Source organism: Lagopus leucura, unplaced genomic scaffold (genome assembly GCF_019238085.1).
Source record: "Lagopus leucura isolate 7727_CA_CO unplaced genomic scaffold, USGS_WTPT01 Super-Scaffold_100157, whole genome shotgun sequence".
Taxonomy (NCBI): domain Eukaryota; kingdom Metazoa; phylum Chordata; class Aves; order Galliformes; family Phasianidae; genus Lagopus; species Lagopus leucura.
The window spans coordinates 14,589,085-14,733,263 of NW_024962334.1; the positions used below are offsets into that span (position 1 = coordinate 14,589,085).

Genomic DNA, 144,179 nt, shown 5'->3' on the forward strand with positions numbered 1-144,179 from the left:
ATGGAAAGTAACACCTTTCCTGGTGCTCCTTGCCTCTGTGCACAACACAACTTCTTCAGCCTTTCCTACTGTCACAGAGTTCCTACAGAAGAGCCATACCAGTCAATATTCAAACTGTAATACAGTTAATATGACTTCAGGATGATCTGCAAAATTTGCAAAACACACCAATTCTCAGTGTTCATTGCAATCTGGACAAAGTCCCAGTTCTGCAGCTCATTTCTGCATGGTCACAATTTCACTAAAGTCATTAATCAGTCTCTTATTTCCTTATTTTTATATGATTTTACTTAAAATTAGTGAAAAGCGTTGCCAAGATGGCACCTACTATGAAGGTACCTACTATGAGGTCAGGTGATTTATTAGCAAGATATTTTACAGTTTTCAGCCCCAGGCATAGAGGACCATCCCTGGAGAAAAGAGAACTTCTGCATACCATATGTTTTCCATAGTTTGGTGCTACTTACATTTTCATTAAACTAGCCAATGAAAATAAAAGCCATAGCTGAGTTTTCATTTAATTTCAGGACTCAGAACAATGATTCAGTTTTCACAGGGGTTGTTATCTTTTCTTCTTTTCTCCTTTTTTTTTTTTTTTAATCATAAATCTAAGAATTAGTTTCCCAATGCACCAGTCAAAATAATCATACTTTTTTTTTTAATTTATTTTTTGTTTCCTACAGATATGTTATAACTGCTGTAAAATGTTGTAAATGCTTTAAAATTGCTGTTTGGGGAAAAATGGGTACAAAACCAAAGCTGCAAGTGTAATCTAAAATACATACCACTGATAAAGCACAGCTATCATCTTCGCACTACAGAGCATTGGACTTAACCTGAAAAACTTGGTATCTCATTATCAGTTTGTGTCCTTTTTGCAGCCCATTTCTATTAAGAATGGACAGTCAGGTGGTTAATAAACCACCTATTAAGATTAGGAACTAGATTCTCCAGATTAAATAGAATCGATTGAATAATATATTTTAAATAAATCATGAATGTGTGAATCTATGAAAATCAATAAACTCCTTTTTATTTATATCTCTTTTCCTAAATTTCTAGTTGTTAATGTGCTTATCTCTGTCCTTGGATTTTACTGCGTAGCCAAACCTTCTTTTGTGCCTTCTGCCAAGACTGTAAGGAAATGTTCTCCATTGAACACTGCAGCAGTACATTGTAAACAGTGTGAAAATAAGATGAAATTTTCTATTTTACTTAGAAGATTTACTATGACTTTGTTTGACCACACATTGACAGAACTGCTGTGCAAATAGTTGCAAACAACACAGCAAAGACATCACTTTTATATATAGCTCTGGATGAGCTGAAAACATAAAGTTCAAAACACATCATCTACTCAGTGGTTTATAAAGATTGTGTAACCCACTATCTAAACTCATCTGACTAACAATGAAACCATGAGAGAGACAGGTGGTTTGTAACTGTGGATGAGTTGAACGGCCACAGTTCTCGTACAAGGAAAGGCTTTAGATAATTGCTTGCTAGTCACATTAAAACAATGCTGGAAGAAAAATGTATGAATAAATGAATGAGTGGACACTGGATTAATGAGCTACTTCCTACACTTAGTGCGTGAGCTCTACTGGGATGGCAATGCATTTTCATTACGTGTCTGAATGCAACACAACGTATTATGGCCTCAATTTGCATCCGCTGTTTTGGCTGTGACACAATGAGGCCTGGAAAGCAGGGGGCTTGACCACTGCAAGGAATGCATTTCACAGAGTGTTTCTCAGCACCAGCTGAGAACCATCCTTCTGCTTCATGTTCACGTGAGACTGACACCATGGACCTACTAAGCTGCTTCTCTGAGGAAAGTGGGGTCTGGCCAGGTTTGTCCTGCAGGCATTGCACCATGCCTAGCTGCTTCAGCCCACGATGCAGAGCCCTGCTCAGCCATGGCCAGAGTAGCAACGGCAGAGCTGGCAGACTGACCCTGGCCAGCTTTGCCTTATGCTGCAGCACCAGCAGGCCAGCTGACCTGACCTCTTCCTTTTTTTATTTTTGTTCACGTTCATCTTTATTCTTCTTCTTCCAAAGGGCACATCTCAGCTTGCATGAGAGAGCCATCTGGGGTCCACAGGTGTGCCCCTGCAGCCTTCCATAGCAATGACCCAGGTGCATGACCCAAGGAGTCAGTTCGTTAACAGGGTGTTAACTAAGTATTTTCTGAAGCCTGGTGCCAGGCAGGCAGCTCTGGAAGCCACAAGGGCGCTACCTTTGATTTGAGAGCATTCAAAATCAGCATTGACCTTAACAGAGATGGACTGTATTGAGTTGCTCATTGACTCCCACTACACCAGGATACCAGTTCTGCACTTCTCTGAATGATGGAGGTGACGGCATTGAATGAGATTAGACGTCATCTTCATTACAAAAGTCTTTAATTATATGATATCATTGAATATCGCTCAATACTGAAGGAAAGAATTTCAAATTTCAGGCAGTGACAAGAAGAACTGGGTGCCCATCCTGGCTTCCCCAGAGGCCTCCTCTGGCGCATTATGTTGGAGCATGAGAGATGTCAAATTAGATGTTGCACAAGCAATATGGCCCAAGCACTTCTTAACTTCGGGGAGCAAGGCTTTGCAACCTACGCACTCTGTGTGTAATTATTAAATGGGGGCTGATTCAGAACCTTGACATATGAAGATAAGAACAGCCCACGGGCTCTCCATCCTTCTACACGTGTATAGATTTCAAGCAATTACTTGGAGAGGACTGGATCAAAACACCGGTTGTTTTTGAAAGCCTCAGAAAAGAGTGACCAGTTCAATTCCAAATTGCCTATTTTTTTGTGGCTGAAGCAGTATACCCAGCAATTCGGGTATTTTGGCATGACGTTTTCAGAACGATACCTCTATATGCTACCCAAGAAGAGAGACATTTGAGAGCAAGAAAGGGTGCTTTTGCCATCTTGGAGAGCGAGCATGTAAGAATAGGAACCAGGCCTTATTTTCAGTCCAGCTTTTTGATTCACTGGTAAACAAGACTGCTCACACAGAGTCACTTTTGTCACTGGGTTGAGACTGCTGAACAACCAGTGCATTTCAAGGACAGAGATAAGACGACAAGCCCAGACACCACTCTCCTCTGCTGCTAATTGCTTCACTTTAAGACCCACACAACATCAGCAATGACATTCAAGGACCTGCTGCTGCAGGGAGCTGACTGCCCTTCTGCCAGCACCTGTGCCTAACGCAGGCAGTGCCCAGCAGTCCATGCCTTGAGACACGTCAGAGCCAGCCAGGCCTTCTGCCACACGGAGCTGAAAGACTCCCAGAGCTGCAGACAATGTATGGAAACAATTATACTCACTGTTGATTAGTACAATCTGCCCTTTTCAACTTAGCTGGTGTTGCCAAGTGATGAGCACACCTCTATGAGCCACACGGAAAGGAGTTCACTACTTGCTTACTTAGAGAACATGCTAAATTATGCAACCTGTTTTAATGCATCCTGCCCCCTAGAAGACACAATTAATTTGGAACAGCAGCTGAAAAAAAACAATCACATCTTCACCATCCACCAAATGCTAATTAGTTAATCCATGTGGCTGCACAAATGTGAGATCCACTGTCTAGTAAAGGCTTACAGTTGACCATTTTCATCAGCACCTGACATCACACTGAAATAGGCTGTCGGCATACAGCCATGTTTCTATGCAGTGTAGCTGTGATACCCATTTTGTCCTGCTTAGGAAGGAGACAGCTCTTTTAATCACATCTATAACATGCCTGTTCAGAGCAAGAAATAAGCAGTCCAGCAAGCAGAGAAGATGGTTTGGAAATCAATTATAGGATACCTTGGTGTCTGAGTGAAATTCCTGAAGCTTCATCTTCCCTTGCCACCCCCACCAAGCCCCAGCTCAGTATCTGTGTTCCAAGCAAACTCCTCAATTTTAAGGAGGGTTGAACTCAAGAGGCTGCCTCTCATTAGGACAACTGCTAAGCCTCAGCTGAAACTGAGCAGAACAGAGATTTGCACTCTGTTGAGCTTACATAGGAGGTTCCAAATAAAACAAATCAGCAGTTAAGAAAGACGGGAATCATATAACCTCTCTAAGCCCGGATTCCAAAGCAGCCAACCGCTCAAAACAAGATTTTCCTTGACGTTTTGCCTTTTTAAAATATATTTTAATTCAGATGGTCATTTACCTTTCCTCTTCACACAAATGCTGTGCTGCAATTCTCCCTCCTTCCAACCCCAAACACTAAGTTAAACGGAGCTAAGAAACTTCCATTGTGAGAAGATGCTAAGGCAGCCCGAGCTCCTGGAGGCTTGACATGAGCTGTATGTACCCTGACCTCCCGCTGCAAATACCACCATCTGTTTCAAATTACTCAGCCTGTCTGGTACGTTATGCCCTTTCACATACATCTTTACCAGCAGACTTCAACGATCTCTCTGAAGGGAATGGTATTTTCCCCTGTAGTTTGAAGCTGAAGAAGCTACAGGACTGCAAGGGAAAAGGCAAGTTTAACTGAAGATAATGCCCCTTGCACACACTAGCAATTTTGAACTCTAGCAAATGAAACAGCATTAGTGCCAACAGCTCTGGCACCGTCTTCTCCATCCATTGCAAGGGCCATTGAACAGCTTAACAAGCACTAGATGAGTATCATTAAATCCAAAGCTGTTACCTGAGCACTTCAGCCCTTAAACCTTAAGAAACGGGGAAGCACCAGTCCCACTATGCTCAGGGGAGACCTCATTCGCTGAATTTGCTGATTAGTTCCTTCATCACAGGAAAAGTAAAAAACAAAATTAGTAATAACAACAAACTTCTGTCTCTCAAGGAGCAGATAGCACTTCTTAGCATAACAATTTTTTGTCTGCTTCAGCCAAAGGAAACAGGATGGAAGGACTGCTCTCAAGTTGTTCCTGGATTGAAGAACATACTGCCAAGAAATCTCTTCAGATTATAGCCCTCCTGTTAAGAACTTACAGAGCAAATGAGTAAGTTTATTTCTCAAATGAAATTATTATTTTTAATTCTTTTCCACACAACCCAGTTTGAAACTGGCAAAATACAAGCTATTAGGTCTTCTATCAACCCTGCCTCCCATCGTTACCCAAAGGCAGTCTAAAATACATTATTTAAATGCAATTGTTTAAATGCAATCCAAATGCAATTGTTTCTATCACATACCCATGCAGAGGAAATCTAAATGCAGAAGAAAATGCTGAAGAAAAATATGCTGTTTTTATATCAAAAATCAGAACTAAGACACTGTCTCCACTACAAAATGGCCTGGAATACCATGCCAATGAACTAATACCGCTGTCACAGTAAACAGTAAAATACTGCATGCCTCAATGAACAGAATGAGCTGCTCCTTTTCACTCAGTGCTTTGTTGGTTTAGCCTATGTTAGCAAATAAAGAGGCTCAAGAGCTGGTTTCAATGAAGAAAAAAAAAAAAACAAAACAGAACTAGTAAAATCTAATTGTCATTAGTATTTAATCATCTATAAAAAATAAACCAGCACTTCCAGTTTACATCTCATTGCACACGATCAAAGCAGGCCTTCAGTTTTAACACAGGACAGGACACAGTGACACCCATCAAGGGACAGTGAAGAATACACTCAAGCCACCAAAACAGGGATGTGGACCGAGCCACGAGGATTTCAACTCACACTGCACCTATCTGAAAAGTCTTATCACCTGACTGAAAGTCTTATCAAAAGCAAAACCCATCACGTTCCTGGTTTGGGGTCTAGAATCCTCACGAATACCAAATTACATTTTCAGAAAACCTTCCAATACATAAAAGCAAGCAAATCTCTGGAGAATTCCACACTTCTCCACATAAAGCAAGAAGGAGCAGAAGCACTGGTTCAATTCAACAACGCACGTCAGCTTTATTAGACTGCTGTGTTGACAAGAACTAGCGGTAGCGGTGCAGCTGCAGGGTGTTGCGCCTTCTCCAGGCAGCGCGACGCGAGCCACCAATGGTGTGATGGAATTTGTGGCCCTTGCCCAGACCGCGGCTCTTCCTCCCGGCTGACGTCAGCCCACGCATCTCTCTGTGCTTGTGGACGGGCCTGGTGATCCACTGCGTGTCGGGGTTGCGGCGGATGGCCTTGTGGAAGGGATCGATCAGGATCACCTCGAAAAACTTGTAAGTGGAATCTTCACCCACCCAATAGGAGTTCAAGACTCTCAGAGCCCCACAGTGCCGGCCAGCACGCTCCTAGAGGAGAGAAATCAACGCAAAACGCTGTAAAACCATGGAAGCAGGGACACCCTTCGTGTAAAAGGATACGAATAACCCAAACCTAATTATTTCCAAAATTTTTCATTTGCTCTGAGCAAAACACTCTCCTGAAAAGAACCACACAAATCTCTGGCAACAAAAACACCTGAAGAAGTGATGTTTAAAAAAAAATGCCATATTCGAAAAAGGCTGCTGGAATTCTTAGGTGAGACAGGTTTTAAAGAATGTAATGAGGAATGCATTTCGTTGACAAAATAAAGAACTATTCCACATGCAGAAGAGCCCTGTAAGTAAATGCAGAGTTAAAACTTAAGATCACGAGCCACACTTGGGGCCGCCGAACAACTTTGAAAACTGTGAAAGACCAATCAATCTGAATGCCCAGTGTTACTGAGGAAAAAAGCCTGGAGGACAGAAGCTCATACTGATAGGAAAAAAGAGGAACAGTTGATGTAACAAGCCTTCAATATGCCTTTCCTATCCTTGGCTGCAGTTGGGAAGAAACAGTCCTCGTTCAAGCAAAGCAGAAAATAAGTTGAGTTACAGAACTCCATCTGCCTCTCCTGTCAAGACCTCCCCTTTTCACCCTAGGACATTATCATCATCACTACAGATCCATCCAATCTCTACCTCAAACCTATTACTACAGATGTGCACCAACACCACCAGCTTACAACCTCTTGCATATTTCATGTCTTTTCTTCAAGTCCTTCCATTTCTCTGCACGTGGCAGTGACACATACTAAACATTAAAATAACAATCACCCTCAACCAGCTTCTAGATGACAGGGATGACAGTGACAATCAAGGTTTGGCATTTCTAGAACATCTTTATCTGAAGAAAAGAAGCCTTCCAGGAGAAAACAAGCCAGATTCACAACATTTTGGACTAAATAAGAGGGCCAACAACCTCTTTTCATGAGCTGTCACCAGAACCAAGCAGTTATATGGTATTCCCGAATGCCTGATATGAGCACCATGAGCACTCAAAACAAAGCTTTTAAATTTAAACTCATCACTTTTGTTAAAAAATAAAAAGTAAATGGAACAAAGAAACAAAACCGTAACCACCCCATAAGCAACTTCCTGCTGAAATGGGAATGTTTTTTTGGTTCTGAGAAAAGTCATCTGCTTCAAGATGTACAAAAATGGAGACTGCTCACTGCCTTTACAATGCCTCTTCTGGGGAGTGCTGGTCAGTACTGCTCTAAGTCTTGCAGCTTGTTTTTTTTCCATACGTGAGAAGTACAACTGCAGCATTATGAAATATCACAAAGTTCTCCTGGATGGAAAGTCTCAATTTTCAGCATTTTAGCAGGTAACAGCATTGTTTAACTATTTAAACTACCAATCTTCAAGCTTATGAGCCAGAGATACTTTTAACTTCAACATGCCTTCTGGCATGCTGTTTTCAGAGAGTATGATACAGCTAAGTACACCGCACAGCACTCCTACTATACAAACAGGTGCTGCAGTCTTTAAGGCAGGAATTTACTTGTGTTTTGTGAAAGGACCACTGTCTAAAGCTGCTAATACATACAACACGGTAGGGAACATAAAGGCAGGATTTAGCAGTGACTGCAGTCACACAGTTCAGCATATTTGAATTTCAGTTTCTCATACCCAGCTCTTTCTTTTTCAGGCCTTTGTCAGTTGTATGTCTTTCATTACAAGTACTGCAGCGTGCTTCTGAAAGAAGCATATCCCAGAAACTTCAACAAACCACCTTAGTGGTTCTTTCCACATCCCCTACATGCAGAGCGTGAATAGGTTTCACTCTTTTGTCTCAATACAGCTTTTCAAGACACTCTGGTGCTCTCCTGCCATCAATACTCAAGATCTTTTACCTAATACATTACAGAACAGTTACTGGTTTGGTCACTAAGCCTTTTCCGCTTTTATAGACTAGGTGCAACCCCAATTATCTGAGCAATAACCAAAACAGTCACCTCTGCTACAGACTGAAGACTGCGGGCGAACTTGAGCTGGTTGACACCGTGATGCACAGGCTTCCCATAGGTTGCACCTTTTGGGACAGGGCGCTTCCGACCACCACGACGAACACGGACACGGTAGATAACATAACCTAAAAGAAATGGCCTTTTAGTGTACAAGCACACCTTATGGTAAGGCAATTCACATGCTCATACTGCATTGCCAACCCCAAAGGCTTTGCATGAAATGCTGCAATAAAGCAGGTCTTTACACTTGTCCCCACTGAAACCTACAACTCTTAAGTCTAGCACAGAGCATTTGTGTTACCTCCATTATAACTGAACAGAGCGGTGTACAGTTGTTGGGACTTTTTCAGTTCCAAAACAGACTTTAAAGCACCTTTTCATTATGCATTTCCATATAAACTAAGAAGACCGGTGCCACAACTCACAAAAAAATCCACCCCCACCCCAAAAGGCAATAAAAGAACCCCAAAACTAAAGGGCCATGCAGAAAAAGCACCATTCAAAAAGCACTAAAGCACAAGTTACCCGTAAACTCCACTGAAACATGAGGAAATGAAGCAAACCTCACAAATAGGAACAGAAGTTTATACTCTTTACTTTCACATCATGACAGAGAACAAACAGGGTGACTTGCTTCAAGGATTTCCTCAAGTTACAGACAGATGTCCACTTTCCCTCAGTTACTTTGTTTTTCTGATCAGTAACTGTTTCTTAATGATCATAGAAATTAAGTGACTTTATCCTCACTCAAGTACAGACAGATATCAAGTAACTTGAGAAAAAGTCTGGCCTGGAAGAAACCTCCTTGCTCCAAACCTACCTACTAAAAACACTGGTCAGTGCTATCATAAGGCAGCACAAGGAGAACTACAGCCTGAATGCACTCAATCTTCATCTGCCCAATTGGTCGCAGGGGACATTAACTCAAATTACACGAAATACAGTTTTGGGCTGTGGGCACTGCTACGAACTGAACATATTTGTAAGTTTATTTAATTCAGGACACTTCAGGCTTTTCCAGGACATTCAAGTTTCTCACTTTGTCATTCTACTACCAGTTATAGAAGGAAGCTAGTTGACAAAACCATGGTCACTGCATCACCAGGCATTCTTCACCTCCTTGTCTCATTACCTTGCTTGGCCTTATACCCCAGCCTGCGAGCTTTGTCTGGCCTGGTTGGCCGGGGAGCGCGATGCAAAGCAGACAGCTGGCGGTACTGCCAGCAGCGCACACGAAGGAGGAAACGCATCACATCTGACTGCTTTTTCCTCCATAGCTCCTGGATGTACTTGTAGGCACCCATGTTTGGTTACCTGCTGAGAGAAGAGATCAGTGAAGGCAGCAAATCTGGCTCCAGAACTGCACAGCTTCCAATAAAAAGATACTGCACTAAACCATACATACAAGATCAAAGGTACCTAACATGCTTTCATGCTTTTTTGAATCATTGGTGCACTTGGTAATATGGCTCGCATTTAGCAGCCTACAATGAGACACACAGCCGTTACCACTGTCAGCAATTCTCATCCATTCCACAGAACACTTTGGGTCGGAAGGAACCCTAAAGCCCACCCAGATCCAACCTCACTGCTGTGGGCAGGGCTGCCAGCCACCAGTTCAGGCTGCAGAGAGCTCCATGCAACCTGGCCTCAAACACCTCCAAGGATGAGGCATCCACAGCTGTGTCAGGGCCTAACCACTCTGAGTGAAAAATTTCCTATTTCATTTTCTTAACGTTTGTGAAGAATGCATAAATTGTTCTCTAGCACTCCTCATCCATGGAGCTACTGTTTCATGATTTGCAAACATTATTAAAATGGATAGTTAGCACCTGACTCGCTTTAAAAGTTGCTCTTTAAAGAGGTATGTGACTGTGAGTGGCCTAGTTTTTACTATAAACATGGTTTTAGCACCTCTAGGACCTGCTTAGCTCTCACACACCTGGAGAGCTGATTCCAGCAGATGTAAGTCAACACCATCACGCCACCACTCCAAACACAATTAAAAGCAATCAAACAAAAAGTTCCCCGTGCGAAAAGCACCCCACGCTCTTCTCTATGAATCAGCCCAGCCGCAGCTGACCTCCCCCCACCCCATGTCAGGTCCGCATCACGGCACGACCATCGCAACACCGCACGCCAGGCGCCTAACCCAGGCACGCGGCCGCCCGCCCTCGCAGCCCCTCCCGCCCGGCCGCTCCCGGCCCTCAGCCCGCGATCAAGCCGCACGGCGAGGCGCGGCCCACGGGCCCCGCACCATCTCGCCGGGCTCTGCCACTCGCCCGCCCGCCGAAGCGGCCACATCCCACCCCGCCAGAGCCGCACCGCGCAGGGCCGGCAGCGAGGCAGGCGAGCGGCCGGCAGGGAACGGGGATGGGAGCGGATGGAAGGCCAGCCGAGCACGGACGTACCCGGACCTGATGGCGCCCGACGCCGGAAAGAAAGAGGCCCGCCTCCCACACCCCCTTGCGGCGGCACCGCGCTTCCGCCGGCGGCCCCGGCGCCTCACGGGTAACGTAGTCCCGTAGGGGAAGCTCAGCCGCTCGCCTCCGCCGCCCGGCGGCACCGCCCCTCCGCGGCCCCGCGACAGCCAATCAGCGGCAGGGGGTGTGTCCCGGGGCGGCTCAATGGGGCGGCGTGGGACGCTGAGCCCAGGTGCGCGGTCGCGCGGGGGCGGGGGGCGGTCGGGGCCGGGGGCGCGCGGCGGGCACGGCTTGGGGCAGGGGGTCGGGGCACGGGCAGCGCCTGGAGCACCCCGTGAGAGCCCCGAACCCGCCGGTTTGGGCCGTACAAAAGCGGTTAAAAATAAATCCTAAAAAGAAGGCGCGAGGGTTCCTAAAAATAAAAATGACAAATCCTAAAATAAAACTTCCTAAGGGAAAATCTTGTCGGCGCCTCAGTCCCTGTCCCGAGCCGCTGGCAGCCTTCCGCTGCGTGCGTCTGCACCGAGCCTGCTGCAGAGCAGCGCTGTGCCTCGTGCTGCGGGCTCTGCTGTCCCCGTCCCGGGGCGGCAGCGTTCCTGAGTGGACTCGTGGCTCACTGAGGAGCATAGCGAGAGCTGGGCCTTCCCTGCCCACAGCCAGCCCCTTGCGACCGTAAATGTGTGCCCAGCAGGGCCTGTGCCCGTCAATTCCCAGTGTCACACTGTGTCACATTGGCCCGGCAAGAGCCCACCGGCTTCTGCAGGCTGCCCGCTGGGATCAGCCCCGCTCACAGCCTCACACAGACCCCGAAGCCTCAGCGCTGCCCTGTGCCTCTGACCGCAGTGCCTCCCAGTTCTGTCTGTGCAGGCCAGAAGTGCCGTGCGTGTCCCGCTCGTGTCCCTGCCGCTGCCGGCCCCGTCGCACGGCTGCATTTGGACAGCGCTCGCCACCCGCCGGCCTGGGAACGATGGGGAAGGGCTACAAGGTGGTGGTCTGCGGAATGGCATCTGTGGGGAAAACTGCGATTTTGGAGCAGCTTCTCTATGGAAAGCACACTGTCGGTGAGGTGGTTTTGTCTTTTGTGTGTGTGTGTGGATCGTTCCGCTTGTGTGCGGACCCAAAGGTGGTGACTCAGGGACACTCACTGTGCCAAGGAAGGACAAGAGCGTGGCCTGGGCTCATCTGGGCTCATCTCAAGGCCTTCTCTGGGACTCATGGGCCCCTAACACCTTCCAGAAGTGGTTTGGAAGAGCCTTTCTGTGGTGTTCCCGGTTCCAAACTACAGGAGTGCTTAAAAAGAAACAAATACAAAAACAGATGCTTTGCTCACTGCCCACTTACATGAGGAGTATGCAAACAAGAAATATGTTGTTCCCTGAAAGATCAGAATCATAGAACCATAGATGCTTTTGGTACCTGAAAGTTAAATAGATATGATATTATAAATAGAGAGACTGCTTAGACTTCTGTCATGCCTTCTTAGAACTTTCCTTGGTTTGGTTTTGGCTCATGGTTAATCAAAGTGCTGGAAAGGAAAGCAGCTCTGCTTTAGGTCCCTCTCTGGGCTCCAAGGGCTGCGCAGAAGGAGCATGAAACCACCCCCCCACGTATCAGATGAAGGGCAGTGAATGGTGTCTGCAGGGGGGGATCTCAGAGCTTTAACAGAGGGCATCCAGTATCTGTTCTGTAGGCTGGTACATTCAGTGCTGGGGTGAGATGTTGGATAAATATTAGGATTTCTAGCTGGCTGCTTGGCAGGCACTGTGCCTCTAAAATGCATTGATGAGAGGAATTTGCTTGCAAATCATGATGCTGAGCTGTATGCAAATACCTTTTTTTCAAAGGAGGATTTCCCCTAATGTTGCAGCAACACCTGCTTCCAGCATCCTACCAGCATCCTGCACAGCCCCCTGTAGCTCTCAGCACGAGCTCCAATGCCTGCAGGCTGTGAATTTTCCCTTGGCCCGTCCCTCACCTGCCCTGCCAGGTGACCCTCAGTGCTGTGCTATCCCTGCTGCCCTCTGCTGCTCCCCATGCTGAGCCCCAGGAGCTATTTCTGGCTGCTCCTGAGCGTCGCTGTGGTGGCATTGCGTAATGGCAAGATGCTCACTGACATAACGGGGAAAGCCGCGTGCGTGTCCCCGATCACTCCCTGATGCTCTGCCTGGCTTAGCACCGAGCGGCACAGACCTTCCTCTCCTCTCCTCTCCCAGGAGGTTTGCTTTCTTTCTGTCATTGCTTTCCAGGGTTAATAGCGAGCCACAGGCCTGTCAGTGCCAGCGAGCCTGCTGCTGGCTTGCCTTCACAAAGGAGTGGTGGCACAGCTGCTGCAGGAAGTGATTAGTGTCCTCTGAGGCTTCACGCTGCTATACTGAGCCTTGGCTTTGAGCCCCTGCTCCTGGCTGTGAGTTGAGAATGCTGCTGAAGGCCCAGCAGCACTGCAGGGTTTTTCCTAGGAAAATTTGCTCTTTTGGTTTGCTCCCCAGCTTGTCATGGATGAAGTCCCTTCATGGTCAGCAGCTAGCCCTCCTGCAAACGACATAAAATTGTTAGTGAGTGTCCAGAGCAGGGCTGCAAAGATGGGGAAGGGTCAGGAAGACGAGATGTTTGAGGAGTGGCTGAGCTCCCTGGATTTGCTCAGCCCAGAGCAGAGGAGCTGAGAGGAGGCCACATGGCAGCTGCAGCTTCTCAGAGGGAGTGGAGAAGCAGAGCTGAGTTCTGCTCTCTGTTACAGGGACAGGGCCTGAGAGAATGGCATGGAGCTGTGTCAGGGAGGGGCAGGTTGGATATCAGGAAAAGGATGAGGCGAGTCCTTGGCTGGCAAAGGAAGCTGCTCCCACCTAACATCAGTAGTAGCTGGCACTGTGTGCCCCAAGGGAAGTTACTGGCACAGTTCAGGCACACAGTGTGTCTGCAAAGAAGGAAGGTGCTTTTCCTTCAGTAGCGCCTCTGCTCAGTGAAGGCTTAGAAAGTAGTATCCTGCCTTGGGAATGCCTCTGGTACCTCAACCTGTGGGAAGCTGATCAGCTAAAGGGAAGGAGATGAGAACTCTTCCAATAGAAAACACTGTTTTCCTTATCTCTGCCTCCTGACTGCACAAATAGCTGTATGGCCAGGTTGCTTATGACCAGCTGCTTCAAGTCATCTAGCTAGCTGGGAATGAAAACTGTATGTATGAATGAAAACTCGCTAGAACCCACAGTCAGAGAATTTGCCTTGTCAGGTCTCAACTTGGGGGACCTGGGGTTTTGGCTGAAAGACTTTCACAGCTCAAAGGTTTGGGGACTCATAAACCGAATGCACAGACCTTTGTTTCTTAAATAAATAGAACTGGAGTTAGCTTTGGTTTTTAGAAGTGCATGAAAATGAAGCCAAGCTTATGTAACAGAAGGTCACACTCATAGTTCTGGTTGATGGGACCAGCACCTAACTAGCAGCTAAATCCAGACATGTCAGCTCCTGTCGGTCCAGCTCCAAAGAGCTGTCCAGCTCTTCTCTGAGTCGTGTATTTCCTCATCTTTAGCCTGGTTTCCAAAGAAACCATGAAATTGATTGCTGTAATGCTAGTTCCTCTTTCCCCTGTGGCTTCCAAATCTGAAAGCTGGTTCTATCTGTCCATTCATCTGCATCACAACAGTGGATACTTCCAAATCTGTTCCTGTAGTTTAGGAAAACGGTGGCAGGAATGAGAGCAAAGCCACTGTGGCAGCCTGTGAGCAGCAGGTCTGGTGGAGCTGCCTTCGCCCCTGGCAGAGGAGCAGGACAGCGGGGGACACCCGTGAAGTCAGCAGCATGGCAGGGGAGGTGGTGGTGCCAGGCACTGGGCCTCCCTCATCGGTTCTGCTGCTCGTACAACAGCTTGCCCAGCACATGTCTGAATGGAGGTCAGGAAAGTGTTGGGATGGGATGTGCTAACCGGATAGCAGTGTCAGCAGGATTTGGCTAACGTGCAGTCTGGGCTTTACAAGTAAAGCCTAGAACAGTGACACGGGTATGACTGAAAAATGTTTGTTGAGTAACCTACTTGCAGTGCTTCCTCCCCCTGCGTGTGCAGGTGAAATTTCACCTCTGCAAACTGATCCTGATGCACAAATTCCAGGTCCTTCCAAAGTGTCCCATCCCCCACTCTGCCATTTAACATCAAAATTTGTTGCTCTGTTCTGCTGACTTGCCTCACAGATCTTAATTTTTCCTCTTCATTTTCAAGGAGGATGTTAAAAGACGTAATTTCCACTGCTACTTTTAATGCCATTAGGAAGAGACTGTCACAGGAGAATGCAGATATATTAAAGACTGCTAAATTACAGTGCAGCATTTAGGTGATAAAAACCTGCCCAACATTATTCATGGCTTTCTAAAAAGAAAATGCAGGTACTTATGGTTCATTCCCTCTTGCCAAAACAATATTTACTGATGCTAGATTCTTCCTTGACCTGTCTGTACAATGAGATGAAGCAGAGCAAGACCAAATAGTGCTATATCCAGAAGACCTACTTTTGTCTTTAAAAATGCCCTTGTAACACATTCTCCAGCTTGCACAGAGTGTGTTCACCCTTTCTGTTTTTATTAACCTTTGTTTTGCTCTGCTCTTAGTTGTGCTCTTGCATGCTAGCATGGCTATATTTGGAAGCAAAATAAATTAATTGGTCGCAAACTAATATGAGTTTTGATCTATGCAGGCTGCACAAAGAGGGGCAAAGAGAACAGCTTGTGCCACTTTCCTGCTCAGGAATGCTGCATATATCATGGGAAACCATGCGCGTGGGTGGAATTCTTTAGCTTGTTTGTCAATGCAAAGTATTTTGAATACTGTCACTGAATATAGCAAAATCCTTATTTTCACAGGCCAGATAATCCCTCGTGTTTTCTGAAACAATGCACTAATATGGTCCCCTTTTGGCAGACAAAGGGAACAATGCGGTACTCGTTACTGTAGCCCTGCACCAGCGAACAGTCCCTGTGCATAGGAATGCAGTGGAGGCAGAAACATGCAGAGGTTTATGAGAATTCTTCAAACTAACCCTGAAAGTAGCCCAGCTGCAGTATGCAGTTTGTTGGGACCTGCAGCCATATGGACGTGCACCCAGGGTGATCATGAAGCTAAGGAGATCCATGTGTTTTCAGAGTCTGGCTTGGAAAGTAAGGTTTAATTAATTCAGAGCAAGGTACCTCATATTACCTCCCATTTACCATGGGAAGGGGAAGGAAGGAGAGCTGGTATGCAGATAGTTACCATGGAGCAAGTGATATATATGGGAGCTGGATACCTTGTGCATGGTCTTACCCTGCAGTAAATGAGCTTGCTCCTATTAGCAAATCTGAGTCATGTTAAATCCCTAAGGGATGGAAAAAGCTCACTGTGCATTTGGGTAAATATAGCATGCAACTTTGCTTGCATGCAAACATCCTCTCCCCTGTTGGGCTTGGTTTCACTTGTTGGTTAGTTGTACCAACACATGTTCATTTCCAGAACTGTTCCTATGGCTCCTGCTTCTGCAGTACAATCCAGCCCAGCACAAAGCTGAGGAGCAGGCTCAAGATGTCAGTACTTGCCTCTCTGGTGTTCCTTGGCTGTTTTTCCCTAAGGGTATGTTTGGGCAGGCCCATTTGCAGCGTTTGGCAGAGAGCTGGTACACTGGGTGGTTGGAGTTTGGGAAACCTGAGGGAAGAGCCATATATCTTATCACATCCTGTGCTTACATGTCGTATAGATTAATTTTACAGGCTCGTATATTAGATGGTTGTATTTACATAGTGTCACTACTGTACAGAGCTGGCATGGTGATCTATGGATACAACCCTTGCATGACAATTGAGGTTGAATCCAGGTCAGATCACCTTGGAAAAATATGAGCTGAAAGCTATTGCAGGGTAAAGTTCTGCCGCACCACAAGCATTTATTATGGTGGTGCTGTACTTACACCAGCTGACCCTTCCTGCTTGTTTTAAAACAGGTTTAGAGGAGGGTGCCACAATGGAAGATGTGTACTTGGCATCGGTGGAGACGGACCGAGGTGTGAAGGAGCAGCTGCGGCTGTATGACACCAGGGGTCTGCAGGAGGGCGTAGAGCTGCCCAAGCACTACTTCTCTGTTGCTGATGGCTTCATTCTCGTGTATGCCATCACCAGCCTCGAAGCCTTCCAGAGAGTTGAACAGCTCAAAAAAGAGATTGATATCTTCAGAGACAAAAAGGAGGTAAATGCGTGGTGCCCTAGCTGCTTGGCTTATTGGCATATCAGTGATAGGAAGTTAATGTTACAAAGCATAAGGTTGGGCTCTGTAAAACTTGCATAGAAAGGAAAACAATGTACCCACAGCCTTGGGCAATCCAGCCAAAGGGAGCTTTCTCCTGATGGAGAAGCCTCATTCACATGCTGTGCAGCTCAAACAAGTAAAGTGTTGTTGTTTTTTTTTCTTACTTCCTCTACCACAGCTAAAATCCAGTTAGCTGAATGCATCAGTTTGGACACTTATGAGTAATAAACCATATGGTCTACAGCAGTGCAGTTCTTATGTTATTTTTTTTTTCTTAGGTATTGCACACGGGAAGTCAAGTGCACAGAATAATGTAATGAAGAACATTATTTTTGTTTGTTTTGTATTCACATACTTGATGGCTTACAAACTAGTGTAACTGACAGTGGGTCTCCCAGACATTAGTCAATTGGCAAAGCAGCTTTAATGTATCTTAACAACCATACTGAATCAATTCAATTGTGTGAAATGACTGCTCTATTTTCCCTTAGAAAGCAGCTAGTGTTTTCAGCTGACAGTGTTCCAGCTTAGCTAAACAAATATAACTTGCATGTGGCATTAGCATTATGGCTTTTCTTACAGTATCTTTGTGTTCTCCAGTAGCTTTCCCTGCTAAATGTCTTTAGCCTACAGCTCTCCAAATGTCTATTTTATGCTGTTTAGAAAAAGAAAAAAGTGCATGAAGAATTAATTGGGTAATGGCAGGGAGAGACTTTCCAAAGAGTAACTTGGGCAGTATTTGCAGAAGTACTGCAGGAAGGCAGGCTCAGAGCTTGATGGCAGTCAAAAATGGAGGCAGAGAGGTATGTTGGCTGGTAGGGCTGGCATGAGCTGCATGCTGTCAGGGTACAGATGTCAGGAGTATGGCAGTTGGCCACAGCCAACATGTGACAAGCAGGACATTCACCCAGACACTGTGTTTCTTGAGGGTGACGCAATTGAAAAATAATGGTGCCCACAGCAGGCTGGATAAATCAGTTTTATTCCTCTGATTTCTATTGCGTACAAAATAGTCTCTGAAGGTGAGATCAAGAGTCCTTAAAAAAGCACCAGCAGCCTTTAAGTCTCTGCAGCCATAACCAGATTCAGGATGCATCTCCATCTGTGGTGCCTCTGAGCTGGCAAGCCTTTGCCCCGCCAAGCAGCGCAGCCCTGTACCACGCAGCCAGAGCTGTAAAGCACAGGTGGCAGCCTCCTGCCTCTCCTCAGCATGCTCCTCAAAGCGTGGCCTATTTTTGTACTGAATGGAGATTGTCTTCTCTCATACTGGCAGAGTTTGACCATAGGCAAAATTCAGTTGGTAAAAGTACTGGAAAATGATAGCTTCCTACAAAGGGGTGAGCGCCTACTCAAACAGCATGGGCTGCTGTAGAAAGGAAAGGGAGCCTCAGAGCTCGCAAGAACAGGACACACATCTCTAGCTAGAGAGAAACAGGAGACATCCCAGGGGCAGCCTGATGAGCAGGAAAGGGCTAGTGGGCATTGCCATGGCCAAAAGCCCAGTCGTGGGGAGAGGACTTCATTATTTTAGGTTTGTCAAACCACCATGCAGTGCAGAGATGAGACCAGAGTTCAAGTAAGGACCTTGCACTATAAATACAGGCATGATTTCCCCCATTGGCTGATGCTGTTAAAACATTTTTAGAAAGTGGTTAAGTTAAATCAAGCAGGAACGGTATCTTTAAGGGACTACATTCAGTGCTGGCTGAAGGAGAGGCAGCAGGCAGCCCCCAGGCCTGTCTACACCTGCTGCCTGGGACTGGGATGCAAACAGGCTGGGCAAAACCCTTGTATCCACGCCTTCCATGCTGCCATAAACCATTTCTAAAGCATCCATGGCTCTGACTGACTCAAATGCCACACTCTCTAGGGTTACTTACTTCTTACTTAGGTAAGTACTTACTTACTTGAGTAACTCTAGAGTTACTTACTTCTTACTTCTCTAGGGCAGCTCAATCGCAAAGTAAATGGAGAATAGGACTGTTTAACTTCTGCTCTTTTGGGTATGGCTTCCCTTTAAGCAGCCTGTGGGCTAAGTCTTGCATATCTTATGATTAAAGCAGCTCCCAGGCCGCAACTAGACAAGGCAGGTTTGAACCCCAGACCCTACCCTTCCAAATTGTATGCAATTTGAGCCAGTGCTAAGCTAAAGAACAGGCCTGAATTGTGTTACTGATGTCTGCTGTTTGTATACAGGCACTGTGAACAGTGGATGCTCTTTGCACAAAGCTCACCCGTTCGTTTCATTTGTAGGTAACAGTTATCATACTGGGAAATAAAACGGACCTCCTGGAGCAACGACAAGTGGAAACAGAAGCAGCACAGCAATGGGCAAGGGCTGAGAAAGTGAGACTGTGGGAAGTGACTGTGACAGATCGGAAAACACTGCTTGAGCCATTCACCTTCCTAGCGAGCAAACTCTCCCAGTCCCAGAACAAATCAACATTTCCCTTGCCTGGAAGGAAGAGCAAAGGGAATAACTGCGATAACTAAGCTCCCTTTAATGCTGTCTGCCGTAGCCAGGTGCAGCCTAAATCCTTTCTATGCCTTTTGCTTCACGCGGTTTCACTTAAAGCAATAATCTCATTCAGCAATAAATCAGCAAGCTTATGGCTAAGAGGTATTTTTCCTTCTTGTGGACTTGGCTTGAAAAAGTCACTGGTAGTGAAGCCTTAAAAAGCACTTAATGTTGGCAGTTACCTTGCAATAAGGCTGAGGAGGGGAGAAGAGGGTGGGAAAGAGGCATGGGCTTACCTCTTCTGCAGGGGCTTAGACTGTCCCTGGGTACCCAGAGAGGGAAACAATCCTTCAGATCTATGGCACTTGTTCACACACAGAACTACCTGTAGTGAAGCTATAAATGTGGAGAGAGAATATGTCTGAAACACCAGCAGTCCTTTGACCTTAAGCAGGGAGCCCCTTGGCCACAGGGTTTTGGATACTGCAGGGGGCTCGGGGTCAGGGTGCTGTTGCAGAAGTGTTGGGGCATAAGGAGTAAATGCAAACAGATTTACATGCCAGAGCTCTGTTATTGTCTGAAAATAAGTGAAGAGGGAAACAATGTCTCGTGGAAGATCCTAGATCAGATCTACCCTAACATGAAGCTTGTCAGCAAAGTCTGGCAAGTAGTGCCTTCAGCTCAGGAATTTATTTGTACAAACCAGAAAAGCTCTCACAGCACTCATTAATTTAACTGTGACCTGATGGACAACATAGCAGTATGAAGTTTTGTTCCAACATGTCCAGTGCAAATCAGTCACACTGACATAGGTGCTAATTTAGTTCAGAGATGGTATGGAACAACTTGGTAAGCAGGAGGTACCTCACCAGGCTCTGCTCAGTGCCTTGTGAAAGTTTCCTGCCCAGCTAGAGAGTGAAGCCACAGCAGCCCACAGCCTGAACAAGGCTGCAGGCTGGAGTACAGCCAGTACAAAGTGCTGCACTGCTTGGTGAGAGGGGCTGAGGAGTGAAGGTTGCTGCCTGTTGGGAACAACCTCACAGCAAATGCACAGAAATCCCTGTACAAATGGCCTCGGTCTTAAAGTGCTGTACATCGTACAGCAGCAGGAGCACAGCTTTATGTGCTGGATTTGATGCTCTGCATTGGTAAACCTGTTCCAGGTCAGTCTGTTAGCAAACCAAATAAAACTGATTATAAAGGGACAGTGGAGTGGCTGTTCCCAAAGTGAGGGGCCAGCTTTTGGCCTCTAAAACCTTAATACACTGACAGCAGCTTTTCTTTGAATTTGAAGGCAGGAGCAGGGAAAGAGAGCAAACTGAAGTACCCAGTTCTTTAATTTACCATGAGATTGTTGCTTTGAGCAAATACTGAGAATTTCATTGTGAGTCAGCAAAACCATGAGCAATATTTGCACTTCATATTATAACTGCTAAATAGTGTGCTTAATGATCACAATTAGGCTGTGTGCTTACAGCATCGCTCTTCCTGAATCCTGGCAAATAAACTGTCAGCATTGCTAATGCCAGAGCAACAGTACAATCCACTGAAAATTAAGCAAGTATTCCTACTTTCATAATGAAGTTAGACGAAACTGTTTATGTGCTTTGCTCAATACAGTTTGGATTGCTGTGGCCACCAAGTCAGATAAGAGAGCAATTACGAATGAGCAAGCCCCTGTAATGCCCTGCTAGAAACATACAATTGCCTCCATTGCAACACTGCAGCTGAGTAAGCACTACAGCACGACCTCCCCCAGCCTGGCCACTAATAGTCATCATCCCCAGCGATGCTGCAGAACAACACTCCCTCCTCACTCATTTCCTACAATACACGTGTACTCATGGTTCTCCCCACCCAGAAGACTGCATGCACAGAATCTGCCTGTGCACTTGGGAAGTGGGGTGGTTCAGAGCAGCTGTGGTTTACCTATTTGCTGCAGCTTTTCACTGAGGAATTGGATACGTCCTGCTCTTCAGCTCTGCAGAACCTTTTACCAGGGAAGGACTTAATTCAGCTCTGTATCAGTCAAAATACAGAACACCTCTGCTAACTACACACTGTTACCAAGGCTGATCCCTGAGCAAAGGGAGTGTGGGCCAACAAGTGAAACCAGTCCAAATTAGCTTAAATTGTGGAGATGGAAGGAATGGAGATGACCAGCTCCTGACCAGTTCTGCTGGGACAGACGTCACCTGTGGTCTATAGGGGCTGGGTCACACAAGGCTGGCTTGCTCACTCACCCCCTTGACACTCAGGACTCGGCAATGCTTTAAGAATAGCAGAGGAAAAGGGAACTTTTAAATGACTAACATTATGTTTCCAAACAGGTTACATAAAGTCTAACATGTTATCTTTGATTTAGTTAAACTCATTTCCAGATCATTTTGGGCATCCGCATAAACAACCACCACCCATTATTTTATTTAATAGGCTTACCCTGATGCTTTCTAAGCACTCAACTGCCTTTTCTAAACAGCACAGTATTTTATTGGCCAGCAATAGAAATGGTAGTTTCTCCTCTGCAAACAATCTGCACTCAGTGGCTGGTGAAACTGTAGTGCAGTTTTACCTTCAGTTAATAAGTAAAGTACATCCGTACAGGAAATGTATTTTGCCCTTTGCTGTTTCACTGATTCAAAGTTTGCCCTAGGTCACAAGGATCATGTATGTACTATAATGCTAGACAGTCCCTTCACAAAATGACAATTAAAAAAAAAAAAAAAAAAAAGAAAAAGTAATAGGCAAATTGAAGCTCCTTTCTTCATTTGTTACATTTCTATCCACCCTAATTTAGCTTCCCCTCCACTGCCAACTGCAAGAATTAATTTGGCATGTACTGGTAGCACAAAGCAAGGAACAGACAAAAATCTACAGAAGTCACTTACATCCTCACACAGAGAAGGGGAGGAATGAATGAATTTAAGGGTCCCTTACCAGAGATGCTCCTGGTGTGATGTAGCTATATACCAGTGATTTTTCTAGGCTGAGCTGAACAGCTGTGGGAACCCACACACCAGGACACATATTCTGTTGAAAGAAGACAGTTTAACAGATGAGGCTAACATCTTCTAGTACCTACAACTACCCAACAAAGGAGAGGTGCCTGTACGTAAACTCCTTGGGACCAAATTAGATTTGATCTTTAAATAGATAGGAAGCATATAAAACAAATGCATGTGGAATGTAAAGTACAAAAATAAATCCGTGAGAACAGACAAACACATCACACTCAGAAGAATGCTGCAACGTGATGCACTTGTCATGTGAAAAAGAATCTGTGCTTCCGGCCTTTACTTTGAGGGAGTGGTCAAAAATGCCACGTTCAAACCTAACTACCCCGTTGCCACACTCTTCAATGTACACACTATATCTCTGGGAGATAATCTTTCGAGCTAGTTAAAGGATCTACAGGCTAAGCCTCCTTTATGGTGTCTTCGTCTGGCTTCCCAGGACACTACTCCTTCTCCTCTTTCACGTGGAAATTGATGATTCCATCAGAAAGCCACGAGAACATTCTCTTCTTCCTCCTTCCTTCTGCCCATTTCTCTTTCTACTGTACTTTTGCTCTTCCTATCATACTTCCGTATAACGCAACACTCCTGAAAAGACAATGCTGTGAAAACTTGAGCTGAAGACTAACCAGGGGCTCTAGGAGCCTGTGTAACACCTACACAACGAATGTGTTGTCATTCACCGTACGCTTGTCTAGAAGTGTCTTCCCAAAACAGAAGCAGATGGTGCACTCACCTGCACAGCTCACTTGTCTTTATACGGAATGCAAGCCTTGAAGTGCACTGGGAGACACTGTTCTGGCAAAGTGATAAAGCAAGGCACTAACACTAAGCAGAAGTCTCTTCTTTTTTTTTTTTTTTTTCTTCTTTTTTTTTTTTTAAACATCTTTTTATTAGCACAGTAACAAATGCAGACTTAAGTAGCCCACAACATACAACCAATCCACCGAGTGACTCCTATTCCACGCCTTACAATTAAACAGCTTAAGGTATTTCACTACAAGTTGTCATTAGTCCTGATTAAAACTTTTATTCTTCTCACAAAGATAGATTGGCTTATAAAATAATACATTAGCTACTTCTCATTTCATATATGAGGCCATATATCCCCCTCTCCGTATCACAGACCATGAGATGACAGTCTTTAAAAAGCATTTGTTAAATACCAATGCGCCCTCTATAGGGGAAAACAATCCCAACATCTTTTTTTACAAAAAACAGAAACAAAAAACAAAGCAAAACAAATGAACAAACCAAACCCTCCCAAACCAAAAACAAAACAAAAAGCAAAAAACAGTGTGTAGAGTCTTGAAAGGACTTTTACATAAACGCCAACATAAGTACCTGTACAAAATTAAGCTGTTTTATCTTTTACATAATGCAAGCAAACTGAAAACCAAAGAAACCTAAGTTTACATTCTTCTCGGTACTATATGTGAGCTAATATTGCCGAACTAATTACAGTCTTAAAATATGCTATTCCCAATTCTAGCTGTCTACTGTAGCAAGATACCTTAAGTTACAACAACAAAATCTTAGGAAATAAAAGACTGAATAAAATCTGTTATAGAAATACCCTACTCTTTACCAGCACCCTCCCTCCCCCCCACCCCTTCAAAATCATAAGCAGCTCTTTCCATCACAGACAAATAATGTAAATCTGACAGAAACGCAATTTATGTAGCATATCTTTTGGTCCATTGTCTGGCCATTCTGTCATGCTCTGCTCTGTTAGTCATATACTGAGTGGCAATGCTTCCAACCAGGGGGTCAGCTGAAAAGGCAAGAAAAAAAAGACTTATTTCGAATTTAATGCAAGGGAATAAAGACAAGTACATCACAACAATATAAATATACTGAATTGATTGTATCTTCATCAGTTTGTGCTTATTTATGGTAACGTAGAGATCTATTGCTTGATAAAGTGGGAAATACTGAGCGAAATGTTAAGGAGTTTAAAAGACAACAGTCCAATAGTCACCTAACAGTTATATCTCGCATTCCTGAAAACTTTCACTAATTCACGTGTTTATTTTACCTTTTCTAAAATTGCCTGAGACGTACTCATTGCTAAGTGTACTTGTACTGACATAAATCTGGCCTATAGGAAAGATCAGATTGTGGGGAAAGGTTTTGTAGAAATAAAACAACTATTTTATTATACATAATGCAGCATGAGCTCCAGTGTTTCCCATCTTTTATGGACTTACATAGGATTATGATGTCCGAAATTGACTTTGTAAACAAAGGCAGATTTCCCTTAACTCATGTCGGTAAGGGATGAGGTTAGGGAAGCAGAGGATTACTTCTGGCCTGGCCAGTCACTGGTTTTAAATAGATGGTGGAATGGAGAGGGCTAATCCAGTGATTTTCGCAGCTGCTGTTGTGTCTTTCATAGCTGTTATGAAGTTACTGCAATTTTACAGAGCGGCAAAAGGTATTTAACCCTCATCCATAACGAGAGCAGGTTTAGAAAGGAAGAAGCTGTCCCCTGCAGGAGGAGCAGCACAGCTTCCCCAGCAGCTCTGCCTGCAGCACAGGTGCGTGCAGCAGCTGGGGGGTGCAGGGCTGCCACCTCCTCCAGCCCCTCTCCCCAGGATGGTGGGATGAGCCAGGGCTGGATGGCGGTGCAAGGCAGCAGGAGGCTGGGCAGGGCGCTTACCAGGGTTGCAGTCTGTGAGGAGGGAGCAGATGGACAGGAGAACTTTAGAAATGGTTAATGCTGGACTCCAGTTGTCTTTCAAAATGTCCAGGCAGATGACGCCTTGGCTGTTAATGTTACAGTGATAGATCCTTGTCCGGAACGTTACCTGCAAGAAATGACTATTAGATGGTGTGCTGGCATCACACGGCAGCACACGTGACGCGGTAATAAACGATAACAGCCGTAGTTCTGATTTGACAGGCAGTAAAAAGCCGAATTAAACCCGGCAATAAACGCAGAGGAGCCCACGCCGGCAGAGCCCGGCGCCCGCCAGCCCTCGGTGCGGGGGGGTTGCGCCGGGCCCTCCCTCATCAGGACGCGCTGCCCGCGCCCTCTGGCGGCGCCCGGCGGGATGAGGCGGGCGGGAGCGGAGCCGGCTCACGGCCCCGTAGCAGCACAGGGCCCCGGTGCTCGAACACCGCACACCGACCTGTTTCTCCCCTCGGGCTCCCAGACGCTTGTAAAAGCCTCCCGCTACGGCACGGTGCTGTGGAGCCGCGGCTCTGGCCGTTCAGAGACGCCAGTTGGATTTTATTATCGTTAAATTTAGGAGATGCAACTGTGCTGGGCAACGTGCCACGTGAATTATCCGAAAGGGAAACAAAAGCACCGCAAGACATTGCAGGGGAACACAATGAAACCTGCAGCAAGGCCTCGCTGTGATGTGCCTGATGAACAGCAACAATGAATTTGGTGGAACTTACATGAATTGGGATTACCTGCATGAATAAAGGTTGTTGGGTTCATGTCCTAAATCCTCAGAATTTGTCAGCTATCCACACCCACAGATTTTACTGTCTGTTTATAGGTCATGGGGGTATTTGCGAAACGCATTTGGTAAGCGTGTGGCACGGCACAACACCACACTGGTGCTTTCCCTGGAGGCTAACCCAGCCAACACAGAAAACCTGCCAGTCAACCCTCATACTTTTTTTTTCCTGCAGTCTTTCTGATGCAAACATTTGGCTCATGACTTCCCTATTCCAGGCTCCAGGAGCAAGCGTGGGGTCACACAGCTGCAGACCCCCAGTGCCTCCCATTTTCCCTGTCCCACATCCGTCCCCATTTCTGATGCACGGAATGCTGCTGTTTTTGGTTTGGGGCTCACAACCGCAGCTACTTATCACACAGTGGACACCCATGCTGCACACGTAGGAAGCCTTTGTTTTGTACCTTGCAAGGTACAAAATCCTTGGATTTTACACTAAAACAGGGAAAGAAAAAAGAAAAACCACCACGTACACACACACACACCACAATCCTCCTAAATCCCCACACTTTTGCACATAAAGGTGGAAGTAGCAAAATGTCTGAAAAAAAAAAAAAAAAAGTGTGTGTATCCCACACCTCGTGCAACAAGCTGCAGCTCCACAAACAAGAACCCCTGCAGCTGCCTATGAGCCTCAGAGGTACAGCAGGTAAGAAACCAGAATGATGCTTGTTTCTGAGATCATCTAATCCTCCTTGAAAGAGCAGCAAGGACTCCTTACAGTCACGTGGAAGTCTGTACACATCAGCCTGAGCAGAGGGCAGACGTGACTCTGAGATATCTGCCCTAACCCATACGGTTTCCTTTAAGAAAATCCTGAAGTTTGTGGCATCTGCAGTTGTTGGTAATGTTTCTGTCTTTGGTTCCCAAGCAGCCCTCAGCCCAGCCCACTGATTGCTCACTATTTCTCTATTTGACATGCAGCTTTGGTCCTCTTCCAAGAACGCTTCTAAATGTAGGTGAGGTAATAATTTTAACAGATTAAACACTTCCAGAACGGAAAGCGTGGAGTATTTCCAAGTTGATACAATAAGGACCAAACTAATAGGGAGGTCAAGCATTCTAATGTGTAAAGGCAGAAAGTAGTTAATCCCCATTCTGAGCATAAAAGCTAAATACTGAAATTGCAGAAAGCAACTTAGACAGTACCTCAGTCCAGCTAACTAAAAACAGACATTAAAAAAGGAAAAATCACATTTATTGCTAGGAATTAGACTTAGTTTTTAACAGTATTTGGGAAGAAGGAAAAACAGAAGGGGGTGGAGAAGAACTTATTTGCAAAGCAAATATATTTACACAAAGTACATATAAACAAAGTATATTTGCAAAGCAGCCTGCTTCCTTAAGGAACCGTAAGACAAAACCCTTAAGGGTTATATTCATGGCACCAGGATTGGTTTTCTCCAGTTAGAGAAGCTCTGCCTAACCAAAGCACGGGGAGAAAAATCTGAATTTGTTTTCACTTAAGCAGCAAGTCAGAACTTGGATGGTGCGAGACACATATAGTCCAGCTGTTTGCTATTTGCAATTTTTGCTGATTGTATAAAAGCCAGCCATGCAGGGAACCCAAATGAAGCCAGAAGAGGGGGAGGAATTGCAGGCCCACTTAAGAAGAAAACAAAAACAATGCTTAAAGTATAGTAAACATTTTTGTTAAAGTGAAAAAAAATAAAACAAATAAAAGAACCCACATAAGTAGTAGATTCAGACCCCAATCAGAAGGTAGTGAAATGTATTCAGGGTCAAGAGAACAGCATGAGGAAGAACAGAAAAATACAGTGTAACAGAGCAGTCCTTTGGAAATGTCTCACCTGAGATTACATTAATGCAGCAACTACAGAGTTAAGCACAGCTGTTGGAAAGACATAAAGAAGCAAATCTCAACTCTACCCTGAAGTGATAGCAGAGGTTAATTTACACAAGCAGTAAAACGGGAGTGGGGGGAAGGAAGTGGTTAGAGGTTATTAATACAAATGATCAAAGCACACACCAGGTCCACACAAGATACTGTTTTCACCTTGATAAATGAAGTTTAACTGTAATGCAACACTTGGGAAAATACGCATGGTAACAGTACCAAAGAACAGCAATCATCGTGAGAATTAAATACTGAACTCTTTAAAATCTAATTATTTTTGTGTTGGATTCTGAATCCGGGCCCACCCAGCTTGTGCCCAACTCAACTGCTATTTAAACAAAGGCAAAACCGGAATGCCACATAAAGTCAGAAAACATAGAAGCGGAGAACAGATTAATACTAATATCTTCAAAGTGTTCTGTGGAATGCTCAATAAATGCAAAATAATTCCATTACATATCGCTAGGACAAAGGAGAGAGATTTCTCCCAATGAAGTTCCTTCTAGTGCACAATACATTTCCAAGTCAAACATTAAGACCTTTAATTTATCCAGCCTCAGGTACAGTTCCTCTCTTTACCCTTCAAGGAATATGTTTATATCACAGGCCCTCTGGCTTCCCTATAGCAGCATCCTCCACCAGAAGTTTGCTCCATTAGATTCTCTAACATATTGACTCAAAGCTTCAGCTGGAGCTACACTCAGTCCACAAAGGCTGCACCTGTATATTCTTCATCAAACACTTTGAGGATGCCTGTCAAGCATATGACATCTGCCAACACTGGCTATGTCTCAGCATCTTCTCTCACTGGTGTTCCTCTGGGATTGGTAGCCTACCAGGATAACCAGTTTCTTCTCACCCTATTTAAGAAGGTATATCCTTTACTGAAAAGTAATTTTCAATTTAGGAAATGTGTTCTGCTACAGGCAGTTTTGTTATGGGCAGTAGGGACTGTTATCCCAAGAATTACAGAAGATTCAAAGAGACAGCAGAAGTTTTCCTCCACTTTTCTTTGAAGCCTTGCCAAGGAAGAAAGATTCAAGGGAAACTAATTCTTTCACTCCAGACAGCTTAATCTTTTCAGAGGTCAAGGCTTTCAAGATAGCCTTTGACCATTCTACTACTTTACCAGTGTTTTGTGATCAAAATGATATACTGCGTTTTGCTTTGTTTCTTTTCCTCTTGTCCTAAAAGACAAATATAGGAAGTCTACGGTAACCACTTTAGTCCTGCCACTTCTAAATGACTCACAAACAGTATTTATCAGTTACTGCATCTGGGCAACCTGAAATCAACAAACTCATAGGAAGAAAGCAGGAACAATTTGATTATATTTCCCACATTATTGTTGTTTAACACTAGCATGGGTATCAGCACGGGAGACGTTGTAAGAACCCATGTATCTCAGTGAAGGGTCTTCATTTAAACCTGAAGTACCCAAGCAGTATGAGCACATTGTAAGACTACTGCTATTCTTTCTGCTACAACCCATCTCCATGAGGTGATTAATATTTTATTTGCATACATACACGTTGTCTGTAAACCAGTTAGGACTACTGCTAGATGAAAGACTCCCTTTAAATGCAACTGCTACAATATAACAAATCTCCATTAAAGCAGCATTTTAAGGCCTCAGTAAGCAGTGCCTTTTTTTTTTTAATCCCACCCTTCTTTTTGCCTGGGTGAGGGTTTAGATCCAAAGATAAAGGCAATGAGATCACCATCTCGGGCCCAGAATAGAAAGCAGGGCTGAGCAGGGATGACACAACTGTAACTTGGTTTTTGTGTCAGGAAACTTCACGCTGAGCACTTGGTAGGTATGTAAGGTCTGCTAAGGCATCAGGCTGGAGAAGCCTGGGATCCCCAGGAGCACAGGAAGCAAAGACAAGGCAAAGCATACAAGGGATAATAAAACTTCCTCTTCAAATGCTTACTAGGCTCTTCAAGCAAAATACTGTGGATAGTCAGACTAAAATATCCAATACAAACTAATAAAAACCAAAACGATGAAAAACTATTCTGAACTGAAATCAATTTTAACATAAGACAAAAGAGATTTATCCATGCTGTCAGGGAGCACCCAAAGAAGGATGGACGGGTGCTCAGCAGAAAAACCTTTAGTGATGTCTAAAGTAGACAACACTGCTTGTGAATCTGAGCCCTAACTTAGGGCTGGAATTTAAAGCCCTGTTAATACTACCAGAAACTATGTAGTTAGGCTAGCAAGAACAGATGAACATTTTTTTCCTCTATTTGGGAAGCAAGCATAACTAGCACATCAAGGGAAGGAAGGGATCTTCCACTCTGTTCTGTGCTGGTGCAGCTTCACCTCAAGTACTGCGTGCAGTTTTGGGCGCCACAATAAAAGAAGGACATTAAACTATTAGAGAGTGTCCAAAGAAGGGCTACAAAGATGGTGAAGGGTCTAGAGGGCAAGACATATGAGGAGCAACTGACGTCCTTTGGATTGTTCATCCCAGAGCAGAGGAGACTAAATGGAGACCTCTTTGCAGCCTACGGCTTTCACATGAGGGGAACAGAAGGGCAGGCACTGATCTCTGCTCTCTGGTGACAGTGAAAGGACCCTGGAGAATGACATGCAGCTGCAACAGGGGAGGGTAAGGCTGGGTAGTGGGAAACAGTTCTAAACCAGAGAGTGTGGTCAGGCACTGAACAACAGGCTCCGTGTGGCCATAGTCATGGACCCAAGCCCACCAGAGTTCAAGATGCATTTGAACAATGCTTTAAAAAGTCATTTGAATTTTCAGTAGTCCTCTGCGGAGCAAGGATTTGGACTTGATGATTCTTGTGAGTCCCTTCCAACACAGGATATTTTATGATTCTAGGGCCAGTACAACCAACTAGCCTGGTCTCCTCTGACAGCCCGGACTATGACAAGTCCTTTCTATTACAGACTAGACCAAAGCCATCTGGGACAGTCATGGGTGTTTACCTTATCACTGCAATTACTTTTAAGAAGTTAAACATACACGTAAGTGCTTTCAAATACAAGGCAAACATGAAGCATGTCCACAGCCACCTCTTCTTGAAACCCAACTCTCTTTCTCTGGCCAAGTATGTTAACCACAAGATAACATTCACTTACATTGATATTTGCCTTGTAGCATTAGAACAAAACAATATTGGAATACAAGAACTTCACAAATATAACACGCCTATAGAAAAATTTGTACAGGTAAGTGAACAATTCAAGTACCCAACAAAACAGAAAAACTAAATGCTGCTTTAGAGTAGTACAAACATACAAAACCATAATGCTTATTGTAACTGAGTACTTTGAGGTACAAATACTTTCATTTTTATCCTTCACCCTCTACCCAAGTTTATTTACTTTTTAGTTTCTCAGACCTGTTCTGATGCTTGAATTAATTGTTTAAGATCTCTTACAAACAAAAACAGGCAAAAAAAACCCAACAGATTTTAAAGTAGGGATGAAATGGATTGTAAAAGCTATTAACATCAGTTAGCAGAAACCAACGTAATATCTGAAATGAGCTTAAGCTCCTTCTCAACCAAAACTGGCTTTCATGTGGGCTGCATTCCCATTAATACTGCTTGCTACTCAATGGTTTGTTGAACTTTCATAACAGAAGATATAAATTACAGGTCTCTTACCTTTGGAGGCTTGAAAGGATATTCTGGTGTAAATGTGATGTCAAGGAAGAAAACACCTCCCTCATAGACAGAGCCTGGAGGTCCTAGAATGGTTGATCTCCATTCATAGATGTTATCACCTTTGGGGCCAGCACTAGGAAACAACAAAACAAAACTGGTTTAGAAATATTACCGCAGTTAAATAAATATGACCTCTTCCACTCACAAATTATGACATGAAGGAATGTTTTCAGTTCTACACTTCATAAACCACCTGGAGAAAAAGTGATTGAAGTAAATCGAATGCTTCCAGAATCTCAGAAATCTTACCTGGATCCACAATCATCTCAGACCGCTTAGCAAAGCTGAGAAATTAGAGGTGGTGTATGTTTTTCAGCTTATCTCACCTGACATTTACAAATCATCACTGCCTAGAACTCCTCCTAACAAGCTATAAGATCTCAACAGAAGAGAAAAATCTAAGTTTCAAAAAACAAATTCCTACTGTATTTCAGAAATGACTGCACCAGTTCCACCTTGCTATAACTGCACGCACCACATCAAAGACCATACTAAGGAAATTCAGGATTTATGTTAATTCTGTTAATCTTTTGTGTTCAAGATTAAATATGTTCCTGTATTATTCCTAAACCATGGCTCATTGTGTAATTAAACAAAGTGAAATACATGTGATAGTACCCTTAAATATCAGAATTTTCTACACTTGTATCATTTTGCCACACTGACTTCTAAAATGAAGCCAAACAAACTCATCTCATAGACCTTGTATAACAAAACTGCTTTTTGTGAGGAGAATTAAAATCACCACGTCAAATTAAAACACTGCTTTCTCAAATCAGCTTTGTCTAATCCTAGATTCTCCAGATACCAGCAGCTCACAAAGAGCTGTATGAACTAAAGGTGTTGCAGAGCGCAACTGTCTGCTTGTTGAAAAATTAATTTTACTGAGATCCTCAGACACCCGTGCTCTGCAGCGTGCCATATGTCTGAGTATTTCTAAGTACAGCTCAACCAATAAAGCCATGAATGGTTTAGGACTCCACTGCTACCTTTTTCTTCCTGTGCTGCTACAATAGTATTTTGTCCACTAGATGCTAGAGCCACAAATTCCTTTTGCATACAGTGAGGTACTGACACAGCTTTCTCCATCGTGTGCGTCTAGGATTTTAGAAATCATTCTCCTCCTGTTCTGTAAGGGGCTGGATTTTAACATCCCAACACAAAACGAAGGGCCAATATAAGACAGAATGATTAAAACAAACAAACAAACAAAATAAAAGGTTCTTTTCACATTGTAACAATCATGGAGAACGCTACTCAAGAAGGAAGGCAATCTAATAAGTTCAATGCATACGGGACAGTGCGCATTTGATTAACGTGAAGGGAACCAGAGTAATTGCTAGGTGCTAGTAAGTGTCACAAATAAACACACAATTACAAAAACATAACAAGAGGGATGTGAGATACGGGTGCTGGGTTTTTTTTGCTGCTCTTTGCAGTACTGGTGAACATTTTCTTGACAGCAGGGAAAAAAATCAAGGGAGAGAAAGCAAACTAGCTCTCCTAGTTATCAAATCTCTCTAGAATTTTATTTTCATATTAAACAAACAAGTTCTTAACATTTTGATGCCAAATAGTTCAATGTCAGTGAAACTATGACTAACAGTATGCCTCCAGGGGCAGGAGGCATGTAGGGAAGCAGTAAAGGGAGACAGGATCTCTGCACCATTCACTGGGGAAAGGATCTTTGCACCATCTGCTGGGGAAAGATTGCTCTCTTCAAAACAAAGCCTCACACAGCTTGAGATCTGTACTAAATACAAGGGAAAGCCATCCTATCCCAAGCACTCCTGGCATCCTGCTCCACCTTAAAGACTCTCCCTTGTTTTGTGCAGGTTGGTATATTAGGGCACTCGGTGCTCTCCAGCCACCACTTCTGCAATAGGCTGGAATAGCAGTATGTTTTGACAGGAAACTCTAGCTCTTGAAAAAGGACAGCTTAACTCTGAAAACTTGCTGAAAAGGACTCTCTTGGACACCATTCCGAGGAATTACCTCTTCAGGTATTAGCAACCTACTGACATGTACCATTACTCCAGCTGCACCAGCTATCATCCTCTCTTCCCTCTGCTAAGGATGGAGCTACTGAACAGAAGAGCTCCTTGAGCTTTGTCATCAACAATACTGCAGGAATTTATGTCACAAAAGCTGCCAATTGGGAGCACTTCAGCATTTCAAGAAATGTGATGCATGATTAGCACTGAGTACAACCCTCTGAACCAATAAGAAACATTTCAACGTTTCTGTACTTTATTCCCAGCTTCAATCCAAAGGACTGTCAATGAAAAATCCCATAAACTTAAAAATAACGGTGCTAGAAATCTTTTGTATCCTCTTAGGTTTCCAATTAGAGCACTCACTGCATGCAAGTAACACACTGCTAGACTCTGTATTAAAAATGTGCAACACCTTTGTAAGACATCAGAAAGCTTTAACAGTGATGTACTAAGCTTATTTTTCTTTAATTCAATTAATGGAGCGAAACAGCTGTAGATGTCCAACTTTTACATGTTGACATTGATTTCTCACAAAGGAAAGACTGAAAGAGGAAAATGCAAGTCAGCTTCAGAGCAATATTGCCTGAGTTTATATAAGGATTAGGTAATATCAAGCAGCTCAAGACGACCTAGTCTTAACAGAAACACACAGATAATGGAACACAGCATAAGTGCAGTGGCATTAACTTTCAGTAGAGATACAAAAAACTCTCAAAGGCTAAAGATTATATATTTTTTTGTTTTAAATCCTTGCAATTATCTGCTTCAAAAAGAAATTCACTGATACATAGATACAGGGCTCACAGGCACAGCTTCCACATTCCCTGATGTATGTCACCACTGCTCAAATAAAGTGCCCACATTTACTGATGAAACATTCTGAAGTTGTCCAATGCATGACCATTGGGAACAGAATTTTAACTGATAAAACAGAAATAGTTTTTACTTCAAGATGAGAGAATACACGCTACAAACTCTGTATTAAGCTCAACGGCCCAAACATCTTCATTTTCATTGAAAGAAATGAGAGAAAGACTGACAGTGCAAACTGAAAAATAACATTGGAAGGAAAACTGGGAAAAAAAAAAAAAAGGCAACAACATCAACTCATCATTACAGTATTATGTGGCATTGTTACACAACACTGTAGGCAGTCATCTCTCTTCCCTGGAAAAATGACACACTCAGTGAAGCTGCACCATGCTCACCGTGACAGCTATTCCTGATCACCCCCAGGTTGCTGCTAGCTTGTCTGTTGCAGCTTTACAACCCATGTCCATAGGAAACTGGGCAGTGCAAAGGTAGCATTTGGTCAAGGACTCTCTAAATTTCTAAGTCTGGAAGCAGCAGTCTGAATTTTGCTGGTAAATGCAAGGCAGAGAGAAACTCTAGGCACGCACTAGACCAAATTCAAAGCCCTGCCTGGGCAAAGCCCCAGCCAGCCTTGTGTCACTGTGGAAAAAACAAATCTAGTTCTGCCTTTCTTTGCTGGCAGGTGTTGCATTCTTTCTCAATTTAGAAACCAAACAGGTAAATTAGAAATGCCTGCAGTATAGGCTAGGGAGCAGAATAAAGCCCAGCTAAGAACGTTGCATACCTTGTGATACAGAGGGAGAAAAGCAATTGTAAGCAGAGGACTCTGCCTCAGAAATCCAGTGTCCAAGGAGAGGACACACACTTCTACTTTTCCATGTACTGAAAAGGCTGAAGTGACAGATACGGTAGTCTGCAAGAACAGCCAGCCTGTGGCTTTTTGTGTTACATGGGACAGACAGAACCACCGCCTCAAGCCTTCATTGCAAGAGGCTAACCTGGTATTTTGTATATGCCAACTTAGTTACCCAGGCATTTCTGAGCAGATCACTTAGAACACCTATGGCACAAAGGGAAGGCAAGATTTTCTGGTGCTCACTGCTTATAGTGCATGTATGACAATCCCAGTACACACTGTCAACATTCTCCTGGAAAGTCCCAGGAAGAAGTGACTTAAAGGGCCTACCATTTACATCAGCTTCTGGAAACTACCTAGCCCTTCCTAAGAGCTGACCAAATGGTAACATAACCTTTTCCTCCAGTAAAAAAAAAAAAATGCAGCCCCATGAATAGTCCAGTTCCTCTTCTTTGAAACAAAGAAAACATGCAACAGTGAATCAATGTAGTTAGTGACAGATGAATCAAAATCAGGCACTGCTACAGACACTGGGCTATTAACCTGATATATCAAAGAAACTAATTTCTCAAGGAAACTATTTCAGCCAAGTAGTTTAAAATGCCAGAGCTGGCCTCCCATCAGGATGATAATAAGCACAATTCCATGGTATGCTGAAGTAAATAACAGCTAATGAAAAACTACAACACTTCCATTAAAACCACAAACAACAAAACTGTGAACTCGTACTCCAACTATCTGTATCTCCAGATTCTATTTTTGAGGTTATTTTGCCCTGAATATGAAGAGTCTAATGCAATTAGCTAAATATTTTGAAGTTACACACTTGTGGAAAGTAAATACAACTTCCGAGAACACCATTCACTCAACCTTTCCCAAATAACTCAAAGAGAAAGATGAAAACGTATCACCAACCTACAAAGATTCAAGGTGGTACAGAAATGAACAATTCCCAAAGCCGCCTCACTACAAACTGAAAGCAACATTACTAATTTTTTTGTTGCCGTTTTATTTAGTAGCGAAGAAGCAGTGAAGGACAGAATTGCATCTCAGTGGTCAAATGTTCATCACCTCATTAGACAGCTTCAGGAAGTAATTAGTTGACTGTTAGGAGGTCTGTTTCTTTCCCCCCCCTTCTTGAAGATGTAAGCACAGAACGTGCTACAAGTTTTGGCTGGGTAGTTTATAGAGATAGTGCATGACATTCTCACATGAAGTTCTGGTGCTTTTTGATTTTCCTTCCTAATCTACAACATTCCTACCCCCATGCTGGAAATGCTGCCTTTCCTAGAAGTCTACCATGTGGGTCCATGCTGGGATCAGTAATCTACAATGTCAGGTTAAACCCGACGCTGGGATTGCAGAAGTCTTTGAACAGCTGGGCTGGGATTGCAGAATTCTTTGAGCAGCAGGGCAGGCAGGCACAGGGGTCTGGTACAAAGCAAATGAAGAATCTAGAGTAGCCACTGAAAAACATTTGTACAAAATCCTTCATTTAGAAAAATCCTGTTCTACAGATCTTTAAGCAAACTACGTTAGAAATGAGAACGCCAAATAATAATGTGAAAGATAAACAAAAAAGCAAGCAGCTAATCTTTTGGACATAAAGTTGCTGGAAAAAAACTGTATTAATGCATAGCAGAAATTTTATAAATAAATTGTCAACACTTACATATGCTTTATCTAAAAAAATACATTATAACTTTTATTACTGCAGTACTGAGATATTCTATACACATAATGGACCCCACTAGGCTAAGCCTGCTACAGTGCTTACAGAAAACACAACTTCATTATGTTTTTCAATTATAAAATAAATATTTAAGGTTATTAGGAAGAAATCTGACCAAACAAGACAGAACTAGTTAAAAAGGTACCCCAGGTCATCCATTTTATTGCCAATTTCTGGTGATATAATTTAAAAGTGGGATCTAAATTTCCCTGCTTCCATTTCTAGTTGAAAAATTTAAATACAAGGAAAATAGAAACCACAACAAAATCCCTTCTTGCCATCCACGCATAATGAATGGTGCCATACTGAATTACCAAGCGAACATGTGAACCAGCATGACAATGTTGCCCACTGTCGCTATACACAGCCAAGACAAGCTAAAAATGATGGCCTGACCATAGATGAAATGACTATGAACTCACTGAGAGACATGAGGAAAAAAAGAGTAGGGGAAAAAAGTTGCAGCTGGCTATAATTAAAGCATAAGAAGGCAGTGAAGGAAGGAAAGGAGAGGTAAGTGAGTAAAGATGAAACATTCTATGGCAGCAGCAATCCCAACTACAGAATTGTGATATCAAAACTGAATTCGCCATCTATGCATGTTTGGGGACATGGCTTTCAATTACAAATTGGTAAATATTATTTTTTGTTGTAACTCACTGAAATTACCATCTTCAATTTAAAATGGCAGTCACAGTGTTTTTGCTCACAGTAAGTACCTCACAAGTCCCACCACATTTCTCACACAAAAGAGCACGCACAACATTTCTGTTTGAGCATCTGGGAAAGCTTTTCCCTTAAGTACCAGGCTAATGTAAAATTGGGGAGGAAGGTTGAAAAATTGCACATAAATTGCGCAGCGCTTAAACTGGAGGATAAACTGTGCAGTGAATTATGTTCTCACAAGGTTAAAAAGGAGCTAAATAACTAAATAGTTCCAATAATGGAGCTGATAAGGTGTTATATGGGGATTTATAAGACTTCAAGGAAAACAGTTTCAGGTGGATTTCTTTGGGGAAAGGAAGAAGAAAATACGATGAGGTTTTTATATGTAGATATATATAAAATATTTGGCAACAAGATCACACAACAAGCAAAAGAGCCTGACCCTTGCCAGGACTTCACTCTTTTCAGCTAAAGCAGAAAAATAAATGCCCAGGAATATTGGCATGTTTAAGATGTTCACCTGAAATATTTCAGTCTCTGCAAAATATTGCTGTGGCGTTACTACTCAACCACTTCATAAAAATAATTGAATAATTTTGATGCAAAGTTTGATTTTTAAATCAGGCTCCAAAGATTCGAAATAAAATCTCACTTAACAGGGAGGTCAGGAGGAGACGTTATATTCTCAGGAGAGTGCTGCAGCTCTATTTAGTTTAACAATAATCACTTCAATTTAGAAGCAAGTCCTCATAAAAAGGTTCAAGCAAAATTAATCCATTTAGCATTGGTTCCCAAACTGACAATAAATCCAGCCTGCTCAGGTCTCAAGGGCTTCCATTTTCCTTCGTATTGGCTTATTCCTAGCTTCTCTGTGTCAAAGAACTTAAGTTCATCCTACCACAGATAGGAACATTTTCAAAGTGTCCAACAGGGCTACAGAAAAGTGGACCAAAATCGTAAGAAGTCTGCAGCTTTGCTGTATACAGTATGCAAATACAGACAATGTCAAACTTTCAGAAGTGAATGAAATTATCTTCATTGTATGCAAATCTCTTCTTCTTCTTTCCTCATAGTTACAGGTTGACACCTTGACCAAAAAAAGAAAATGAAACTTAAAACGCACTGGCTTGTATTTGACCTTGCAGCTCCCATTAAATAATTCCCTGCACAAGAAACAGCAAAACAAATTGGAAAGAGCAGAAGAGAATCTGACTTGCCTAACAGTTACCAATGGCTTATTTAAAATGACAAGAAGATGAGATGGTAGAAATCGTGCTCTGCCAACTTAACCTTGTGTTATTTTTACAACAGTTTCCTTCCTGCCATTTGTTCACTGGTCTGTTAGCTGCCAACATGGGGACAGAAACTCTTTCACATCATCAGACATTATTTCCAAATTTAGTATTTGTGGCACAGATGTGTAATTTACAATTGGTAAGCAAAAACAGGCAGTGCCAGAAATGCAGTGTTTTTGCAATTACACCATTTTCTTGGAATCTCCTCATATTCCAACTATTTCTGGTGGTTCGTTTGGACTTGTAACTAGTAAAACTATTTGTTTCTGTAATTTTGATTTTTTGGTAAAGCAAACATACTCTTGAAGTGGCTGCCCTGCATCAAACTGGCAATTCTGTATTTAAACATAATGAAAGAGAACCAATACTATTAACAAACACCAAGATTTTGGTATCACTAATCTCAAACGTAGCATACATCTCACCATGCCAGAATTGAGCTGGAACCTAGATCAGTCTTTCTGTCTGTCCTCCACAAGCATCTCCATGCCTATCTAAATCAGCATGGGACCCGATGGAAAAAAATACAGCACATCATAAATATTCAGGCACTCAGAAGTACACCAGTTGTAAAATTTCTAAGTTAACTCCTTTGTTAGGACCAACACGGTGTGGAAGCTTTACTTTCTTCTAAAGTCATTTGCCTTTTAAAAAATGAAAAAAGAGAAAAAGGATTCTATTTCCTATGTCTGCCCAGGCAGCACTGAGATAATGCAGTAGATGGTTACCTTGCAGTTTATCATCATCAGTTAGCACAACAGATCTAATTATCACCAGTAATTCTGTAGATAAAAAAAAATGTATATGCTAAATAACTTAGATAGAGACGAGAACAGCAAACCAGCTTGGAAAAACTGGCCCCAGAAAGTTAAAGATGACGTGTAACGCTTGGCAAGAAGCCCTCGCAATGCTGAATACTGAAAGCAGACAAGGCTCTCAAACTTCCTCAGGCTAACAAGGACATAGTTCTTGTTGCTTCACCAAACTGTCTCCTCAAACTAGCTGTCATATTTCCATGGGAAGGAATTGGTTATTTTATAGAGGCCAGACAGTTGTACTGTCAGACTAGAGATGCACTACTACCTCCCTTGTACTGAAATCTGGTAATTCTGCACTCAGAACAGAGGACATGGTGTTTTAAGATTGCTAGTTTACGTGCAATTTTAAGTTACTAAGAGAACATACGAAAATAAGATCTGGAGCTTGTGGTACATGTGTAGAACTGATTTGTCTGTCCCACCGCCTACCTCTATAGCAAGCAACCTGCCCTAAAAAAAAAAAATAAAGGCTACACATTAAGTCTATCAGCTGATCAACACCAACAGTCTCTTCCCCATTAGATCGGGGATAGGCAGAGTCAACATTACTTAACTAGAGAACCAGGTCATCACATTATCTTGGCTTCACATCACTATATTGCTTCCAATCAGCATACCAATGGTGATACAGATAACATTATGTTGCTAATTAAAATACATTATGTTCTGAAGGACCTATTTTAGTGATACATGAAACATGATATTTTAGTGAAACAAGAAAGAAAAATCTCATCTGGATGTCTTCCCCTTCTCCTTTATCTACACTAAGCTCCTTACATTCATTTCCTTTCATTGTCATTCACTGAACAAATCAGGATCACTGCATTTGGATTACAGCACTTGCACTGCAGGTGGCAACAGCAAAATTGAACAAACCACTCAAAAAAAAAAAGTCTTACACTTCTCAAGACCACAAAAAATAGTATCAATTATGCTGCACAGCCCAGACCACTTATTTTATTTTCACAGCTGTAAACTACTATTGAAGTTGCCTAGCAGAAGTCATGACAGCACTGCCTTTGAGTTTTAAGCCAACATGCACAGACTAGAAATTTTTTTATCTGAGAGATCCAAGATGCAAGTTCACTTTTTTTTTTTTAAGATTTTCTTTAATATAGCACAGCTGCCAGTCAATTACACAGCAGACAGAAAACTGCTTAGATACCACTGCAAGTTGGCCTTGTTAACAGTTACAAATGCACCAGGTCACAGTAGCTAATCATTATTTATGTATTACTGCTACAATATATATTCTGAAGCTGACTTTGAGGGCAAAAGCCTGAAACAAAGGTGTATTTCAAGGAATTTAAATTAAAGAACACAAGCTTTTGATTTTCTTTTGGATAGCACTGTCACAAGGATAGCTTGAACATACGTTTGTGGTGGCCTTCCCAAGTTTGTTTATGTCTTTGTATTAGGAACATTACACTTAATCCACATCAGGTGCCAAAAGAAGACTAAGCCATGCCTTCAAACAACATGTACAGTGCTGGTGCTAACTGAGCTAACTGATCCTGCCTGATCCTGCAGAGTCCAGGTAACTGGTGAACAGTTACTTTTTTTTCCCCTCCACAAGACCGTTTGGCGACTGATGTGAAATAATTCACCCCACAGCAAAAATGCCATTATTGTCACACTCTCAGTTTTGGCTTTTAAACTTCACAGTACCTTCATTTCGTTACATTTTTGACACATCTAATGAATGTAAGAAAACATTAAAGGCAAAGAAGTGCCAGGCAGTGAGAGTTTCAACTCAGTGCCTTACATCACTTACACCTCTTATACAAAGCACGCACACAGAAGCCAGCACATGCTCCACTCCTCCGCAGCTCCCAGTGAAGAGAGAAGCCTTAACAGCAGCTGTGCATGCTGAGGGACATCCCTGGCTCACAGGAGGTGCTGAGGATGGAGGTCCCCAGCAGGTGGGCAGAGGGGTTTTTGCCAGGGAGCCCAGGTTGAGGCACCCTCATCACCCTCCTGGTCCCAGCTGGCTCAGGAGCAGTTTGCAGCACTGCTAACCTTTTAACCTGAGCACTGTTATAAGTAACACCTTAAGGCAACAGTGAAAAGATTAGCAAAGAACTCTTTCTGTTCTGTGTATCACTTTTGTTATGCTGTTAATACTTCCACACTGACCAACGGCAACAGAAATTCAGTGGCACACCTACAGAATCTTTAGAACTGACACGGATTTGTAACTTGCAGCTAATTTTACATTGAACAAAATAATTTTGAGAAGAAGAATTGAGTATATTGCTTACAATTAGGCAAAAATACGGCATGGACATAATAATACATAGCAAAACATCTGGGAAAACTGACAGCCTTAGTAATCATGCTTGATGCAATTTTACATATATATCAACAGAAGAACAGAAAGCCACTATTAAGGAAAATGACTTGTTTCCAGTTGCTACAGCTTAATTCACTTTCATTTCCTCACTAAAAGACATTTAGGATATTCCTTTTATTGAAATAAAGATTTTCTAACTGCAACACACAGTATATACGTACATCTGCAGTAGTATCATTACATTAGTAAATTTTCTTAGCTACATTAGGTAATCCCATCTGAACTTTCAAGAGAAATGAAGAGAGATTTCTTCATTAAAGTGTCTTCATCAAGATTTCAGTTCAGAAAGGTCAATAATTAAAACCCCTACAGCACACACAACGCCTTCTTAAATAAGCAAGAATGGACAAATTCCAAAAGCAGTTGATACTCTTGTCATTACAGCAGATCTTCAATAAATTTTTATACTGGGCTTTTAATCAAATGTAGCTAAAACTTATGTTGAGACAACTTCATTTCCAATTACGGCAGACTATCTGAAAATAGTTCTCTTCTGCTGAGCTTGTCAGAGAAAGGTAAAACAGAATACATAAACACACAATCATCCATAAACGTTAATCATTCAAACAGAAGCACCATCAAGAGAGCAGCAAGCTAGCCAATACTGAAATTATTTATACATTTACACTGACTTAATTAAGAGAAACCTACATGCCATGCATGGAACTTGCGAACTATGAGTTAATGATACTGCAAATACAGAATTTGATCAGGCAAAGTCAACCTTAAGATTAAATACTAGAGTAAGACACTGTTAGCTTTAAAACTCAATTATTTGAGGCTAATTAATCGAGGACAAAAACTGGTGAGGCCGCACTCTGAGTATTGCAATCAGTTTTGGGTCTGTCAGTACAAGAAAGACATTGAGGCCCTGAAACATGTCCAGAGAAGGGCAACAAAGCTGTGAAGTGACAGGAGCACAAGTCTTATGGGGAATGGCTGAGAGAGCTGGGATTGTTAGTCTGCAGAAGAGGAGGCTCCGGGGGACCTCATAGCCCTACAGCTGCCTGAAAGGAGGCTGTAGCAAGGTGAAGTGAGTCTCTTCTCCCAGCTAACATCAGAAAGATGAGAGGTAATGGCTTGAAGTTGCACCAGAAGAGGTTCAAGTTTAATAAGAAGAATTTTTTCTCAGAAGGAGTGGTGAGGTGTTGGAACAGGCTATCCAGGGAAGTAGTGGAGTCACTATCCTTGGAGGTGTTCAAGAAATGTGGAGATTAGGGGTATGATGGTGATGGGTTGATGGTTGGACTAGATGATCTTAGTGGTCTTTTCTTAATGATCCTGTGATACTACTCTTAAAGATACTTTTGTCACACACATACACACTCCTCATATGTATGCTACATACACATACATACACACATACACACTCCTCATATGTGTGCTACATACACATACATACAAACATACACACACACACTTTACTTTTATAGCATGATTTACAAAGAAGACATCGACTGTCAACATTTATCCCCTTTTAAGCAACATTAAAATAAAGCTCAGTCCAGCTATTAGCATAATAAAAGCTGCGTTACTGAAAAGATTTTGATCACAGGTCAAATGCAATTTTTGTCACAGAGCTTTGTTCCTCTACAAACTAATCAAAAGGAATCACCAGCCTGAACAAGATCTGAAGCACACCTGTTCCGATGCCCCATCTCCAGTGCGCTGGATTCCAGTATTAAATGGGCAGAGATGATCATTTGATGTCTCCTTCCAGCTCATCTGCTTTGCTTGCATTAGCAACACACTTGTCAGTAATGAGCTGAACCTCAAAAACAAGCATGTATGGCTCTCTTTTGAAATCAGTATTATTAACGAAGTGGTAGCTGTGGCTGGTTCTGCCCTCCATAGAAAAGTTGGAGTCTTTTTGAAGCTTACTAAATTCCTGTTTCTGCAGTGTAATACAGCACGGAATCTGTGCCTAATTTCATTCTGAAAAATAATTTTTAAATTAGGTTTATCTATCTTTTAACCTCATTTCACAGGGTTTTCATCACATTTCATATACCTTCTTTGTTCTTGCATTAGAAGATAGTGGAAAATAAGGTTCCCAGCTATTTGCTCTGGAGAATTAAAATAAGGAAAATAAATATTTGGTCTACTATCTGAAGTAAGTAATAATTGTATCTTCACTTGATAACTCCCCCAGTTTGATTTTTTTTTTTTTTTTAATATCTTTTCCACCTTCTCTCTAAAAGCTACTAATTTCTCTGTTATTCTTTTTTGAAATAAAATGAACAACATTACACAAAATTTGATGGCACTAGTATGTATGTATTTATTATATATTATTATCATAAATATGACCAAGAGGAATGGCATACTTATTGTCAGCAAGGAACACTTTTGAAAGCACTCTTGTTGCTCCTGCATCAGGTAAAAGAACAGAATGTTGCATTCTTTATGGAGGGATAAGCTCTAAGAGCTTGTCATCAACTGATGCTGCAGCTGAGCATTTTTAGATACAAGCAACAGGCTTTGCTTCTGTTCTTAATCTCACTGTAGTTTTTAAGATAATTACAGAACAGCAGAATCTTATAAAGGAAGGCATACAAGCTCTGGAAAAGAAGCTGAATGCCTCTACAGGGGACATCTTCAAGTTCTTTCCTTTAAAGTCACATGATGTATTCAAGTTGCTTTCCCTAAACTCCCCAAAAGAGAATCTGAATATTTTGGCTACTGCCCAGGGATTTCTAAGTGCTGTTCCTATTACACTTCTGCTCAACTACTTTTTTCTTTCCCTATTCTACAAATGTTAAAGAACAAAAAAAATGTTCTGCGTATCAAGTAGATATTTCTCCTCCCTGGCCCTAACACACAGGAACTGCATGGTTAAAGCCCTGCTGAGATTTGCAGGCATAAATGTCAACTACAATACTCAAACCTTTTAACATATTTATTACTTCAGTCCTGACAGTTTTCCACTCCGTGGAATTAATTCCATAATTCAAAGTGCCACTTGTTAAAAAGCCAAGACATGGAAAAAAGCGTGCTATGATCACTGCTATCTTTACAGAAATACAGTGATTTCACTTCTCACAGCATACTTAAGTTCAATCAATTTTGAGGCTCTTGCTCTATGTGGTATTAATCATTCACAAAACTTAGGATTCTTCTCCTCATTTTGTAGGTCACTTCCATAAGCATTCCTGTGCAACCTGATCAGAGACAGCACATAGCAGACTGTTCTGAGATGAGCTCATATGGAAAGGGACGTGGAAAAGAGACATGGAAAAGGACAACATATTTAAGGAAGACATCCAGCCCCCAAAATATGCAAGACATATGTGCAAATGTGTATGAGGGAGAATGGAGGGAGAAAGACATTTGCATATGTACAAGCTGTACAATTCTGGACAACACAATATCTGTTAGGCTCAGAATTCAAGTAAATTTTAGTCTGAGTAGGCAAGCCTAACTCAAAAGAACAGAAGAAAGCACGCTCTTCTGATACATCTCAAGGTAAGGTTGCATGGGTTTAGTGTTACTCCAAAATCATCATAATTAAGAGTTACTTTGAGTAGTCATGATAGTGACATGCCTGCCCAATTCTACTTCAAATCCTGTTACATTCTTCACCTCAATAATTTCTTGTGACAGTAAGTTCCACGGTCTAATTATATGTATGAAAGACATATAATACCTTCCTTTTATTACTCTTATATTTGCCACCTTTAATTTCAATAGAATATATCTTTGTTCTTATGAGAAAAGAAAAACAGATGCTTCCAATTTATTTTCTTTTTCACTAGTATTCACTGCAGCATGAAGTGAACAGTTAAATAAATGACTTAAGTATTTCATCCTGGCAATGCTGTTCCAGACAGAGTGAACTTGCCTGCCTACTAGCAGAATTAGAGAAAAATGAACAAGTGAAGGAAGGAAAGAAACTCAAACTTCATGAATTCTGAGCAAGATTATGAGATAACATCAGAAAACAATTACAAACGTTAAAAAGTCCCCTACTCAATGCCAGAACATCTATATTTGAAGACAAAATCTACAAACTCTAAACAAATGAAATATAAGCTGTTGCTGTAGATGTAGTTGCTACTGAAGGAGTGGGATAATAAAAAAGAAAGAGAACCCATCACATCACCTAAGCCTCTGATATCACATATATTAAATTCAGCATGCTATTTTAAGTCTGGTTGTAGAGGCTGTTATAGTAAACAGTTCCAACTTGCTTTGTGAGCATAAGCAAAATCACAGATGTCATCATCAGTGTCACAAATGAACAGTATAAAAGAAATTGATGCCACAGTTCTGCAAAGACATTTCTAGAAATTTTGCTGAAAGAGGGTACCTCCATGTTTGCACATAACTGCTGAAAACTGCACCAGATTCAAGCATGACTTCAACCAAATGTTCTATAAAATAGCAGTCTCTACAGAGAGGCAATAAATTTACAAAAACAATGGAGGAGATTTCAGAGACATCACAGCATTACAAACTGATGACACTGGTTATGATTTCAGGGGAAACCCTGCTACTACAAGACAGTTTCAGATAAACAGTAGGGCTGTACATTACCTAGGCTATAGGATTGATCCCTAGCTACAAAGGTTACCTACCCTGAAACCCAGTGTCAGCCAGCAGAAGGCAGACAAAGCATAACTCCAACTTCCCTCGCTCTCCAGCAACAGATACTGCTGCAGCTATTTGCATCCAAACCAGCATCAGACCACTCACACAAAATCACAGAACACGGAGCAAACTGACTTCAGAAATCTGGCAGTTGCTGCAGGAAATCCTACCCACCTGTCAAGTATCATTCATGCTTGCTCTGTGCATATTTGGATTGTTTTGGCTGAAACTCTCTCCTGCTAGATACTAAAAACCGCATGATAGTAAAATGGAAGTACAAAAAGAAAACCAGTATCCAACAGCACTGAGATCACAGTCCTTTTACGCCACTCGACTTAAATGAGGGTTACAAACTCTTCATTTTGAATAATTTAGTTGTTCTTCTCTCCTTCTTAGGGAAATGATAAAAACAGTAAAACTGTTGACATCACAATGGCTCATTTTACAGTGTCATGGAATCCTGATCTTTGCACAAGTATCATTAATACACATTTGCTACAGGTCAGAAGGCATTACCTGTATGTGACCAGCTTTCGGGACTTGAAAGCAAATTTCTGGAACAGAGGAACAGTTGACAGTATAGATCATTTGGATCAGATTTTTTTTCTTTTTTCTTTTTTTTGAGGTATACTTTTAACAATGAAAGAATTAATGAAACAAAGTGACCTTAGACAGCTTAAGTTCTTACTTTTCTAAGCCCAAACCCACTGAAGACAGAGGGAAAGCCACCAGTCCGCTCTGATCAGCCCAGGGCACAAGAGCACAACTAGCTCTTACTTGCTGGCAGAACTGGATGGAAAAAGGAAATCTAGGTTGCTGAAATATAAAATGAAGCGTTTTAATCAAGTGTGATGACATTCAGATTGAGTTTCCAATAAATGCTGTGCAGCTTTAAACAAACTTGAGTGGTAAAAGTAGTTCTTGTCATACACACTCAATATTTCATGTAGGAAATCAGGGTGTATATGCCTCCCATGTAAATAAACATACAAGTGTTACACACATACACACACACACACACACACACAGTCTGTAGTCTCCGTAGGTACTCTAACTCAGTTCAATGGCCATTAAAATAGCTACTGCTACAGTAATGGCACAGTAAAACTGCAGCTCATTTGGAACCAATAAAAGAGAATGTGCTCACTTTAGCCCCTTTGCTCAGATATTTTTGAGTTCACACATGCTCTTATGCCATCTCCCATAATGGCAAATCTAGAATTTCATCATCACTTCAGCAAATTACTTACGCTGCAAAATGATGCAGCACTGATCACAGCTAATAACTTTTGCTCTCAGTCATGATGACAAACTTGGCCTTGCCATTTGCATCACTGGGACTAATGGGGGCAAGTCTGCATTGTCCTTGGCGTCTGATCTTATAATCCTTTTCCACATAACTATTTCTGTGCACGCAAGACAAATGGAATGAAGGGAAAGGTAAGCAGAAAACAGCCCCTTACTTCCTCAGAAAGGCAACTGCTTTCTGGCAAGTGAACTTGGAAGGGGTGTTTGCTAACTGTGCACACTCTGAACACCACTAGCAAGAAATGGATCAGATGCAGCACTGTGTTCATAAAGCTGTTGAACAGATAATGTCTAAAGGTTTTTAAATTTCTAAGTTACTACACATTACCTTATAATCTACTAAAATGAAATAAATGGTGAGCAAAATACAACTGAGCTAAAACCTACACCTTTTATTCCAAAGACAAAGTCTGGCACCTACAGTATATTCCCATTTTTCTTGGAACAATTTAGCTACTGCAGAATACATACTGAGGTAGAACAAAGCACTGTTTTAGAGCCTTCACTATTGTAAAGGATTTATCTTTAGATGCTAGCAAAATCCAAACACACATTCCATCTTACTAAGCATCTTTTCATCTTCACAGCTTGTTTCAGTTTTTTAAACCCAAGTAGAACATGCCCCCAACACTTACATGTGCCTTCCCAGCACACATGCTATAGCAGGAAGGCAACCAAGCTCACATATGTTTCTGCATAGTGGAAAGCAGGATCTAAGCCACCCATTAAAGCAGAACGGACTCAACTAAGGAAATCTAACTATTAAAAAAGTCTTGGCAGTCACTGTGACCAGCGTAGATGAAGATTTGTAAGAGAGGCTGCCCAGTGGCTGTTTTGCTGTTTTTAAACACTTCTCCCACTAGAGCTAAGAATGATCAAGAGACTCATCATCTCCACAAGTACTCCTACTGTAAACAGCTGAAGCTGAAAGTCAGATGCATTTCATGATTTTACTCCTGAGACATGCAGTTCTATTACTAGTATCAAAAGAGGTAAGAAAAAGTAACGGTAATTTAAGGCCTTGTTATCTTCAGCACTACTTGTCAAGAGGAATTTGAACATAAAATGCCCACCTTTTGTAATACAGCAAGGGTGCTAAGGGTTCACACAGGACCAGTCCCTGCAGGCATGCAAGCATTGGAAAAAAACAGCTCAACACAATTTCCCTCTTCTATATCAATGCCTTACCGCACATTTTCCTTCCTTTATTTGCTATGTGCTCTCTTGCTCCACAATTATTTAAGTTTCCTAAAAATCAGAGGACTGTTAACAGTCAAGCTAATGCTGAGGAGACAAAAAACAATCCCTGCCCTCACCCTTACCTCACCCCCAAAGCAGCACGGCATGCCCTAGCTTTTCTTATACTGTGAAACAGGATAATAAATAGGAATATGGAGCAACATGAATTTGAGCGTGGCATTATTACTATTATCTTTAAACAAACAGCCTATATGTTTGCTTTTCATTAGCACCCTACAGTGGCAAAACTATAAACGTAAAAGTTAGAGACATAAAGGGAAAAAATGAAGTAGCCAATAGCAAAGACTTCAAAACCACAATCACACGGTTTGTTTTACAGCTGCTTTACATAACAATAAAAGTGTAATATACCATGGGTTTTCTGGCAGTGTGTACACAGACAGCATCACACGGCAATAACAAGAGTAAGCACAAATGATCTCTTTGGAACAATTAAGCAATTTGAGAAGCACCACTATGTCCAAGAGCTAATGGGTCTAAAGAGATATAAAGGTCAAAAGTGTGCGTTTCTCTCTACTGACCAGCAATCTCACACATAATCCTCCAGAAGAGAGAATAACTGCCTAATCATATTTATAATCCCTATCAGAGAATAACCCTATATAAAAACACACATTAAACAAAAAAGAGGCCTTCCCTCCAGAAGCCAAAACAAGGTGCATTCTTCCATCTAGCCACTTCAGCATAATAAAGGAAGAAAAATGATGCTTACTCTACTAGCATATAACCAGCTGAGAAAAATAAAATCACTGGATATACATAAAACCATAAGGTACTCAAGTTCAAGTAGAGTTTGACACTTCTAAAGAAAGAATACGTAAATAAAACATAAGTTAAAACCCACAACTCTCCCAGTGACCTTGAACTCTATTAACATGAACACAGAGACATAGAAACACTTGTTTCTGCACACAGTTCATTAACGAGCTTCAACAAGGACTGAAATTTAGCCCTTGACCTAGCAGGCCATTAGGACATGACACATTCTCTTCTAGGAAAGCCAATCTAGCTAAATATCACAGATTTACCAGTATTTTAATATTCAGAAAATGAGATTCTCCCACTGGAAGTAAAACATTTGCTAAAGCAGCAAATAGATGACTTTTCAAAGATGGCACTTAGTGTGTACATGCAAGATTGACTGGTAAAAATAATGACCAAAGGATACTGCACTTGTGCGGCATACAACTGTGTACTTGGTAAATGCTTGCACAGGCTCACCTACTGCACATTTTGAATGTTTTCATAACCCCAAAATGAAGTTTAGATGCATCCTCTTGACTAGAAACTTTTAAAGTTAATAAAATGCACTTTTCCAATGAGCAAAGAGTAGATGACAAATATCTGTTCTTAGATATTCTTATTGAATGCACACCTTGCATTCAAATTGCCAATTTGGATAACTTCAAGTAATTCAAGAACACTTTCTTCTTTCCCTTTCATCAAGCTTCATGTTATTCATGATCTGAATGCTTAATTAAAAAAACTACATATACATTCAGTAGTTCAGATGATCACTGCCACTTCATTTGCAACTAAATTAATAACATAAGAAATGTTTTGTCAATTCATTTTTTATTCCTCATAAACATTTTACTTCTGTCAACAAGAGAACCTTGCCTGTGGAATTGGACAAAGGCAATGGCTTTCTCCTGAAGGATCAGAGTGATTAGCAGAAGAGAAAATGGTCCAGAACCCACTCAGCTCAGCAGGGCTGAGAGGCAGGAAGCCACCAACACAGCTCCATACAAGCCTGGGACAGTTTGCAGAATGAGTGGCAGCTCCATGGGCCAGACCAGTCACACAGCTCTCTTTTGCAGAGCTTTACGCCATTCCAGTGACCTGGTGCGAGTTAGATTGCAATGAAGAAACAGGAGATAAGTGCAAAGAGTGCTGGCAATGGGTGCAAGGGACTGGCAGGTTTACTGCTGGAAAGGGATCTGGCGAAATACAGTTTTTCCCCATTGCCCTCTGCTCCTAAGGGACACATCTAGCCCCACCCCATAATTTCAGTCTTTCTTGCTGTGTCACAGTTTAGCTGCCAACTCCAGCTTTGCTCTTTCCCCTCCCCAGCCCATTCATTCTCAATCAGTGAAAACTGCTGTAAATAGAATAGACTTCACTGGCTATAGACAACTCTCCTTCCCAGATCCAGGCCCCAGTCAGCACTCCTTTCTTATCTCTCCTGAAGCCAAGCTGTGAACCACTAACAAATCCCACCCAGCTGTTCAGTCAGCCATGAGAGAAACCACAGCACATCCTCACTTATCCTCAACCCTTCTCTCCACTTCCACAGCTATAACAGGATCACAACAGCTTACTTAATCCTCACTGCAAAGTGTTACCATGCAAAGGCTCCACTGACCAAACACTATTCTTCAGACTTCCCTTTCAAAATCCAGTACTAGTTAAAGATGCCCTAAATTGCCATATCTATGATGTTCACTGTTGCAACAAAACATGTACCTGAGAAATTTCAATCCTAAATAATTTGTCTGAACTTTACATCTTCTCATAAGGAAGATTCTGCTATGAAAAGCAAACCAAAAGTCACTGTAAAGCGATGCACCAGGCACCATCTATGGGCTAGAAAATTTGCATTTGCTGGAAAAAAAAAAGCTATCTGCAAGACATACCTGATACATTACAAAACCTCAAATGTAACAGTATTTATAGTCCTTAGGAGCTTAGTACACACACTGAATACTAAGTACTTTGCACTGGAATGTCTCATCACATGTAATAGCTCTGCAATATAACTAATATTTCCCCACCAAACAGTTACAGTCTTTCTAGCTGCTGAGGTTGAAGGTGAAGTAGGAGCACACAGACAGCAAAGAGATTAGCTGTTGGACGTTGTCATCATTTCTGCTACTGTCAAGGAAATAAAAAATAAAAACAAAATCAAAACAGCACTAATACATCTCAAAACACATTACCCTACTACAATGTAATAGCATCACAAAGAAACAGCTGTGATAACCTTGATGTGCATAAAACCGGAAAACAACCAAATCACACATTCAAGGTAATACAATAGCTGCTGAATAAAGCAACTCGCTTATTTACCTCAATCAGATAAGAAGGAAAAAAAAGTGATGTTGCAACAGAAGCAGAACTTAATTTTGGGGGGAAGAAAGAATACGGAGATATACACAAGCCCAAGGACTGGAGCTACTTTATTAAAGAACATTTAAATATAGCTAGAAATTTACATACCACTTTGCAAACGCTGACCAAAAAAAAAAAGTCCTTTGACCTCAAAATTTTACATTCTAAATTCATCAAGAGAAACGCACGAAGACTAACCCTTCACAAAAGCAAGGAAAAGTGTTGGAGAGAAAACAATGGCTTGCTTTAAAAGGTGAAGTGTAAAAAGAAAAGAGACAGGAACTTTTCCATAAAGGGCAGAAGTTAAACATTTTATGCGGCTAGAAGTGGTATCAATCAGACCAAGGATAAAGAAAACATTAGTAGACTGGAATGAGGGACAAAGGGGTTTGAGAAGGAGGAGGACAGAAGAACAGAAACTGAGTTTTTTGTAGGTACTCCACATAGAAAGTACAAGGGTGGTGATCTAACTTAGTATTCTATTCCAGAGAGTGGTAAAAGCTTAGAGTAAGTGATTGTGGCCACTGCCTCCAGCCCACACCACCCTTGTGCTCCCACAGCCACTGCACTAGGGATGTGTAGGGATGTTTAAGGGTACGTCCCTGACTCTTTTCTTTAAGTCTGCCTACAAACCTGTTGGCCATGAATTTGCTCAGCACGGTTCTGAGCGTGCTGATGCTATCTGCCTCCACAACCTCCTGTGGCAATGGATTCCACAACTTCACTATTCACTGCATAGAAGGCCTTTATCGTTTTAAAATGACTTAAGAGTTTCAGTGAACATCCTGTTTTTAGCATTATGGGATTTTGTGAATAGCTGTTCTTGTCATGCTTCTCCACCAAATGGTACAAAAGCAAGGTGTGCTCCTCTGGGAGATGCAGGAGGCCTTTCCTACTCTGCTTGCTTGCTTACTTCTCTTCTCTTCAGCCCACCTCCCTGCATTAATACTTCTGCCTTTATCTCCTTCTGCTCCTTTCTAGCTATCACTCCCTGCAACTCTCCCCTCTCCTTCCTACTGCTTGTTTTCTCACATCTCACCCATGCTCTTAATCATGCACTTCTAAAGATACAGGTGGTCAATCCATGGCTCAAGAACTACACGCAATTCATGTAGCAGGCAGGAGAGACCAGCAAAGATACAGCTGGGGACCTGTTTCAGGCATTATATTCTCCCAGGTAGAGTAGATTGTGCCTTCCTGATTTGCAGAGCATCATTAGCAGTATAAGATTGTATAAACACACTGACTTTATTGATATATGAATTTCGTACCTCCTGAGTAGGGCTGTAACAAAAGCAGCAGAGCAGAAACTATTGCTGTAATTTATATGCTTGCCTGCCTTTAAGAGTCACTCATTCTCAACAAGAGGTTGACCCACAGATGGCTCTCTCCACTTACAAGAGGAGGATGCCCCATCTCTTCTGCTCTGTATAGAAAGCATTAACAAAGCAGAACTAAATCATTGGAATACAAAAAGAAATGATCATTCTATAGTTCCATCTTTGTCACAACTTTTTTCTTCAGCATCCAGGGCAAAATTACCTCAGCCACCCTGATGCGCTGCCTCTCGCAATCACCATTAAGGTCTTGCACGATCTTGCTGTCCGTAGGAACACAACATCCTTCTGCCTGGAGTGGTTTTACGTCCTTTTCCATTCCTCACCTACAATTCATTTACTCACTCAGTCTCACCAATGCCTACAATCTAATTAACCTCATAAGGACACAAAGGGGATAGAACAAATTGGAAAAATGCTGTTCTAAAGAAAGCGTTACAATTTCACTAGTGGCTTAAACCCTGGGATGCAACTAAAAGACTAGCAGATGAAGAGTAAGCCAAAGGCTTGACACTAGTTACATTCCTAGTCAGGGATTTCCTAGGTCATTTTTGTAGCTATAACACATCTTCTTGCCTGGCTTCCCAGATCACAAACGTGCTGCATGATTTGAAGCAGGAAGGAAAGCATAGACACAGATTTAATGCAATTGAGGACTCCATTCTGACTCATGGTATTTTGAGATTTTATTTTGAATAGCCATTTAAGCATCCTGTCTTTGCTCTCTTGCCCATAGTCCCCCAGATGTAAGCAAGTAGAAATAGTTTCATCAAAAGCCAAAACAATGAGATTCCCAAATTAAGAATTACCCCATCAAAAACAAAATTAGACAATCCTTATTGATAAACAATTTACAGGGAGGTTAAGGAGGGCACCAGCTATAAACGCTTGCATGCACTGCCTAATGCATCTCCTTTAAAAAGCTTACCAGGACACACAGGAAACAATGTGCAAATAGGGTATTACAGCCATCAGTTTGATTGATCAGAAAGTTCTGATGACATGACCTTTTGTGGAATACTACACTGTTGATATAATTGCTTTAAAACTATGTTATTACTACTGTGTGCATTTTAGCAATCTTTCAAAACCATCTGCAACAGTTAAGCACCTCTTTAATTAAATATACTGCACTTTCTGTATTATTTGTAGGCCACTTCTCAGGGCTGCCTGTACTTTGAAATAATAAGCAATACACCAAAACTTTCCGGAAGTTCTCCACTTGAAATGGCATATCCCTAACAGTGATCACTTAAATTTTCACCTTAAAATTTCAGTGGAGATGTTCAAACTACAAGTGAAGCATTTTAGACAGCTACACCAATGATAGGCTTCCATGTATGAAAATCTCTACTGCCCTGGAGCTCTGCTGTTGTCTCATAGTATTCTGTTGAAGCTCCATATTTGCTTTTTTTCATCAATTAATCTACCGTAAAAAGTCACCTACAGCTTCAGAACTAATTTGTAATATTTCCAGGCCTTTTCACCCCTGTAAGCAGCTCTCTTTAAGATACTGGGCACTAAAAAGAAAGAACAACAAATACCTGTCTCCTGGTCTCTCCTTAATAGATGCTGCAATTAGTTTCACTGGCAAAAATCTATTGCTGAGATAAAGCAGAAAAAGCATTAAATATTGGCAGTCCACCTTCCACAGCAAGTACCTCTGCTCTAGCCAAAAGCATTTGCTCCTGCCTTTAGAACTGCCAGTACCAGTTCAAGATTCTCTAGCTTTCAGCAAGTCCAGCTGCTCCAGGGGAAAAGGTGAGAAATCCAGTTTTCTCAACAATCATTAACATCAATACAAAAAGGGCAAAATATTAACATGCTGATTTGGTTTATGCTCACTTTTGACTCTAAAAGTTGAAGCCCTTGGAGGAATCGAGGGCTTCGATTCTGTACTGATTCACAGAAACACAGAAGCACAGAAATATAACCAGATTCTACACCATTAATCACACAGCCTCTTTAATCCAATTACTTTGTATTTTCTCTTAAACAAATGAACTGCCAAAACTTGGACTGTGCCCAGTTACTGAAACAGCTCAACTTAATCTTACCTGATCTATATTTTCAGTTGTGAAATCAGAGAGGAAATGGGGGAAGATGTACTGTCTGATTTTACATCTGCCATGAGTTATAATCTGTACGCCCCACTCTCCTTTTCTCCCCCACCTGCCATCACAGAGTGTGCAGGTTAATAAAGAAAACAACACTGCATGCTGTATGTTGCAGTTAAGCACACAGATCTGTAATATATTCTCCTGGTGATGTCAATTAGCCCCTCATACACAGAAAATATGTATTAAATGCACTGCAGTAACCACTACACTTTCCACAAATGCCTTGGAAGACCAATTGCATGCTGATGAAATTTGCAAATTGGCAAGAGAAACAAGAAAACCCTTCTGAATTCCAAAGTGTACAGTGTTTATTTTGACAGTTTAGGTTTATTTATAGTACTTGACTATACATGCTCTCTAGTTCCTCTTGTAAAATAATGAAGTCAGTATTTAGACCTCCACTGCTAAGCCTCAGAGGGAAAAATAAGTATAAACTTATTTCACTCAAATAAATGTACAGATTGGCAAGATTCTACTATAATCACTAAATTACATCATTAATTTACCTTAGTACTTTTAAGTACTTTCTTTCCTGGAGAAAGAACAGCTTTTTACTTTACATGTGGTGTGCAAGTCTTCACAGATACGCAGCAATCTCTTAACCCATTCACACAAAATAATATACTTTTTCTGTTTGGCACATGAAACATTTGTAAAGAGAATCACAGAACCACAGAATGGCTTAGGTTGGAATCTCAGAGATCCCCTAGAGGATTGTATGCACCACATTAGGGTGCCCAGGGCCCCATCCAACCTGGTTTGAACATATCCAAGGATGGGGCATTCATAGCTTCTCTGGGCAGCCTGTGTCCCCGTGCTTCTCTACCCTCTGACTAGAATTTCTTCCTAACAGCTAACCCAAATTTCCCATCTTTTAGTTTAACGCCATTACCTCTTGTCCTATCATGTAATAAGTTGCTCCCTTTCCTGCTTTATTAGTTCCCTTCAAGTACTAGAAGGCAGCAAAGAGGTCTCCCCAGAGCCTTCTCTTCTCCAAGCTGAACAAGCCCAGCTCCCCCAGTCTTTCTCCATAGGTGAAATGCTCCAGCTCTCTCATCATCCTTATGACTCTCTTCTGGACTCACTTCAACAGCTCCATGGCTTTCTTGTACTGGGGGCCCCAGGCCTAGATACAGTACTCCAGCTTAGACCATACAAGGCCAGAGTAGATGGGGACGGCCACCTCCCTCTCCCTATTGGCCACCCATCTTTGGATGCAGCATTGGTCTATCGCATGCAATTGCAGAAAAGCACAGGCAGAAGCTGCAGAAGTCTCACAATTGATACTCCTCCTATTGAGGAGCTGCACAAGCTCCTCAATAGCCTCAACCCACCGGAATGACTCCCAGCAAGGCAGGTTGGCTCCATCTCAGTCCTAGAACCACCTCTTTGACAGCAGGGCCAAAGTCACTGGCCTGTCAGGCTGCATCTCAGCTGCTCATCAGCTCCCAGTCACTAACAATCTGCCCTTGGTGGCATGTGGCATCCTCAAGTGCAAAACTGTCCACTATTGCTTCATCTCTGCCCTAGGCCAGCCAGCTCTTTCTGTGGTGATAATTTTGTCTTCATATTTAAGAGATTCAAGCCCTTTCGCTGTAAATACTTCACACACATTTCCCACTTATGTCTATGAAGTACCATGCACATATCACAAATACTTCTTAAAACAAAACCAGACATATCAACCACTGCTATATACAAACATTCAACAGAAAAACCAAGGCGTGCAGAGTTGGAATACAACTGAAATTAAACCAAATTAAAGACTGCATAACACAAAACATACAATTTGTCAGATAAAACATATATGCAGCGTAATAAATACAGTCGCACAGTGCCCTCCGAGGGCAGCAAAGCTGCAAGTCAAATAATAAAATTAAGTGGTAGACAAGAGAGTGTGCACAGAAGGGATTTCAGCCCCTTTTGTTCTGAGCCGTGGTACGATTTCACAGCCGCTCTCAAGATTCATCGTCCCGATATTTGGCATGCAAGAGCACAGAACGCAGCTCATATGGGAATTGCTGAGCTGGGATGTGCCAAACAGAATCTACTGTGGAATCAGGGAGCTACCACCATGGGAACCCAGCAGCCTTGCCTGTAAAGTGAGTGATTTTTTTTTTAAAGGGAGCCAGTAAAAAAACAGAAACATCTTCAGAAATGTGAACTCCTGGAATATTAGCTAATCAATCCGCGGCAAAAAAGCTGCTGCCCTGCTGCTGTTGTCTGAGCACGTCAGGCAGAGGACTTTCCCCACAGGAGCTGCTACCTACAGACATTCAGAATCACCACGTACAGAAGCAGTGTTATTTTTATGGCTTGTGAGAGCCCATACACAGCTGTGGAGGATCTCTAAATTAGTTAATATACCGTTTCAAAAGGAAGAGTTATTTCTCCAGGGACAGTGTTGCCAAACAAAGGGGGGGGGGAGGGGGGGAATGGTGAACCACGGGTAGTTTGTATGACAACTGTATTTTTCAACTACACACTGCTCTAATTAGGAAGGTCCTCCTCATCTTAGGGCTAGGAAGTTCTCACAGAAAATATCCCCGTTTCAAAAACTACAGGGGGAGATGTGAATGAAAACAAGGAGTGCTAGAATCCCTTGTACAAGCTGAGAATTTTCATTAAATATTATCTGCACTTTTACTTATCTATCTCTGTTGTGGTTTTGTTTTTCAAGGAAGGAAAATCACCATTTGTGTCATTCTTGCTCTAAGAATGTGTGTGCATATTAAAAACAAAACTAACCTGTCTTACTCTAATTAATACTTTTAATTGCAAAAATAAGACCACAAAGTTCTAGCTAGAATAGGTCCACGTGCAGGAAGGTTTATTCCAAGCGTGAAAATAATTTAGAAAACAAACAATGCTACAGCTTAACAGTGACAATCCATCCTCAGAGCGCTGTAGAAACAAATGCAACCCAAACAAATGCTAGACTTCCATAGTGTGTAGATGAAATACATTAATTGGAAGAGGATATCATTGAGTTCAAAGCAGCCTTTATGCCACACATTTTCTGCAGACTTCTCTCCGGCCAAGCAACCTTAATTCCACGCCACTAAGTCTTGAAAACTATGAATATTCCACCTATTATAGCACAGAGCGCTGCTCCTACCATCTATACTGAGACATATATTTATTAAGTGCTGACAGTTAACTTTCACAAGACTCTTAGGGAGATCTGGTCCTTATTCTGTGAATTTACAGAAATGGGGCTGAAGGAGCCAGGAAACACAACTGTATTTTATTATTCTTTAAATAATGAATCTGCGATGGCATTTCACTCTGAAGCGACGGTAAGCCTTCCAGGCAAATGTCTCCTTCAGCAAAGACTTGAAAATTATTTTTGTTTAAGTAACAGCTGGTCTTGCCTATATGGACTTAAATGAGCCATGTGGAGACAAACTTGTTTCAGTTTGGGTAAGAAAGATTAAAAAGCATTAATTCTAGTTAATATCCATTTTGGTCCCTCTACACAGATGGAAAAATACCATTAAATTACCATGCTTACATACAGTCAATACCAGACACCCAATAAAGCACAAATTCAAAGCCCTGCTCGCAGCACAACCAACACACGCAGTTCAGCTGCAAGTTAGCCTGAAACAAAGGAGATTTACATTCATTTCTCCACTTTGCCACAGACTTCCTGCATGACCTTCGACGAGTCACTTAGTTTTTGTGAGCTGCATCTCCCTGTCTGTAAAATGGGGGAAAATCATTTGTTTCATAACCTTGCAGCCATTAGCAGATTTACTTTCAGGAGACACTTAAATATGGAGGTCAAAGAGATGACTTTTATGAAGAGCATAAGCAGTATTTAAACTTTAATTAACTTCTGTTAAAGCTTTAGAAACCTCACCACAGCGATAGAACCAAAGCTTTGGTGCAGGCGCTTTGTGTGTACCTACACACAAAGAAGGTCTGCCTCCACAGCGAGATGGAAATGCATTCTGACATCTGCAGGCAGTTGTCAGCGCAGCCTCCCATGACCCAATGCAAAGATATGCCATACTGCTATCCCCAAAGTATACATCAGGCCAGAAGTCCAGTGCCTCCAAATACCTGAACAACAATACCTATTGTTCTAAACCAACAGCTGCAACTTTCTGATATCATACAAAATAGGAGACGGAATCACCAGGTACCAGCTCAAAAGATTTAAAGCACCTTAGGACCAGACAGTTATTCTCCAATCCATCTAAACCACCAACCACTTCTGTACTCGATAGCCACATTTAACTGTTCTAACTTAACACTAGTGTCACAAGTCAAATCATTTTGCGGACAGCAGAAAATTAAGGATCTCTATGATGCTGGCCTACTAAAAACATAATAAAAAAGAAGCAAGAAGTACTCAGCCAAATGCTACACAGACACACAGACACACAGACACACTGCAGCAGGACACTGATGAAAACGGCACTGCCACCACCAGAATTCACAAAACTGTAAAGAGTAAGTCTTTTAAGAAAATATTGTCCAATTTGAAATCCATTTGTTAAAGCAAGCCAAGCATATACTGCATTCCCTCTATAAAAGGAACAGTAGCAGGCTGCATAAAACCAAAATCACACCATGGGGAGCGGGACAAGAGGCACAAACAGGTTACCAGAGATTATGAAGCAGCCAAAAGATGGACCAGCACCAGGTAAGCCTTTGGGGGACAGAGGCAAGCTATGGCAAACCAGAAGCAGTGAAACTACTGAGGGGAGAGGAAGTTTTGGGATAAACTTCCCCTCATATTACCGACATATGTATGAAACCCACACATCTGCTCAATCAGAGGGTGTTGAGTGTATTGGCATTTTTTATTTATTTTTTTTTAAGCAGTTGATTTGTGGGTCACATACATGAAAATTTGGTCACTGCAAGCTACAAAACTAAAAATGAAACTTATCTGAATGTAAGACATTTTGTTTGAAATATCAAATGGTTTTCATTATTTGTAATAGCAACTTATATGTGTTTTATAAGAAAAAAAACAAAACAATTCTTACTAAGAATCGTTTACAACCTAAAGCTTTTCCCTTCAGTTTGCAGAGTTGCTGTGGGACGCATTAAATAACCTGAACTCCCATTACTGCAATAAGACTGCAAGAAGAACAACACTTTGCAGTGAGGCCAAAAATTAAAGCACTGCCTACCACAAACTGCCATCAAACACAGGGCACTATGCAAAACGGGGAAAAATTCCAAATATTTCCAAAATAATATAGGATGCAGTTTCAGATCCATTTTTTAAAATGTGACTTCTGAGACTCTGGCACCCCTAAAGTGAGACCTGAAAATACGTGCAGAGGCAAAGGCTGCAGAGGGGTGAGAGGCTTGAGGGCAAAGGGAAATCAAGGATGGGCAAAGCAGTGAAAATGGAAATTGAAACTAAGTTCCAAAACCTGTATTTAATACCTTCCTCACAGCATGCCAGTAACACTCATAGGAAAAAAAGAAAAATAAAGGAAAGCAGTGACAATGCTAGCAGGCTTCCCCAGAGGAAGTTCTGGCAGCTTTAAACATCATGCAGCAACACAGTTCTCTCACTTGCTTCATATCCTCACCCTCACCAACTATTTTTTTTCCCACAAAGCCGAGTTTTCTCCATGGCTGTGATAGCTGAAACTCGCCCCAGTGTTGTGGCAATCAGTACCTGCCTACCCTTTTACCAAACAGCTGCTACAAAAGCAAACTCCCTGTGCTTGAGCGTGCAATCTGAACCTTGTTAGCCATAAGCAGAGCAGTGCTTCACTCTTGGCACTCTCTTTATTGAAGTAGGATGGCTTCCACCCCATGTTGAGCAATACCAAAACTTCTTTGGTCACACACAAGCCAAAACCTCTCCATTCATGTTTTCCTACTTACCAACACACAAAGAGACATAGCAGCAATTACACCAGTTTCACATACTGTTTGCAAGAGTTGCCAGCTCTCACTGTCACTCATTTGCAGGTTGGAAAGAATGCAGAATACTTACATTACAGGTGAGAATTAATCATCGCTAACTGCACTATGAACTAATTATTGCTATTAGAAATATTTATAAAGGGTGAAACAACACAAACTTACTACGCAGGCCTTAAGTGCATTATCCACAGTTGTCTATGTAATTAAAAAATTCACAGCCATATTCTATTTTGACAGATAGTCTGCTAGCTCTGCTTTACCTGCAAATGATGCCAATTCAAACAGGAACAAATTAAGGATCTAACATTATTTACACAAACCTTCAGGTGAAGCCTGCAATCTGACACACTTGTACATTATCACAACTTTGGGATAGATTCAGACTGCAGTCCTGGCACCTCAATCACCCAGACTGTTATATACAGAACAAGCTAGGCTCGATACCTTTCTGAGACATGCTTCTGGGTTTTTTTTTTCCCCCATAAAAAAAAAAAAAAAAAAAAAAAAAAAAATCAGGATATGGTGAGAGGAGGAGGAGGAGGAAGCATGTGGACTTCATCTTGACATTGAGTCAGGATGCAGACAGGACAGACACTTCCAAACCAGCAGCTGGAGCTCTGGTAATACACAGGTAGTCATTAATGTCAACAAAACAATATTGACCTCTGAACTCTCTAGCTATAACATCAGTTATCTTCCAAGCAGTATGAAAATCTTAGTATCAATCTTGACTTCTACTGTACTCATATGCCTCAACTTATTCCTTATGTCACTAATTACGTGCCTTGGGACTGATACTGAAAGAGTGGCTCTGGACCATTAGGCTAACCTGTGCATCAGTGCTGCCCTGCAGACCAACAATAGCAAAATGCTTCAATAAAACTATCCACGTGCATTTATGGCTGACACCTCAGTACCAAAGAGACCAAATTAAACAGTTATTTATAAACAGAATTTTCCCTAACTGCTGCTATCATCAACATTAAAAGGCCTCAAACCTACTTCAGGCACAGCAAGAAAATAGGAAGAGAGTTGTGCTTTGGCAACAAACCAGACTGAAAGCAACTTTCCTCTTGAATGAACAAGCATAACCAAAGATGTTACACTACTACTGCCTCCTCCCCAAAAGCAAAGAGGCTCGGGCCACCAACCAGTGAACTGAATCAACTTGCTAGATGCTTTAAACAAAAGGTACAAGTTCCTAAAACTTACTTAAAAACAAGCTGTTCCACAAAGGGCAACCAAACAGCCCTGCTTGTTATTTCATAGGCTAATGCGCGTGCTTCGGTAGGGCACCCACTGAGTGATGAATTCACACTTCCACTGTAAGACACTCTTTAGAAAAGAACTCTGAACTAAAAAGCTCAGAGCATTTTGCTATTTCCTACTTCTCTGTCAGGACTCTTATTTATGTAAGATTAGAGCAGCCAGGCAATAGATTTATAAACCAGAAAAAAAAAAAAACACCAAACAAGGAGAGTTTCATACTCTTCTTTATAGGCTAGTTTCAGAAATAGACACAAAGCAGCATGACAGATACAAATGCAATTGTTAGAAAACATCAACAAAACAATCCCCAAAACAAACAGTAAACATATCAGCACACATATAATAATCTCTGGAGGCCCCCCCACCTGGAAACTATTTAAAGTCATCCAAGCATGCAAAAAGTACTGTCAGCCATTCAGCTGAGCAGCCCTTCCCCTGCCCTCCTCAGGACCTTTGAGGACAGCTACAAGAAACGCAAGCATGGTTCAGCTCCTCTTCTTCCCCTGCCTTCCCCAGAGAAGAAATCAACACCAACCTGCAGTTGGGAGGTGGATCTAAGGTGATGTCAGCCAATTCCTTCTGAATCCTGTGGCAATAAAAGCAAAAAAGGAACAAAGGTAAGTCACTGTGTAGGACAGCAGTTAACACTTACGCCTTACAGACATATAATGTCACCGCGAGTTTGCAACACTACATAAAGCAGGGGAACATTCAGTTATAGCCTCCCACCCATCTGAGCACACTAAGCAGCACAGACACCCTATTACAGAGGCAGAAAAGCAGACAGGCACTGCAAACTGAGCCCAGAGAGGTGCATCACTCTGCACTCCCACAACAATTCCAACCACAAGGGCAGTGGAAAAGATTGTCCTCTTTACTCTGCCAGCCAGTCTGTAAGTGAGGGGGATCCCTCTGCGAATGCGATGCACCAAGGGCTAGGAGGAAACCACAGTCAAAAAGAAAATTTGTCTTGCTGGACTGAAAGCAGCAGTCATCACCAAATTGGATCCACTCTGCTGCTCATCATCACCCTGAGAAAGAAACACCAGTCCCAAGGGAGTGAGCAACTGCAAAATTCCTGAGGACACTTAAAGAAAAGGGAGTATCTATTTCCGAGGCTCCAGCACACTCCTGCAGCTTTTCCCTCCTCTAAGAACCATACCACATCCCCACATCCCTCCCCCCAGAATGCCAGACGCTCCCTCCCTTCACCACGCTCAGACAACACCCAGTGCTCCCTACCCGGACTATTCTGGGCTCAGCACCACACTGCTTTTGCCACAAAATACCCAACCAGCTATCATCCCCTTCCCTGGAGTCCCATTACTGTCACTCAAGCTTCCCCTCCGGATCTCTCCACCCTCTCTCCTCCTTTAAACTATGCCAGCGTCTCCTGCCTCTCTTCCACTTGTCATGCATGAGAACCACAACCTTTTCATACTTACAATCAGCAGGCTTGTAAAACTATCCTCTTTTTAAAATAGTTTAGGGCACGACATGTAAACACCACTTACTGCTATCTACGAGCTTGCCATGGAAACGTGCTGAGTGGAGATCTGGAAAAACCAAACTGCCTTAACCCCACAAAGCCACAGCGAACTTAGCTGTGATGACAGGACATTTGCATAAAACCCCAGCCACTTTTCACACCTGAAGACATAACCTCTCTGTGCTGCTTGGCAAAGCTCTGCATTGAGATAGTTTATTATTCTTACTGGAGCACTCTCAGTTAGCTTGAAAACTTCCATTTGTCAGCTTAACTCTCTGGAGCAGGATGATGCTGGACTTGGGTGAAACAGAATAAATAAGAAAGAATAACAGCTCTTTTCTTTAAAAAAAAAAAAAAAAAAAAAAGAACAACAAAAAAACCTGAATGGCTCCAAGAGTGTGTGCTGATGAAAAAAGCTGACTGTCATAGCATTTCTCTCACATACAGACATTACTTTGGAACAAAAACGATTTCATCCTCAAAAACTGCCCCTAAAACACTATGTGCCATAAGCAAAACCTATTTTAGAGCAGAATGTGCACAAGTGGATGTGCAAGTGGATTATTTATTTTACTTCACATCGAGTCATATACCAAAAATTCAATATAAGCGATGAACAGTCAGAAAAGCAGCAATACATTCAGGGGGGGAGATTTAGAGCTACATTACACCACTTCCACTGATTATATGCACCCTTCCAGTGCAGGTGGTTTAATAAAGCCCCAAATCTCCCTTTCATCAAGCAAACTCAAAATTCTTCACAAGCATTAATTAATCCTCAGAGCAGAAAAAAAAAAAAAAAAATCCATTATATATTCATCCCAATCTACAGAGAGGAAGACTGATGTTGAAATTAAATGCTTTACCCAGGACCACAGAGCTGCCAGAAGCAGAGAAGGAATGAAGGTCCTACATACCAATCCTACGTCCCTACTGCTGACACAAACAAGGAAAAGGAAAGAGACTGGAGATAATTGGGGAGCAGCATGACAGCCAGGTGGAAGAAGAGACGGGAAAACACTTGGGATGGAATTGAGGCAGAAGCAGGATAAGAGCCCAGAGCACAGGAAATCTGGGCACATTCACTACACAGTGAGGCTGAAAAAGTGAGACAATGGCAGCTCAGTGTGGAAAGACTAATATAAGACTAAAATAAGTGATAGAGATGAGGAATGGGAGCAACAAGAGATCAGCAGAGGAACAGCAAAATCAAATGAGGAAGGAGAGAAGATGCAGCAAATCAGTGAGAAAACTGACTGCAGCCTCACCTCTTGGCACTGGTAGACAGCAGCTTAGAGTTTTTACTCATGCTGACTTTGCTTTCCTTCTTCTTAGGGGTGCTTGCCTCTTTCTCTGTCTGTTGGTTGGAGGATGAAGATGAGGAGGAGCTGGTGCTGGCCCTCGAATCGTCATCCGACATAGCGACCCCCCCACCACAACCCCAACCTGGAGAGGAGACACCACGGGGCGTGGGGAACAAACGGTGAATACACACACAGAGAAAGGCAGCTGATAATCTCACTCTGTGTTTAGGCTATACTCCCTTTAAAGGGTCCTCGTGTCTCCCTCTCCTCCTCAGGCGCTACAGTCAGGCAGGAGGAGCAGCAGCTGCTCCTGCACCATTAACGCTGAAGGAGAAAGGGACTTTCAAAGCTTCTTCTCAGGAAGCAGCGAAAGAAGGGACTGGAACAAGGACAACCACAAGGCTCAGGGAAGCTCACAGCAATTCCTTCTAATCTCCCATGCAAGAGAAGCCATCAGAACCTACCAACAGCCAGTCTAGGGTGCAAGGGACAAAAATGGAGCAGCTTGGGCCTCTGCGGTGGGAGGGAACTGGGAAGGGATGGGCTGAGGGTGACTACTGCCAGCACTGGGATGGAAGTGGGGCATCGGGGTGAGATCCCAACGGAGGATCCCTGAGCAAAACCTGTGCCCTCTGTATCAAAACCCATGCCTGCTAGATCGGGTGTTGGGAGCACTGTGGGGCATAAAGGGACGAGAGAAACAGGGGGGCTAGGGGACAGGAGCACATGGGGGGGCCCACTGAGGCCCGCTGCACTGCAAGGCACACCGGCAAGCGGGGCTGTGCTGAGGGGGGGGAGGGGGAGAGGAAAAGCAGGGCCAAGGCCTAGCGGGGTGAGGGCCCGGGGAGCAGCGGGGGGGGGGAAGGGGGTCAGCTCTTCCATGCGGGCAGCCCGGGGCAGGAGGCAGAGCGGGGGGCGCCGCGGGGCAGGGCTGGCCCCGAAGGGAACCGGGAGCCGTCGGGAGAGAGGGGGCACCCGGCAGAGCCGGCGGACGCCGGGGGGGGGAGGCGGGGGGGGGGGTGGGGGGGGCCCCGGGGCAGGGGGGGGGGGCCGGGGGGGGCCGGCACCGGGCCGCCTTCCTCCCGAGGCCGCGGCCCCGGGGCAGCCCCCCGCCGGACGCCCCCTCCGCTGCCCGGGGAGAGCCGGGGGCCGGGGGAGCCGGGCGCACTCCCCCGGCGAAGGGCCCGCAGGCCGGGCAGCGAGGGGCAGGGGGGACAGCGGTACCTGACAGCCCCGGGCGCGATCCCCCTGCCCCGCCGCCTCCCGCCCCATCGTCGGGCCGCGGCCGGCCCTGCCCCTCGCCCCTGCCCCCGGGAGCGGCGGGGAGGACGGCGAGGGTTGCCCCGTCCCCGTACCTCTCCCTTTGTGTCTGGCTGCTCCTCCTCGGTGCGGCTGGGCCTGGCCACTCGTGTCTCTCTCGCTGGGAGAGAAGCGGAAGTGCTGCAACAGCAACTATTAAACAGGCAATGGCTTCCCTAGCTGCCTCCCCCACCGCCGAGCGGGGCTGGGGGGCGGCGGGGCCGGGGCGACACCCGGCGCGGCCTCACGGCGAGCGGGGATCGGGGGGAGCTCGGGGAGCCCCGCTCCGGGGCTGGGGGGGATCCCGGCAGCCGCAGCCTCCCCCCTCCCCTTCGGCGGGTGCTGGGGAAGGAAGAAAGGGGCGATCGGAGGGGACGGGAGTTCGTAATGGGGATCCTCGGGAAAGTGCGCTGCAGAGGTGCCGGCTGTGAGGGTAACCCCGGCTGCCGTCTGCGCTTCAGTGCCAAAGCCCCAAAGGGACGAGGTGGAAGCAGGTGGCTGAGAGAGGGGCAAGCTGCCTTAAGGCTGAGCTGAGCCGGTGCTGTTGGGTCCGAGGGGGGGAAGGGGGGTGCTTTTTGCTTTCCCTCTATTCTCACTTCTCACCTGCTTTGTCCCTCCAGCACCAGCAGCAACTTCTCACCTGTCTCAGTTGGAATGCAATAAGAAAAAAAAAAAAAAAAAAAAAAAGAGCCCAGCCCAAACCCCCACACATCGAGCCCCGAAGGAGCCCCGTCAGCTCTCACCTGTTCCGGCCCCACCGCAACAGCTGGATGTCCCCTGCCCCCCAGGTCAGCCCCGAGCCCGCAGCAGCGCTCGCCTTCACCCGGAGTTCAGGATTCCATTGTCCCCCACGCTGCACTCGGTGACATCACTGACACACAAAGAAGGGGCACTTCGTGATGTCATCAGCGCTTGCTAGGAGAGGGAACGAAATCCTGGGCTCGGGGCTTTGCAGCCTCAGTGAGAAAAATCCCCTTCCATTTTCCAAAGGTAAAACTATCGGGGATATTTATTTTTCCCCGAGTCCCCGGCGGGAGCAGCAGTCAGCCGGCTGGGGTGCTGTTGCATTGTGCTTTCCGGGCTCCTTACTCTTCTCCCCGAAATACTGGCGGCCGATCCCTCGCTCCCTTCCCGCCCCGGGAAGCGAAGCACCGTGGCTGTGGCAGCCGGCACCCCCAGCCAGCAGCCCACGCCGGCCCGGAGCCACGCCAAGCGGCCGCCCGTGGGCTGCAGCCGGGGTCAGTTTGGCTCAGCGCCGCCACTTTCCACCGCGCACCGAGGGATCCCGTCTCGAATTACTTGACGGCCGAAAATACAATGGCTGTCGCCACCGTGCATCATCATAATTAATAGGACTTTGTGTTTTCATCGTTGCTCCTGCTGGAGGACCGGCGGTCTGCGGGCGCAGAGCGGGGTCACCGCGATTCGGCAGGGCGAGGGGGCTGCACGACAAAACGGGGGGGCGAAAGGACTCCCGGCCCCGGGACAGCTCGGGGCATGCAGCGCTGCTTCGCGGCTGCCAGGTGCGGGGTGAGGCGGGGGGCGGCCGGGTCGCCCGGGGCCGGGGGGGGTAGCGCTGCGCCCGGCCCCGCACGCCAAGATGGCCCCAGCGGGCGGTGCGCGGTTCGCCACTGAGGGGTGCGGCGGGCTGAGAGCCCAACAAGGCTCCCTCCGGCCTGCCCGCTTGGGGCCTGCGTGCTGCCTGCTGTGCGGCCCGGCCTCTGCCCGGCTGTCTCGCAGAGGCTACGCGTGATGGTGGGCTGGAGGAGCTGGGGCACTGCTCTCCCGGGCGTAGCCCATGCAGATGAAACAGGGGGCAGATGGACCTCGAAGTGAACCTTGTTTCACCTCCTGGGTTAATCCCCGGTCTCCCCAACAAACTTGCTGCCCGGTCTCCCGTGTGGTTGAACAGTGAAGGATATTAGATAGGCACGCCAATGACATTGTAAGAGTCATGCTAATAGAAGAAGGAATTCTACTGCAATTTCACACTTGCTGTTTTGTTTGTTTCCCAGCCGCCAGTCTTTCCTATCTCTGGCATTGCGTATTAGGACATGGTGAATTGTCCTCCACAAACAGCTGGCAAGCAGAGCCAGCCTACCTAGTTTCACCTATGCGAATGGCACTTGTGAAGTCCTTTAGAAAATGTAGAGCTTTGATACATTCACGATTGACAAAGGCCTCACAGGAAATGGTCAGGCTGGATGGGGCACTGTGCACCCTGATGTAGCTGTATGTATCCCTGTTCACTGCAGAGCAGTTGGACTAGATGACCTTTGGGGGTCCCTTCCAACTCAAATGATTCTATGATTCTGTTGTGAAATAATATGTCATGAAAACTGGCATTTAAATAAAATTGGGTGATCTGGATCACTCTGTGTCCCTTGTTGATGAAAGGGGGACCGAATTTAACTCTCTGCTTCACAGCAGTTAGCAGTCTGTCACTGTCCTCCTAACTCGTGCATGGAACTTTGGAGGATGAGACTGGTGATACAAGCAATGGGCATGGGAGATGAGAGGACACAAATCACTTGGCTTCACAAATGCCACTTCTTATAGAACAAGTTTTAAAAACAGAAGACCTTCACTTTCACTGAAAACAAACCTCTAGCCCTTTCCTGTCATCACAGGAAACCTGCCTGAAAGTCAAGTAAGACAACTGATATTAATAATGAAAGCCCTTCATTTCTGTAACAGTGTGCAGGGAAAACAAAGATTTTTACAAATTTGCACACACATACTTTTCTTATGCTATCAAGTTTGTTGCAGACTGACCTTTTCCACAACATATGATTTTTAGTAAGTCTGTTCAAAGTATTATGATAACCAGCACCAGTTGTTACTTACTTTGAAGCTTACCCAAAAAGGCACTCTCTGAAAGTATTTACTAACGTCTTCTCTTCAACTGTTTCAGTGACAGCTCCCACTGTATGTTATGGCTCATCTTCTAGCTCATGGCCAGGACCAGGCAATGTGCTGCTCTCCTGTGCTAGTCACACCATACCCCTCGCCAGAGAGAGAAAGAGACCCAAGGATCCAGCTAGACCCAAGGATCCAGTTTCTGTGCCCTGAGATGTTATTGCAGCTTTCTCACTCATGATTATCCTACCAGCCCTGCACAGACACTGAAGCACTGCAAGAGTCTAGAAAAAGTTCCTTTTGTATTTTCTAGCAAATAGGTGAACTAGCTCCTCTAATCCAATGTCTCCCCATCTTGAGAATTTTGATAAATCCCATGATCTGCTTCTATTTCTTTCCTGTGAAGTGTACACACTTCATCAGGTGAGATTTCCTTCTTACTTGTGCTTCCTCTTTCTGTCTCCTAACTTTTTAAAATTATTAATACTCTTATTATTATGGCCAAGTTGTACGAAGGACTTGCAGAGAAAAAATGATCCAGATTATTCACTTTTTGTGTGCCCCAAGCTTTTTTAATCTATGGCGCTAGCTCTAAGCAGCAACTGAATAAGACTAGTCAGTTTTCCCTCTGGATAGACTTTGGAGGAGGCTGCGAGGCTAGATGACTGGAGTCGAGTTGCCTTTGGGGCTTTGAGCTTAATTCACAGCAGAATCTAGCCAATTCAAATAAAATTGAGCCTGATGCTAGGGGAAGGTGACTAGGATTAGTTCCTTTGTACCATCTCAGATCCAGATATCTTTTCAGCATTATTCCTGGCTGGTTTATTTGGGCCCAAGCCAAAGCCCTTCATATTTTCAGCAGTTCCAGTGAGTTTTGCATCAGGCTTCGTGGGGAGTAGAAAAAAATGATCGTCTGTTTGGCTCTCCTGATGTCAGCTCACTACTAATGTCTTGCATGTCAGTGGCTGCGGGAAGGCCAGAAACATGTTGCTATCCCGCACAGTCCTGTGATGACACACTTTGTCTTTTCTGTGTGACTCTATGACATAAGGTCAGATGGCAAGGAAAATCTGTGATGAGCTCAAGATTCACGACAAAACTATTTGAATAAAGCTAGGCAGAATCTCTGAATTGGGCCAAAAGAGGAAGGAACTTCATTCAAATGAGAGAAAAGGTAACAGAAAATGCAAGTGCTCATTACAGTGACAAAAGGGTAATGAATCTATAGGGTTACTCTACAGTTTCCTGCTCACAACTCTCTTGCCATAACTTAGTGATGCAGCCCAACTTCCGTTGCTGTAATTTTCTCAAACAGTATGACTTTTAAGTCCTTAGAGCTACATCTTCTTCAGTTCGATTCTTTATAGAAGGGTCCACAGATAGAAAAAGACTTGTTTTCTTTGCTTTTATTCCAGTGCCAGAGAGAACTTTATTGTGGAGGGAAAAACTTTGGTCTCCTTGTCAGACCACTGCTATTTGCCGCTTGCTTTTTGTTTTGTTTGAGACTAGTACTGGGAGCTCTCTGAAGGCCTTGGTGAAAGACTGTTGTGTGAGCAGAAAGTCCCATTACAGATTTTGGCCTTATTAAAGTCCTGGCCAAACTCCCACAGACTGGAGAGTGGCTGGAAATCAATTCCAAAGGCTTACGAGGAAGTATAGTTATGTGTAGCCATCCCTTTATGCTATTGCTATGCTGCTTTCTTTCATGCCTCTCCTGCAATGGGATGTGGTTCATTTTGGTAACTGAAAAGCTAAAGATGACGAGATCAATTCAGTTTTGCAACATCATAAGAAGTTTCATGAGAAACTGCCTTGGATTAATCCTTAAAATTGCTTTACCTTGAAGATACAATGATTCACTGCTTTCTCAGTTTACCAGATAGTTAGTACTCAGTGCTGTGCACTGCGAGATATATGACTCTTCTTCTGTTGATGTCTCTAGCAATCACTCTGCTGATTCTCATTTTCCCTCCTATAAGAGAAGAGAATGATGTTAACTGAGAGTTAAACTGAAAATGTAAATTGAGGTGCTTGTACAAGCTTCACTCATAGTCACTCATTAGACTTCTCTGTCACTTACTTTTTGTGTTCGATGGATCTGCTTTTCTGCAGAAAGCTGATTCCCCAGTGGTCTCTGCTTCCTTTGGGCTTTGTGGTAGCTGTCTCGGCTTTTTTTTTTCTCTGTCTCTGCAGTGCATAGGCTCCCTGGACTGCAGTATTCCATACTCCTCAGCTTTTTCCTCCTGGCACTGTGTGCTTCCTCAGTTCAGATGTTTTTCCTGTTTCTGCTTCTTTTTCTGTTTACAGAAGGTACTGCTTTATGGTTTGTCATCAGCTTTCCATGTCTACATACCACATTTTTTTGGCAGCAGTACTCAGATCTTGAAGAAAGTGAAATTATTGTAGTAGATTAAGAAGTAGATGGATTGTCATCAATCAGTCCTGCACTATGAAGGCTCCCAGGACAACGGCATTGCTATTGGCAAGAGTCCTGGGAGAGGTGGAAGGCGTTGGCCAACATGACCCAGACAAGAGGACTTCTGGAGGCAGTGGGCTGAACAACAGCAAATGCACTATATTTTGCCACTTTTGCAAACTTACAAAAAATTCCAAGTTGCTGATTAAACATGTTTGCTTTTTATTTGTCACCACTGTATAGCCAGTGGCAATGGCCACTGTTGGACAAAACCAGTACTTGATGCTTTCCACTACAGTAACAAATAGACTGGGACATTCCTGGTGTAATACCAGATGTAGTTGAGAAAAAGCCAGTCTAGAACAGTTTTGCCAACGTAAAGTGCAGCTCTTGATGTTGTGTTTTGTCCATACAACTGCCTGCACAACAATCCTCAGAGCTTTTTTTCTGGTGTAAACTTAACCTTGAAATGTGTCTGTCTTGTAACAAAACAGTCAGAGAAGAGAACTGCTGGGAATGGCTCATTAATAGCGTACGCTCATGGCTTATGCCTCTGCCTTTGTTGAGTGCTTTGTGAAATCCAGATGAAAAGGAAAGTATTTTTCATACTGTCGACAGAATGTTACAGGTTGACCATAGTCTCTGAAGATGTACCTTGGAATTTCTCTTGCTCATTGTGGAGATGCAGATCCACAATAAGTCGTACAAAATGTTGGTCTATAGTGTTGAGTGGGCTATTTAAGAACTCAGCAATAAATGGACAAAATAACATTCCCAGTATCCGAGACAAAGGAGTTTCTCATTGTATAAGTAATACTTCATACCTACAGTTCTTTATTTCTGCCCTTTCAAATATTTCTCTGTGTCCCAGTATGTGTCACTCTTGCTCAGATGGGTTAGCACAAGAAAATCTGCTTTGCTTGCTTATACACTGAATTGGTAATAATCTTATTCTAGTTTATTCTTTCTACTAAAAAAAAAAAAAAAAAAAAAAGTGATTCTCTGCTCCAATTCTGTGGATTTGTAAATCCATGCAGGGTAAAAATCCACATGTCCTAACTTCTCAGAAAATGTATTTAGTGAGGATTTCAATTGACTCTTTCAACCTCTGCCTCCTCATCTAACAAAGGTTCTTCTCAACAGAGAAGGATCAGGAGAGGTGTTCAGGGCTTAGTAATTTCACTCTGTGGTTTGACTACAGTTCAAGACTTCAATGGTCTTCAACTGCAATTTTTCTCCCTAGGCCTCCTTATTATTACAGAGCCCTTCAAAAGGCAGCAATAGAAGCACTCAGATTTGTACAGATCCCTGATGCTACATTCTTGAGAAGCCAGTATATGGCACTTCTTTTCTTCTTTTTTTTTTTTTTTTTGGTCTGACCAGCACATGAAAACAAAGGATAGCTCATGCATCAGGTTTTTAACTATTACTTACATTTAACACTTACATCTTTTTTTTTTCTTCCATATTTCCCACATAACTTCCATAGTTAAAACAAAAAGGTACATGCTATTAAAAACTGCAGCATTTGTGAGCCTTTCATTTCAAAACTTCTTAAAAGCCACTGTCCCCCTTTTTTTTTCCCCTGATCTAGGCCATGGTAACTCTCAAGTGCCAAAGGTTACGGAAGTGTTCACAGCATGGACCAAGACTTCACACACACTGTTTGCTCATTATCCCTTCTCACGTTCGTGATCATAGAAAGTCCGTGTAGCATCTTCAGCAATTGCTTACAAGGAAGTAGAAGCTTAGGAAACCTAAACACCTCTGAATACTAATAGACATTTTGTTTTGTTGGGTAGCGTTGTATTGTTCTGCTCTGTTCCTATACAATTATAAAAGGCAGCTTTGAAATGTGGTTTCTTGCTAAGCTAAAGAATGTCACGTCAGTGGCCTGAAGGACAGCTAGATATTTCAGGCTTTGTCCACACAGGCACATTTCACACTTCACCTGAATACAACTACACAAGTATAGATAAACAAGCATCATCCTGCCTATGAACTGCTGTCTCGATGTAAAAATATTTTCTCCAGTTCGACTGGAACCCTTTCCAGAGTAACATAAGCCAAAATTGAAAAAAGTCTCACTTTGGTAGTGTTCACATGAGGACTATATCAGTATAATTATAGAACATTACGTAATATAATAAACTCTACTATTGTACAGATGTACTTTGGGAAACTTTATTCACAGTATAGTGAAATTGCTTCTCAAATCTTTTAATTCAGTGTTACTACAGAGTTAGATCTGAAGCAGCAGGTTCTTGCTTTCATGCTGTGTTTGCAGTCCTTTCTCAAATAATTCATTGCATTCTCTTTCTCTCTTTGACTTACCCTTACATTTCTCTCTCCTCAGAGCCCTACATAGGCTCTTTCTCCATATTTCTCTGGCCACAGTCCTCTGCTTCTCTTTTACATCTTCTGCTTTTTCTTCTTCACACTCTTCCTTGTTTCTGGCTTTTCATAACTCCCTGCAAGTGACTCCCTGAATTCCGTCTGGGGTGTCAAGTGTTGTCCTTCTTTTTAAACACATTTTCTCTAAGTGTATAAAATGGATGCTTAACTCCTCTTCCCCACTTCTTTCCAGGTGGTTGCTTCTCTAGCAAACAACACTATGTTAGTTCCTTCTAATTATTTCTTGCTTCTTTCTGACTTACAGGCTGTTCTTGAAATGCCTTGCAAATGCCCATGGAAGCAGCTTTCTCTCAAGAGATCAGTAATATAGCAAATACTCTACAGCCTCCCCTGTCCCACCCTGTTCTTTGAGAGCCACTATTTATTGCACCAGGTAGCATGAGAAAAATAGCAGCTCTCTGGAGAGAAACTATTTTTTCTTAAAACATAGCCAGGCTTTAAGGCCTGTGAACAGGTCACAATAACGTAATTGCAGAAACCTAATTCCTGTTTCAAGAGGTTTAAATTATTTCTCGGACAATATCACAAGTCACAAAATATTTTTATAGGACTTGATTTAGCTAGACATCTACCAATAGTCATCTGTGGTCACTTAGGCAAATGCAAAGAACAAGCCTCTTATCTCAGAATATAATATCTGTAGAACTGTGCAGCTTAGTGGCATTTTGGGTGGCAACTGTACCACACCTTGGAAGGGTTTCTTTGGAAAACTGAGGTTAAAAAAAATAATAATGAAAGGGACAGTGAACAACAGATGCTAAGAGCACTTCCTCCACCAGCTGTAGTCAGGAGGAAAGGGAGAAATTTTTTCACTTATTCATTGAGAATTTGCACACAAATTGATGTGCCCCCAGAAATGAGGTGTACATTTCAAATTCCAGAATTTGTGTGTTGACACTACAAACTACAGGAGGTCTTTATTGGACAGGCTGACAAGAGAGGCTTATTCATAGGATTTTTTTTTTTTAATGGCTAATAACAAAATGGAAAATGGAACATTGCCATTTTTCCTAGGAATTTGTTGTCAAGGAAAGTGGAGATTTTACAAATAGCAGAGACAGGACTAACACCTCTCCAATAGCGCTTCTAAATTCTGCCACTGTTTATATTTTAAACATTTGCTAACCTCAAAAATATGCCAATTTATTTTTTGGTGGTGTCACAGAAAGATGACACCACCCTTTCAAATATATAGTGTCACACAGGACAAACAATGCAATGCAATCGTCTGTCTGCACTCTGGGAAAGTGCAGGTTCATTCTTCATGAGAGTATTTTGCTAGTTTGCCTTGTATTCAAATTCATCAGGCCTCACACACTGGATGATGAAGTCAATAAGGGTCTTTCTTACTATTAGCTTGATCTGTTTCAAACCAAGTCAATGAGTAGTAGCAGATTTTCTGGAAGGAACTCATTAATGGAAATGCTGCTGCTTTCTGCAACTCCCAGGTATCCAATGGAAGAATCCTTTAGTTGCCATAATGTCTGTTGCATCCTTGTGTTGTGGCTGTGTCACTCAGATATTACGATCTTCTTTAATTTAGCTTCCTTGATCTCCTTTCAGCTATGCTTTTTCTCCTGCTGTGCAATATTATTTTTGTGTCTTCTAGTTTATGTGCTATTGGCAGCCCTTGCTCTCCACTTATCAGAAAAGGAAGAGAGAGGACAGCGTCACACTTGAATGATTTTTTATAAGGTTGGGATATATAGTAGGTTTCACAATAAGATAGCCTGGCCAATAGAGTTTGTACGTATGGATTTTTCGGTTTCTTTGCAGCTATGGGATCAGCTTGCACAGTAAAAGAGAAAAAAAAGGAAAAAAAAAAAAAAAAAGCAAAGAGAGATTCTGTTTTTGCACTGGGATAATTCTATTGACTTCAGCAGGTTTACTTCAGATTTTTGCTGGAACAAAGGGAGTTCAGAGTCAAGCCCAATGGATCCGTTTACAGCGCTTTTGGAGACACCAATTTACTCAGTCATTTGGAAAATCTTACTTCCATACTGCTGAAGATCTGGGATAATTCTCAATTCTAATGTATTAGGGGGTCTGCTCTGCAGTGTATAGATGTGTTTGCTTATAGAATTAGAAATCTGTAAACTTTATACACCAAGCCCTGCCTTCTCTTGTGTTTGAAGGCAAAGCAGAAAATAAGATGCATGGAGAATTTCCTGCCCCTGTGCAAAGAGAAAATCTCATGAGTGTTAGCCTCTAGCAAAGCTGGATACAGCCTCCCAGACTGTGATCATTTACACAGCCCTCAGGAGCAAACTCCAGCTAGACACAGCTCTGAGCACTTTCCTTCCTGGGCACAGGATGCCAGCAGCCTGCTGCAAGGAGTCCTATCCTGCTGGTTAGGATTTCTCTTGGCAGAGCCCATTCTGAGTGGAACCTTTGCTCCCTTTCATTGCAGGGACAGCATCCTGGCCCCTCTTAAATGGCTTAATGCCCTACCCTGATTCTGTAATGAGACAGGCTTAAGCAAGCCTACAAGTCAGGAAGGAAGGCTGCTTTCTCCATGTATCAGAGGGGATTACAAGAAGTATGCTTATTGACTTTGACCACACACCACTACCATTTTTCTTTTGAGGAAAGGGATTCTGTGGTTAAGTAAAAATATGGAAATGTTGCTGTTTGGAGCTTTGTTGACAGGTTGGATTTTTTTTGTTTTTTGTTTGTGTTCCCCAAGGTGTGAAATCACACTTGGCAAAAAGCATCTGAACGCTCAAATGTGTCATTTAGTGCCCTGAGTGTTTACATCCAAGCCTGTGCCACTGATGACACAACATGCTGCAGGAACAGAAGTCTGTTGGCTGGGAGCTGAACTGGTTTCCTAATTTGCACCTGTGTGCTGGCAGACAAGCATCCATCAGTTGCTGACTGCTGTGCTTCCTGGGTACAGTGGCACTGCCAGGGCTGAAAGCGTTTCTCAAAGTGCTGATGGGAGGGATAGGGTAGAAAAAGAGAAGATTAAGAAAAAAAAGGTAATAGAATTACAGGAAACAGAACTGGAAGGGTTGTCAGGAGGCTGGATTGACTATACCTGTGTAATTCCTGACAGATACAATTAAAAAAATCTCTTTGAAATGCATTATGGCCACAAAGCCAAAGATCGAATTTGTTAGAAATAAATCACTCTCTACATCTGCCAAATCTTAAAGCGCCGTTCCAGAGTGGTGGACAGCAGTTTGAGACACTGTGTAAAAGTTCTCATATCTTGTTTTATTTGACTTTGACTTTGTATAAAGTGTCTGTATAAAATATTTATCTCCAGAGTGGAAGAGTGTAGATATGCATGATTTTGTAACACTCTGCAGGAGATGGAATTTTGCTAAAGCAAGACTTGTGTGACATGCTTGAAATCAGGCTCATAACCATCTTGTACAGCTTGCTGTTTTATGGGTGGATTTTGCATTCAAGGAGAACAAGTAAATAAAAGGAGAGAAAAAAAGAAAATTAACTCCTATGCAGCTACATCATCTTTCAAAAGGTACCAAGGTCAGGTCTCCTCATTAGTTCCTTTCTTCATTAGCATTGGAAGAACGAAGAACAGCATTTATTTTATATTCTAAAGATTAATTGAAGTGGGGGGCGAAACACTGAAATTGGATTAGTAAATTATTAACCAATTTCTATGTAATAAGAAATAATCTATTACAGATCCTATCCCTCCATCTAGGGATTTGTCTTAAGCATTTGTCTTTAGGAAGGAAAGTGGAAGGGATAAGAGGACACAGGCTAGAGACCATCTATCAAGTCAGCTACTGGAACGTTAATAATGAAGACCTTTGAACTCGGCAAATCTCCTGTATCTCTCTCTCTTAACAGCAACTTACAAATTGTCCCAGGGCTGCTGCCTGATCTGATGGCCTCTTTTTAATTTTTGCCCTCACCTTATTAAAAATGCCACTGTTACAATCTCGGCAGCTGACAGTGGAAGCAACAGTTAAGAAAACCCGAAGCTGGCAGCCTGCCGGCTCAGGAACTCCCTGCAGCCTGTGAGTACACCTCCACCCACTCGCATTTCGGGAGAGGAGCCTGATGCCAAGGCGAAGGAGGTGGCTGGGAAGTGGGGATTCTGCTTTCTCTGGTTTCTGAGGCTGCCTGGGAACAACCGGGTGCTTTTTTTTGCCTTTTGAGTCAAACCTTTCACAGCTGGAAGGTTTCCCCATCTCTTGTTTCTAAGATTAAAACTCCGCTTTGTTTTTAGATACCGTAACAGTAACACAAGCATCTGACGGAAACCAACAGGCTCAAAGTTCTGACTCAGAGGAAGGGGCTGCTCCGTGGTGAGTGCTCCTTGATGGTACTTCTAACCTGTCCCAGGGTGTCCTGATCTGGGAAGGGACAAGTGGGTTTTGTACTATGCTCTGGCTGCTCCACATTCTTCGTGGCCCTGGATGTCCTTGTTGGATTTTAGAGATGGGGACTGAGGTGGGATTTTTTTGGGGGAAACTCCCACCTGCTGTACCCGTGCTGTGATGGAATTCCCTGGCTGGGCTGCAGGCAGCACAAACACACGTCATTCTCTCTCAGACTTGTGCTCAGGCTTCGGTGAATGCCCACAAGCAGTGTATTAAATTCTTCCCTCCCACCTTCAGTCTGCAATGAGCAGCTTCTTGACTCATTTTACCCTGTGCTCACCTTTAACGAATGACTTCAGCTCCAAGAGCGAGCTTCCCTCCCCAGCCTCCTTCCTTGGTTCTCAACACCCCTATCTTCTCCCAAACTCTGGAAAGCTCCTGTGCCTAGCTGGTGCCAAGCCCAGCTGAACGGAGTCGGGCTCGGCTCGGCACCGACTCGGCGACAGGAGGGGGAGCTCGAAGCGCGCCGGCGTTAATCCGAGGTTTAATTCAGCCCCGCAGCTCTTCCAGCCTCTTTGCAAGAAGCCTCATGGTGAAAACAAGGGGCACTTTCTGCATGTTGCTCCGGGAGAGCTTTCGCTTTGTCATAATACATTTCTTATTTTCTTTCCCCCAAGATGTATCGTGCAAGGTGCAGAGTCATCTAAGTTCCCTTTCTCACCGAAGGTTGGATCTGGTGATTTTACCTGGCAGTAGACACACCATGATCAGGCAGAGTGAGACTCATTACTTGCATTTTGGGTGTGCTGAGTCCTGTGATTTTTCCAGATGCAGGTAACTCAATGGCATGACTTGTGGTAGCAGGGGACTGTGATTTTTCTTATTTTTTTTTTTTTTTTTCCACCTTGAGTGCAGTGGTCAGTTTTGGGCCCCTTGTTACAAGAAAGACATTGAGACCCCAGAGTGTGTCGAGAGATGGACAACAAAGCTGTGAGAGGACTGGAACACTTACAGACTTAAGGCTTATGGGGAAGTGCTTATGAGGGAGCTGGGATTGCTTTGTCTGCAGGAGGCTCAGGGGAAAACTCATCACTCTCCACAAACTGCCTGAAAGGAGGTTGTGGCAAGGTGGGGGTTGGCCTCCTCTCCCGTATAACTGGTGATAGGATGAGAGAGAATGGCCTCAAGTTGCTCCAGGGAAGGTTCAGGATGGGTGTTTGGAAAAATTTCTTCTCAGAAAGAGTTGTAAGGAGCTGAAACAGGCTGCCCAGAGAGGTGGTGGAATCACCATTCCCAGGGGTGTTCTAGAAACGTGTAGGTGTGGCACTTAGGGGCATGGCTTAGTAAGTATGGGATGGGCTGACAGTTGAACTAGATGGTCTTGGTGGTCTCTTCCAACCTTCCTCTACCAACTCTTCCAGTAATCTTTTGATGTCCCTTCCTGGATTGTTCTATGATTCTACAGTTCTAAATTCAAGAGAAAGATACGCAAGTCTTCGCAGAAATACATGTATGGAGTAGAATTTGGCCACCTGAATAGAGCTCCTGCCACAAACCTTTAGATTTAGCTGAAGGTAATGCTGAAATTCCTGAAATTAGGGCACTTCCCTGAAAAACTTCCTCTTTGACTCAAGGGTATCACTAAGAGAAATGCTTTAGCTGTTTTCACTCTTTTCTGTGAGAAGTTGACTTGGAAAAATTCCCAGCGTGTCAAAGCACCTTCCTGAAGTCATCCCTCCCTAATGATGCAGAGGAAATCACAGCATTCAGGTTGCATTTGTCAAGACAAAACTAACATCAGGTTCTACGGAGCTAAGACACTGAAAAAACTCATATTGCTTTCACAGCAGCAGTGAGAACAGGTTTCCATGACAGAAACCAAGCCCTGCCTGCTCCTGCATGCAGCCCACTGGCATGGCTCAGGTAGTCTTTAACACGGACTTTATTTTTCCTAGTGCAGACAGATAGCCTTGTAGAAGACTAATCTCCTAATAGCACAGCAATACCTTTGAGAAATATTTCTTTTACAATCCCTTAAGTCCCTGCATAATTCTCCCATATAAATTCCATGAAAATTTCCAAATTTGCAATCCACTAGTCTTGTATGAGATAGGTATCTAAGGTAAGGTATCCTCCTCCGTATACTTAAGGTCATGAGGATCATTATCACTGCAAGATGGCCCTATGATTAAAAAAACAACAACAACAAACCAAAAAAGAGAGCGCACCACTTGAGCTGGAGGAGAAAGAATCCAGGATGGATACAAGACAGCTAGAGCCAAATTAAAGATTTTCCTGAGTTGCAATCCCAGACAGAGTGTTGCATCTTCCCTTACTAAGGAATAGGAGCATGGTCTCTGCATGCACAGGAAGCTTTACACAGATATAGATCTGTGATACATTTAAAACAGAATGAACTCACTTAAATTATCTAAAAATGTTAGTGGAATCATAGACTCTGACCTTAAAGTGAAAAATGATTTGCAACCTTTATAGTGGTGTCTTTATCATAGTGCCATGATTTAAAGTATTTTATCCACTCAGCTACACAATCTTACCATTCATTTGCAGTTGTCATTTTACCTACAAAAGAGGTACCTAATATCCCTCAAAGCAATAGAAGACTACTGAGTATTACAAGGGGGAAATTATTACTAGTATATTATACACAAAGACTGTAAAGTTCAAACAGAGGCAGTTGTGTGTGCATACCACGTCTCATGCAAATTATGCTTAATAGTTTAACACTGCATTATGTTTTGCCTGCTGAATGAAAATGCTTCTTTAGTTATTTTTCTAATAATCTGTGTAACGTCGGGGACCTAATTAAGGCAAACCATTCCAAATGTGCCTGTTTGCTACCTAAATGGCCTGATTTTCAAAAGTATTGAAGCTATATGAGAAGCTTGGTACATCTTACTACTTGGTCATTTTTATGTTTTTATGAGAGATTTAGTTGCCCTGTGTGAGGTGCCTAAGCAATATTTTTAGCCTAATTATTTTAAACATAAGTTTGTAGCAAGAAAATGAAATCTATGAAACATTTCTAGTAAGTTTATTTCTTCACTCTCTTCTCTCAAGATTACCAACTCAGCTATAGGAAAAGATGCTGACCTACAAGGCTGCATCAAAATGAAGGTGTTTGTGCAGGAAAACTGTGATATTACTTCTTGATTGCAAAAGCAGTGTGTGATGCATAATTAATCCATGTATGGCTAAAGGCTTTTTACAAGTCTGCAAATGGAAGATTGATCAGGAATGCATGCATCTCATGCTCATCCTGGAAAGCCTCACATCTGGTTGGGGGGAGTGCAGGCTGAGCAGCATAGGAGATCTGCTCTCTCTTGTGAAGGTGCATGCTGAACTGGAGGCTGGCTGTCTTCAATTTCACTGGCTTAGCAACTGCTAAAGAATGGCTTATCTTGTGGGGGGACTTTTGAATATAGTAACTTATTCCTAGCCAACAACATCTAATAGGAGTATTTAAAATTCTAAACTTCTGGCATGGTCTGTACACAGATTTCTCACCGACATAACCAACAAAACTGTTAACGTGATTTAGTGATTTTTTTGTGCAGGGATACCTCCCGTAAAAGCAAATCCTTGTTGGCAAGTGGCACAAAAGTTGCATACTGATACTTTATATTAAAGGGCCAAACTGGCTGCCAGTACAGATGCCAAATTCTCCTTGACTTTAGCAAGTGATCTACCTTGGAAAGGATGGGGGAATCATGTTACCTACCAGAGTGTTGACTGCTGGAAGCAGCTGCGATTCCCAGTCGGGTGCAGAATTGTTGAGGTCTCTGACAGGGTGCTGGTGGCTGAGCACCACCAGAAACATTTAGGCTGGTTTACCAGGAGACTCTTTCCTTCCTCAAAATCTGGATAAACATGATGACAAATTAATTGTTCAGTGCTGGATGCCATACCTTACAGAGAGATTTACAGAGCTGTTTGGAGCAGGTGCTTTGGCTGTGCTGTTTACTGCTTAAATGAGAGACCAGGCAAGATTTTTATAGTCCTCTCCCATAATGTTTAATGAGCAATATTTATGCTTTTGTCAGAGATAGGCTTTCAGCCGTCATTATTGGCTGCAATTTTGCAGTTTAATGCAATGTACAACTTCAGTACTCACTGTTATGAGGCACCGTTAAGTGGCAGTGGGTCTTGTAGTCTGCTCTTACAAAATACAGAGAGCAATTATAGTTTGAGAGGCTGGAAAGGCTGGAATGTTGGTGAATTATGAAACCATTGACTTTTGTGTCCTGAATCTGAAGAGCAGCCAACCAAAGCAGTGTGTGCTTACTATATATATAGTATAGAATATATATAGTCTCACATCGTGTATGTGTGTGTGTATATATATGTATAGGTATGAAGACCAAATTCAACTCCATAAGTCTGTCTTGAATGAAATACACTCAAAAAAAACTTCAGTGATGTCTCAAAGGTGACCCATAAATAGAGAAGTTCTCAGACAAGTTTGGTCCCACTAACAACCTATCATCCACCAGCTGCCTCCAATACTTGACTTGATGTATCTGATTCTACAGTTATGTTGCCTTCCTTTTGCAATGGACCAAGGGAGGGGTAAAATCTCCCATCTTATGGGTGGCTATTTGTTATGCCTCATAATGCAAGCAGCAGCCTGAGTTCTGTTTCTGATGGAAATATGTGACATAAGGGTAATTCAAAGAGAACTTAAAGGATAAGACACTGCTGGGGCTGAATCACTTTAAGTATATCACAGAATCACAGAATTGTAGGGGTTGGAAGGGACCTCCAGAGATCATCGAGTCCAACCCCCCTGCCAAACCAGGTTCCCTACAGCAGGTCGCACAGGTAGGCATCCAGGCAGGATGCCTGGTAGGATTCATCCAGGCAGGAATATATCAAAGTACGTTGATTTGCATAAGTATCTATACTGAGGTGTATATAGAGAACCCAGAACCTTAGGGAAACAGAAGGTGCTTTCTCTTTAAACAATCTCTTATTGCAGGTCAGATTGAATGATGTGTCAAAATGTAACTGATGGACAAAAACTACAAAAGTAATTCACGCCAAGGCTTCCCCTGAAAACTCATCTTTGTAGAATTGTGTTTGAGGTAGACAGCTTCTAGAGAGCTTTGTATGGAGGACTTCCTTCACGGAAGGCAGGTGAAAGGAAAGTAAAAGATAAGCAGTACTCATGCGTAGGCTTGTGAAAAGAGAAAGAAAGAGTCTCACAAATGGGAACTTGTCAAATCTGGAAGAAAAAAAAAAAAAAAAAAGGCTGTCAAAAAGGGCTTTCACACAAACGTACTTGGGAAGAGCTGTTCTTCGAGGTCTTTTGAGACCGTACCAGACAATTAATTAGAAAAAGTGGGTAAAGTAGTGGCAATGATCTTTGAAAAAAGTTCAATTTCCACTTTCCATTTTGTCATAAACTGTGAGGAAGTGTTAAATAGGCAACAGCTGTTTAATAGCACTTTCTTCTTAAAGGCAGATGAAGTAGTGCTGGTAGATAGCATTGCTCTCAGTAATGTGTGAAGGGTTAAGGAATTGTTCCCTGCCCCGTATCTTGAAAGTCTTGGATGCTCTGGTACTTCTTTTTGATTTTGGGAAACTCCAGTTTTGTTCCCTCGTCTGGATTTTAATATCTTACAACAATGGGTGCTGCCACTGTCACTGCAGGTGGCTCCAGGTCTGGGTAAGGAGAAGGTGGAAGAAGAGGAACCCCTACACTAATGGGGACAGATCTCTAAAAGCTGAGCAGCTATTTTCAGCATGGTTTTGGTTCTGCTGCTGACAAGCAACTGTTCTGTGCTGGTATCTACACTTGGTTGAGGTACCTGGAAAGTACTAAGGCTGTATTTTATACCAGATCTCACTGGCTCATTGAGATCCTTCTTGATTGACACCAGCATAGATCAGGAGAGAATCTGACCTTGGGTCTTATAAAAAGCCCCCACATTTCTAAACACATTTTTTCCCATAATTAGAGCTGTCATAGCGCTGGTGCTACCTCAGAGAGAACTGAATCATTAATGCAGTCATTTGGCTCCATATTCCTACTTCTCCTAAGGCAGCCAAACAACAGAGGGGCAGGAGGAGCTGCGATGGATGTGCTGCAAAAGCAGCCAAATGCAAGAGGATGGGGGGGGGCCCCAAGGCAAACAATTTCCTGCTTCAAAGCACTACCCAGGGAAAATTTCTAGCTTGCACAGAGTGATGCAGTGGAGGCTGTCAGCCCGCAACTGAAGGAGACAGCTTAGACACCGAGCTGCTTTGCACTCACCCCATGACTGGGTCCCAGCTGAAGCCATGGGGTGTGAAAACTGAGGCAGCAGCAATTTTGTCACCCTGCTGACAAGGGGTGTCATCAGGTTGTCTTCCCCACAGGAGCTGAAGGCTGCGAGGCCTCACTAAGTGCATCTAGGGCAAGCATCTCTCTCTGAGCATAGCTTTGTTGTGGGGAACTGCAGTGGGCAGCTGCACTCTTCAACACCTCCTGTGTTTGTGCAACATGAGGGCATTCAAGTACCTGAACACCAATGCTACAGACTACCAGCCAAGAAATGACATTAAAGTCTCACTGCTGTCTTCCTCTAGGGTCTACAAATCCCACACTCGAGGTGCTGTCTCCATCCCGTGACTGTGAGGAGTGCTCAGCAAGACAGCCCTGCTGCTGGTGCACAGCAGCCACACACACCAGGCCACAAGCAGGCAGAAGCCAGGCATGTGCACACCACCACTGAAGACAGACTGTTTGCACAGTGTAAGCGCCCAAATGCCACTGGGAGGAATCAGCCATTTCCAGGCTTTTCAGAGGAATATTATAAACAAAGCAGAGTGAAAGGAAAGGTGTATAAAATGTCTTGACAGCGCCTTTTAAGCGAGTCGCCATGTGTTATTTTAGCCAAGTCTTTATTCATTTCTACTTAATGCTGTATGCTAAAGGTCTCAGAGCTGCTGGCAATACTCAGTGGAATAATTTTAGAGCAACCTTAATAGAATGTGCAGAATAAAGGGCTGTTCAAATACACTACAGCAAGATAGCTTTTTAATAGAACAAGTTATCCAAAACATTGATGGCTGGGGCTCTGAATGGAAAAAGATCTCCCCTGTGTTTAATTACCCCAGCCTGTCTTTATTTCCCTCTTATTATTCTAAACACAGTTCGCTTGCGCTGGACACAGTCCATCTGGAAAGTCAGTGTTTGATCGACGATGTGTCCAATTCATAGGTTGGAGGTCCATGAAGGAGGACTGCAGCCAGCCATCCTGTCCGACCTGCTGCACAGCACACACTATGGCATCCAACCCACCATACTGCCAACCAAGGCTACAGTGGAAGGAATTAGTCTTTGCTGCTATTCTGGATTTGGGAAAGCATTTCTATTTAGAGCTATATTAAAGCACACACTTAACTTTATAAGGGAATTAAGCACATTATTTAAACACTGCAGTTCAATGTGACTTTAAATTTGAATGTTTGGGAGCAGACACTATGGGGTGCAGGAACTAGATCATAATGGAAAGCATGCTTTATGACTCTTAGTGCAAAGTGAAACCTTATGAGTTTAGACTAAAAAGTCAGTTGGCTTGCTAGTATCTCTCTGCTGAGCATGTAACCTGCTTTTCTTGGAGATGCTAAGGCCTGTAGAGGTTCAGTACTATCGCCAGTTGCAATACGAAACTGCTGCAGGAAGCAGAAGTGATATCCTTTTCCATTTCACTTATTGGAACAGATATATGAATCAATAGTATTTCATTAATTCAGTAACAACCTCTGCTAAACCTCTCAAAAGACAAGAAAGAAGAGAAGCTGATTTTGTCTTCATTTTTAAGGGTTTTTTTTTTTTTTTTTACTTGCTTGGGGAATGGAAGAAATCTCTGCTGCACCATAATACCTTACCTAATTGAGCTCTTAGATTAATGTTTAAACTTCATTTGCAAGTCCATTACTAAATCTAATCAGTTACAAAGGTACCATTAAGGTAAGGTTTTTTTTTTCCCCCATACTACTCTCAATTCACATTTACCCCCACACAACTGTCCGAGGCCCTCACAGTGGCTGCACATACTGCACTATAGATTTTGTACTGACATCAGAAGGGAAGAAAGAAACCACAGAATATCTTCAGTGGAGATAATAATACATAAAATGACATGGAGTTCACACACTGGTATAAGCCATAGAGGAGTAGGTTAGATCTTGAATCTACTCAAACTTCCAATTATCAAAGGAAAACAATACTAATGTTCATCCTCTTTAAAAGTGATGATGACTGCCTTTGAGAAGACATTTTTCTTAGGTCCATTACCTGTAAGACTTATGTGTCATGGTCAGCATTATCCACAGCATCTCCCAGTGATCTGAAATCCTGGCAGAGCCCAGAAGTTTCAGGCCCGCATAGTTTTCCATGCTCACATACTCTGCCTTGTTGCTAATAAATCCTCTTCACATTATAAGCAATACGTTCCTTTCAAGCTAGGCACCAGAATAAGACCACCAACTTCTTAGTGCATAGAATAGTGGACAGTATAAATGCTAACACACGTCTGACCTAGCTGCAACTGAATGGATGACTTAAAGCCAAAGACTCTCTCTCTCTCTCTCCCATTACCTAATCCCTGAGACATCCAGACTCCCATCCTCATCAGCACTTGAAAAAAAAAAAATATTGGATTTTATTTTTATAACTGTTCTCAGAAGATAAACAAAGCTAAAATTAAGATATAAAAATCAACAGTGTGATGTTCTGCAGACACCGGTACTTTCAGGGAAATAAAAAATTCACTGCTGTGTCTGTGCAATCATGGAAAGCTCTGACTGCCTGGGGGATGGGGTCAAACCCAGATCTAGGAGTGTATAATCAATGAGTATACAGATGTATAATTGACAAGTATGCAGAGAAGTTAGACTGGTCTTTAGAGAGCATATAGCTGGAAAGATTATTACAGTGGAAAGGGATAATTGGAAATGAATGGGAAAAAAACTCACCTGTGTCCTGGGCTCACAGAAGAAGACTCCAAGAGGAGCAATCCCCAGAGAAAGACCCTTCCCCAGTGACAGTCAGCCCTTAAGTGGGGTCTAGGAGAGATGCAGCCAGGCTCCACCCGTTCCAGTAGCACAGCTGAATTGCTTCACCTGTGCTCCCATGGCTGACTCAGTGCTTGCCTCAGGTGATCAATCAGAGGATCAGGCTGTGATTCGATAGTTCCCATACAGGGAGGCAGAGGTGTTTAATGGAATTTGCTAAGAATCAGAGGTTTTGTCACCTTCTCTAAACTTCCCAATACACACATCTATTTCCTGATCCCAGAACACTTTTTTTTTGCAGCCCACTTACCCAGCCAGTCCAGAAATCTTTGTGGGAAGCAGTGGATGGGAAGGAGCTCTGAAGAGTCCTGATACAAAAGTAACTCTATTGCTGGAGGGATGTTATTACACTGCACTGGTTTGTCCACTGATAAAGGGAGACCTGCAGCTCCTAGAGAGCACTGCTAGTCAAAAGGATGCCTTTTGGTGATCACAGTATCTGTGATTAGGAACAAGAGATGTCTTTCCACCTGGCTATTTGGATTAAAAGGCTCATCATGTAATAGCCAACACACTGCACAGAAACCGTGAGATCAATTCCACCCTGTATCACCTGCCTGCCACATGCCCTTGAGCTTATCTCTTAGCCTCACTGCTCTGATTTGACAAACAGGGATGATAATTGTAATATTAGCACTCACCTAGTAGAGCACTTGTGGATAAAAATGTGCTGTGTAAGGAATCCTATGATGTGCTACTGCATTTCTGTCTCCTCAAGCTAAACAGAATGAACAAAAAGAGAAGCAGGTAAGAAGGATTAATAAATATGCAGCTTATGATGGTCTCTCCCCCAAGATATAGTAACAATGAATGCAGAGGAGGAGAGGGGCCAATGTGCAGCAGAAATGAACCCATAGACAGCGCTGGCTTTATATCCACGGATCTTTGTCTCCTTAGCCTTCAGTCTCTGCTGCGTGCTTGGAGCCAGTCATGAGAATCCCCAGCAGAAGTGTCTGGCTGCACATCCTTGGCTTGATCTCTCTGCCTGCCTTAAACACCAAGAAAATGAAGGACAGGGAGGGTTCAATGTCAACAGTATCAAGCTGTTTGACATTCTGGTTTCAAAATGCCAGCTTTTTAATTATCAAGGTTTTTGTCTCCTTTTTTTCCCCCTTTCCTCTTTCTCTTCTTTCTCTCTCCTTCTTTCTTCCTTTGTCAACTGCTCAGTATTTCCTCATGTAACAGTGTGCAAACATTTTATCAGCAAATACTGGAGGGTGACGGGGGGGGAAAATCAGCTATCTAAACCTGATAAAGCAATTTGGCACAGAAGCAACAGCTATCACTTCTAAATGGATCCGAGTTTTCTGAAGTGAGGCAAGTTCCAGGGATAACATAGAGGACTGCCTGCTCTGAGGGTGGATGGGAAGTTGTGCTTGCTCACACTGTGACAATTCTACCTGCTCCACTGCCCACATTCCTGGGACCATGCCCTAACGAAAGGAGTTATGCTCCTTGGCTGTACAGTGCCAGCCTGTGACACTGTGCTAACAGTATGTTTGGGGCCATTACTTAAGAGATAATCTCACTGCTCCTTTGTTTTATGAGGCAATAATCTGATTCCCATGTGCATAAAATGAGGCCAGAGGGTAAATAGTCTGTTATAATGAGGGAACAATATTAAGACTGATGAAAACTAGAGGTCAGTGCTATTATTTCTGTTATGACACCCATTCATTTAATAATCCTTGTGTTCATATCCTAACAGCAGGGATCCACATCCTGGCTTTTCAAGACACTATCTGTACCCTAATAAGGGCAGATATTGTCCTGCTGTCTCTTGTACCTAACTCAGCTCTCTCTATATATGTTTCCTCATTACAATCCAATCTAAGATGCTCACAACATGTCTGTATGGTGAAGAGCTACTGAAGGTGGACCAGAGGCACTAAAGAGAAATCCTCTGCATGGCTTCAAGGCACAGAAGTATCAGAATCAGGACGTGGAACTCAGTCACATACTTTGTAATTTATGATGAGCTTCCCAGTCTGTGGGCTCCCCTTCTCTTCCCCCCCTACCCCCCAAAGTATCTGCTCTCTACTGACAGCCAGTTACTGCAAATCAAAAAGGATATCCATTAGGAGTCAGTGTATCAATGATGCATTTCTATAGGTGTACAATTAACAAATGTACAGTTTGAAGCGTGGCATGGTTAAGATAGCATTTGATAGTTTAGAGTTAGGAAGATTATTGTGGTGGAAAGTGACAATCAAAAATGAAATGCTCATCCATGTCCTAGGCTTGCAGTAGAAAACTCCAAAAGGACGGATCTCTAAAAAGAGATCCTTCCCCAGCAGCAGTCAGCCCTTAAATGGGGTCTAGGAGAGGTGCAGCCAGGCTCCTCCCCTTGCAGTCACACACCTGAATCGCCTTCACCTGTGCTCCATAGCTGACTCAGTGCTTGCCTTGGTGATCAATCAGTGGTTCAGGCTGTGACTCAACAGTTCCCATACAATAGGTCATTCTTCTTTATCTTTTGAGAAGAAAAGCATAGTTGGTCCACTTGGATTGTACCTGAACATTTTTGCATGCTTTTCTTAACTGCAGAATAAAAGTAGAGTAGTGTCATGCATTCTGAATGGGCAAAGTGTTTATTAAATATGTATATATAGGCACATACAGTTTCAGAGACCAGTTAAATAAATAAAATATTTTTTAAAGCTATCTTATTATATTATATTGTCTTCAGGTGTCCTGCATCTACCTGTTTTTATTCTAATATCTTCTGTTTTCACTCAGTTAACTTCCTGTTAGGTAAATGCCTTCTTCATCCTAGTAGATATATCATCTCTTCTGCTTGTGGAACATATAATTATTATTGTGATATTATTATTATTACTATTATTATTAAACAGTGCTACCTAAGAAAGTATGTACCAGTACCATGCATAGAATGGTAGATGCTTCTTTTCACACATCAGCTATAGACAAGAATATTACAATAGAAGCAGCCAAATAATAGGAAATCTGCTGAAGAACTGCGGCCTTATTATATGTTTTCTAGTTTCCCTAATGCACATTACTCAATATTGCTGCCACTTACATTTAAGAAAAAATTACTGACATTGAGAAAATTTGATGTGCAGTTCTCAGTGAAATCAGCTGGAGTACAGCTGGCTCTGAGCAGGGCACATCCAAGATTTTTGCTTAAACACACCTTTTTCAAGTATACCTCCAGGGTGTTTTCAAGGAAGCTTGATAAAATAGTAGCAAGCTAAATTTGATGAAGCAGGGAAGCAGGAGTGACAGACAAAAATGAGCATTTCTGAACAGGGTGAATTCCCTCCAGGTCTTCTAGAATAATGTTTCTTGTTTTGGTGAGAACCAGATAAATTCAAAAAACAAATCATTGAGTACTAGTATTGCAAAAGTGAACTTTGTGATGGAAGTCAGTATTGTCCTGGTTATTGAGAAGGTGGTGTATCTACAGAATAACCTGAATCTTGGCAAAACATAGTTTTCTCCAGAAATGGGAAACAGACTCTTAAATGTCATCTAAAAAATGCTTCCGTATGCTTTATGAAAAAACAACCCACAGAGTGCAGCATTTGAACCAATGCAGATGGGTTTCCCAGGTGTGCACTCAAATCTATGCCAAGGTAGCTGATGTCTATTCTAATTGCTGTGTCTAGATACAAGAAAACTGCACAGTGACTGCCAAATGTCACTGAACCTGATAAAACTTCCATGGCAAAGAGTCTGTGGAGACTCCTCCTAACTTCAGTGGACTTTGAACTGAGCTTAATATTAACTATATTCCACAGATAATAATAGGAACCTCCATTTGATTTGCTTCATTTGCTAGCAAATGAAGGCATTCATTTGCTTTAATGAATGTCTTGAAAGCATAAATTTACACAGAAGGAAATAAAGAAATGTTGTTTTCCAAGATCGCTGGTAGGAAAGAATTTAGCAATGGGAATCCATACAAAAATAAATCCATTTATTGCACTTTAATGTTATTACTAGAGTCTGAACAAGCTCCTGGTTGTTAGAAGCATCCTTCATTTCTCTTTGGACGCCAAAAGCTCCAGTTCATCCCTTCCCAATTTGCAATACCTTTCTGAAGTACCAGAATTCATTCCTTTTATTCAGTGATGCGCAGAGGTTAAGGTGAAGAGCGATCATTAGATCATCTGGTACAGCCTCCTGTGCATCACAGGCCATTAAATTCTGTGCAGTTGCGTCTGTAATGAGGCCAGTAATTTGCATTGAGCTGAGGCACAGCCCGATTTGGAGATGTCATGAGATGGAGAATGACCTCTTCCTTTGGTCATGCGTTCCGGTGGTTGATCACTTTCACTATTAAAATAAAAAAATAAAGAAGCCCTTAATTTTCTGATTTGAATGTGCCCAGCCTTAATTTTCAGCCACTAGTTTGTATTACAGTTTTCTCCACTAGACTGCAGGACCTTTCTATTTTCTGCCTACAACAAAGGTACTTCTGTACTATAATCCACTCCCTTCAGTATTCTTTTTGATAAGCTAAAGCGCTAAGCTCGTGCATCACCACTAAGTTTTCTCTCCTTCTGGAGGCTCTTTGCTGTTAATATCCTTTAAACATATGGACATCAGAAAACAGATGTTGGAATCAATATTACCTGCCACAGTTCTGTATCCAGTAAAATAACTTCCTTTGACCTACTCACTAATCACCAGTTTAAAAGTCCCAAGGTAAGACTGGTTGTGCTTTATCACAGAATCACCTTTTGAGTTCATGTTGAATTGCTCTACTGCCATAATGTTTTTCAGACTTGTTCTTTAACGGGGTGAGGTCTGTAACTTTGGCTTCATTCCATGTTGCTAAATGAATTGCTTTACATTTTACTGCATAAAACCACATTTTGTTTGAATGATGCAGGATTGCTAAGATCTAGTGGTTGGCAACCCTGCCCCCAGCAGGGGGTTGAAACAAGATGATCTTTGAGGTCCTTTTCAACCCAGGCCATTCTCTGATTCCATGATCCTGGACAGTATGTATGAATGCTCTGTCCTCTTCATTATCTTTATGTCATTCACAAGTTTTATTAGCAGCAATTCTGTATTCATTTCCAGAGTATTCATTTGAAATGTTGAGGGCTCCTGAGCCTAAAGTAGGTGCTTGCAGAACCCCTGAAGAAACCCCCCAGTACCATACCATACAGTTACTACTGCTTTTTGGAAAACTTAATTGTGTATTTCCAAGCTCACTATAGACATATTTTATGCAAATTGTGCAGTATTGACTTACTTATAAAAGGTACAGATTGAAGTATCATGTCAAATTAATCAGCTGGTAAAAACAACTCAGTTTGTTTGACCTCTTATCCATAAAATCTGTTGACTGGCAATAAATATATTTCAGTCCTCAAATTCATAGTTGAGCCTTGTGTCATCATTTTCGTTTTCCTTTTTTCTTCTTTTTCTCTGGGGACTGAAATCTGTCCAGCCAATCTGTACATCCCACAGTGATCCTGGAACTTTGCATCTGTTAATGACCACCACAGCAACCATGAAATTTATTGTGAAACACATGCAAATATCATGCATGGCAAAACTTATTTTTCAAAAAGTATCCATCAAATCTGCAAAATTCAGCTCTTAAGCAATTGATCTTGGAGGCACTCCTGAAGTTCAGGTGCGGCTTACCATAAAATATCTAGTGACAAAAGAAACTGGTACAAACTACCAGAGAGCTGACCAGGACTGTGGATTGTATGCTGTTGGGATGCTTGCAGTAGCTTGTGCTGGCCCATGCTGCAACTGTCATGTGAGGACTCCTGTTTTACAGTAGGACTCTCTCCGGTATCTGAAGCAGGTAGGACCAGAGAAGCACATAGGCAGCCCTCTCTGTTGACCAGAAGTCTTGTACAGCTCCTCTCAATACATCTTGGGTGGGTGTCTCTGTTCTGCTTGATGCTGAGATGTATTAAGAAGTTGTTTTCAAGGCTTTCGATTTGACGCTTTTCACAAGGACGAATGTGATGCTTCTTCTCTCCATCCCAAAACAAGTGACACAAAAAGTTAGCATTAAAAATGACAATGTGCCCAAAGATGTGAATGTCTTTCTATAACTTCATCATAAGACATACATGCCGTACTCATGGGCAACTGGCAGTATTTTTGCCTTGTCCTCTCTGTAAGTGACTGCAATTTGATACCTGACCTCCATTTCTCTACTTTCTACGTTCCCAATAGACATCCAATAAACAACAATACATTTGGGGTATTTGTATTCTGAGAACAAAAATGTAGTTATAAAAACAGAAAGTAGGAAAGACTAAGAAATAAACACTGATGTTATTTGGTATATTAATAATAATAAAACCAGAACTTTCTGGATCCCTATATGATGTGGATATGTAATGAACCAAATGCACACTGTGGGCCTTCTTGAAGTCAGTCAAGGTTTCCTTGGTCTTGTTGGAAAAGGCAAATCTTCCTTTTTTCGTTATTAATTACTTATTTAATTATTAATTATCTTTACTACCAGACACAAAATTGCTTGGATCAGGGCTCTGCTTTGTATATGGTGTCATTGATGGAAAAGCTCTAACTTGCACTTAGGCTTGAGCCATGGTAAGGAGTGACCAAAAAGTAGGCATCATGAACCTCCCTACAGCCTGTGTGTAGCACAAGTGTCACATAGTGTTATGTGCTCCACAGATAAAGAAAATAAAGCCTACTGTACAGGCTGAGGGATTAGAAAACCATGCAGCTAATAATGAAAGACCATCTTTGAAAGTCAAATAGCAAAGACACTATGTGGCTCAAATGGTAATGGACACAGTGGGAAGACACAGTGGCCAATAGGTGATTCTCTAGTCCTTGCTAGGTCCTGTACCAGAGTGCTGTGAGCTTGTTTCTCCACTACCAGTCTCATTTGCAGTTGGAAATACATTTTCTTAAGCTTCTAAAGAAAATACCAGTGATAATACAGTATCGCAAGGTCAGCTGTAATCATATATGTTATCGGTGGTTATCTGGAAACCACATGAAATAACAATCTCTTTCCTCTGCATTATGCTCTTGTGTAGCTACAGCTTGCAGATCAGAAGCTGAAAGTGTTTCATTTGTTTTCCCTGCCTGCAACTCATTCATGACTTGCACAGCATTTTGTCTTGCAAAGTAGCTGCAAAGTTGATCCTTTCCCATATACATTTCTGAAGGCAATGGGGGCGGAGGTACCACTGCTTGAAGCACTGCCCTTCATGCACTTTCTGCAGGCCTTAAAGCTGTTGGTCCAACAGTTACTATAATAGGGCAGAGAAAGGACTTCCCCAGCTATCTCATGGCTGTTGGAATACCCACAGTGAGGATAACAGTGTGAGCAAGATATGGGCTGCGTCTACTTAGTGTTAGGTCAAGGAGGACTTGAAACAGCAGAAATAACTTCCTGCCTCTGTTTCCCTGTTTCAGAGAAATCAATCCCTTATAACAGACAGAAAAAGGATGCAATGAGTGCCTGGTAACCATTTCTGGCAGGAAGGACATGGGCCCAGCAGGAGTGGAAGCTCCAGTTGTGCCCCAGCAGTGTCAGTAGGTGTGCAGCCTCTGGGGGATGGTGTGGTACATTCTTTCTATGGGAGGAGCAGGAAATGGTGTTTCTGTGGTGTAGGGGAAAGCAAACCATTCACTGTTATCGGGGTTTCATCTTCTTGCAAATAAGAACTTTGTTTGCAAATGTTTTTCATCATTCTGTGAGCTCTGACAGAGTGCCACTTTTAGGAAAATATTAATGATTAATGATGGATAAGTACAAAAGGATGAGATCGATGTGGTGTCTGCTGAGAGACAGCAGTATTTTGCAGTGGCTTACAGAAAATCAAGCCCATGGCCAGTGGACGCTGAATTCCATGCCTCTGCTTAGCCCCATACACTTTCTCTTCAAACTCTCCCAGAGATCGGGCCCTCAACCAAAATACATAATCCACGGATTCTTACCCTGACTCTCCCCTGTCCTGACTTCCCCCAGCAGACCAACTGGTAAGGACTTGGAGACTTGCTCAGCTTCAGTGAAACTGCAGGAAACTTCCTCAATGTTCCCATGCTAGGAATTAGTATCCATTCAGCCTCCTCCTCCCTCCTCCGTCAGCACCAGCTGCCACAATGCGTTGTGACCTATAAAATACTTTCCATTCAATTCTGGTGCCCTCAGGTGCCCTTCTCCTCCCCCCAGCTTCCAGATGAACACCTGTGAGAGGCAGATGGTACAGATAATCCAGAATATATTTCTTGAGTCCATGTAGAGAAGCTGCCAAGCTGCTGATTTTTTGGCACTGTGCCTTGTGGCATCCGTGGCTGGTGAGAGACGCAGATGCAGCCTGAAAATAGCTGAAGAGGAAATTCTCCCGGTGTCTCCGGAGGTGCTGGGAAGGCGGCTGCTGCCGTGGGGCTTCACTACTCATGTCTGCATCAGTGCATCTTCCAGCTTCTTTGGCAGAGGGCTCAGGTGCACATGCCCCAGCCAGGCAGGTACAAGGGATTCTTGGTGCAGCTCCATGTGGCCTTGCACAGAGCCTGTATCAGTGACATGAGGAACACAGTTGAAGCTGAATTTTTCCAAAGCAGTCCTCAGGAAAAGTGCTGGGAGATTTTACTGGCACATCAGACCAAAACCAACAAATACCAAAGAGTCAAAACACTGTGCTCTTTCCATTGTGTGGGGTTCCTGGGCAGCATCCTTGCATTGCCTGGCTAGTTTTGAAAGGCTTGCTTTTATTGCTCAGGGTCTGCTGAACACTTTCTGGACATGAAGAAGAGCACACTCTTTGCCTGAAGGGGATGATGGTCAGTTGCAGATGAGCAGTGAGGAAAAGAAACAGAGAAAAGGAAGAAAAAGGCATCTCAGTGCTAGGAAGTCTCTGGTTCACCCCAGTATATTTTAAGAAGTTGCAGGAAATGCAGGTTTATTTAAACTGATAACATTTCTACTTATTAATTATTCTTTATTAGTTCTATAGCTTTTAGGGTCCAGCACCATTTACAGTTTTCCATCATTTTGTAAAGAAAATCTCTTGCTCCTTGTCTCCCTTCCTTCTCACCCAAAACCAGGACACTAAACACAGGGGTACCTAACCCCACTAAGATTGAATAAGCTTAACCAGATTTAGGGGCCTAAATACCTTGGAGGATCTAGGCTTTAATCAGCTCACTGAATGATCTCCTATAGTCAAAATGCACAAACAAGGTCTTAAAGCCAGTAGCTTTGTCACCTGGTGCAGAACAGACCCTCCAAATTCTAAGTCTGAGGCAAAGGGTCAGGGAAGTCCCAAAAAGCGATGCTGAGGTGGAGGTTGTATACATCCCAAGCAGAGGCAGTCCCCCTGGCCAACTCCCCCCAGTTTTATTTTTCAGAACAATGCCATATGGTACGGGATGCCCCTCTGTCCTTTCTCAGCTCCTTGTACACCCACAGCCTCTTCACTGGCAGGGCAGTGTGAGAAACAGCAAAGGCCTTGACTTGGTGTAAGCACTGCTCAGCAACAACTAAAACATCAGTGTGTATTTACATTATTCTCATTCTAAACCCAAAATCATGCCAGCTATTAGAAAGAAAATTGACTGTATTGTAGCTGAAGCCAGGATAGGAGAGAATACTTCTTCCTATGAAAGGACATGGGCAACAAGACAACTTCAGTCACAAGCAACATACAGAGACATCAAGGAACACATAGCCAATCACAGAATGCAACTCTGCTAGGTAATGTATGAAGAAAAAGCAAAGAAAAAAAACAAAGAAAAAGGCACCTTTAGGCTGAAGAAGTTTAAAAAAATAGGTAGTGTTAGAAGGAGTGTCAGCTCTGTAGCTGCTAAACCATAAACAAATTTGGGCTGTGGTTTTTGGGAGAGCATTTGAAGAAGAGATCTTTCAGGGAAAAATTTTAGAGGAAAATAACCACTTTTTTTTTCAGTGATGTGCGGGCAGTCTATTGATAAGATGATACCGATGATGAGGGCTAAGCAGGGCTGTGCAGTGATACAGACAGTGGCAGTGCCAGCTCTAGGGCTCAGTAAGAGCTCTGCTTTCATGGGCAGATGTCAGTGAACACGAGGCACAGCCACATGAGAGCACCGAGCCGTGGCACTAAGTCACATCTCTGCTACCTTGGTCAGGAGGGCTGGCACAGCCCTACACACATGGCTTATTCTTGAGTTGCAGTGTGTGGAAATACAAACAGATGGTATAAAAATAAGGGAAAGTCCTCTACAAATTGGACATGGGTTTTGAGCACATAAAAATAGACATTATCATAGAATCCTGAGTTGGAAGGGATACATGATTGTCACCAAGTCCAGCTCCTGGCTCCACAAAGGACAACTTAAATCACTTATTTAAACGCAGCGTTCAAATACTTCTTGAGTAGCAGCAGGCCTGGGGCTGAGGACACTTCCTTTCAGTGCTGCCTGCTGTACCTGAGCACACTTCTACTCACTACCAGACACAGCACTCCTGTTTTGCTGTTTATCTTATATTAACAGGCCTTGATATCATAGCAATGCTGTTATCATAGATAAGAAAGGGGCAGAGGGTTGGAGTAACGGCTGCAGTGGTAGTTCTTGGAGATATTACCACTGTTGTTTTATTCAAGGAGCAGTCCTGAGGTCTGGGGCTGTGCTGGATTTTAGATGCAGACCTCCTTCAAGGCAGTTGTTTAAGAAACCCTTACAGGTTTCTTATACTGCTCTCCTTTCAAGTCAGCTTTCCAACACCCACTTCAGTCCTTGTCTTGCTTTAACGATGCTAAGAAGAGCTCAGACCAACAGAGATGAAGGAGAGCAATGGGCAGTGAGTGTCTCCTCCTGCACTCCTGTGGAAGCAACACTACACCCAATGGTACTTCAGGCTACCACTCTCCATCAAGGGGCTGCTCATTTCCATCCTGCTCACACACTTGTTAGCTCTCCTGACATAGCAGCTTTGACAAGAACCACCCATTCCTTCAGATTCATCTGAGTCTCACTGCACAGCCCAGTTCCTGTTTGCTGAAGAGACAGGATTTCCCAGTTTATGAAGGTACTAAAAGACCAGTTAGGCAATTCCACAAATCCTACTTAGTATCAGTGAAGGAGCAATGCTTAACTTTTGATGCAAACAAGAGCTGAAGACTTGACCTGAGGAGACATTTTTAGAATGAATATATCTTAAAAATATGTCTTCTCTGCATTTTCAGGGAAATATCCACCCTTAAAGATCTCCCCCACAGACTCCTTATCATTCCAGCATTGCACAGGGTATTGGGTAAATGTTGCAACATATCCAGTGAAAAATTGCATCAATCTAAATTGTAATCAGGTCTAAGGAATCAAATCATCCTTCCAGGTATGTTTGCATGACCCTGGTTCCAGGAGGACAAAGCTCCATGCATAAAATGGGTATCTCTGTGATCTGTCAGTGTTAAGAGGGATTAGAAATTCATCTCAAACCCTGTACAGCTGCACTGGAACCTGCAGGGGAGTCCCTGCATCTGTGTTTAGCTTTCAGGTAGCTTTCACTGTTATTAATTTCCTTTTATAATCTCCATTTCATGTTTACCAGCCCAGGACCAGATTCTCAGCTGGTGTAAATCACCAGTGATCCACAGCAGTCAAGCAAGCAGCACTACATTAAGGCAGTGGCAGGGACAGCCCCTAGCTGTTAATTTTGCTTTGCTCCTTTGACAAGATAGGAACAATCTCTTTCAGAAATTGAGACTAAAATATTTTTTAAAACTCACCTCTTGAATAGGCCTGTAACTCCCTCCTGGCCTCCATCCCTGCTGCCCATATAAACGAAGAGCACCGAGCACCTGGCACATCAGGCCCTCAGGCGGCGCAAGGACTTTGCCAGCCCTCTAATTCTGGAATAATGATAATGATCAGGCTTGCAGTGAGTCTTGACACATATTTATTAATTGCAAGGCGCGGCTGGCATTGCACTTTGCTAAGACAAACACTTGCAGAGCAACGCACGCAGAGGAGGCTGGATGTCACCCAGCCGCATGTTGGCAGCGACTGGAAAGGGAGGAAATGGCCGACTGCCCTGCCCTGCCAGGCTGGGCGCTCAAAACCCTGCTGGAGGAGGAAGAACCTCCTTTCAGGGAGTCTGGCTTTCCTCTTGGAAAAATGCCACCTTTCCTTTTCCACCAGACAGCATGACACCAGGATGAGGTGACACCAGACACATAGACCCCCAGCTTGGCGCGGAGGAGAAGCCTTTGTCATTTTAAGCAGTTTCAGTGTGTCTGGAGTTGTCTTGTGGAAACAAACTCTACCTGATAAAGTGCCAGCGTTAATCCATGTGATGTATTTAAGTGTGGCTGTTTAACAGCAACATATCAAGTTAATGCAATACTGATGGAATAAGGAATGGCATCAGAGCGTTTCAAAAGATTTCTTATCACAAGGGGAAAAAAAAGGATTTTGACTTCCCATTTCATTTCTCTGTGAATGAGAACACCTTCACTATTTACATTATTTACTGTTTACTGTAGTAGAGTCACTACTAAAAATCAAAGTGATTTGCAGAGCCCTGCCAGTTCCTTTTATATCTCCTTTGCTGACTCAATAAACATCTGACACTCTGGTATTGTAACTAAGCACTGTACTGATTCTACCCTCATTGAAAACATCTTTCTAAGAGAGAGGAATTGTTCTGCTTCTGCTGAAAATGTGATTTGTCTGGCGAAGCATTTGTAAAGGCTTTTTTTTCCCAAAATGTTACTGTGGCAATTGGAAGCAGTTAGGCATGTACGGTAACTTGTGAAGCTCTGTGAAATCTTCTGATATGCAAATGCACTGCTGTATACATAGCAAAGAAGAGCTATGGGCACGTTTACATGAAACAGAGCGGCGTTAACAAACAATTCGCTTATATGCTGTTTTGAAAGAAAACGTCATACTGAAAAATGATGCAGTAAATATTCCAAAAAGCCTGTACTGGGGGAGAACTGATTCTGAATGCAGACCAGCACGTTCTGCTTGTCCCAGAGCAGACTCTTCTAAATGCCAGAGAGCAGAACTGGGGTCGAGAAACTGAGCTGGGCCATGAGGAAGGCAGACAAACAGACATCAGCAGGCAGTGACAGAGCATTGTAGCCCATCACCAGGCAGAACTGAGCAAGCTGGGTGCCCCACAGGAAAAGGTGGCCTTCTTGTCTGAAGAGGACACAATGCCTCCAGCCTGTATCTGCTCCTGGATCAATATTCAGGCAGAGAACAGGCAATGGGAAGCCAGAAAGAAAGGCTTAATGCAACTGCACCACATTGGATCCCAGCCACAGGCAAACTTTCCACGTTAAGTACAGAGGAATTTATGAGCGCATAAATCCCAGAAATGGAAGATGGGAAAGACCACTAGAAGACTAGTCAATGCAGGCCTGTTTTCTACAGGGAATTTCCCGGTGTGTTGACAGTTTTAGGAACATCAAACAACAGGGCTTTAGCTTTGCTCTGGAAACCACTCAGGGTGCTTAGGCATCTACCCAAAACCTTTCAGCATCTCAGTGCATTTCATGAGACAAGCCTTGAGCAGCTTCCTAGCAGCTCTGAGTGCAGAGCTCTGCACTCAGATCTTTTTATGTTCATCTGAGGCTGATTTTATAATGCACCAAATCCAGAAGTGAAGGTAGTCACTTCAGGCTTCCAGGAAAACTGAGTCAATGGGAAGAACAGTAGAGAAAAATCTCCCTGTGCAGATAGTCTGGGTTTGGGTTACAGTGAACTGGGAGAAAGCATTATAATAATGGAGCAAAGATGCTGCATGCAGAGTTATTGTGGAATATCTACAGCGCACTGCAGATACACTCTGCCCTGCAGCAGAAAGTTCCCTGTGCAGTCAAGTTCCTAAGATTTCCGTTACTTCCACAAATTGCTTCTAGAAATGGGGCTGAGTTTCAGCAGCACAGATCACATCTTCAAATGGCTCTACCAGCCTGTACTGGGGCAGACTGTACCTCAGCAGCTACTCCCCAACAAATTCCCAGAGAAAATGTAAGAAAGAGAGGGCACGCACAGAGATCGAGGAAACCGCCTCTGCTCCTAACATCTGAGAGTAAGGCTGCTAGAGCAAGAACAGAGACCTGTTTGTGCTTAAATTCCACATTATACTCTCTGCAGAGCCGAGCAGAGTCTGCTGGCATTTTGAAATGATTGCAAGAACTTCAGTGGTTAATTATATCTTCTGTTTTTGCCTTGCTGTCTCTGTGCACATTCACATGAGTCCTGAAAGAAGCTTACTGTTCAAATGCCTAGGCTCTGGGCCAGGAGAAGTGCCTAGACAGAATACTGTGAAACATCTCCTCACGTGCAGTGATAAAGTGCTCGAGGACATACTACATAGAGCTCTGAGTATGACTGCAAAGTCATGAAACGTTATGTCATCAGTGCTGCAAGTTTGTAAGCTCAGAGCAGCCTGTTGGCCAGAGCAGGAGATGAATGGCAGCCAGCATTCAAGGGCTGTGTCACTGTGAGGTGGCTCTTTTCAGCCCTCTGCCAAGTGCTGTAGGCCAAATTGTGTTGATGAGTGCAGTGGAAGAAGTGGCAGAAGAACATCCTGGGCAAAAAGGCAGGAAATGATGAAAAGCATTTAGAGAGAGAGAGTGACAGGGCTGCCAGTGGCTCACAACTCTCAAAGCTGAACCTTTTCTTCTTGGTGTAGGGTGCTTTTTTGCTTTCAGCACGAGAAGGGGAAAGGCAGTGGTGTGCCACTGTGGCATGCCAAGTGAGAGCCAGGAAGAAGGGAAGTGGAGGGGGCTGCAGGGGGCTGAGAGCTCAGCCACCGCTGGAGGAAGGTGGCTAATCATAGAATCATAGAATCACCAAGGTTGGAAAAGACCTAAAAGATCACCCAGTCCAACCGTTCACCTATTCCCAATAGCTCCTACTTTTTAGAATTGATCTCCATCTTTCACATATCCTTTCACATTGTTCTCACCACCATTTAAGCACAAGTGAAATATCAAGAATGACCTTCTAATGAGGTCCTTTGCCCTGAGCTGGCCATTTGTGTGCTTAGGAATAGCTTGCTTTCTTCAAATGCCTTTCCATCTTGTCTTAGAGAGGGGTTCTCACTTACAGGTATAGAATCATAGAATTGTTAGACTTGGAAAGTCAGGTAGTGTAAAGGTCGCCTAGCCCAACTCCCCTTCAATGAACAGGGTCACCTACAGCTAGATCAGGCTGCTCAGAGTCTGGCTCAACCTGACCTAAAGCATCCTTCGGTGTGCAGCCACCACGGTAACTCCCTCACATGGGGATTTGGGTGACATCCAGACAGAAAGCACCAAACACAACTAGTGCTGAAATAGGAGAAGGTGTCTTACCTCCTAGCTTTTCCATGACCTTTGGCTAGCTCTGCTTACCAGTGAGGTATCTTCCTTCACAGAGGTTCTGCCCATACCAGAGCATTCAGTAGCCTTAGGCATCATAAGGCATAATTTATTGAGTGACCCATGACAAGACCCTCTCTAGCACACCAGAATTAGGCAGGTAGCACAAAATCCATTGGAGTCCATCTTCTTTCCTTACAAAACACTTCAGCTCCAAGCTCTTGAGCGATCCTTCCAAGGTGCCCTGACTCATTCTTCCTCCTGCAATTTCTCAGCTATGGCTTTTTGCAACGAAAGCAGTATTTCCTCAGAGCTTCCTGACTCTCCCCAGGAGATGAGGAGATGCGCGATCAGCAGCAGGGAGGGCTGTGTTGGGCTCAGGTCAGCACTGCAGTGCAGTCACGCCCACAGCACAGTGTTGCTGCTGATCCCAGTAGTTTGTAGTCATGAGCAAGCTGCTCTGGACTGCAAGTGCCCTGAAACACAAGCTTGGCCATCTGGCCAGCATGATTGCAAATGGGTGACTGATGTGCAGGTACTGATCAGTTTTGGCATGACACAGGATGCAGTGGGAGCGTGACTGGAGACTGAGCAAACAAGCAGGGAAGTGTTAATTCCTTCTCAGTGTGTGCTGTTAGCGAGCAGAGCGCAGATAGTCTCAAGCACTAATGCACAGAGGAAATCATGTTGTGCAGTTAAAGGGTGTTTCAGCTGACAGGGCTTGCCAAGGGTCTTGTGCCAGCAGCCTCTGAGAGCAGCATCAGGCAGCACCAGGCTTGATTTCTGTAAGGCTCCTGGGGCAGAGTGGCTGCCTCATGGCCTCCCTCTCTCCTTCCCTGGCACTGTCCAGTAGTGAGGCCTCTGTCTCTCCAAGAGTCCACAGGTCAGGGTATCGTCATCTGTACACAAGTTCAAATAATCTCAGTAAGGTCCTCTTGCTTGATTTTATATCTTTGCTCAAACCTTTGCCTGCGTATCTTTGTGACAGTGGCAAAGTGTGGCAGGAAAGGGTTAATTTGTTGGGGGGAGGGGAGGTTTGCAGGCAGAAGGGAGGAGCAGGAGAGCACTTCTGTATTAACATGCAGCTGGTTAATGCAGCTGAATAGCCCTGGCTCAGCTGTTACCTTTCTCAAAGCCAATGGCAAATGATGAAAAACCGTGGTAATATCTATTAAAAGTTTGTGGAGGGGGCCTGCTCTGTGGGAGCTTTTCCATCTCACATACAAGTGATGATTTAGAACAGAGAAAGATCCCCTCGAGGGGATTTTGTGAACCAAGCAATGCTAATTAACTCCATTGTTGTATTTTGTTTTGAACATAAGAGTCCCTCTGGGATTGCAGCACTCTTTCCTCCTGCAAGAGATTTCCATTTTGCACCACTGTATAAAATCTCCTACAACACCGCATCAGCAAAAGGGATTAACAATAGGGAGAAGCATATGTGCATAGTTTCATGGGGTTCTGGGGAGGAATGTCTCCCCTCACCTCTCAGATGGATTCTCAATAGGGGCTATTCTGTACATCCTTGCTTTCTCTGTTTCTTTAACCTTGAATTAAAAACAAGTGTACATCAAACACTGGGCAGCACCTCCCTTTGATCTTCAACATATTCAAACCACTTCCGAACATGCTGTGCTGGAGTTTGTTTTAGTGGTTAGCTTGTTTGGGCAGAAATGCAGAAGAAAAAAGAAAAGAAAAAAAAAAAAAAAAAAAAAAAAAAAAAAAAGCCCTGCACCCTCCAAAAATCAACAAAATCCATCAACATCAGAAATGGAAGTGCTGGTCAGATGCTGATTTGCTCAGCTACAGTTCATCCCAAAAGAAAAGCAGGAAAATGAAAGCTCCCATCTGTCTAAACCCCTTACTACCCTGAGTCAACAACATGACAAAGAAACCTGACTCATTCTGTGCTGGATCTGCTCTTGCTTCTCCGGACTTCTATTGTTCCACTTCAGCTTGCCTGAATACCCTCCTGCCTGCTCACTTACCTGATGCTGAGCAAGAGGGTTGGAGCTCATCACTGAACTCTGGCTGCTACAAATGTAGTACCTGCTTCAGCAAAGCGAAGCCAGAGCATGGACAAGAGCAAGGTGCATCAAGTCTCTCTTGTGAATCAAATAGCTTTTTCTTCATCCTCACTTACTGGCTTCTCTGAATGAAATTAGAATGACCCTGGGAGCTACTAGGAGCTCCCCACTGTCAACCATAATGGTGATTTGATACGTACTCAGCCAACAGGGATTTTGCAAATAAGGGCCTTTCTCCTGTGCCATAACTCTTTGTATTCTTATTTCACACTGGAATGCCCATAATTTGGATAAAATTTGAAATTTGGATAAAATTTTGAAATTTGAATGTAGAACAGGAAAAACATTTAGCAGCATCTACAGGAGTGATTTTTCCATTGCAGCAGCACATTCAATGATCACAGCAGAAGGTACTCCTGAGACCTCTCTTGTTCAAATGCTATGATGTTATTTTATGCTGTAGGGTCTTGACAGCTATTACTACAACATTGGAATTGTCTATCACAGCAGAGGCCAGAGCACACCAGTGTATATAAAACAACAAAGTGAAGGGTTGTTCAGAGTCATTCCATCTGAAAAAGCCACTAAACCTTTTCTGCTGGAGTTATAGGTTCATATTTTCTTTTTTTTCCCCTTTTTAATTCTGTCATTTGTTACTAAAAAAAAAAAAAAAAAAGAAACTCAATGGAAGGAACATCCCATTCCAAAATCCTCAGCTTACTTCTAGCACACTTAGTGGCATAGTGACCTCAACATCATCTCACTTCTGCATGAAATAGTCAGAGCAGCACCATAGGTTTACTCCCACCGACAACCAGCCTATTTTTGAGAAGCATTTCCAGTGCAGCATTCTCAATAGAAGCACATTTGCCAAAGCCTGCTGTTTTTTCTTTCCCCACTCTTCAATATATGTAGTTACAAGAGAAGATTTATGTGAATAGAAGAATCCCAGAAGCATGATGAGGCTCTGGTACACAAACACTCTGGTGCCCAGAGAAGCTATGTGTGCCCAAACCATGGAAGCATTCAAGACTAAGTTGGATGGGGCCTCGGACAGCCTGAGCTGGTGGATAACAGCTTTACCCACAGCAGGGGAGTTGGAACTTTAAGATCTTTAAGTCCCTTCCAACTCAAACCATTCTGTGATTCTACATTTGCCCAGTCTTCATATAAGCCCACCTTCTTCAGTGGCCTGCTGACCACTGTATAGTTAATATTTGGGTATCAGTGCAGTTATCATCACACCAGACATGATAACCCTCCCTCAACATATTAGTCCTTTATCCACTGCCCTGAGCAGCCTCACCTTGTGTACAGCTTATGCCCAAACGCTGATAGCAGTTCCCTGGCAACTGTCTGATAGGAACACCAAATTATATGTGAGAAAAATGAGCCTTTTTATAACTATTGTGGACCACCGAGAGCCAAAGAGCACTAAGAACAGTAAAGGTTTTCTGCAGATGCCATGAGCAAACTTTGCGCAAAGCTTCAGGCAGCATGGAGGCATCGTTCTCATCCTCTCTCTCTTATGCTGAGTATAGAAGACACTTGAATTCTCAGAAATTTTATTCACACTTCAGGTTTGGAAGCATCTTCTCATCTCAGCCGACTCCTCTGGGTTCCCAGGTGCGCATCCCACAGCCAGGCTTGCTTACGTCTAGTTTCTTTACTTCAGCAGCAACATAGATATCTCTGTAGTTGTTATGATCTAGATGTTGAATTTCAATATTCTTTTCTCTCCTGTGACACATGGTACTCCGCAGTTGGCTAGAATGAATGAGGAGCACTTCTTAGACTACTCAAGCAGCTTCCATGTTATGTTAGGAAGAGGCTACATGTGGGAAGGAAGGCATGAGAAAGGATGAGAGCTGCTTCCACAAAAGCTGAGCTTCCTTCCAGCCATTTCCAGTGCTTTGCATCACTGTGAGAACATGTTTTCCCATATCAGATAGAAATGAGATGTAGGGTAGTTAGTTAGGCCTGCTCAAAGACAGCACAAGCTACTCGCAAATATTGTAGTCTGTTATGATGTAATGGAAAGCACAGCAGTGACAACACAGTAGCAAAGTCCTAGGCTGCAGCAAGTGAGAATATGCTCAAATGCAGCAGCTGTGGACATAAATGCAGGAAAGAATCTGCTCTTGAAAGCCTCAGGCACACAGGGATTTTCAGCAAGATACCCTTACCCACTGCCAACCCTTAAATGAGGTCTGGGAAGGGGTGTATCCTGGCTCCACCACTTTCTGACACTCAAGTGCATTGCATGCACCTGAGCTTCTCTGGGTTGGTCCTGCCTCCCTACTAGGTGCTCAATCACTGGTTCAGTGTGACTTGCATTTCTGCTACATGTGTCCACACTCCTCCTTATCTTGGCCTAAAATAGAGAGCGGATCATTTCTAAAGCTTAAATAACACAGTCTTGTGATTAAGCATTTTCCTGAGCTAGACTCCACCCTGTTCCAAAATAATTGCTTCATCCAGTGCCTCATGTTAAATCCTCAGGAGAACAGGGATTCAACCTCCAAGCCTGACAGCCCACCTATGAAGCCCAAGGCTGTCCCACCGGACAGCAGATCTAGAAGCTCTTGTATCACCCTAATCCATCCCTCCTCCTTCATCCATCTCTATCAACCCCACTGCAGAGGTGGGTGTTGTGCTATGATGCATTTCAAAGCCCTCAAAGCCTCGCTTTAAGCCTGTTGCAACCTTTGGGTTATAACCATGCTCAGAGAAGATCAGTGATCAAGCTTTTAAAGTCAATTTACATAATTGGATTTTTAATTTTTTTAAAAAGTGGTAACTAAAATGACACTGCTCTCAGAAAAAAAAAAATAAATCCACAAAGCCAGTGGGTTGGTAGCAAAGTGGAGATATGCCTCTGGACTGAAACTGAGCAGAGACAAAAGATATTCATACCCACTGATATGGATTTTGATTGCTGATAGGGTGATGAATGTCTGGGGAACTGCACCAGTTTCAGCAAAACTACTTCTGTACGATTAACAAATGTTAGAAGAGTGGCATGGTTAGGATGGTATTTTACAGGTTTACAGTTAGAAAGATTTTTGTGGTGGAAAGAGACAATCAAAAATGAAATGCTTACCCATATCCTAGGCTTGCAGCAGAAAACCCCAAAAGGAGCAATCTCCAGAAAGAGATCCACCCCCAGTGGCAGTCAGCCCTTAAATAGGGTCTGGGAGAGAGGCAGCCAGGTTCCACCCCTTTTGGTCACACAGCTGAATCCCTTCACCTGTGCTCCCATGGCTGACTCAGTGCTTGCTTCAGGTGATCAATCAGTAGTTCAACAGTTCCCATTCAACTTCATATTCGTGTAAGCATACCTGAGAATGGGTCTGCAGGAGGAGCTTCAACTTTTTCACCCCTGTAGTTAATTAGCAACCATTTCAAATTATGGTTTTTATTTTTATTGTTTACTAAAAAATGTAATAGATTAATAAATACTGCAAATATTTTTGTAACAGTAGGGCAAATGTTTCATTTGTGTAAAAGCTCAAGATGCTGTTTGAGACAATCTAACTGTAATTGTTTAATTCAGCAGAAATTTTTGCCCACTGAGATATGACTATGAGAGCTGTGCATAGAAAACCAGAGCTCAGCTAGTGAATAACCATTCTCATGTGCTCGTAAATTAAAAGCAACGCTCCTAATGAAGTGCAGTGTTTTTTACCTCCTGAATTACATGTGCAGTTTTATATGGTGTTTTCACCTTTAAATAAAACAGCAACTTTACTAGATACAATCCACCACGCTTGTTTCTAGGGAACTGTTTTTATTGTTAGACATATCCACATTGGAAGGTACAAACCTGTTCTACAAGAAAGCTCAGTTTCTCTCTCTGCTTGCAACAATTCTCTCTTTAATCAAATATAAAGAAACTCTGCCTGTGTTCTATGCTCACCACTGCTGCTAGTTATCCAAAGCAGTCCGGACACCAGTCAGAGGTATATGGCCATAAACCTCATCATCTTTTGCTTTAAACCAGTAGTGGGATCAGCACGCTGGAGCTCAGGGGAGCTGGCAGCACACAAACAGATTTCCATGACTTGCCAGTCCTCCTGGGTGCTCCATCGCTCTGTGTGCCATGGAAACGTGGCGCAGAGAGTGGGAGCGGGCAGGGAGCCCACAGATAAATTCTACTTATAGGTATCCTGGTATAAACACAGAACAACGCCACTGGAGCCAGCTGGCTTAACTGGGCTTTTCACCTAAACACCCAAAATGCCTGGAGAAATAAGGCTCATTTTAGCAAAGAGCACCAGGAGTAAAACAGAGCAGTTGAGGTTAGTACTGCTGTCCTACTGTCCGCATCAGTATGAGATCATTTACAGCTCTCTGAGATTGCAATTTTGCCCATATTTTTTGCTTGTTTGTTTGTTTTGGTTTTGCTCTGCTTTTGTACTTTTCCAAGAATCCCTGTAAAAACAAAAGCCGTGTTACTGTAAATTAAAAAAGCCTCACAAAATACAGCCAGAGCTGTACCACACCATGGCACCAGGGATGTGATCTGCTGTAGAAAACACATGGCTTTATGTTTAATGAAGGGAGCTTGCTGAAGGATTGCAGACCAGGAGGACACACTAGATTTGTTGTTTTATTAGGTTCTGGGTTATGTACTTCTCCTTTTGCTGGGTATCTGACAACATATGCCATTGCACTCACAGCTGAATGAGCTGGGGGGAGGAGTGCAGAAACGCAGCATTTATGAAGGACTGAAGCACTTTATTTTCTATCTTTTGAGAAAAGTGTTAAGGATAGAGAAAAAAAATTAAAAATTGTATGATTTTGTTTAAACTAGAAACAGATGAAAAGAGAAATGATATTTAAATAGGCAGAGGAGAATAATCGTTCTCTAAGAGAACACAGAAGGAACTGTTAAAAATGTATGAAGCATACCACCAACTTGAATTCATGCACTTAAGATGTGGCAAAAAAAGACTCCAGTTTATCAGGGCCAGATCTTAAAAATACTTCACTGCCTGCAAGATGAATCAAAGGCATTTTCCTTGACACAAGGGATAATTTGCTCTTTGTGGAGTCAAGATCTACAAGCCTGTGATCAGACAGTACTTCCAGGTACAGCTTGTTACGCTCTGTCTTTGGAATTGCCAGAAGCTGGTGGGTGAATTTCTGCGTAACTGCAGGCCACTGTCAAAAGGGTCCATTCCAAACTCCTCTCTAACCCTGTTTAACCACTTCAGTCTGGATTTTGTGATCCTGCAGCCAACACTGCTTTGTTTCATGTCTGCCCCAATTCTCGGAAAACTGCCCTTTCCACATATGCCTCAGAAGCCCCTTGACATCAGGTTAGCATGCTGTGTCAACTTGCCTACAGCTGTACAGAGCTAGATTTGTGGCAAAAAGAAGTGAACTGGAATACATGGCTGTGGCAGAGAGAACGGCTGGTTCACCTCTTCTAGCAGCAGCCTATGTAGGCACAATGTGAGGCCATGTTTCTAAAATGAGATCCGAAACACTCCACGGGAAACCCAGATCTCTTGCCAGCACAGTGTGGAGCTGCCAGAATGATCCCATAGAAAATATGAACAGCAGAGGTGATCTTCAAACTCCTTCCCGGTCCCAAATTTTAGCAGTGGATGAGGGCTGCAGGAAGGCTTGCGTCTGACTGTTTGACATCTGATAGGTCCAAGCTGTATCCCGAAGAACATAGAAACATTCTTGCAGCCTTCCAGGAAGTAGTCTTTTATTGAAAGCATTGATTCAAGATGCAGGGAGACTTGGGCTTGATTCTCTTCTAACTCAGAAAAGACTCAAAGCATACCTCCTCAAAATGCCAGGGCTGGATCTGACCAATCTCTCTCTCTCTCATCTCCTGTATCACTAGGACAGTGATATGTATGGTGCAGGAAGAAGGAAAAAGATTTCTGTCTTTGACTCCTGGACTTACAGCACTGTGAGCTCTATTTGCCATTTCCAAGACCTTCTATCTTCAGTGATCAACTCTGCATAGGAGGATCAGACTTGCTTATCCCCTCACGAAACCTCTTTCCTTGCTTCAGTAAAATGTTTCAAGCCAAAAAACAGAGGTTCTGACCAATATTAAAGGTGGTCCAAAGGCTTTTATTTTTCTAGCTGTTATTTTAAAACATTTTAAATCTGTAAGATATCTCATGGTGACCACTCATTTTGTTCTGAGCAAAGGGAAACCAAATAGCAACCTTCAGTCTGTTTTAGCACTGTACATTCTCATTCCCCACTTCACAGCTCAGTTGCAGATTAAATTTCTGGGTAGCCTTCAGAGCCAGTTTTTTTTGCTGTGTCATTACATACTTACCTCCAAAACAGTTATGCAGACTGTCCCATATTACTGTACAGGGAACAAGCAGACTCCAGTATAACTTTGCTCTTTAGCTCTTCTCCACCATCAAGATCAGTGCCTGGATCTTCTCATCTCTTCAGACCACTGTGGGTCTCATGCATTTGGCACTTAAGTGCTAGCAGAGCACTTACACTGAAGAAACAATTTCACCTAATAACAGTTTTGTTAGAGTACTTTAAACTCGTTGTACAATGAAATCATCACTATGGCCCTCTGGTTCCATATCACCAACCCCTCATGTGGCAGTCCTGTACACTTTCCACTGTCTCCCCGAGCCCATTGAAGGCCACTTTATGAACACTATGGTAGAAGCAATTTTGCTCTGGGAAAACCGGCTTCAGGGCAATAACAGCTGGAACTTCTTACTCCCAGACAATGCAAATAGCCATTTATTAGATACTAGAGCTACTGGATACTCTGGTGACAGTGTCTATCAAAACTAATAATGAACTGCAACTCTTCAGTAAGAGAACCAAAGTATTTTAGCATTTGTAAGAAAACATTAAGAGAAAGTCCCAAACCCATGGAGTTTTGTTTATAATTGCTGCAAGGCTGATAAATCCTGGAGGCAGAGGAGTCTGTATAAACAAAAAGATTTCCAGTAGCACAGGAAAGCTGTGCAATACCAAGCTATCATCACCTCATGACAGACAAAGCATTTATAGTTTATTGTCAAGAGGACTCTGGCAGAAAAGTGCTTGCTTGCGCCAGAACTGGCTGACCTTTTGCAGTGGGCACAATAAGGCAGCAAGAACCACTGAGCTGTCAGAACTTCTGCAATAAACCTAAATCCCTTTTGATAAGGGATGGAAAAAGCATACAGCTCCCCACCACCTCCTAGTAGCACCTCAAAAGTGCCTTACAAATGTTCTCCATAGTTTGAGAAGTGGATGCAACATTTGCTTCCTGGCAGTACCTGTTTGGTTTCCTCTAGGTAGGTGCTGAGCAATTTAAAATCAAGTTCTCCAGGTGCTGGCATTAGAGACATAAGAGAGTTTTCATTTCCTGTCATGCTATCCTATCATGACCTGCCCAAGAAGCCTCATCAATATTACAGCAGCAAATAGCTTGACAACTTCCTCATACATAACTTACACCCTCTATGCCTTCTGCTCTGCATTTCCAAAAAGGATATTTTAGAAATACTGGGAAAGTGTTTGAATACATGTGGTGATAAATGTTCTGCCCATCACAAGTCACAATGCACACATTGCTTACTCCTGGTGCCTTGTGACTCACTCCTTAGTAAAGACACAACTCAGAGACTCCAAACAAACTTGAGACAGAGATAATTGCTCTTTGTATATATATAAAACCCCAACAACACTGATCACATAGAACTTAGTAACTGCTCGTTGCACACACATCTGCCTACTGCAGCATCAAAAGCAGCAATCGATCCAAATCTCTTGCTTGATTTGAATTAAAAAGAAGCAATTATTTTTTGTTTTGTAAAGGCTCATTAGAAGGGGGAGAGGAAAAGAAAAAAGAAGAGAGAATACTTAAAGAAAAATAAAACTAACCTAAAAGAAATACCAACCCAGTAGAAAATCTCCAGTCTTGGGTGGTGGGTTTGAAATGCAGTCCCATACCCCAAGCCATAGTCTCAGAGCCTATGCCAAAGCACACCTGTTATTGCAATCAGTTTGAACAGTTATTTAAACATTAGGCTTCCACAGCTGCCCCAGAGCCCCTCAGTGCTCATGAAGCCGAGCTGCTCAGTGGTTTTCTGATCCCCAAAGCCCGTTCTTTGCTCCAGTCATTTCCACACCTGTATGGTGCGTATTTGCAAGGTCAGTGTGAGCCCAAATCATTTAGTAGAATAACTGGATGTGATTCCAGCCCCCATGAAATAAACACAAATTCTGGATCTGAAAAGGATGACGCTTCTTCCATGTGTCTTTGATTCAGGCCATGAAATGCTAAGTAGAAGGCTGGACTCTCTGTTTCACATTTTTGCTGGCAAAGGAGAAAATTCTCCCCTCAGCACGCTGATTTGCTGCAGTTTGCTTATACACCAAGCTTCCATCTGCTCTGGCAAGATCATAAACCACATGCCTTAGGGCTGGGTTCTGCTTGTCCTTTGCCTTTCTTGCCTTCTCTCCTTATCCAAGAATAAGAAATGAGGTGAGGATAATAGCATTTTATTGCCTCACAGCAGGGCTGTGAATATAGTTTAAGATGCTGAGGTTAGAGTAAGGGGACACCTATACAAAGCCGGGAGGAGTGGCTGACACACCAGAAGGCTGTGCTGCGAAACCTGTGAAACCTGGACAGGCTGGAGAATTGGGCAGAGAGAAGCATGATGAGATTCAACAAGGGCAAGTGTAGAGTCTTATGCCTTTGAAGGAATAACCATATGCATCAGTAGAGGTTAGGGGCTGACATGCTGGAGAGAAGCTCTGCGGAGAAGAACCTGGGTGTTCTGGTGGACAACAAGTTGGCCATGAGCCAGTAGTGTGTCTGTGAGGCCAAGAAGGCCAACAGTATCCTGAGGTGAATTAAGAAAGAGTGTGGCCAGCACATCTAGGAAGGTTATCCTCTCCCTCTGCTCTGACTTGGTGAGGTCACATCTGGAGTGCTTGTGTCCAGTTCTGGGCTCCCCAGTTCAAGAAAGACAGGGAGCTACTGCAGAGAGTCCAGTGGAGGGCTGCAAGGATGATGAAGGGGCTGGAGCATCTCCCTTATGAGTAAAGGCTGGAAGAACTGGGACTGTTCACCCTGGAGAAGATAAGGCTGAGAGGGGATCTTCTCAATGGTCATAAATATCTAAAGAATGGGTATCCTGTGGATAGGGTCAGGCTTTTTTCTGGCAAGGTGCTCTGAGACAGAGCACAGGGCAATGGGAGCAAACTGGAACAAAAGAAGATCCATCTGAACATGAGGAAAAACTTTTTTACACTGAGTGTGATAGAGAACTGGAACAGAGAGGTTGTGGAGTCTCCTTCTTTACAGATGTGTAAAACATGCTTGGATGCTTTCCTGTAGCCTAGTAGCCTACTGTTGGGAAACTGCTTTAGGGGGGTTGGACTAGACGATCTCCAGAGGTCCCAACCAGCTCTTATGATTCTGTAATTCTGTGCTTCTGTATGTTCCCTAAATAGCTGCATTTATTTGTACCCAAAAATGGAAACCCCAAAGATGACTGAAACTCTGCATGTTTCCAACCCCACTCCAAGAAACTGAATCCATTTACCTGCAATTCGGTCAAGATACAGTGCAGCAAGTACCATTCCAAGCAAGGCTCTCCTGTTTCCCCTTTTGCTCCCATCTTAAATCTTTACGAGCAAAACTTGAGTCAGTTTGTGACAGGAAAACAGTAAAATCAAAATAAAGCTGTTTATAAATTGAAGAACTAAGGGGAAGAATGGATAGGAAATGAGCCTCATATTTTTTCTCCAAAATTATTTTGATTAATGAGGAGAAAGATCAACAGCCTACCTGTAGCTGCTATGGGGAAGACAGGTTGAAGAGTGAATCCAGACTCAAGTATCCCCACAGTGCTGCCACATCACACTGCACAACCTTGATAATGAGCTGCATGGTTAGATCCCATACAACAGCACTGTAACTTGCTTTTCCTTGCAGCCCCTCTTTACAGTTTGGTGGGGTCAGTTTTAGGACACTAAAAGGAGACATGTATAGCATATATTTGCGAGTAGTCAGGGAAATGGTTGCTTTCATTCCTGCAGCACTGCTTTCCTCCAGCTGTAATAAGGGGCCCAAATACCCCAGGTTTCTCTGTGTGTTGCTGTGGCATGCAGCTCTGAACTCATACACGGGCTTTGCACAACACGTGGCAACACACCTGGGCCCATGGCCTGACACAAAGCATGCTGAAAGCAGCAGTGCGTTCCCACTGATATTTCTGGATTAAGTTTTTCAATCAGCCCCCAAATGAAATGCCTCAGATACTGCTGCTTCCTTTATTAATGTTCTGTTTAGGGTCTCTGTCTTTATGTTTAACAGCTTTTGTGGGCCAGCAAATTCCTAGACAAAATGACCTGGATGGCTTGGCTCAGGGCAATTTCCACTGGATTTGAAGGACTGTGCAAGGAGAAAATGACTGTTACTTGGATGGAGACCCTGGCTGAAACAACATGAGGCATCATGCTCTCATCTTCTTTGGCTTGCCCCAGCAACAGGGAGAAAGTACCATGCACTGTTTCATTAAAGCCCTGGCATGTTCCTTAATGGCACTTCTGGAAGTGACAGGCACAAAAGAAGCCCTCATTCCCGTTCTTTTTTCCCATCTGCGGCCATTCACGTGCAGATCCATCCAGAGATCAACTCATGCTGATGTGGGAGATAAGGGGACCATAATGCTGAGCTTCAGAGATTACCACAGCCATGCAAGCTCTGGGGGCCAACACAGAGCTGCAGGAGGGATGCTGCATTTCAAGATTCACTCAGTGTCTGCTGTCCTATAACACCATCACGTGTGACCTGCTCCAGGCTCTGCAAAGGGCTAGTGTACACTAGCATTGTGGTATGATTAGGGAACAAGCTCTCCTACAGCAAGGGGAAACATAACCAACAAACAGGACAAGGCCAGTGCCAAAAACATATTGCTGACATGTTTGCCAAAGAAAATTCTGCTTCCCCTCTCCAGAAGACAACAGTCTTCTTTCTGGCATCATCCTGCTGCAAATGAGGAGGCAAAGGGAGGTCTTTAGCAGAAACCTCTATTGAAAATATGCATTGCTCCTTCAGCCATTGAAAAAGCCCCTAAAATTGACTCAGGCTACCACAAAACAACAGCTTAAACTAATTTAATTGCTGTCTGCTGCAATCCCACCCACCTTCCCAGCCCTGGATGCAGCCCTGACTCCTCTTTGTGCTCCTCTCACCCTGCTCAAGCCAGACACATACCCTAAACAACAAGTCATCCATCCCCTAGCAATTTAGCACGCTGAAGTGACTTTTCATGAGGTCGGATACTTGCTGGAGCCAGTGTGAAGGGAGGGGTAGGACAGCACAGTCACAGGGTGGGACAGTGAGGACATGCACTTCAGAGCTGAGTTCAGAAAGCTGAGAGCCTGCTGTGCTCCTGCTCTCTCCACTCCCAGTTAAACCACTTAATCCCAGCCCTTGCTGAATGATATGAAGCCTGACTCTGCTCCCTCTACACATACACACAGGCTTGGCTCCTGCAAGGTCAGTAAGCTGAAACAGCACACCAGGATCCTGTACCAACACAGCAGTGCATGACTGTGTAGTTCTCAGATGGGAGAAGGAGGCCATGGATTAAGTCAGACCTTGAAAGGTTTAAAGGAATTTCAAAGTAGCCAGAATCTAATACAAATAAAGGAAAAGAAAGAAAAAAGAAAACCACACGGCATGGATAACCAATGTTTCTGACAGGATACCCTTCACTCAGGGTCAATGTACAGTGAATGTGAGGATGTGTTCATCTGTGACGAATTTTCCTGCATATATTATGTAGCACTGTCTCTTCCACACCTCATATGTAGCTGTGTGTGCCTATAAATAGCAATGATGCCTCGTGTGCATTCCCATATATAACAACCTGTGACAATGTGGTAAAGGAGAGGAAATGAGCAAAGGAAGTGGTGTGCTCTGCCAGAACAAGCAAACTTAGCAGGGCCCTGGTAAGTAAGCTCTGGGCAAACAAGTTCTGTGAAATATTCCAGAAATGTGTGGAAAAGCAAAGTGCTTATTGAGGAGATGCTAAACCGATGGGTTTATTGCATGATGCAGAACAAAAGACCGAGTAATCTTGCTGAACAGCTAAAAGACCAAAAAGAATCCTTGCATGCCCCAAACCAGAGTGCTGCACAAAGTCACAAAAAAGGAGGGAGAACTGGAATGAACAGGCTGGAGCAAGCCTGCTCAGCAGCTCTGCAGCAAGATGAAAGCAGAGAGAGAGGACTCCTGCAAGGCTGATCTGAAGACAGAGCTGAGCTCCCTTCTGCAAGAGGCTGGGGCAAGAACTGCTGATCTCTTTCCTCTTTCAGAATGAGTCACCTTTGCATTATTATTTTTTTCTCTCCATTCTCACACATTCTATGAACTGATGAAATATCTTCAAGACTTGTTCTTAACTTTTTTTTCTTGTTTAGAAATTCAGCTTGACCACCATGCCTAAAGGGCTAATAAGCTGTGACTGGCAATACAAAATAGGTTCGGTGGCATCCTAACAGACAAAAGTGTTTTAATTAAACTGAAAAAAAATCTCTGGTTATCATCAAGTAAGCCAGAAGCCCATACTAAATAAACAGAAGTAAGCCTGTTGGTAGGAAAATCAGTGTCATGTGTAAGAGACTGGAAGCTGAGGTTTCATTCTTGGCTCTAGCAGATCTCCCACTGAGCCAGTTGCTTTGGGCCAAGGGTGTCTTTTGTCTTGCCTTTCGGAAGACATGCACAGTTGATTGTCTCAGTCTCCCAGGAACTTCATCCTGATTTTTCACTAAGAGCCTATCAGTACACAGCCCAAAGGATGCTCATGCTCACTGCTTAGCATCAGGGCTCTCTTCTGCTTCTCCCCGCCGCCTTCCCAGTCATGAAAAGGCAAAGCTAGATCTCACCTACTTGGGGTTGTGTTGAAAACCACAAGATATATAAGATCAGATCCCTCTCTCCCCTCCTTACGTCTCAAATAAATAACAAATCTTACTTAAACTTTATCAGCAGTAAAGTTAGGCTCTCCAGGCTTGCTATTTTAATCAACTTCATCTAATTTGCTTCAGCTTTGAAAGTAGTACAGTTTTGAGCAATAACTGAATCATGTGGAAACAGCATACGGAGAGAAAGAATAGTAATGAATCAGTTCCTTTAAGATAGAAATACCACATGGAGGCATTTCAGCATTGCAAACAGGCCAGGTAGGCAGTATTACTTATTCAAGCTGAGAAACATATTTCATTTTAATACTACATTGTTACTTGCTTGGCCAGAAAGCTTTCACTGGATGCCACAAGTCCACTGAGAAGACGCTGCCTTCTGGATTTATCCAAACAGTTTCACTATTTTCAATGTTGTCTGGAAAAAAAATAAATAAATAAATATCAAAATTGTCTCTTTCTCCACAGGTGGATGGAAGCCATGGCAGTTTAAGCCATTTGCTTTATTTTTAGAGTACAGAAGAGAGCCTTACCTAAGTGGAAGAGAGCAGAAAAATACAGTGAGTCTGCTAAGGTGGTCACCCTAACTTAATGAGAGGCTCCAGACAGAAGGGCATTTACACAAGAACAGAAGTTGATTCAAGGCCATCATTATCTCAAGACAGTAATCTCCCTTCTAATTCACATTTAAGAGCTATGGTGCTTCAGAGGTCTCTCACATTTTCTGTCCTTTAAGCCGCGAGTAAATCCCTCCCATTTCCCATCAGCTTTCACCTGAAACAGAAAATACATCCCACGGGTTTTTCAACTGTCATCACCGAGGCACCTCCCAAGGCTTCTGCGGCTGGAACTTAACAGCTTTTGACTTTGCAAAAAGTTTCATACACCGATATATTTATAAACCTTTCTCTTGTACTGTTTTTTACCTCCACCATGCATCTGTCGGTACCCTCAGTAAGGCATTCCCAGACAAATGCCATGCGTGGCCAAGCTGCCGGCAGAGCTGGATGGGGAGAAGCAAAGCCAAGGGGAATGCATGGCTGGTGGGCTCTGGCCAGGCAGAAGCATCCCTGTGCCTGCGTTATGCTTTCTGACATGGCCTCGCTGCCACCTCAGTGCACGCTTAGAGTACTCTGCTTTAATTGGAGCCCAACCAGGAAGAAGAGACATGCACTTAAGCTCAGAGAGTAAGTTTAAAAAAAAAAAAGAAAAGAAAAAAGAAAAAAAAAAAAAGACAGAAAAGAGATGTTTACATCCAAATTCCCATAAATAGAAAGGCAATCATGCAATAATCAGCCTTCCATCATCACAAGGTTCTCTGCTCACCCTGCTGCACTAACACCTGGCTCCACTGGTGGCTGCCTACAAGGACAGGCGGTCATCATTCCCTGCTCTGTCCCCTCTGCTCCCACTGTGACTTCCCCATCATCCTGGGGGATGTGTCCCCTCTGCCCAGCACTGGGCCCAGCTGCACACAGCTCTGCTCATGCTGCTAATGGCATCTCGGCTTATCAATGCATAATTGAATCTAATTTTCAGCATGCTTTTTATATTTTCTCTTTCTCTCACCTGAGACAATAAACATCAGCTCCTGTAAGGGAATCTCATTTAGGTTTATACTGTGCTTTATGTTCCTATTTTCAGTGCTGCAGCCTTTGAGTGGCAAGTCCATGGAGGACTATTTGTAAGTACTTCTGTGAAATTAAAGCAGACCCCCTACTGAGGGCAGGCACTTTAACAAGTAAAATAATTTAAAAACAAATAACTATGAAGGAAAAACAATATCCTAAAGGAAAGTTATTTGGCCAACTGCAGCACATACATTAGTGAGATCTGATATACACAAAATAAACACATTTCCATGCATAAATTTTTGGAGGACTGGTGACACAGATATGAAGCCATCCAACTATTTTTTTTTTTTTTTTTGCTGAATTTCACATTACATTTGATAGAAAATACTGCTTCATTCTTTCCCTCAGGCAAAAATAGTTCCCATATAGAAGGTGCAGATTCTGAAAAGAAGCCTCCATTAACTAGGGATAAGAAGACAGGTAATGGTCCTAAGCTGCAGCAGGGGAGGTTCAGGTTGGATATTAGAAAAAGTTTATTCTCTGAAAGAATGGTAATGCATTGGAACAGGCTGCTCAGGGAGGTGGCAGAGTCACTGCCCCTGGAAGTTCAAGAACCTTGTAAATGTGGCATAAGAGACATAGTTACTCACCATGGTGGTGATGGGTTGATGGCTGGAGTAGATGAACCTTAGTGACTTAATGTGTCTGTGGTTCTATATGCTCTGCTTGGTGGATCACCGTGGCTGCAATGATCTAGGAAGCGTGCATGACTCATGGCTCTGTTGGTCTGTCCCTCCACGGGGCATGGGGAGGACGTCCCATTCAGAGCTACCACCTCACTGCTTCCCTAAAGAATTACCATCTTTAATATCTTTTACTTTTCCCAAAGTATTTAACAAAAACCGGAAGACGAAATTTTTTTCCCCTTCTCATTACACAGGTGACAATGCTAGTCTCACACAATGGTCAAATTATTACAAAAGTAACACGAGCTAAGAGAAGGAGAGCAATTCTCTGAGCACAATTCTGCTTTGGCCAATAGCCACAGTGTGGGTCTTGCTGCTTTCTGTGGACAGGAATATTCACTGGGAGGAGCAGACCTGCAAAAGATCAGTAATAGCAGTAATAGCAGTTCAGCACATGGACTTTTTTTACTTTAGCAGGTTTTTATTATTTGCAGTAATTTTTATAATTCTAATTAGGCTGTGTAACAGCATCTTTCTCCATGGAGCAAGGTGAGTCCACAAACTTCAGGGCCACAAACTACGTGTTTTGTGGGAGTGGCTCATTCCTGTTTTGCCAAGGTATTGTGCAATGCTAAACTGTACTTTGGGACATTCATTTACAACTGTTAGGTGACAGAGTTATCCTTATTTTACCCCTCTGGACAAGTTTGTTTATGTTTTATCTCCAACAATTTTCCACTGATATTTCCCCCTTTTATTTCATTACCAAATCCATCCTCATCAGTTCCTGTTAATGTCATTTTGCTAGTTTTATCAAAAAATCATAGAATAACACAGAATATCCTGAGTTGGAAGGGTCCTACACCCAAAAATCAGATCGTATAGCTGAGAGCATTGTTCAAATGCTTCTTCGACTCCAGCAGCTTGGGGCCATGACCACTGCCCTGGGGAGCCTCTCCCAGTTCCCAATCACCCTGTGGTATAGAACCTTTTCCTAATGCCCAAGCTGACCCTTCCCTGTCACAGCTCCACATTGTTTCCTTGGGCTGTAGATCGTCATGAGGCCTCCCCTCAGCCTCCTCTGTTCTGGGCTGAAAAAACCAAAGGAGCTCAGCTACTGCTCATTCACCTTGTCCTCCAGAACCATCTCTGTAGATTTCCTTTGGACACTTTCTAATTGTTTTACGTCCTTTTTGAACTGTGGTGCCCCATACTGTGCACAGTGCTTGAAGTGATGTGGAACAGCTGGGAAGAGGAAGGGATAGGATGCATGCACAGGGGTAGCATGCACTGTATTTTTTTTTTTGAAAAAGACAAGAAAGCCCTTTACACACACACAGAAAAAACACCCAAACACTAGAGTTTCCTAACATCGATTCTCCAGGCTGGTTGCCAGTGCCAGTGCTACTGCGTGAACATTGCGTGATGCTATGGGGACAGACTTGTCCTTATGTGAAGACATGTGTTATGGGAGAGCATTGTATACTGGCAATTTTGTCTGTACGCATGGTCTCTAAATTATGGAAAAAACCTTTTGGTTCTATGTTACACTGAATTTGAGCATGCCAGAGACATCAGTAATTTTCCAGAGGCTCAGCCAAAGGGGCTGCATATAAAAAATTCAAGACTGGGATTATTTATTCCTAGCCAGGCATTTTGCTTTAGCCATGGCAGGAAAAACCTCAGTTGCCATCAGCATGTAGCTGGTTACTCCACTTTTTGGCTCCAGAGACCCTCACTGCAGCACTGGGAATGAGGAGGATGCAGGGAGGGTTGATCCCTGCAGGGAGCCAAAGGTTTTAGCAGGGGCATGGGGCTGCCCTGCTGGGGGTACCCCAGGTGCTGGTGAAACTGGGGTGATGTGTTTCTCACAGCTGTGGGCCTGGTGCCCAGCAAGAGCCAAGCAAAGCTGTCAGACGGAAGCAAATCCCAGTATATTTTGCTAAAAGGGTTTGGTAGCCTGCAGCTAGAAGGGTTTGTCTTGACCTGAGGGGGATGCTGCAGGATGTACAGATGACAGGAGGAAATGTACAGTGCATGAGTGCAATGTGTATTTCTGTAATTATTTTACTTCTCATTTCCTCTCAGGCTTTGACTGCATCCCTTGTTCTCTGCCTCCAGAGGCAGAGTGCCACTCTGTGAAAAATCAGACTTAGTTATTACACCTCGCAGCAATAGCCACAGCATTAGCACGGCTCAAGGGCCAGATGTCATTTCTCATTTGCAGACTTTTCTCAATACTGTGTACAAATTGAGAGAAAAATGTTGCAAATAACATTATGTTTTTGAAGACAAGTGCAGACAGTACTACACTGCACAAGCAGCAGCGTGTCCTTTCACTAGAAAATTTCAATTGAAGTTATTCAAATCTGTATTTGAAATAGATAGAGTTTACAGAGTAATGAAATATAGCATTTCATGATGTATATTATGAAATAGAAGAAAATGAGATTATTTCTTTACGCATATCAATTATTAAATTATCGTAAGAATGTATGTGCATAAATAATTCTGGGAGCCACTCTGATTAGATTACTTTGATATGACGGAGCGGGTTTTGATTATTTTTGCTGCTTTGCAATAAGGATTGAAATTCTAAGTAGATTTCAGGAAGATTTTCTTCTAACACTGCAGCAAGGGGTAGCAGACAAACAATAAATAATAATGTAGAACAGGAAACTGTAGAGACTTTTTAATTCACACAATTACATTCCTGTATGAAAGATGATGAAGTTCTCACTGAACACAGATTTTTTTTTAAGAGTTTCACTGTATTGTTTAGATAAGCAACATGTAGGACATTTAATACAAACCATTCTCCTCCTACTCCTTCTACAAGACCAGTGGGCAGTAATGCTGTGAACTGGGTGGCCAGGAGATCTGCAGACAGCATTTGTGCCATGTACTGAGCACTGACAGCACCACCTGTTCCTTTCCTCAACTGAGCATAAATAAGTCTTCCTTCCTCACCTTGTGCAGCTAGCAGCCATCTCGTGCTGGAAATAGCTCCCTTCTCCATGAGGTGCTGGCACACTGCAGTGGGACGATGAGGGGCTGCGAGGCGTCGGTGGTTGTTGTTTGGTGGGCTCAGGAAGAGGTTGGTTGCTGAAGCTCAAGGGAAGAGCAGATTTAGGAGATGGGGAACAACAGAGAAGGAATAGGGGTGAAGTAGAAGCCAAGCATGTGCTCCAAAGGAGGAATGAAGAGATGTTTATGCAGGTTCCTGGTGCTGAGCATTAATTGCAAGAGAAAGGCTCTTGCAACCAGGAGATCTACGAGAAATGTAAATGTAGCAGTGAAGGTGGGCAACCCTTCCCTACAGGCAGGCTGCTTCCAAAGTACATCAGCCCAAGGTGCTTTCTTTGCCCTGTCTATGCCAAGTGGAGAAAGGAGAGGGCCTGTATTGAAGTCTGTGTGGCAGAAGCTCCATTCATGCTAAGAGACTGCATTCAGGGGCTTACAAAGGGCATGAGTCAAATGCAAAGAAAAGAGGCATTTCACAGAAGCTGAAGTGTGACCCTTTGTTTTTCCTGACCGCAAGGTCACCAGCAACACAAAAGGGGACCCTAGCACTGATTCTGCAGCAACAAATGCCTGTTGTGAGTGAGTGTATTTGCTGAGCAGTGACAACAAGGAGTGACTCGAGGTGCATGCTTCCAGCCCTTGTTTCCCAAGGGACAGAGGAGGAGAGGATAGGGCTGTAGGTAAGCTCTGACCACTGGAAGGTCCATACAGAACCTCTCCAGAAATGGTGCACCCACTACTGGGACAACTGTGACAGTGGAATTTTGGATTGGGCGCTGCAAAACCTAAGGAAAAAAGTACACTTTTGACTTAATTCTTAGGTGAAGAGGAATTTTCCCAGTTTAGGACTAGCAAGGGATTAGGGTGGTTTAGGAGCCTTGTCTTTATCTCAGTCTTGCATTAGCCCATGACCACTTTCTTTCACATTCAAAGTCCACATGAAAAGGATGCTTTGCTCTGCACTTTTCATTATCCTAGAGTGCTGCAGCTCCTCGTTAAAGTTCATGACAGAATAAGGGTGCAGAACAATGAATTTAAGGGTGTCATAAAACTTCCTGGCAACTGGTAGTCCCCAGATATATTCTGGTTGTGACTCAGGAGAGGCTTCTGGAGGCTACTGGGACTGCAGAGCTTTTGAGCTGAGGAAATGTATTTGCATATGGATGTCATGCTAAGGAAGCAGGGCAGCACGGATTTCATTACTGCTAATGACATGTGGGAGAAGTGATTTAGTTTACAGCCAACGCCAGGCGTGGCACAATGAGGAAGCACTTAGTTCATGCAGAGCTTTATCTTGCTTGTAAGACCCCAAAATCTGCAGCTCTGGGAGGCCCAGTTATGTGACACGGTTTTGTTAGCACTGGAGCACAAACAGAGCTGTCACTCAGAGGAAAGAAGAGTGCTTCAAGATACGGTGCTGGTGTTGTAGAGGCGAGGAAAAGAAGAGCGGTCTGGGACAGAGAGCAACTGAGAACAGAAACCCAGCAGGTAGAGGTGGCTCTGTGGGAACCACAGTGGCCAAGGCTGGACAGTCGGACGTGGGAGTTGCCAGAAATGTTATTCCAAGTCCTTGTTTTAACATGCCCAACACAAAACATGGAAAATGCCCTGAGCTTGGGGCAAGGTGTCTGGCTGTAAGGAAAGGAGAAGAGAGATTTCTGAGAACTGAGAAGGAGAAAAAGGGCCCCAGGACAAGCTGAAGCTGGAGTACCTGGGAACTGCAACATGGTCAGAGCCCCCCACAGCATCCTCATCTCAGAGAGAACTATGTCTGCTTTTACTGCTGCAGGAGGCACTGTCTCAGGGAGAGGAAAGCAGAGGGGCCTAGGGCACTTTCTGGGCATAGTCATTAGAGTAGAAGGAAATCTGAATTCCTGGGCAGCTTCAGGAAGAGCTGTTTGAACTGGGATCAGTGTTTAAGGTAATTTTTCAGCTGAGAGTAATGAATCGATCAAGCAGAAGAAAGCAGCCAGAGAGGGGAGGGCGTTTGAGAAAGAGAAGCGAGTCAGAGGGATTAATGACAGAGATAAAATGGCCATGAGCCTGGTGCGTGCTGCAACAGCGAGCTGAAATAACAACTGAGAGCCCATACCCCACCCAGGGTGTGCTGGGCCAGCAGCACCCTCTGCTTTCAGAGGAGCACCACTAGGAGCCTACCTGCAGCTCACAGCTGGAAACCTGCAGCAAAATTTTTGAGCAGGAATTATTCCTGCTTTATGCATAGCACAGCAGCTGTTTTTAATGGCTTGTAACCATTTGGCTGCAATCACCCACAATGCATGTAATTAAAAATGTTATGAGCTGCTAAAATTCACTCCTGGAGCAGTCTGCAAATGCTGTCTCTGGAAATACAGGATGTTTTGGGGTACTATGTTGTGTTATGTTCTGGAGATGGAACTCATCCGGTCAGTTGGACCTGGGATGTGAAAACCACCTCAGTGATTAGAGAAGGGGAGAACACGGTTTGGAGAGGTCCCTGAATTCTGCTTCATCAGAGCTAAAATCAAGGACGTGCTACAGCGATATTTATCAGCACTAACTGGAAAGTCAATGCGTGGTTACTGGTTATTGCAGCTGAAGTTATAAAAGCTGCAAGATGTCCTTAAAGGCCAGCTTTAGCCAACTCTATGCTGTTGAACATGTTATGCTATGTGTCACCTGAATGATCTTCATACCCAGCTGCGGGAGCACAGTGTGTGGACTTCATTTAAAAAAATTAGAAAGGACATGATATGGCATAAAAGATGAAGCAAGAATGAGATAAATTTGTAGAGAACCTGAAAAACAAAAGCTGGATGGAATAATGTGCAGCATTTTGTAGAGGAAAAAAGAAGAAAAGGAGACTATACCAATATATTATTTTTTCAGCGAGGCTCTGGTGGCAGACTGAAATCTGCTCTGGATGGCTCATTTCTCCTCAGCAAGAACAGCAAGATTTAAATAATGCTTTTCATTTCCCAGGTTCAGCAGATGAAGAAAAAGAACTACTTGGGAGGCAAACAGAGTAGATTTGCAAATAGAGGAGAATGTTTTATGACCAGACTTACAAACATTTGGCTCCTGAAGATGCCAGAAGACTCTGCATCTGCTTTAATGAATGTGGGTTGATCTCTTCTGATTATTTCTTTGAGATTCCCCACTGTTCTTAAGGAAGTAGTTTTATATCGTCTATGACAAAGCCAGCATTCAGCTTCACACAACGGCAACTTACCTGAAAGCCTGAACTGCACAGCTTTTGATAAGAGAGGAAGGTGAGCTGGAGCAGACTTCTGTGAAGCATTCAGTGGTTCCTCTACCGAGGTACCTCAGCTGTTCTTCAGTTACAGCAGCATTAAAGGGGGAATAGGCTCTTCTGTTTATGTCTTCTTTATATTTTGGCAAAACAATAGATGTTAGTAGGAACATTTCTTTTTCAAATGTACCTAGGAAATTACTGTGTTCTGTTCAGCTGAGTGTAAATACAGATTGCAGAGCAGCAGACGCTTACAGTAACTCATAAGAAATCTGAAATTGGTCATTAGTTGCTGTCTCAGGGGATAAAGGTTTTTCATGGTGTGAATCTCTTTAGCAAATACGATAACAGCACAAGTAATGTTGTTACTTTCCTGGGAAAGATGCAGTTGTCCTTCTAATCCTTTTGCTCCTTTGTTGTATTTTTAAGGCAGAATGTAGAGATACTTTCTGGTAAATTGGATGGTGGAAGCATCTTCCAGGAGAAGCACATACAGTAGTGGTTCCGAAAAGGTGTTCTAGGTCAGAGAAGTCTGTCTTCTGATATTTTTTTCTTTAACTTTTATTCTTTCAGATCTGTATCTGGGATCTCTTGGCCTCAAAATCTTGCACGGGTCTGTAGGCAGTTGGCTTCTGCAGAAACCAGAAGATTCCCCATTTGTTTTGACCAAATTAGATTGATTATTTTGTCAAGATCCTCATGGTTCTTGAGGCAGTAGTTATCACATACTACCTATGTCAAAATCACTGTTCAGCTTCTCTTCATATAGAAGACAACTCACCTGTAGATTCAAACTGTACGACTCTTCAGCTATGAGCAAATGGCTGAGAGAAAATCAAAACAGCCTGGACATGTCGTGCCTCAGAGTGGTTGCCACAGGGGACCCACGGTGTCACCTTGACTTCTTTCATTTCCAGGAAAGCTGGATCTGGGTTAGCATGTAATGGGACTGGGTCTCCCTGTATCTTTATGTTGTTCCTATTATAATGTATCTTCCTTAAGATAAAATCTTCTTTAAACATAAGAGGAAAAGAGAGAAAGAGAGGGCAGCCAAGGATTATATGTGGCATCTGTAACATTTAATTATATGAGACAGGGATTTTCCAGGATGCCATTGCAACACAAAGAACATTTAGATATCAGCATCACAGTATATATTTTCTAAATCACAACACCCACGCATTTCCTTAGCCAAGGAGAAGTTTTCCTTCTATGGCTGCATATCTAAAATTAGCCTGAAGGTCAAATCTGAATAGAAATACCCTTGCCTTGAACGTGCTGGGAATGATTGGTGCAATGGGCTCAATTTTCCCATCGAAAACCTTCATTTATTTTTCAAGTAACAGTTGCTTTTACAATTAAAGAGCTAGGAGAAAGGCAAAACGAAGCCTGCTGTATAAAATCATCATCAATATTCTGCTTTCATTGCAAGGCTATTTTTATAGTCAACCATTAAAAAAGTAACAAGATGGATACAGTGAAGCTATAGTACAAAAGATTCAGCAAGAGGCTTCAGAATAGCTGAGCTGAGCGCCGGCACGTGAAAGAATGGCCTTAAAATTTAGAAGATGTTTGTATATAAAAGATACGCGCAACAAAGAATTCTAAGTTAAGAAAGATACTGTTAAGAACAAATGAATAGTTTAGGTCTAAAAATAATTGCTTAACCTGCAGTCATATTGTGTGAGGACTGTGCAGTCTACAGTGCACAGACACGAAAGCACCGTCTTGCAAAAAGTGCATTTATCAGCCACAGTGTTTTATTGAGTGCTTTAATAATACAAGTGTACATCAACTGATCCACAGTCAAAAGTGGCAGGTCCCTAAGAAATTTACAAGCACTTTTCCTTTAAGTAAATCAAAATACATATTAATTTGTTCAATGCAGTAGCCTTTTGTGTGGGAAACAGAAGGCTAGTGATAAACACAGTCTTAGTAATGCACAGTGATTCTTGATTTTAAGCTTTTATACAAAACTTGTTCCCAGTAGCATGCACCCACCATTAAAGACTTCAGTACAAAAAAATAACCCTAAACACTACATTTAAGTAGAAACGAGATATAATTCTGAATTTGTTTGTTTTCCCAAAAAACACATGAAAGAAAAAAAAAAACACACATTAATACAAAGCTTCGTGACAAAGCTCTATACTATTACAGATCCAACATTCTTTGCACTGATAACCAAAATTCCCTGTCTACATTTGAGGGAAACAGCTTTCAAGTTAACAGAACAAAAAAACCCCCAAACAAATAAAAATAAAAACAAAACAAAAAAGAAATGGTTCAAAATTTAAAAAATAAGAATGAAGGGAAGGGCTATTGAAGCACTTAGTGAATGTGCTTGCACAGGTCCAGCAAATCCTAGAGGAGGTTCCTATGTGGCGTATCGCTTGGTCCACTGTCTGGCCATTCTGTCATGCTCTGCTCTGTTAGTCATATACTGAGTGGCAATGCTTCCAACCAGGGGGTCAGCTGAAAAGGAAACACAAACCGTGAAATGCTTGTCAGCCTTGGAAGGAAGAAAAGACTGTCCTCAGATACAGATTTATTCTGTCCTCTTAGCTTTAACTGTAAGAACAAGATGTCTACATATTTTATTCTCATTTTGAAAACATGCATGCATACAGGAAGAAAAAAGCAAAAGCACGGGGAGGAGCTAGCGGGGCAATTAGTTGCAAGTTTCTGGTAAACATATGACTTGAATCATTTTCTAAAATTATGCCTCATGAACAAATGTTCCAATCATTACAGTTTGAGCAAAGAGTGAAAAATAGCAAGAATTTCAGATGTCAAAAATAAAAACACTAGAAGCCATTTATTTATGGTACTAGACTTCCACAAATACCTATATTGCTACCTAAAGGGAGGATGGGCTCCAATTCTATTAACAGGTTTGTTTTCGGGTTTTTTTTTTTTTTTTTCAATTGTATTTTAAAGAATAAAGAAAGGTCAGAAAGGAGGGCAACAAATACTATTTGAATACTGGCATTCAATTTGTGAGATTTTGTTGAGCATTCATGTGTCCAGAATGCTTCATGATTCTGTCTTCTATAGCTACTTCTGTATTTCCAAAAAAAAAAATAAAAAAATAAAAAAATACAACCCAGAAAAAGTCTGTTGTCATTAATCTGGATCTACAATTACTTTTTAGTTAATTAAATAAAACCAGCTAGCCCTCTAAGAAAAACAAACCAAGAAAAGATTTTCTCAGAGTAATCAACGTTTTTCTCCTTTCAGTACAGAGATTTTCCTCTTTGGAGGACCCAAACTCTTGGTAGTCCTTGCAAAACAGTAAATTTCCTGTATCACCACACCATGTCAGTTCTGTGGCACTTACGTACGTTTTTTTCCTGACTTAGGCTAGACGCACATGACTTCTTATTGGGGCCAGTTAATAATCAGCTCTGCAGTTGACTGAAGATGGTGCCATTGAACAAAATGAACGTCAGCTTCCCCAGTACAGTTGTAACCCGAGTGCTGTGTTTGCACAGCATTATTAACCACCAGGATTCCCAGGGAGAGATGTCAAGCTGTCAGCAAAGTTAATCCCAGGTTTTTGTTTGTTTGTTGATGATAAGAGTTTATGATAGGATAAGTACATTGCTTTAGCCAAATCAATTGAATGACTTGCTGCCAACACAACTGAATATTAGCAGATAACATCTAATGAAAAAATACTTTGCTTTGAATGTACACTTTCAGGGAGAGCCCATGATTTGAATACTAAGTTTGCATCTCCTGAATCAGTAAGGCAAGTTACCACTGCAGCTGTGGCATATTAAGACCCCATAGTCTCAGTCCTGCAAGCACTTAATGCATACATTTAACTTCCATATCTTAATATATCCAGAGGAGGTCACGGAGGCCCAGACTTTGCTATTTTTACATGCATGAGTGTCAAAGAGGTACAGCTGAGCTAAGACCCATTTAAAAATTTTCAGAATAGAAAGTATATCACCTTTGGCTCCACAGCCAAGGAGGAGAATCACATGGGATTACCGGAAGGATTTTGTTCACAACAAATAGGATTCTGACAGTCTCCTATTGTTTAAGGAGTGCAAAGTTGTTCGTGGTTGTAACGAGTTTTGAGACAAACTGTAGGGTAAACGAGCAACTTGGGTAATGGGGAAGCGCCAAATGTCTCTTTGCAAGAATTCAGGGAGTAGTCTGAGGGAACCAGTTACGGTTGCTCAAGGCTGAATCTGGCAGCATTGGTCCAAGAAACACTTCCATGCAACTATGGAGAAAGAAAGAGTAACGGTGGAGCTCAAAGGGAATCATTGAGCAAAATTTGGTGAACGTGTTGGTTTTAACGCTGTTAGGAAAGGTGGGCTTTGACCTCTGAGGCAGCTGCTGGTGACTGCTCGGAAGAATATCATGATATTGTCATCTGGATCATGGTAAGTGCTTAGTGAGGTTTAAAATCATAGAATGGCTTGGTTAGAAGAGACTTCAAAGATCGTCTAGTTCCAGCCCCCTACCACGGGCAGAATTGCCACTCACCACCTCAGAATTCCATCCAGCCTGGCCTTAAAAGCCTCCAGAGATGAGGCATACACAGCTTCTCTGCACAGCCTGTGCTAGCACCTCACAGTTCCTTGAGTAAAAAAATTTCTTCCATTTACTGCATATTTAAATGGCTGCAGCTAAGATCTTCTCCAAACTTGATGTTAGTGCATTGAAAAGCAGCATAGTGTAATATAGATTTACTCAGTTCAAATCTGAAAATGTTTTTACATGCAGAATGAATGTTTACATGGAAGTGTCTTTTAGATGAGAGCTCAAAAATCAATTTCCCTGATAACTGAAAGGGTACTGAGTATTACATAATCATCCCCAGCCTTAGATTACTTATGTGGGTTTCTATCTATATTTCTTTTTGGGCATAAGAATATATTTCAGTAACATATCTGGAAGGTTTTGAAAGGTGTAGGGTCCTTCCCTCACCTCCTCCCAGACACCAGAAGGGTGGCCAATTTCTTTTGAGGTAGATGAACAGTAACCTAGTAATTGCTAGTTTGAGATACCAAGCTGAAAGATCAGGATAGCTCTCGCCAGGGAAGATCCTATGTTACATCTCTGTCAGGGAGTGCTGAGTTGTGCTGTCATTACATGTAGTTATTTACAAGGACTTCAATAAGAACTCTTCAACAGATGTTAGAAGAGCTAGTTTATTTTAGCAGCTCCTGTAAAGCCACAAAACTGGCATAACTGCTTTGTTTGGGAAGTTGGGACAACTAGTGAGGAGGAAACTTTTCACTTCAGATCAGTCACCTTGTTAGTGTCACACTGACCATGCAGCATGCTGCATTTGCATTGGCGGACATACAGAGGGCACATGAATTCCAGATATGCAAATGGTCCTTTCCTACTTCTGCATGAAGCTGTGCACTTTCAGGCTCAAGCCACATTGTCCTGCTGGAGGCAGCATCTGTATGGCAGGCCCAGGGAGACAGACACTTCTGGTAACACTCAATGAGTCATGAGCTGGCGTCTTTACAGAGCTCATGGGGACAGGCCATAAAATTGAGATTATCAGACAAACTGAATTAAAATAATTTCAAATACCTCATCCTCAATGTGCATGGGCTGTGAGCATAATGTTCAAAAATACTTGAAAAGAGAAACTCAAGAACTGTCCCCTCAGAGTAGCAAATGGTTGAGTACAGGCCAGTTCTGAGCTGGGCTGCAGAGAATGAGGAATATTGTAAAAATACCCATCAGTACAACAAAACATATTTATAAAACAACCACTGCATAAATAATTGAAAAAGGAATACTCAGGATTCTTAGAACTGCTTTCCCCATGTTTCTCATTACTGTAAAACTGTTTCTTGTTTACCATTTGTATATATCTGTTTTTTTTTTCCTCAATGTTAGGAATTTGTTTCTGTAATTAGTAAACCGCTCTAGGTTTTTTTTTTTTTCCCCTCTCTCCTGGAAGTAGTGCAATTCATCAGTGAACCAGGGGCCATTTCAGAAGTCCACTCCAAGTGGAGCTTTGTCCAAACATCAATGAAAAACAGAGTTCAGAATGTAAAGCTACACCAGAAATACATTATCAGAATGACCTAATGAAATTAACAAAAATGAAGCCACAATAGATTAGTAACGGTAACAGCACAGACTACTTTCAAATATACAGAAATTAAGACAAAACTTTGTCACAGAGAATACCAACAAACACAATATCTCTGGCAACGCCATTCTCACAAGCCTGGGCCCTTACAGAAATGAACTCAATCGAACTATAGGCAACAGCTAGCATGGCAGGATGCTCATACACTGGGATCTCTCAGGTCACCAGATGCACCATGCCTGGCTTGAGAGCTGCTGTGTCCTTGGTGTGATACCCTGTCCTGTGGCCAGAGACACACCAGCCCTCAGGGTGCCAGAGATTTGGGAAGCTAGAATAACAAAGAACGACCCTGCGCTGCACTTAGTGTAGAAAGCTGGGTGAGCTGGAGTTCCTGCCTCACTTAAATGTTGGATATGCTGCTCTGTAATGACTTGTGATCTTCTTTTGCAGCCACTTAATATGACTGTATAAGGAAGAACATTTGTGTCTCATATCTGTTGTAAAGCTAATCAAATTTACAGCCCAATTCTGGGGAGTTAATGCTATTGGGGATTTGGATGAGCTGAGGTTTGGTCATTACAAAATTTCAGCTGTGTTTAATGCTAGTTATACTGCTTTATCATTCAGAAGACAGACTATAATTCTTCTTTAAAACTACTTTCCTCCAAAATAAATGAAAATATATTGCTATACTGTATTTTTCCCTGCTTGTATTTTTACAGCTATTTCTATATCAGCAAACAGCAATTTCAGAGCAGAATTCATCTCTTGGGCTTTTCAATGCGCTTTTAAAAATACAGAGAACATACTCTAGTGAAATAAAAGAAAAAATGAGATGGTGTATTTAACAGCTTGATTTCAGTGTCTCTTCTCCATCAGCCACACAATATGCAAAGAAATTCCAATCGTTAGTGCCAGCATGGTTAAAGAGACACACATTTAGACTTCAAATGTACATTATGGATGTTTGTATGCATTATGTATATTTACAAGCTCTTATAAAATAGAATAATATTTCAATTACAGTATTTTACAGTTTTAATAGACAACAGCTGATGGAGTCAGTTATTACACCATCTTAAATGAGTTCTCAGAAAGATTTCTCGGTCACCTTAAAAACTAAAAACCACAAACAAAACCAAATCTCAGTTTCTTCAGCCAAATATTTACAACATGTATGTATGTATTTTTGTCCAGGTACAGTTTCAGTTCTGTATCACAGGGAATTTTGATGAACTGGCCTCCAGCTGATGGAGCAGAATTAATCTGGAGGAATTTCCAAAGGTCAGGTGTAACTTGAAAGGTCTTTGTATTCTGACTATATAGTACTCCTTTAACATGGCTATGAGACACTCTGTGAAACTACTTGCACTGAAACATCAGTCACCAAAAATGAAATCTGCTTACCTTTCTTTGAGCCAGCTGTGTGAAATGCAGAAGAAAACAAAAAATTGCTTGTTTTGTTTAACCTACTTGGACTTCTGTTACATATTTAGAAGAATTTTTGACTTAAGGAACATGGATTGCTTTTCTTAGAGCTGCCTCTTTTCACAAGTATTTTGTTGTATTGCTTTTTGAACAGACAAAAATTGGGAATGCTTGTCTTTTTGAAGCCTTTTAAGGAAAAAATAAATAAATCAGGTGCTCTCTATGTCACCTACAGTATAGCTGCCTTGGAATCATCTTTGTACAGCAAGATATGTAGAATTGGCTACATGGAAATTAAAGTAAGTTCATGTTTTCAATAACTACAGTTTGTTTGGTAATTTCAGTGCCAATAGCAGCGCAGAACCAACCTTCAAAAAAAAGAAAAAAAATAGGTCCCAAAAGCCAAACTAAAAAATAAAACAAAATTAAGATTGGGAGAGGAAAAAAAAAAAAGAAAAAGAAAAAGAACCTAACAGTCCTTTGAAACACAAGAACACAAGTTTTCTAAACAACAAACGCTGATGTTTGATGCACACCAGAATAAACTTAATCAAAAATATATATTTTACCTTTAATTATATTCTCATATTGTTTTCAGTGGCATCCAGTCATAGGAAGACTAGCCAGTGAAAACTGAAGACAAAAGAGGCATGATGTGTGCTGTACCAAGTATGTCATAGAACAATTTAAAAATTCAAGAGGAAGGGATTAAGTAGAGATGAATTGTTTGTGAGTAATTTTTATTCACTGTGTCACTTCGCCTTAGGAGGTTTCCATAGTTTGCCACATGTCATCTCTTTTAAACTTAATCAACTCCTAGAAGAACATGTCAAGGATGCTGTGTGTCTTGATGTGGAAAACGAGGTATGTGAAATGCATCATAGGATCCTTCAGTGATCTTACAGCAGCAGTGCTACTCCCTGTCTTGCTATCATTAATAATAATAGACTAAGTAATTCTTTGGAGGAAGAGGCAGGTGAAGTGGAACACTGAATTACTCCACTAACCTTTCACCTTCAAAAAGAGTGCTCAAAAACCATAGGAGAAGTGAAAATGAGTACAGCATGGCACTAATCCCCGTTTGTGTGGCAATAAAACTGGCCTCACAGTTGGAAGTCTGATCAACACACGCTTATGGACTGGAACAACAGACTGATTCAAGGCAGAACAAAGAGCAGTAGCAGGGCTCTGGATTGCCTTACACACCCTACAAGCAGAAGTACGATTTATTCCTGACTTTTATGAAATCACAGTCCCAACTATCCATTGATAATGTATTTATCCATCTACAAGGCTCTTTGAAAACTGTACAGAAGAATGATGAAGTGATCAGTAAACACTGAAAAAAAACCAAAAAACCAAAAAACCAAAAAAAAACCAAAAGGAGTTGTTCCAGCAAAGAAAAATGTAATCCTTGGAAGAGAAGAGGAACAAATTCAAGAAAAATCTAGTGTTCACTAGGAATTAACATTTTAGCAGTTATGATTTATAGCAGAAATCATATGATATAGAGTATAATGAATTCTGCTTCTTGTTTCAGGAGTTGTGCAGATTAGACTGGTCACATCTCAACAGAAAAGTTCTAATACATATAGGCTATATGAGCATGTTAAACTATTAAAACATACCTTCTGGAATTGCTTTACAGCTCATGTACCTCATTAGGCTGCCAACTATGGTTGATATAGCTTAGTGAGGTAGACAACCATATGACCTTCAAGGGTTCCTCCCACCAGAGAAAAATAGTGAGAGATGCAGTAAGATGCCTGTGACATAATCTTCTCAGAAATGAGGTGATCCTACATGTTGGAGTCAGAAGAAATAAAGACTGACTTGGTTGCGTCACTTCTCATTTTCAGTTAAAACCCAGGACTGCCTTTCCAGGTAAAGATGGGGAATAAGGGAGTAAAGTACAGATACATAAGAACTTGAGACACAGTCTCACCAGATACCAACATTTACACTAACAACATCCATGTTTAGAGAACTAATAGAAAACTGGACTACATACAGTAGCTTAGAGACTGTATAACTTTAAAGTTTACATTTGCCAGAAGTTTTTGACCCTACATAGCCATGTCAGTCTAGTGGTTGCTGTGCTAACACAGGGTTAAAGGAGACTTATAATTTTGTTCCAAGCATCATAAGTTGCAATCACCAGTACATACTCAGTCCTTGATTACCTCTCTAACTATACACATAAAGATTTCCCCTGAGAAAACAAAAATCAGAGTAGGTGCAGGAGGAGAAAGGGAAAAAATAAAACAGGAAGATCCTGAGGTCCTAGTCCATTGGATAGCCAAGATATGTGTCTGGACAGGCATAGCACTATAATGTGATAGAAAGTAGAGTGATAATAGTGGGGCAGGAAAGTCTTTGGCTGCAGCAAACAAAGACAAACCCAAATACAGCTGCTATGGACACAGAAACAAAGGGAAGAAAAAAAACAAAGACAAAACAAAACAAAAAACAAACAAACAAACAACAACAACAACAACAACAACAAAAAACAACCAAAAACCAAACAAACAAAAAAAACTGTTTACCTCTAGAAGACCTCAGGTAGGTAGGAATCTCCAGCAAGATTCTTACCTTACCTCCACTGCCAACCCTTAAATGAGGTCTGGGAAGGGGTGGATCCTGGCTCCTCCCCTTCCAGCCACTCAGATGCATAGCATGCACCTGAGCTCCCATGGGTTGGCCTTGCCTTCCCACCACATGCTCAATCAGTGATTCAAGCTGTGACTTAGCTTTTCTGCTAAAGCCGAGAAACCGGAAGCTAACTGTCACACTGCTTGCAAGATGTGAAATGCTGGAGTGTTCCACAGTCTTCATGGTTTGCAAGTTGTTATGATGACTCTAAGAAAGCTAAGTGGTCTTACAGCAGTGCTTTAATGTCTCACCCATGAAACTAAGTAATGCTTCCCTGTCACACCACATATTTAGAATAAATACTAAAAATTGGAAGCTATTGGATGATGTGGTAAATGTGACTGTATTGATCTGTCATAAAGAAACTGTCAGATATGACTTGAGCTCTGTAGAATTGTGTCAACGGTTTACAGGCTGGTTCGGCCCAGTTCCGTCAGAAACACATCTGACTTCGTAGTTCCTATAGTGTCTGGAGAAGTTGTCAGACAAATATTAAGGCATATATGACTCAATTCCAATGTCCAAACTGATATCTGGAGGAAAATGTTACCTGTCTTCAAAAATAAAAGAGCTCTGATATTCATTTCAGCAAAATGTTACCTATCTCCAAAAATAAAAGAGCTCTGCAAATCCAGTTCAGCAAACATTCACTTACTAAAACATTTTGGATACAAGGAAGGAGAAATTCATCCCTCTCTAGACTTGCATTTGATTGTTGTCAGGCTACCTACCACAGATCTGTGTGAAATATGAGGCTGCTTCAGAAAAAGATGTTTCAGAAATAAGGAGTATTATCTGGCCCGATTTTACTAACATGACTCTTAAAGGGAAGCATTGGCAGTGATTCATCTCTGGATCTTGCCAAGGGAAATCATTCTTGTCTAAAGAGTAAAGGGTTTTTTTTTCCGTCTGCTGTTTTTAGCAGGGTTTCTATAAACTTCAGTGGCTGACTGTGAGTTAGCTGAGGCAATCATGGATCAACGAGGCACAATGTACTGATCTTGAAGAGCTGTCTTTAATTAGGGAAGAACATGCACCTATTAGAAATGCCAGCATGCTGGAACAATTAAAGTTCTGAAATAACACACTTTGCTTTGATGCTTGAATGCATCTCAAAATTAAAGCATGGATACATTAGCAAAGTATCTGTTCATAACAATGAATTCAATAGAGAAACAGTGGTTGTTATTAGTAAAAAAATTAATAAAAAAATTTTAGTAACTAAGAACTTGATGTGGAAGACACTGCATGGTACATGGCTTGATAAAAATTTCAGAAAACATGACAATATGCATTCAACCCATGGAAGATCGCTGCGTGTAAGGAAATGACAGCACTCTGATCTCAAAATGCTGTCTAGCAAAGTGCTAATATTCATAATGTAACTGGTATGCATCCATAGTTTGATAACTATATTTTCAGAAAAATACTGAGGATGTTTTTTTTTTGTTACAAGATTTATTGAGGAAGGAATACATATTTTATATAAATTCTGGTATGTTTAGAATTTATATGTTTTAAAGAAAAAAGAAGCAATTTTCTTCCGGATTTCTGTCATTTCTCTTCCAACTAATAAACAGCTCTTAGCAAAGGGGTGACCTATGGCCCTTAAACACCCCAAACAAACATTTTAATCCCAAAGCAATTGTGTGTGGATGCATTTCCCATCACCATGCTTCGTATAGTGTTAGACATCCTATCACAGGTACCAAGTGTAGATTACTAAGCAAGAGAACAATTTGGTCCAATGGGATCCACCAACTGTGTGGATTCCCAGGTGACAGGGAGGAGAGGGAGTGTTATTGCACCGGCACTGCACTGTCTGGTCTTCTGCTGGCATTTTGATGCTGAGAGGAAAACACACCTCAAAGGCATCTTCATTTTCAGGAGAAGGGTTTGAACATGAGCAGCACCAAAATCTTCAATTTCGACAGACACTAGGATCATTTTAGGTCAGATGCATCTGAATCCTACTCTTGAATCTATGCCTTTGTTCCTTTACTGCAATTAATCTGTGGAGTAACTAGAAAAGCCTACGTATGTTATGAATGCTGCTTATTTTGGTATAATCTGATTTTATTCTTCTAATCCGTTTAGGTCGTGGTATTAATTTGACTTATTTAAATCTAAAACTGTTATTAGGAATCCCACACAGAATGTCAAAGGAATAAAAGGCTATTATTTACTACAAGGTGGCTTGCTGAAGAATTTTGTGCTTATCAAGGCCAATAGGACTCCCTTGTCACAGTTCAGAGCCAGAAATCCCTTGGCAAGTTGAACATCTCTTGGAACAGGAATAGGAACTTCTGTGTGCTTTGCATTAGCACACCTCTCACTGTTATCCAATAACTCAAAACATTCTGGCCTCTCTTTTCCCTCTCTTTTTATGTTGTCTATGCTTCCCATTCTGCAAAGGAACATGAGGAAGGAGGTTGCAGGCTATATCTGACTCATAGCATCTAAGTTTATATCTGCACCAAGAGGCACTGGAAGGAAAATGCTTGGAAAGCAGTGTGTTTAGGAGCTCTGTCAGTATGGCCCAGCTGAAGCTTTTGATGGGGCAGATTTTCTGAGGCTTTTCTGGACTACAGACATGGATAATTTGAACCAGGTTGTGTGATGGCAAGCTGGGATGTTCAGCATCTAAAGACGATGCTGTACCAATGCACAATGTGCAAAAATTAAAGCATGTAAGGCAAGGTGCCATACTGCATACTTGCACAGGCCTACTTGCACAGGCATACCTGCATAATTGCACAGAGCAATGTTTCCAGACGCTGATCAGTGACATGACACAGGGTGTTGCAAAATGGGAGCAGGGTGCTAGCTCTGGCAATGAGCGTGGAATCAGCAGGTGAGTGCGAAAATAACCCCATTTTAGTAACCAAATGGACTATCCATTTCTAAATTAACTTCTGAACATGAATATAATTAGCTTAATTACAAACAAGTTCTAATGGGATTAGAGTGAAAAACAGGTTAAACAAAATAATTAGCATCCATCATGTAGGCAGGTTTTTAGCTCCTGGATAAGTTGCAATGAAGTTATATGGCAACCCTGGATGAAGACGGAATTTGACATTTACAGTGACAATTCTATATTTAGAAATAGATTAAATAACTTTCTTTGGATGCTCTCCTGTGTGAGGGATCACACTGATTCCATTGTTGTGCCTGGCTCAATGATATTCCATTTGCCAAGGAATTTCAGGCATTGACTGTTATTCAGGAAAAAATGTACAAGTTAGAGTCAAAAATACCCATGGAAGATAATGAGGCCATTCCTTCTGCTAGTATAATATTGTGTCTTACAGTTATTTCTACTACTTTGACACTTTATCTAATCTGCATTATAGAGACTGTGTGATGAAGAGAACCTTGAGAATTTTTTAAAATCGAATTCATCTTTAAGTTGCAAAATGTTTCAATCCATAGAAGGGCTGTTTTTCTGAGCCTTGTTCAGATGGAACATCATGCAGACAGTTTACAGATCAGAGCTCTACTTCTGTATCTCCAATATGAACATGAAATCTTATAGTACAATCCACCCTTAAATTAGGAACAGGTAAAACATACACTTTGCTACTTAAGAAATAATCTCCTACTCCCATTCATTCACCCAAACTTAATTTGCTATGGAAAAAAAGGGATTCTGAAACACACACAGCACATAATTTGTCCTATTTGTTGCCTTTGATGGATCTGCAAAACAGTAAAAACTCAACAACTGTATCCTTCTCCCCAATGAATAATACAGAAAATTAACCATGCAAAATAATAATAAAAAAGATATATCTTGCAATAGTGTAAATCATCTCGCAGGCAGAATCTGAACAACTCATGAATACTAATTTCTAAAATCTTACTCAAGAAAGTGAGAGGCTAAATGATTTATCAGCTAACATATTTATAACCAGGATTAACTTTTTTTCTTTTCAGGACTGATTTTTACATTGTTGTGAATCTGCTAGAGAGCCAAGTGTAGCAGGCTTCTTTTAAGGAACTTAAGGAATGTGGAACAGTGTGATTTCTATGGTGAAGCAAGAATAATTGTATTTTAAGTACAAAATGAAGCAGTTTAAAAATAGTTGTGTGAATCAGTGTCCTGAAGGCGCTTCACAGGCAATTAGAAATCTACAGTAATACATTTCTTTCTGGTTTAGCTTTCATGTAAGAAAAGGTACAAAGGAGAAAAACCAAACCAACCAACCGAAACAAAAAAATCTTCAACACTTAGTAGAACTGAACATAGTCCAATTAAAAAGTCTGGGGTAAAATATTCAGCAGGAATGATGCCAGTTTATTCCAGCTGAGATTTCAGCTGTTTGTACTAATTGGAATAGTGGATATTAGATAAAATTATTGTGAGATTATAGAATAAACTGTAGAAATACAGATAAGATGTGATGACTGAAGTTGTTTAATTTTTAGTGTTAATTATTTTTCCCTTAAGTATATACAGACCTATTAGTGAGAAAATACATCCATTAAGGAAACAAGAATAATTTTCATCAGAAACAGAACAGTCTAAGCCCAGAAGTGCTATATCTACTTCGTTCCAAAGACTGTGGTGTAATTAAGGACATCCACATTGGCTAGACAAAACCTGCATGAAACAACGAAAATAGGCATAACAAGTATTTTGTGTTTTATATATTTGAAGTAATTAACTGCTTTATTTCAACATTAGAAGTTGTAAAGCATTTAACATTGATGACTTCTTTTGGTCTTGATTCACACAAAAATTTAGTATGCATATGCATTAAATCACCTGTCTTTTTGCTCAGGCAATGGCCTTAGAAAATCCCTACTGGCATTATCTTAAGCTACAAATGTTTACTGGAGGCAAAATGAATTGTAGCCTTTTGTATTTGTACCATTTATCACTTGTGCATTTTCACAAGGGCTTTAAATTTTAAGAAATCTAAGGTCCCTTTACATTTATTTCTCGATACAGATATACTCTTCACTTGTTTTGGGTTTTAGTCCATCTCTGATTTAATCAAATGCCATCAAAGTTTGGGCATTATTATGTCTGAAGTTCAATGTCTCTCACTTTGACTTAAATGAAAAAAACACCAATCACCAATAATAGTAGTAGGAAATGTATTCAAAGGGATAAGAAATAATTAGCAGCATTGTCAGACCTTTCCCATTTAAGGAATGATTAAAATCTAAGCTTAATCTATTCTGAAAAAAAAAAAAAAAAGAAAAAGGGAAAAAAAAAAAAAGAAAAAAAGATGTGACAGGTCATTTTATAAAGGAGATTTAAAAAAAGAAGTGGTCTTGTTGATCTTTTCCAAAGTAAGAAAAGAGCATAAATAACAGATTTAGAGAAAGTTAAAATGAACTAGATGCTTCATACACCAAAAAGTTAAACATATACAAGAATGCAGTGTAGGAATACTAGAAGATAATTTAGCAAATTAAAAAAGAATTAGATAGCACACTGGTCATGGCACCATCTAAGTTACCACTGCAGAAGCTATTACTGCTCATGCTTCAACACACAGTCTGACCATTAGCTGTGGTTAGGAGGGAATTTCCTCTCAAGTATTACTGTGTGAATAAAGTACTTTGAGGGAATTTTTCACTTTTCACTGAGCTGCTGAGCAATGACCAGTTGCAGGTGACATATAAGACTGAATGGAGCATGATTGTTTTTCTGCTGGAGAATGACTGTACCATCATTCTTTGTAGAGTTACAGATACATCAGATAAAAAAAGGACAGGGTAAGAGCATGTGTGACAGCTACCTGGAGCTATCATTAATGAACGTATTATACTTCAGACACTACAAAATCCAGATTGCATGTTTTATTTTTAAAAAGGAAGTTTTGCCATCTACTTTCTAAAATACACAAATCCACCAATATTCTTATGCAGATAACTCTAGAAACTTTACAGAGAAAATAGATATTTTAACAGATCACAGAGTTCTGAAACTATTATGGTGTGTGAAAATATTTCCTAGAAATCTTCAGTCTATAGTTGTGTTCATCTTTTTAATGATGTCTTACGAGTTTTGAATGGTGTAAATCTCAACACATGAAATGCCTTTATGCTCCTGAGCAACACTCTTCTACCCACAAGGTGTTGTCAGTGTGTAACTGAAAAAAGCAAAGATTCAGGCCGAAATAAATAGTAATCCTGATCCAAGCAACCTCTCCCTGCACACATCATTAGAAAATACTAAGATCCAAGAAGATACTAAATCCAAGATGGTACAAGGGCTGCTCTAAAAGTAATGCCTCCCATTTTAATGCCTTCACATTAGAGGAGATGTTGGTGGTATGGCAGTAGATGCTGAACCTTCCCACCAATATTCCATTACATGTGGTTGCTGTGCAACAGTTGGCAGCAGAGGGACAGTCTGACAGAATGGCATGTGACACGGAAGCGCAGATGAAGCATATGAATTGTGTTATCAAATTCCTCCATGCAGAAAAAAATGGCACCCAATGACATTCATTGATGCTTGCTGAATGTTTATGGAGACCAAAGAGTGGATGCGAGCACAGTGAGGCGGTGGGTGGTGCATTTCAGCAGCAGTGACAGTGATGTGAAAGACAAGCTATGTTCCAGATGGTCATGCACAGCCATCACACTGCCAAATGAACAGCATCTCAGTCAGTTCATCTGCATGAATTGGAGGACTACAAGCAAGGAACCTTGTACGGAGGTGAATATTGGCTTCAGTGAATTGGAAATGATGGTGATGATATTGGAATATCACAAAATTTGTGCCAGGTGGGTTCCATGAATGTTCACACAGGAATAGAATGAACACCGAAAGCAAGTATGTCAGGACCTATTAAACCAACACGAGGCTGAAGGTGACAGTTTCCCAGACAGTATCTTTACCAGTAATGAGACATGGTGCCACCATCATGAGCCAGAGACAAAACGACAGACAACATATGCATTCTCCATCGAAGAAAAAGTTTGAGATGCAGCCCCAAGAGGGTAGAGTGATGTGCATTGTCTTTTGGGAAAGGACAGGGGTAATCTCTCTGGATTCCCTGGAACCCAAACAATGAATTCTGACCGCTGCATCTCAGTTCTGACTGAGCTGAAGGCTTGAACTTCACAGAATCACAGAATCACAGAATCACAGAATTGTAGGGGTTGGAAGGGACCTCCAGAGATCATCGAGTCCAACCCCCCTGCCAAAGCAGGTTCCCTGCAGTAGGTCGCACAGGTAGGCATCCAGGCAGGTCTTGAACATCTCCAGAGAAGGAGACTCCACCACCTCCCTGGGCAGCCT

General features: G+C 42.5%; 4 protein-coding genes across 9 annotated transcripts in view; 1 reads left to right on the forward strand and 3 right to left on the reverse strand.

The window, feature by feature from the left end:
- Positions 1-5,862: 5,862 nt before the first annotated feature.
- On the reverse strand, positions 5,863-10,704 carry RPL15 (ribosomal protein L15). 2 transcript variants are annotated; one of them, XM_042889005.1, is made up of 4 exons: positions 10,616-10,704; positions 9,337-9,521; positions 8,193-8,329; positions 5,863-6,219 (listed from the first exon to the last, which is right to left on the reverse strand). In XM_042889005.1, the coding sequence occupies exons 2-4, from the start codon at positions 9,506-9,508 to the stop codon at positions 5,914-5,916; spliced, it is 615 nt and encodes a 204-aa protein (XP_042744939.1). In that variant the 5' UTR covers positions 9,509-9,521; positions 10,616-10,704; the 3' UTR covers positions 5,863-5,913. The 2 variants fall into 2 exon arrangements, with proteins under 2 accessions (XP_042744939.1, XP_042744940.1); XM_042889006.1 differs by having other exon boundaries at positions 9,337-9,518; positions 10,616-10,680.
- Positions 10,705-10,808: 104 nt separating this feature from the next.
- NKIRAS1 (NFKB inhibitor interacting Ras like 1) lies at positions 10,809-19,500 on the forward strand. Of its 3 annotated transcripts, none has more exons than XM_042889277.1 (4): positions 10,809-10,859; positions 11,481-11,688; positions 16,582-16,823; positions 19,137-19,500. In XM_042889277.1, exons 2-4 carry the CDS (start codon positions 11,595-11,597, stop codon positions 19,374-19,376), a joined length of 576 nt encoding a protein of 191 aa, XP_042745211.1. In that variant the 5' UTR covers positions 10,809-10,859; positions 11,481-11,594; the 3' UTR covers positions 19,377-19,500. The 3 variants fall into 3 exon arrangements, with proteins under 3 accessions (XP_042745211.1, XP_042745212.1, XP_042745210.1); XM_042889278.1 differs by having other exon boundaries at positions 10,831-10,859; positions 11,495-11,688; XM_042889276.1 differs by lacking the exon at positions 10,809-10,859 and having other exon boundaries at positions 11,195-11,688.
- Positions 19,501-23,960: 4,460 nt separating this feature from the next.
- Positions 23,961-67,065, reverse strand: LOC122189812 (ubiquitin-conjugating enzyme E2 E1). 2 transcript variants are annotated; one of them, XM_042889194.1, is made up of 6 exons: positions 66,960-67,065; positions 65,569-65,657; positions 63,347-63,397; positions 31,323-31,455; positions 25,018-25,165; positions 23,961-24,129 (listed from the first exon to the last, which is right to left on the reverse strand). In XM_042889194.1, exons 2-6 carry the CDS (start codon positions 65,607-65,609, stop codon positions 24,032-24,034), a joined length of 471 nt encoding a protein of 156 aa, XP_042745128.1. In that variant the 5' UTR covers positions 65,610-65,657; positions 66,960-67,065; the 3' UTR covers positions 23,961-24,031. The 2 variants fall into 2 exon arrangements, with proteins under 2 accessions (XP_042745128.1, XP_042745127.1); XM_042889193.1 differs by having other exon boundaries at positions 65,569-65,746; positions 66,960-67,051.
- A 61,423-nt stretch (positions 67,066-128,488) lies between these two features.
- Positions 128,489-144,179, reverse strand: part of LOC122189663 (ubiquitin-conjugating enzyme E2 E2) — a 205,922-nt gene continuing 190,231 nt past the window's right edge. For both annotated transcript variants that reach the window (XM_042889003.1, XM_042889004.1), the window contains exon 6: positions 128,489-129,225. In XM_042889003.1, coding sequence (XP_042744937.1) covers positions 129,128-129,225 — 98 coding nt within the window. In that variant the 3' untranslated portion in view covers positions 128,489-129,127. The remainder of the gene's footprint in view (positions 129,226-144,179) is intronic.

What these genes read in the sequence shown, in the direction of transcription:
- LOC122189812 (XM_042889193.1), bottom strand. Translation starts at nt 65,720, where the DNA reads ATGTCGGATGACGATTCGAGGGCCAGCACCAGCTCCTCCTCATCTTCA. An exon ending in ATCCTTTCAAGCCTCCAAAG is followed by an intron (nt 25,166 to 31,322) that starts GTAAGAGACCTG and finishes CATTTCTTGCAG; the next exon opens with GTAACGTTCCGGACAAGGAT. An exon ending in CCTCACAGACTGCAACCCTG is followed by an intron (nt 24,130 to 25,017) that starts GTAAGCGCCCTG and finishes TTGCCTTTTCAG; the next exon opens with CTGACCCCCTGGTTGGAAGC.
- RPL15 (XM_042889005.1), bottom strand. Translation starts at nt 9,508, where the DNA reads ATGGGTGCCTACAAGTACATCCAGGAGCTATGGAGGAAAAAGCAGTCA. An exon ending in GGGGTATAAGGCCAAGCAAG is followed by an intron (nt 8,330 to 9,336) that starts GTAATGAGACAA and finishes CATTTCTTTTAG; the next exon opens with GTTATGTTATCTACCGTGTC. An exon ending in GTCTTCAGTCTGTAGCAGAG is followed by an intron (nt 6,220 to 8,192) that starts GTGACTGTTTTG and finishes TCTCTCCTCTAG; the next exon opens with GAGCGTGCTGGCCGGCACTG.
- NKIRAS1 (XM_042889276.1), top strand. Translation starts at nt 11,304, where the DNA reads ATGTGTGCCCAGCAGGGCCTGTGCCCGTCAATTCCCAGTGTCACACTG. An exon ending in CTATGGAAAGCACACTGTCG is followed by an intron (nt 11,689 to 16,581) that starts GTGAGGTGGTTT and finishes GTTTTAAAACAG; the next exon opens with GTTTAGAGGAGGGTGCCACA. An exon ending in TCTTCAGAGACAAAAAGGAG is followed by an intron (nt 16,824 to 19,136) that starts GTAAATGCGTGG and finishes TTTCATTTGTAG; the next exon opens with GTAACAGTTATCATACTGGG.